Source organism: Pongo abelii, chromosome 6 (genome assembly GCF_028885655.2).
Source record: "Pongo abelii isolate AG06213 chromosome 6, NHGRI_mPonAbe1-v2.0_pri, whole genome shotgun sequence".
Lineage (NCBI taxonomy): Eukaryota > Metazoa > Chordata > Mammalia > Primates > Hominidae > Pongo > Pongo abelii.
Genome location: NC_071991.2, coordinates 49201292 through 49345470, shown reverse-complemented (window position 1 = coordinate 49345470; position 144179 = coordinate 49201292). Strand labels below are relative to the sequence as shown.

Genomic DNA, 144179 nt, shown 5'->3' with positions numbered 1-144179 from the left:
AGCCACTGCACCCAACCCCTGGACTTCTAAATCCAGGCTGTGCAGCCATCAGTGTCCTGTTCAGCTACTGGGGTGTGGGGCGCCAGAATCCAGTTCCAGCCCCATGTGCACTGCCACCAGATACACTTTATAAATAGCTGCATTAAGTGTAATATAGGAAATTTTTGTAGCTTCTGATTAATTTTTCTGTGAACCTAAAACTCTAAAAAATAGTCTGTTGAAAAAAATCTATAATTTTTATTGAAGACCATGTCATAGGTAGTTATTACTGCTAGGATTTGTTTGTTTGTTTTTACCTGCATTCATATTTACAAGAAATGCTAAATTTCAGTTAGCTGTTGGTGAAATAAGGATGGAATATTTTTATTCTCTCCTACCCTACCTTCCCCCTACCCAACAATCTTTAACCATCTTTTCAAAGCTACGGAGTGGATATAAATCCAACAGTAGAAGACAGAGAAGAAAAGATGTGTGTGATTTGCATTCTGGGAACTGTGGTACCAACAAATGAGGTATTGAAATTGGGTTACATAGACACGAAAAATAGTTTTGCTTTGAGAAATCACTGAAAAATGAGGAAAAGGACCAGCTTCCGGAAGGTTCCAGGGGTGAGCATAAGCCTGAACGTAACTCCTGTGATACCCAAGAGACAATGTCATAGACTCTTTGGTATCCTTCATAACAGGGTAACTTTTCTGGGACAGGAGCAGTAAGGATAGCACCACCTTAGGTGGAAGGTAATAAGATTTGATCAGGAATTCTTAACCTGAAGTCCACGGAGAGAATTCAGGGCATTCATGAATTCAATGGGGAAAATATTACATCTTCATTTTACCAACAGCCAACTAAAATTTAGCCATTCCTTTCAGTATGAATGCAGGCAAAAAAAAAAAAGTAGTAATAATTATACCTGTGACATCGTCTTTAATAGAAATCACAAATGTTTACTATAGTAAATGGTCATTTGTATTTCTTCTTTTGAGAAGTGTTTAATCAGATTCTGAAGCTGTGAAACTCCTAGAAAAAAAACAGGGAAAAATATTTTTGACATTAATCTTAGCAAAGATTTTTGGATATAACCTCAAAACACAGGCAACAAAAGGAAAAAGCAAAAATGGGATTGTATTAAACTAACAAGCTAACAAGCTTCTGTACAGCAAAGGAAACTATGAAGAATGAAGAGACAACCTATGGATCGGGAGAAAATATTTGCAAATGGAGGATATTGCTAAGAATAATTTATATAGCTTATTACTTGCAGATATAGTAGTTACTAGAATTGCTGCAAGATATTTTTATTTAATATATGTAGAAAAAAGAACCTATATTTCCGTATCACAATAGTTTTAAAATATTTTGCTAAATAGATTTCCATTTTATTTGTTTCCTTGGAAAGTCTATTAGTTTATGTTATGCATTTAGAAACATTATTCTAATAAGTGGTTCACAGGCTTCCCTGGACTGCAAATGAAACATGGATGAGATGAAAAGAGAACCAGATAAGAAAAATGGAAAGGGGAAAAAATGTAATACCCAAGTTTAAATCCACACGAGAGGCAGCAAATACAAGAATGGATTTGTAGCAAATTGAATCAGTGATGGAGGAAAAAAATTAGTTGGATATCAAAAAGAAAAAGATACAAATGCATGAGAAAAATTGAGAGAATAGAAGTGATATGAAGCATAGAAAACAAAAAGCTAATATATAAATATTTCTTACAAAAAGAAATACAAATAAAACTAAAATGATGACACATATTCTAATAAAAATATGTTTAAACTGAAGACACTACTATGCATCTTGTAAGAATTTTTATTTTAATTTTCCAGCAAAATTAATGAAAAATAGACCCTCCTTATACATACCCTAAAAACCTTTAAATACAAAGAATAAATATATCTAGTACTAGACGTTCAAAAATAATTAAACAGTGTATACAACATTTGAGGCAAACTTTTTGAGATCCAAATAGTTTATATCTGGCCAATTTCTTTTCATGTGCAAAAGCAACAGAAATGCCTGCTCTGATAGGCAATGGCTCAAAAGTAATCTTAGGCAAACCATTTCAAGACAGGAAAAATAGGGAAAATGTCCCCAATACATTTTAATGATGTTAACATATTCCTAATGAAAAAGAAAATAATAGCGCATAAAGAAAACCAACATCCATTTTGACTTATAATTCAGAAATCCTAAATAAAATGTTCATTGTGGTAGGTGCTCTTTTTTTCCTCCTCAACATCCATGCCTGTTCCTTTTCCTACTCACAGAGTTCACTTCTCACACTAGAAGCTGAAAATGCCAGATTCCCTCTTTCCACGCCTCACTTGCAGCTCAGGGCAGCAGTAGGACCAGTTCTGACAAGTGAGACATGAGAAGAAAGTGTGCTTGGAATCTGAAAGACAGATAGTGCTCTCTAACAGAGATGTGGGGAAAGCCCTTCTTATGTCTATCTCATTTATTGCTGTTTTGGACATAGTTTCACAGGAAATGATTCTTACAGCTAGCTGCTGCAGCCATATTCCAACTGTGAAGGAAAGGCCAAGACTGTTGCAGAGACTGAGTCAATTCTCTGATGAGCTGAAGCAAACTTAAAAATGAAATCTTCATACCCTTGGTATGGAAGATGATGGAATGGTCACCATCCTTTACACCTCAGTTAGTATTTCTTTCAGTATTCATACCCTAAGCACTATATTAAACAAATCATATGCAATAAACAAGTAGGATTTATTCTAGAAATGTGAAAATAGTCCAGCAACAGGAAATTATTGATATAACTTATGAGAGCAATACATCAAAGGAGAATGAAACATAATCATTTTGGTACAAATAGCACACATTTAGATCACACTTACAGTGTACCAGGAATTATTTGCTTTGCATATACCAAGTCATTTAATTCTAAAAGAGTCCTGTGAAACAACTTATTATCACATTTTATAGATGAGAATACAGAGACATTTTTCACAAAAATAAAAAGCAACCTAAAATTCATGTAGAACCACAAAAGACCCTCAATTGTCAAAGCAATTCTGAGCAAAAAGAGTAAAGCTGAAGGCATCACACTTTCTAATTTCAAAACCTGCTTCAAAGTTATAATAATCAAAACAGCATGGTACTGGCACAAAAACAGACATATAGACCAGAAGAGCAGAATAGAGAGCTCAGAAATAAATTCCCTACAATTACAGTCAACTGATCTTTGACAAAGTTGCCAAGAACACACAATGGAGAAAGCGCAGTCTCTTCAATAAATGGTGTAGGGGAAATGGGACATTCACATTCAGAAGAATGAAATAGGATTCTTATCTCATCCCATATACAAAAATCAACTCAAAGTGGATAAAAACTTAAATATAAGACTTGAAACTATAAAACTCCTAGAAAAAAACATAGAGAAAATGCTTCTTGACATTGGTCTTGGCAAATATTTTTGTATATGACCCCAAAAGCACAGGCAACTAAAGCAGAAATAAAAAAATTGGATTGTATTAAACTAACAAACTTGTGTGCAGCAAAGGAAACAATCAATAGAGTAAAGAGACAAAGTACGTGTTGGAAGAAAATATTTGCAAACCATACATCTGATAAGGAATTAATATTCAAAATATATAAGGAATTCAAACTCAATACCAAGAAAATAAGTAATCCAATTTTTAAAATAGGCAAAGAATCTGAATCAATGCTTCTCAAAAGAAGACATACAAAAGGCCCACAGGAATATGAAGAAAATGTTCATCATCATCAATCATCAGGATAATGCCAATTAAAACCACAGTAAGATGTAATCTCACATATGTCAGAATGGCTTTTATCAAAAAGACAAAAGATAGAAAGTGTTGGCAAAGATGCAAAGAAATGGGAACCCATGTACACTGTTGGTGGGAATGTTATTTAGTACAGCCATTTGGAAAACTATATGGAGATTTCTCAAAAAATTAAAAATAGAACTACAACATAATCTAGCAATCCCACTTTGGGGTATATTTCCAAAGGAAATGAAATCAGTACCTGAAAAAGATATCTGCACTGATGTGTTCATTGCAGCATTATTCACAGTAGCTGAGGTATGGAACCAACCTAAGTACTCAACAATGGATGGATTGATAAAGAAAATGCGGTATACACACACAACGGAATACTACTCAGCCTTAAAAAAAAGAAGGAAATCCTGAATGTTTGCAACATGTATGACCTGGAAGACATTATGCTAAGAGAAATAAGCCAAACATAGAAAGAAAAGTACTGCATGATGTCACTTACATGTGAAATCTTAAAAAGTCGAACTCAGAAACAGAAAGTAAAATAATGCTTACCTTAGGCTGAGATGGTGGGAGAGAACAGGGAGATCTTGGCCAAAGGGTGCAAATCTTCAGTAGATAAGAGGAATAAGTTGTGGAGATCTACTGTACAACATGGTGACCATAATTAATAATAATGTACTATATATTTGAAAATGGCCAACTGAGTAGATTTTAAATGTTTTTGCCACAAAAAAAATAAGTATATGAAGCAATGGACATGTTAATTAGCTTGATTTAATCACCTCACAATGTATGCATGTATCAAAACATCACATCATATCTCATAAATATACATGATATTATTTTAAAAAGAAAATTATATAACGTTACTGAGGAACAAGAAGAAAAGGCTACAAATAAAGAGGCACACATTCCTCTTTTTTTGAGGAACACTTCATAATTTTTAAAATGCTAATTTATGACCACTGCCTCTGTGTTAAGACAGCAAAAATCATAAGGTTTTCCTCCAGGGTCCATTTGCTTCTGTCTGGTTCACGGAAACTGCTGCACTTTTAACCCTTCGGCCAGCCTGCAGAGGTCTGCAGCCATCACTGTGGGAGCCCACCAACCAGCAGGCAGGCACAGATCCATCAGCGCCACTGGAGCAAGGTCTTTGCACCTAAACAACAATGGAAGGTAGCTCCCTTTGGCATTTTCAAAGCCAGCATCCATGAAGGATGAGAGGTCGTGTGGAAGGGCAGAAAGCAGCCGGGTAGCAGGGCTGGTAGGGCTGCTCCAGGGACAGGTCTGGTGCTCGTATGTTCTGTGACTTGCTGCAGGCGACCTTGCATGGGCCCCATTTCCTCATCTGTAAAATGTCAGCTGCATCCCTGGCTATCTCACAGGATTGTTGCGAGAGTCAGATGAGAAACCCGATATAAAAGTGGTTGGCAATGTCTTATGGGATCTACAAATGGAAATGCAAGTGGATTCCAGTATACTATACCATGATCATCATGTATAGCTACAGAAATAAAATTGTTCTGATTTTTGTCTCTTCAAAATGCAAAAAAATTGTATAGTGAATTGAATGGTAGCCCCCAGAAGATATGTCCCTAAAGAACCTGCTGTTGTGACACTTTGGATAAAGGATCTTCATAAATATAATTAGGAGTCTTGAGATGAGGTCATCCTGGCTTATCCAGGAGAACTCTAAATCCAATGACAAGCAAGACACAAACACAAATAGAGAAGGAGATGTGAAAATGGAGGCAGAGATTGGAGTTATGCGCTACAAGTCCAAGAATGCCTGGAATCACTAGAAGCCAGGAGAGAGGCAAGGAACAGATTCTCCCTCCAAAACTCCAGAAGACATCAGCCCTGCTGACACCTTGATTTCAGACCTCTTGTCTCCAGGACTGTGAGAGAACAAAGATCTGTTGTTTCAAGTCACAGGTTGTGGTAACTTGTTATGGTAACCACAGGAAACCAATACAAATGGCTAGCTGGATGGTGGCCATATCTGAAGCAGATGTTTGGAATGGGATATAGGGTATTCACAAAATTCGATTTGAGGTCCCTGGTGGCACACCAAAGAAAGAAAGAGTCAACCTAAACTGATCTCTAACAAGGGGTCTATGTGACAGACAAACAGAAAAAAAGCATGCCCTAAAAAGAAGGATGCCCTGGGCAAAGAGAACAGGGTCCAACTGTGAACCTTACATCAAAAGCCTCAAGGGCAGGTGTTCTGGGAATGCAGAATTTGTGGTAAAACTTCCGTTCACTTAGGCCACCCTGACCCTGCAGAGTGAGCAGCAGCGTGGGGTCATTCTGTTATCAGAGACAGCAGACTCTCCACCAGCACAAGAAGCCAGCTACAGGAAGGAGAAACTCTCCCAGGTAGTAGATACAACAAAGAGGGGAGGATCAATAGAAAAGGGATCAGTAGACAAAATCTCTTTTCAAGTCAGAAAATTTTTTTTTAATTATTTACAGCTCTTGCCTACCCCTCAAAAAATTAAATATGTATGTGTGTCACTGTGTGTAATGATTCCTGGGAACAGATTGATATCTGTTAGAGGTAAGAGGAAGAAGAGAATTTGTTATGGCAACCAGAAAAAACCAGCACAAATGGCTAGCTGGTCACCATCCAAATGGTGGCCACAACCATTTGCATTCCCACAGTCTGCAGCTTAAAACAACAGACATTTATTCTCTCACAGTCCTGGGGACCAGAGGCCTGAAATCAAGGTGTCATCAGGGTTGAAGTCTTCTGGAGTTTTTGAGGGATAATCTGTTCCCTGCCTCTCTTTCTCTTGAGAAACCTCAAGGGTTGTCTTCCTCAGATGACAGAGACTTGTGATTAAAAAACATTGTGTGCACAGGCATAATTAAGGCACTTTTTTTAATATAGTGAAATGTCAGGATTGGATTTTACATAATTTACCGTAAGAACCTTTTCTCTGGGCTAGAGGAGAACTTTCCTCCAAGCTGGTAGACATTGCGGAATACAATTCAGCCTAGTCCCTCCTGATGGCAGTGTTTTGTCCCCATCAAGGACAACAGGGGCATTGCCAGAAGCCAGAATAGAGGCCAATCAAGATCCTAGAATCCAGAGGGAAACACCCATCAGTAAGGTGCTTCAGGGGTGACTATTACAGCTTCCAAATGGTATAAATTTTGTCTGTGTGACCAAAAGCGTGCCAGTTCTCTTAGCTCAGGACAAAGGTCTGGAGGGCATATCAGCATATCCGAAGGCAGTGCTGTTAGAGGGAGATATCAAACAGCAGAATGAGGGGAGAAGACTAGACTAGCGACTATTGAGCTCCTCTCATACGCTCAGTCCTACCTGCGGGTTTCCGGCCCATGCTCAACTAGCCCGTGTGCTCACATCAATCTCTGGTTTCTCCAAATTGTTATGTCTTTGGCCTCCCCAAGAATAACACAATGGAAATTAGATAGCCTTGGGGAAATGAGTTCCCGCCATCATGGCATAAACACCCCAAAAGGCACTGGTTTGGTTTCTGGAAAATGTTCAGTTCAAGCCTGAATGTGGGAAGAAGCAGGAATAGGGGGATGGAAGGATCAGACTCTTCCTCCAGCAGAAGCTACTGTGGGTGGCTGGCCAGCAGTTAGCTCCAATTCAGGGCAGCAAGGCGATAAGGAAGGGACGGCCAACACAAACCAATAAATCTCTTCTTCCAAGCGACCTTTTATCAGAAAATGTCAAAAAAAAATCTAGACAGGAAATATGTAACCCTAAAGCAGTAGCCCGACACACTTACTAGCTGTAACTGAGTTTCCCAAAGATGCAAGATGAGTTAATTGAGTGCTCACGCTTAAAAGGGAGACCTTAACTGCAGGCCTCTTCTACCCATTTAAACTTAGAAAATCACAGTGTTCCTGATGAGAATCAAGATAGGCGGACCACTTAAAGAAATACGCCCAGGAACCACTGGACACAAATACACCCAAACAGCTGGTCCCTCTTCTGTACCATTTTGTAAATAAGTTAATATGGCTATTCCATGAGAAGGCACTAAATATGTAAGTTCTTGATGTATTTAATGCCCAAACACGGCCCAGGATGCTAAGGCCTGACTCGTAATTTGTCTTCTTGTTCAGTTATCACCTCTAAAGTGATTCTTTCAACTTGATTGAGAAACCGCAAATATACACTATGCAACGGCCTATATATATGTAATATTATATATAACATATTTAAGGTTAACTTAAGCATAAATACATACATTCACAAATTACAAGTCAACAACATTGTGCTTCCAGAATCTTCTCACTAGAGAACTTTGCCTGGTGTGATTAGACCGAGTAGGTTATCAACCAGTGCCCCATGGGGGACATGTGGCAATGTTTGGAGACATTTTTTATTGTCACAACTTGGAGATGGGGTGCTACTGGCATCTAGTGGGTAGACACCAGGGATGCTACTCAACACCCTAAAATGCACAGGGAAGCCCCTCCCAGCAAAGAATTATTCCTATTCCGTCCAAAATGTCGGTACTGCCCAAATTGAGCATTGTGACATTGATCCTTTTTCCTTCATCATCTGGCTCCACATTTCACCAGTCTGGTCTCTCTCTGCCTTCCAGCTCTGCCACCAGTGAAAACAAGCAAGCAATTTTGAAATGACAGCAGCTTCCCTGACTCTCCACTTGTCAGTTCTTAGTTGCAAAGCACGGAAATCACTCCACCTAATTTAAACAGAAAATAAATCCATGAAAGGATGTCAAGTAGCTCATAGAATTTCCAGGGAGGCAGAGAGTTGACCTTGAGGTGAAGCAGCTGGAGCAATAGCCAAACCACAATCCAGCCGACACCACGTAGGCACCGATGGTGCCCTTGCCACCTCCATTACTAAAAAATTAAGTCCACCCAGCCCCTATTTCTCTCATTGCCTGCTTCTGAATTGGAGTCTCACACAGTTGGGTCTGATGAGTAGACATGACTGGGTGATATGCCTGTGGCCCAGATGCAAGAGGACGGATCAGTGCGCTGTAGCTTCTGTCTTGAAGAGGCAAGACGGGTAGTGTAGAAAATTCTCCAAACACAGGAAAGATGTTCCAAAGATACTAGTGTCCACAAATATAACTAATGTCTACAGCAACCCCCACCTCCAGGGCCAGTGCTCTGCCATCAAGCCCTGCTTTTACTCAGTTTTATGGCCTAGTTCTAAGTTCCTGATTCTGTATTATGCATCTGGGCCTCCAATGAACTAAAGACTCTATGTCCTGTTTCCCCTTCTTACTCCACTGTGCCCTCTGCAGCCCATTATATCCCAGCTTCTTCTTTTCCAAGGGAAAGAACGTGTGCTTGGGTCAGGAAAGCATTGTTGGCAATTGGGAAGGCAGGTGGAGTCACTGCACCAAGTTCAACATCGCTGCACATGTGGATTTGTCCCTTTTGAGTTCTCCTCTTCTTGAGGCCCTTCCTGCCACATATCTGCAGAAGTGAGGTGGCCCAGGGCCTACTTCCTCAGAGCACCTTCAGCCTTCTCTTGCTCTTTCCTTTTTTCTCTCTTTTTATTAGAAGTCAGAATTATGAATGTTTCTGGGCTACCCGAGCAGCCCATCTTTTTTTCCCTTTTGGATATTCTCATCTCTTGCAAGTTGAAGTCAGACTACTGCTCTGGCCTGGGAAAGTCTGCGGCAGAAGCAGAAGAAGAAGCCAGCTCTCCTTTTGGCACTGGGAGCACTCCTGTCTCTGTGCTTCTTTCTGCGGCACGCTGGCATGTGTGCGCATATGCGTCTGTGTTTTGTGCACCTTCATGTCCATGGACTTTCCTTAGATCAGAGCAGTAAAATCAACACTCCGGCTTGGGATTAGAGGAAATAGGGACTGCTTGCCTTTTAGTCTGCTTTGATTAAGGGCTACTGGAGGTAGCAGTCCCGAATTCAAGTCCTGATCCTCCCTCTTAAAAACCATGCAAACTTGGGTGATTTACCTAACCTTGCTGAGTTACAGAGTTCTCAGCTGTAAATGAGATTATGAAAGCTTCCTCTGAGCCATCAGGACTGAATGAGAAGGCACATGCAAAGTGCCTAGCACATCATGCACTGTGTCTCAGCATTCTGCTGGTCTCCCGGGAGGCCAGAAGACGTGAATATTATTTTTTCTCATTTGGACGCATTCATGCCACCTCTGAGGGCAACAGATGTTTTTCCATCTCAAAATCATTACAGAATAGGGCTAGGAAGAAAGTGGTGAGGGGGGAGGTTTCACAGCCTTGAACAGAGAAGTCAGCTAGAGCAGTGCCCAATAAGATGTTGAGATCTCATGTCCAGTGGAATGGTTTGCAAGAGTCCCTGCAAGTGTCCATCATGAGTCCCGGACAGGCGCCAGAGGTCATGGTTTGAGTGAACCTCCCTAGAAGTAACATCCTGGTCCAGTAAGAAATCTCCTTATCCCCAAAACTTTTCCCACCCATTCACTGGAAACTCCTCCTACAGGGAACACACATTTTCCTGTACAGTGAGAGAGCTTAAAATGCAAGTACTGTATATCCTCATTGTGAAACTGACTACTCACTGAAATTTATTTGTAAGTCCTAAAACTTGGGCACTTTCAAAGCTATTCACAGACATGCATAGAATGGCAACAAAATTTGAGTTGCAGACACTCATGCTCCCGGCTAAGGTGGAACAAAGCAACCCTCTGCCTTCCTGTTTCAGCTCTTACGCTATAAGTGAGCATCCTTTTCATGATCTATTTAGTGCCACTTTTTCACATTTTTGTGCTTTCTGTTGGTGGCCTCGCTGTTTGCGATGGCCCTCCTGCATGGTGTCGAAGTGCTGTCTAGTGTTCCTAAATGCAGGAAGGCGAAAATACTTGTGTTGGATGAGGTTCATTAGGGCATGAGTTATAGTGCTGTTGGCTGTGAATTCAATATTAATGAGTCAACAATGCAGTATATCCAGAAAAGGAGGAAACACACCAAACTGTGTGTGAGTCCTCTCTGGAAAGTGCTAAAGTAACATCTACATTGCATGCTGAAGCTACGGAAAACATGGAAAAGCACAACATCTGTGGATTCACGAAATGACAACCAACCACAAAAAAGTGTAGTGGACAGACAGCACTGTTGTGAGGCTGAAAGCCAAAGAAATTTATGATCACATTATCATAATTAAAATATCACTTTATTATTTAAAACACAGCATTTAATTACCTGTTGGCAAGAAGTACGTATTTTTAAAAGTGTCTTCAGATAGAAACATAACATAAAACAAGGTTACGTATTGATCAGCTGGTAAAAATATTGTGACCAGAAACTCAAAAGACCCTCATGCTGTATTTCCCCGGCAGTAAGTATTCCCTAATTCAGTGTTTGTGGCAACTTTGTAAGACGTAACTACTGTAAATAATAAGAATCAACAGTAGCACCTTAGGAACGGACTCTCAGAATCAATGTCACACTGAAGTATGAATTCCTGATGGTGTCTGCTTTCCTGACAGCACATTTGAAAGGCTCACTGAATGCCTGGTAGGAGGTTCTCTGTAAAGAAATAGAAGAAGTCCTGAGGAAAGAAAAAGTGGGAGTAAAAGACCAACTTCTGCTTTCCCACAAGATTGTAGCTGCAGCGAAATGGAAATGATTTGCCCAAGACCAAAGAGCTTAGTGACCATGGAACTTGGGCTTACAGTTCAGGTCTGTCCTCTCTTGCCTTGCCCCTAGAGTTTTAGAAAATTTTCTTCATGCCAATGTTCAAGCATGCACTATGCATGCCAGTGGGCACACCAGCTGTGCCAGGACTGCCCATCCCCAGCTAGCCACCAGCTGTGAGTCTTGGAACAGAGGAATATCACACAACATGATTCAGCCTAAGGATAATTTAGAAAACAGCCAGGCTGGAGAATGAGTAAATTCTTACCAATGAACCTGCTATTCTAGGGCTTAGGATCATTACTGATCCACTCAACAAAGAATGACATTTGGCCAGGTGCAGTGGCTCACGCCTGTAATCCCAACACTTTGGGAGGCTGATGGGGGTGGATCACGAAGTCAAGAGATCGAGACCATCCTGGCCAGCATGGTGAGACCCTATCTCGACTAAAAATACAAAAATTAGTTGGGCATGGTGGCACACACCTGTAGTCCCAGCTAATCAGGAGGCTGAGGCAGGAGAATCATTTGAACCCGGGAGGCAGAGGTTGCAGTGAGCTGAGATTGCACCACTGCACTCCAGCCTGGCGACAGAGTCTCGCTCTGTCTCAAAAAAAAAAGAAAAAAGAAAAGAAAAAAAGAATGACATGACATTTCTCAGTCCGAAAGAACATGCACAAAAGTATATGCCTGGTAACATTAACAACAACAAAAATGATAACAGCAATATTTATTGAGTGCTTCTCCCATGCCACCCATTGGATTCAGTGTTTAATATGTTAAATAACTTGTAGAGCTTAGGATACATCAGAGTTAAGCCAATTAGTGCAGCATTTTAAGGATTCTGGTTTGTACAGACAGGGAGGTTCCTTACAGGCAGTGTTATTTCTGTAAATCTCACATTGAAATGTGTGTCCTGGCAATAGAGATCACTGAGAACTTAGCAATGAATGTATCACATTATATTAATTATGGGATAAATACTTATTAAATACACATCATGAGAAAGAGTGTAGGCTGGGTCCTAAAGACACCAAGCAGAACACAGTCTCTGTCTGCAAGAAATTTACAGCTGGCAGGGGAGAGGAGTCATGAACTAACTGAGAGGTAAGCAATGCCACTATAAGAAACGAACCACGGACATGCTGCCTTAGATGTTTGGAGCAATTTCTTCTGCACAACAGAAACTGGGAGACTCTCAGAGGAAGGGACATTTAAACCTGACATAAAGAAAGGACTTGGGGACCAGGGGTTAAGGGGTGGAGTTCCAAAGGCAGGCAGAGTGAAAAGCAAGGGACAGTCTATCACTAGGCAGGAAGCCACACAGCAAGCATGGAGAAGAGAGTGTCCAGCGTTTGTAATAAAGCCCTGGGTTACAATGAGGAAGCAAAGATGATGAAGACGAGGCTCCTGGCCTTGAGGAGCTCAAGCTTTAGAGCAGTGCTTCTCAATGTGCCCATCCATGATAAGGAGCACACACCGAAATGAAAAGCAACCTGTTGATCCTTTTCTTAGGATAGTCTGGCTAAGAAACAAGTGAACTGGCCTAGCAACAGAGCTGATTTACATTTCAGCCCATGCTCATCCCATCACAGACCTACAGCTGGTGTGCAAGCCATGCTTGGAGCCATACCTCTGCAGAGCAATGGCCTCCAGAATGAGTGCATGCAAGAAGACTTATTCAGGCACATAAAGAAAATATTAAAATTTCTTCTTACACAGGGCCTGAAATATTTGAAGCCAGATGTTCTTTGGCTTACCAACTTTTTTCCCTGATGCTAGAAAGGCAAAATAGTGCATATGCCATGTATTTATTACACACCATACCAGCTGGGCACGGTGGCTCACACCTGTAATCCCAGCATTTTGGGAGGCCAAGGCAGGCGGATCATGAGGTCCAGAGATAGAGACCATCCTGGCCAACATGTTGAAACCATGTCTCTACTAAAAATACAAAAATTAGCTAAGCGTGGTGGTGCGTACCTGCTGTCCCAGCTATTTGGGAGGCTGAGGCAGGAGAATCACTTGAACCCGGGAGGCAGAGATTGCAGTGAGCCGAGATCATGCCATTACACTCCAGCCTGGGTGACAGAGCGAGACTGTGTCTCAAAAAGAAAGAAGAAAGACAGACAAGAAAGAAAGAAGAAAGGAAGAAAGGAAGAACGAGAAAGAAAGAAAGAAAGAAAGAAAGAGAGAGAGAGGGAGAGAGGAAGGAAATTACTTCTTATAAAGGGTGCAAAATAAAGCTGATACTGGAGGCTGGACAAGGTGGCTCACGCCTATAATCCCAGCACTTTAGGAGGCCAAGGTAGATGGATCACTTAAGGTCAGGAGTTTGAGACCAGCCTGGTCAACTTGGTGAAATCCCATCTCTACTAAAAATACAAAAATTAGCTGAGCATGGTGGCACACGCTCATACATAATCCCAGCTACTTGGGAGGCTGAGGTGGGAGGATCAGTAGAAACTCGGAGGTGGAGGTTGCAGTGAACTGAAATTGTGCCATTGCACTCCAGCCTGGGAGACAGAGTGAGACTCCATCTCCAAACAACAACAACAACAACAACCACAACACACCCACACACACACAAAAACCCCTGATACTGGAGGACACAGCCTCCCCCCATGGGTAGGTGGGTTCTGAATACTGAGTCTTGCAATTAAACAAATGCACTCAGGATCAGTACTGGCCTGGACAAGGGTTCCCCTGCAGAAGCAACACTTTCCAGTTAGAAGAATTGAAAGAAATATGTCCTTCCTGTTCACTCTCCAGAGAAAGGGGAGAGGGGGTCTCGGCTGAGCTGTGTCTCACCAATCACATCGTCATTCCTCCTTTCCAGGGTAGACGGAGAGAAAGGCAGAGTCTGGAAGGAAACACAGAGTCAGCAGAAGTACTCTATCCCTGCCCAAAGCCTCCAGCTAGGCCGAAGCTGGTGGTATCTCAGATGCCACCTGCCTGCCCTCAGCCTCCAGGCCACACTCCCCTGAGACACACTCCCTGCCATTTGTTTCTCAATTGATCCATTGGTCCTGGAGGTCTGAGGCCAAGTCCAGGCCTCCCGTCCTCCCTCCACCTGCAGATCTAGCAGGACCCATAAAAAGGCACAGGCAGGCCATGTGACCCACTCTCCAGGGCTCTTGCCCCCTTGCCTCTCTGCCCTGCTATAGCCAAGCTATCAGCAGCGTTGCGGTTCTTGGAGGTCCCCCTCTTCCTGGCTTCCACACATCTGTGGGAAGCTTGTGGTGGGTGTTGGGGGAGGAGTGGGAATTGTGTAAACATGGCCGTCCTGCAGACCTGCACACGCCTGCTCTTGAATTGCCAAGAAGAGCCCCTTAGCACAGCACCAGCCTCCAGGAAGCCAGGAGCCAGGGCCTTGGCAAAGCTAACCACCCGGCCCAGGGCACACATCAAGGAGCAGCAGGGCTGTGTGGGAATGTGGGTCTATCAGGCTCTGTCAGGGGCCCAGCTCCTCGCTCACCCCACCATGCTCAGATGCAAATGTGCCAGGAGCACCGGCAATCATCTGCAGTGAAACCTCACTTAAGGCAAACATCCCACTGCTGGGACTCTGTTTGCTTATTTGTAAAATGGGACTAACACTTTCCTACCAGTGGAAATTGTGAGGATTTGGCAAGATGATCATAAGACCATGCAGACTAACGTATTCTGGAAATTAAAATGTCATGTCAAATATAAGGGATTATTGTTACTGCTGCCATCATGATGGTCCTGAAACCCACAAAATGAGAATGAGGGAAGTGATTTCTAACCATGCCACTGCCTCCCACTGCAGCCTAGAAAGGCCCAGTGACACCAGGAGCCCACCCTAAGGGGTTCAGGCATTGGCCAGCGACACCCCAGGTGCACAGCAGAGCCTCAAGGGGAAGGGAGCTCTGGCCCCCACCCACCTGCAAAAACAGAACTTGTCCCGCTTTCCACGTCCTTCATTCCAGAAATAGCCAGGCGCCCTCCGCGGGTTGTGGGGAGCACTGTGGGCTGCTGTGTTTTGATTTTCCCCAGAAGTGTTCAGAGAAGAGCAGTTCCAGAGCCAGCTGAGCAGGAATGGGGGTCGCATTGAATTCTCCCCACTTAGCTAAACATTCTCCCTTAGTTAGCCTGGCTGAGGCTGGAAAAAGTAAATATTTTTAGAAAGTCAAGCCAGTGATTTTGTTTTCTAAATCTATGCTGGCATGGTGTCTGGAAAGAAGAAATATGGGTTCCGACGGGGTTTAGAGAAGAGCAACTGGCACTTGAACACCAACTGTGTATCAGACACAAAGCTGGGCATGTTCACATTCCTCTCCTTCCTTCTCACAGCAGCCCTGAAGGAAAGATGTCACGGTCATTTTATTGCAGATGAGGAAGAGAAGCTTGGAGGGGCTGAGCGGCCTGCTACAGTCACTCAGGTGGCAAGCCACAGAACTGGGTCCAGACTCAGCCTGGCTGTTTACCATTCCCATGCCATTTCCAGGACACCCTGCTCTGCTGATCAATTTAAGATATCCCTTTTTTGCCGGATGGCCAAAGAACAGACAGACTGTAGAATGCCAGTGCCTCTTATTTTCTCTCTTTGTCTGTTCAAAAATATAATTATTTTTCTCCTTGCAGATTAGAAAAGTAGCCCCTTTGAATTAGCCAGGCATGGTGGTACGTGCCTGTAGTCCTAACTACTCGGGAGGCTGAGGCAGGGGAATTGCTTGAACCAGGGAGGTGGAGGTTGCAGTGAGCCAAGATTGCACCACTGCACTCCAGCCTAGGTAACAGAGTGAGACCCCATCTCAAAAGAAAAGAAAAGAAGTCCCTTTGGACAATAAAACAATGGTGTTGACTTTTCCATCTCACCCTGTAATCACAATGAGCGTGAATTAGTCTGTTCTCACGCTACTAATAAAGACATACCCGAGACTGGGCAATTTATAAAGGAATAAAGGAAAGAGGTTTAATTGACTCACAGTTCCACGTGGCTGGGGAGGCCTCACAATCATGGCTGAAGGTGAACGAGGAGCAAAGTCACATCTTACATGGCAGCAGGCAAAAGAGTTTGTGCAGGGGAGCTCCCATTTATAAAACCATCAGATCTCTTGAGACATATTAACTACCACAAGAACACTACGGGAGAAACCGCTCCTATGATTCAACTATCTCCACCTGACCCTGCCCTTGACACATGGGGATTATTACAATTCAAGGTGAGATTTGGGTGGGGACACAGCCTAACTGTTTCAGAGCAATACCTTTAGAAGTTGGCATAGAGGTCCCTAGGTTACCTTGATTTCATTTTGTCCTCTGTGATGCTGCTGAAAGGTGGAAGACGATATCAGAGCATTCCCAGAGGTGGTGCATCTGAGCCAGGGCCCAGCCATGATGATCACCAGGCGCTCCCTGGAGGAAGCCAGGCCACTTTGACAACAGCAACAGGCTCAATGGTCTCTGCTCCTGTAGCCCAGGGAATGACAAGGGGTCCCTCTTGCTCATGGTCATGTGTCCCTTTCCTTGACCCCGTTTCCTTGCTAGGACTTGTGACCCAACGTGAGAGGTGCTGGGTCCAGTTTAGACTTGAAATGAAAGGGTGGATTTGAAAAGGTCTTGAAGAAAGTGTTAAGCATTGTTAAAGAGATTGAAAATGAGAAAGATAGAGAGAGAAAAAAAAGAGAGAGAGAGAGAATAGTCACTTTGACCAGAGAAGGGGGATGCAGTTGAAACGTAGTCAACTCCTCATTTTTGTATGCATTGAAAATCTAAGGACTTTACAATAGAATCTTCTATATGTCATTGGGCATTTACCACATGGTAGACACTGGTGGCCCACCATACCCACATTATCTGGAGTAGGGTACTCCTTCCAAATCCACACTGCATATGCATTGATGCCTTTGGAGAGAAAACAGAGGAATGACAACAGAGAAGAAGAGGTGGAAAGGGAGGGGTAAGGAGTCCCTGCTGCTGTAAAGGAGTCCAGCACTGACACACTCTAATCTGTTGAGGTCATATTTTGCACTGTAAATTATCAATTTGCTGTGCTGGTTTCTACCCCGTGCTTAGGGCTATGCCTGGCATGTGGTTGGCTCTCAGTAAATACTTGTTGAAGTATATGAATACACAAAACTTTTTTTTTTTACTTAAAGTTCTGGGATATATGTGCAGAACGTGCAGGTTTGTTACATGGTTATACATGTGCCATGGTGGTTTGCTACACCTACCAACCCATCATCTAGGTTTTCAGCCCCACATGCATTAGTATTTGTCCTAATGCTCTCCCACCCCTTGTCCCCTACCCCTCAACAGGCCCTCGTGTGTGATGTTCCCCTCCGTGTGTCCATGTGTCCTCATTGTTCAACTTCCACTTATGAGTGAGAACATGTGTACACAAATCTTTTTTAGTGTGTCCAGAGATTGAAGTTTCTAGATTTACAAACCTTGACCCCACCTTAGTGGGAGGAGGCTTACCTGAGTGGCCAGCGGCAGCCCAAGATGACACCTATGCCTCTTTGTTAAGCACCAACACCACCAGTTTCAACAACACAGCTTTCCCCTAACCAAGAAGCCATTTCTGCACCTGCACAAGAAATATGGGCCCACCCCTCAGAGAAGAAGCTGGAAATCTGGACAAAAGGCCCTGTGACCTCCAATTGACCACTTAACCCCACAGGTAAAAGCCTAGGAGAAAAGTATTTCACAAAAGCCAAAGCATGTGGCCAAGCTGTTAGCTCACTGAACTCATGCCTGGTGCCTTATTGCAGGTATGAGTTCAAGGTCTAGAAAGCATTCATGGAATGTGACTGATGGATGCATTTCTTCCCTCTAACTGCTGTGAAATAGTTCCCAAGCCTTCATGCACTGGTCTAATTTCAAAGCAGATTCCCTTAGAAGTTTCAAGTGGGCAGAATGAAGAAAAGAGTCAAGCATGAGTAAATCCAAAGCATGGTCAGGAACCAACTACTCAGAAACTACAAATATTAGAAATAATGGCTGGGCACGGGTGGTTCACGCATGTAATCCCAGCACTTTGGGAGGCCGACATGGGTGGATCACTTGAGGTCAGGAGTTCAAGACAAGCCTTCCCAAAATGGTGAAACCCCGTTTCTACTAAAAATACAAAAAATTAGCCAGATGTGATGGCAGGTACCTGTAATCCCAGCTGCTTGGGAGGCTGAGGCAGGAGAATTGCTTGAACCTGGGAGGTGGAGGTTGCAGTGAGCCGAGATCATGCCGCTGCACTCCAGCTTGGGTGACAAGAGCAAAACTTCATCCCAAAAAAAAAGAAATAATATTTTTTGGCTGGGTGCAGTGGCTCATGCCTATAATCCCAACAGTTTGGGAAGCCAAGGTGGGAGGGCTGCTTGAGCCCAAGAGTTTGAGACCAGCCTGGGCAACAAAGGGAGACCCCATCTCTACAAAAATAAGAAACATTAGTCAGGCATGGTGGCACATGCCTGGGGTCCCAGCTACTTGGGAGGCTGAGATGGGTGGATGCTTGGGCCCAGGAAGTCGAGGCTGTAGTGAGCCATGATTGTGCCACTGCACTCCAGCCTGGGCAAGACAGTGAAACCTTGACTCAAAATATATATGTGGATATGTATTTTTTAACTACTATCTGCCTATATATTTAGATCTCACCTTCTTCCAATAAAGAGATTTAGGACACATACACATATATGCATATTCTTTCCATGGAAGGAATAGTGACAAGGAAAGATATTTGATTTAGGAGCAAGACAGCCTGGGTTCACATTCTGTTCTTCCCATAAATCAGCTGTATAGCCTTGGGCTAATGCCTCTGGCTTCAGTTTCCTCATCTGTAAGATAAAGATAATAATAGCACCTACCTCATAGGAATGTTGTGTGGAATGAACTCAACTTGAGGCTCAAAAAGAAGCATTACTCACCTCTATTGACCATTTATTAAATACCAACACTGTACTGGATACTCTTTCATACTTAGATTCAATACAACTCACAACAGCCTTATAAAGTAGGTATTACTAGTCACATTTCATACACGAAATACTAGACTCTCAGAGAGGTTGGTAATTTGGCCAAAACAACATAGACAAAGGGAAAGGCTAGTATTTGAATCCTGGTCTTCCCAAATAAAAAATAAATAAAAAATAAAAAATAAACCAAGGCTGTAGACAACACTGCTTCCCAGATCCTGAGTCATCCCATGATGGTTCCTTGTTCTCATAATAAAGGGGATCAAACTGCCCTAAATGCCACCCCTCTGAATTCTCACAATGAAGGAATTTCTATACATGTGGAAGATAACATTCAAATTTAATGCCTATTAAGAAAAACCACATTGGTAGAAACAGACTTTATACAATGCAAGAAGACCACAGCCATCACTGAAAACACCACCCTTTCCCAGTGCTTAGGGATTGCTTGTGTAGGTTGGCCTGTGTTCCAAAGGCTTTTGTCTGTAACACCGTCGTTAATTCATAAGCTAGCACAGTACAAGATCGTGTAATAGTATTTACATGGACTCAGTCAACGATAGGCTTTACTATTAACTCATTTTATCTTCAAAACTACATTATAAAATACTTATCTCCATTTTACGGAAGGGGAACCCAAAACTTAGAGAACAAAGCTACCAAATAGCTGAATTCATTATGTATTGCTGTATTACGAATTACTCCAAAACTTTCTAGCTTAAATCAATAATAAATATTTATTGCATCACACAGTCTCTGTGGATCAGAAGTTTGAAAATGCCTTGGATGGGTGATTTCTTATGAGGTTGCAGTCAGGATGTCAACTGGGACCACAGTCATTGGAAGGCTTAACCGGGGATGGAGGATCTGCTTCCAAAGTGGCTCACTCACATGGCTGGTGTGCTGACACTGGCTGTTGGTGGGAGGCCTCAGTCACACTCCATATGGGCCACTCCACGGGCTGCTTGAGTATCCTCATGTCATGGCAGCTGGCTTCCCTCAGAGTGAACGATCCAAAATTCAGAGAGCTAAATAGAAGTTTATCCTTTTTAGATAAACTAATAGATATCTTTTTTAGATATCCTTTTTCATATCCCTCTATAATTCAGCCTTGGAAGCCACATAGTGTCACCTCAATCACATTCTATTGTTTAGGAGAAAATCATTAAGTCCAGCCCACTTTCAATGGAAGTAGACTCCATTTTTTTAGGGGAAGTACATCAGAGAATTTACGACATATTTTTAAATCACCACAGAGGCAGAACTGGACTTCTCATTTATCCCTTTCTAACTTAGAACTCCAGCACTTTTCATGATATCTAAGGCAGGAAAAATGTGGCATCACTATTTCCACGATTCACCTCCACCTCCATAGCAGATGTCATGAGCAACCCCAGAACTCATTCTGCCGCAGCTGGACCTGGCCTCAGAATCTCTCTCGCGCCATCCCCATGGAAGTCACCACCCATCAGATGGAGCTGGCACACAAGTAGAAATTTAGTGCATTCCTGCCCATACCAGAGCTATAGAGAGAAACTTACAGGTACGTTAGGTTTCATTATCTTAGAGCCCCTAATCTTATGAATCACCTCTGAGACACTCTATAAAACAACATTTGTAATAATAAACCCCTCTCCCAAAAATTCTCTAAAAAGGAAAATGCTTTAGGAAACCTCGTGTTCTAACTTTTAGAAGGTCTTCTCAATTCCAGAACTCCAGTGTAATTATGCACTCTCACCCCACCCCAGTAATGTCATTTATGCCTCTAATGACAGGAAGACAGGCCTGCGGGCAGCATCTGCTGTTTTCTTTACTTGATACAGTGTTTATCACCCACAGGTGCACATTGGCATCACCAGTGCTGAGGCCTGGTCCCCATCCCGGAGACTCTGATGTAACTGATATGAGGCCCCAGGGAATTTTCAAGGCTCCCCAGGTGATTCTAATGTTCAGCCAGTCTGAGAACAACTGACTTAGCACTTCATTTTCATTGCCAAATAAGTGATTCCCTGTGCATTCATTAAACTCTGCCACCTTGTAATTGGTTAAATGAGCATATTAATAGAACTTAGAGAGTGATGAATCCCCAGGCTATATTCAACACTTACTGCTCTTTTTCAAAATGTCAATCTCAATTCGACTTTGGATTGCCCTTCCTCAGTAGTTTTTCCCATTTCCATTAAATGACCCAACCCATCTGATTCAATAAAAACCCAATTATTTTGCACATTTATAAGACTTTGACACACTCTTTTCAGAATCACCTCCAGAACTACCTCTGTTTCACACAATGTTCATATCCCTCTATAATCATCCCAGGTACACAAAAACATAAGATCGCCCTGAAGCAAACATAAAATTCTGCTGATCTGGGAGTTTATAACAGTTTTTCAGAAACAGTCTTCTCATACCTACATAGTAAACACTTACTTTCCTAGGGTAATAGCTAGGAATTTTTAGATTAGCTCTATAACCTAAATATCAAAATGCCACTCCTCTTCAAATATCACATCTATCCTAAAAGGGAGATTTTTTAATGTGAAAAAAAGGTTTTATTATTTTGTTATTACTATTGTTGTTGTTCATATCTTTTAACTTCTCTTGAAATCATACATAAAAACATCTTAAGTTTTTTTAACTTGTATTTTTAAGTCAGGGGTACATATGTAGGTTTTTTATATAGGTAAACATGTGTCATGGGAGTTTGTTGTACAGATTATCTCCTCACTCAGGTATTAAACCTAGTACCCATTAGTTATTTTTCTGATCCTCTCCCTCCTCCCACCCTCCACCCTCTGAAAGACCCCAGTATGTGTTGTTTCCCTCTATGGTCATGTGCTCGCATCATTAAGCTCCCACTTATAAGTAAGAGCCTATGGTATGTGGTTTTCTGTTCCTGTGTTAGTTTGCTAAGGATAATGGCCTCCAGCTCCATCCATGTCTGTGCAAAGGACATAAACCCATTCTTTTTATGGCTGCATAGTATTCCATGGTCTGTATGTGCCACATTTTCTTTATCCAGTCTGTCATTGATGGACATTTAGGTTGATTCCATGTCTTTGCTGTTGTGAATAATGCTACAATGAACATACATGTGCATGTGTCTTTATAACAGAATGATTTACATCCCTTTGGGTATATACCCAGTAACAAGATTGCTCAGTTGAATGGAATTCCTGTCTTTAGGTCTTTGAGGAGTCACCACACTGTCTTCCACAATGGCTGAGCTAATTTACACTTCCACCAACAGTGTATAAGTGTTCCTTTTTTTAAAAGGGTGGTATTTTTAACAGAAACATTTTCATCTGTACACCTTAGCCAAGACAAGGACATACCATCACCATAAGATATCGAAGACTTCTAGGGGTAGAGGACAGCAGCAGTTCCCTTAACATAGTTCCCACATTTTATCACACATAGAGATTACCTGGGCAGCTAATAAAAATTCTCTCACCAGGTTGCACCTCATGTAGTTTAATCAAAATCACCAGAGGCACAAGACAGGCATTTGTAAATTTTACAGAATTTGTAAAACTTTCCCAGGTGATGCCTACATCCCACAAAGTTCAGAAACTACTGTCTTAACTCTTTATTGCTAAATCTTTACAGATCTATAAGAAGAAACAATTTTCTACATCCCTAAGCTGTTTTAAGAAAAAAAAATCTACTCAAATTTGAGATATTTGCAAATAAAAGTTTATTTACTGGAATAGGCTGTGTTACACAGTAAGGCACTTCAGAAATCTAAATGTCTCCTTATTTGCTAAGTTTTAAAATTAAAACAGAACACATTAGAATGTATTCTTCAATAAATTTTTCAGTGAATTATTACCCTCTGGACTTGGAGCCTAAACAAAAGTATACTTTATAGTTTATAAATGGGCTCCTCTTTCTCCCTTTACTGTAGTTAGCTGATTTCTCTAGTTATGACATAAATGTTTCACAACTAAAGATCAAATATGAATTGATACTAAATATCAGATATTTAATCATGAAAAATAAATTGCTTAGATTTCAATTGTAAAGGATAAGCATTTATTAGCTTAACTCACAAAATTACCATCTAATCACTTTTCATTTTTTTAATCTTAGGCTACTGCCTTGAGATCTCATGCATGTAGCTTCTTTATGTAATTTATTCTTGTATGGTATCCTTATTTTTAATGTGTGTGTGTCTTATCTCACAAAGACCTGTAAGAGAAAGGATCATGTATATCAACAAATATATATTGAGCATCTGCTATGTGCCTGGATCTATATTAGCTCAGAAAGTTTTCCCACAGCTGTACTATTCAATTTGCAGTTTACAAGTTGTTATTCAGTAGTAAAATCAACTTAGTGGCCTAACCACCTTTTTTGTTAATGACATAGTATAAAATGGAAGCAAATAGGAAGGAATAGCAAGTAGCAGCATGCTTCTCGCATAGTGAGAATAAGTTTTGGCTGGGTGCTGTGGCTCATGCCTGTAATCCCAACACTTTGGGAGCCTAAGGCAGGAGGAATGCTTGAGCCCAGGAGTTCAAGACCAGCCTGGGCCACATAGTGGGACCCTGTCTCTGCAAAAAAATTTAAAAATTAGCTGGACATGGTGGCACGTGCCTGTGATCCCAGCTACTCAGGAGGGAGGTTGAGGCAAGAGGAATGCTTGCACCCAGGAGGTCGAGGCTGCAGTGAGCTCTGCTCATGCTACTGCACTCCAGCCTGGGCAATAAAGTAAGGTCATCTTAAGAAAGAAAAAAGAAAGGAAGAAAGAAAGAAAAAAACAAAGGAAGAAAGAAAGAGAGACAGAAAGAAAGAGAGACAGAAAGAAAGAAAGAAAGAAAGAAAGAAAGAAAGAAAGAAAGAAAGAAAGAAAGAAAGAAAGAAAGAAAGAAAGAAAGAGAAAGAAAAAGAAAGAAAGAGAGAGGAAGGAAGGAAGGAAGAAAAGAAAGAAAGGAAGAAAGAGAGAGAGAAAGAAAGAAAGAGAAAGAGGAAGGAAGGAAGAAAGAAAGAAAGAAAGGAAAAAAGAAAAGAAAGAAAGGAAAAGAAAACAGAGAGAATAAGTTTCATTTAGCGATACTTTTTTTCGCTAAATGAAACAAAGGAGTGTGTGTGTGCGTGTATATAGTTAGGTAGGTAGGTAAAATGGGTCTCGATGTAAAATATTTTTCTTCATTAAAAAGGTTTGGAATGCATGCTATAGAACAGTATTCTGTGTGTCATAGCGTTCTATAAATATTTATGGATTAAATGGTTAAAGTCAAAATTCTTAGAATTGAATTTTCATTTATTTGTTTTAGTGGGTTTAAAAAAAAAAAAAGCTGCAGCAGCTTCTCGGGCTGGAAGAACAGAAAGTCACCTTGGAACAGATATTCATTTAGCAACTTTGAGCACTTGAGGAGTCTCTTATCCGTATGTAAACATAAATTGCTGAGGCCTCCTGTTGGGAGAAAAGAGTTCAAGACCTCTGGCCTGGAGGACTGATTCTCTCTGGTGTGCAGAGCTGGTTTGCAGGGAAAGTGTGTCTCTTTGTCTAAGTGCCAAGAAGCCACCTGAGACAGTAAGAGATGGAGCCCTGACTTTCCATTTAGAGGTTCAAAAGACCTGATACAGTCCTAGCCAAGGTCCATGGACAGCAGAGGGGAATGTGGGCTGGCTTAGAGGCTGTTAGATAGAGATGGCCTCTGCACAGCAACATGGAAGAGGCTTTGACCCAGAGAAACTGTGCTTTCTGCTTAGCAGGAATGGCAGGACACCTTAGAAAATCACACAGAAAAAATAATAGAGATATGACAGTGATTAATATTCTAAACTTTTTTTAAATGCATACCAGTTAATTGCAGGACTGAAACTCACACACAATCTGTGATATTCAGGTATATTATAACTTACTAATAGCTACTAATTGTCCATCAGACCCTGCATCCCCATGATGTACCATGGGAACTTGTAAAAAAGAGTCATGGCACCATCACAAAAAGACAGACCACTTCCATGCCCCTGATGGAAGAACACAGTGGCACCTGCACACTGGTCTTGTCAAGAAAAAATCAAACCTGAAACTGATCAAAGCATCAGATCTGACTACTAGATTATAGTAAATATGGAGGAGAAGGGAACAATGCCACAGGTGCACTCCACAAAATACAGACTGTGGGACAGGACAGACAGCCCATCTTCTCCAACAAATACATTGCAGGAGAAAAACAGAAGAGAAGAATCTAGATTAAATGACTTTTAAGAGGCACAGCAATGGATTGCAATACTACTCATATCCTGATTTTAACAAACCACAAAATATAACTTGAGAAATCAGGAAAATTGGAACACGGATTGGATAATCATTTAATTATAGTAAGGGACTGTTGATTTTGACAGATTTTATATGGGTACTATGACTATGTTCATTAAGAGTCTTTTAGAATTACATTCAGAAAAGCTATGAATGTAAATATAGACTTGCATCAAAACATGAGGTGGGAAGAAATATTAATGCAAAAACATTGGTGATGAGTGGATATTAGTCATAGCTGGAGACGGGTACTGGGATTTTATTATTCTGTTTCTATATGCATATGTTTGGAATTTTTCATTTTCCAAAAGCCCAGTCTTTTGTGCAAGCAGTGTGGACCACGTCACTTTGCAGCTTCTGTTCTATCACATCCTCAACTCCATCCCCTTCCAACCTGATGAAGAGACTCAAAACAAGCATTTCATTTCATTCAGTGCACTGAAGACTGTACCAAAAACCAGAGACTTAAACAAAGCATAAGAACTGACAATAGGTGTAAAATTCCTAGGATTGTGATCAATGCAGTGATTCATGCTTGCTGTTGTGCATATAATACATATACTATATGCAATTTATTTACAATTTAAATTTATTCAGTGGCTTCACCTCAGTGAAATGAGAGGAATACAGCCACACTCAAAGTCTACCTAGAGTTCCACACAGTGTTGCAGTAAAACGAATCATTTTGTTTCACTGCAAGGCACACCATTCCAATGCTGAAAAGACATGTATAAATTGATTCAATCCATCATTCTCTGGGTGCTTAAAAGTATGCTAAGCACAAGTAAATGAAATATAATTATTTTACTATGAATTATAATAAAGTTCTACCTGCATCAGTAGTATGTCACAGGAACCATGAATTGCCACATTGATTCAAGAGTAGAGATTCAAAATGTTGGAATTCAGAGTAGACATTACAGTTAACTTAAACGAATTTTAAAATATTACTTGAAAGTGCAAAATGCTACTGGGGTGCAAAGACATTAAAGATACATTTAAGAATAAGCCACCAACACACTTGACTCATGAAGGTGACAGACTTCAAACAGACTATCTGGTTAGCCATTTGCATGAATGTGTGATGATGGATAGAATGTACAGAAATGTATACAGGAATTGTGTATCTGCTTCTATTATGTTTCTCTCTCAAAATGCTTAGAAGTGGAAGGTTATATTTGGCACACTTGCTTCCTTATTGAGTCATTGCAATATTTTCATATAATTTTCTTTCCAAATCAGTATTTACACACATTTTAATAAAATAACCTGCGTTCTCCGTCGTTTAAATTGTAGCGTGAATGTTCAGTGGCCTTCTCTTATTACTATAAGAGACAATAATTTGGCAAAAGGTTTTGTTACTGCAAAGGGAAGAAGTGTCTTTGTGGGCTTTTTTCCCATCTATTTTCTTCCTTTCTGCAAACTATCATTTGACAGACACTTAGACATTCTGTGATAAGCAGGAGCACTTCCTCAGGAACAGGCTCCACAGGTCTGAAAAGTAGCCTTCTTGCAGAGGAATATTGCCTTGTTTTTAAAGATGTGAAGAAGGGTTAGGAGAAAGAATTGACAATCCCTTTCTAGGCTAGTTGAATTCCACTTAGAAGAATCAACTTTGTTTTCAACCTTTGTGCCTCAAAAGATGGGAAGCTTTATTCTTGCCTGGTATTTTTTTATCTCCTCAAGTAAGTTACCAGATACCTGCAGTGCATTGAGCTATTTCACCAATATTTGCTCAGGTGTCTTCTCAGGTTCTTCCAGAGTTTTTTATTTCTTACAGCTATTGTTTTTCTATGCAGATTATAATAATTATAGAAAGTTTTAATATTTTGTAACTAACGATTTGATTTGAGATCAACATAAACCATAATCTAAGTTCAGCACAGCAGTTTAGTGTACAGGAGTGATATGGTTTGGCTCTGTGTCCCCACTCAAATCTCATGTTGAATTGTAATCCCCAGTGTTGGGGGAGGGACCTGGTGGGAGGTGATTGGATCATGGGGGCAGTTTCCCCCATGCTGTTCTCCCGATAGTGAGTGCGTTCTCATGAGATCTGATGGTTTAAAGTGTGTGACACTTCCCCACTCACTCTTTCTCTCTCTCCTGCTGCCATGCGAAGAAGGTGCTTGCTTCTTCTTCACCTTCCACCATGACTGTAAGTTTCCTAAGATTTCCCAATCATGCTTCCTGTTAAGCCTGTGGGACTATGAGACAATTAAACCTCTTTTCTTCACAAATTACCCAGTCTCACTCAGGTAGTTCTTTCTAGCAGTGTGAGAACGGACTAATACAACGAGAAAAAAACCAGGACTGGAAACCAGCTGACCTGAATTCAAGTTCCGGCCTTATCACTAGCTACCTTGTGTGATCCTGAGCAAGCGAGTTATTTCATCTACAAAATGAAGAACTCAGAAGATGTTTTTACCTCTTTTAGATGTTTAGACCTGTGATGGTTAATATTAGGTGTCAGCTTGATTGGATTAAAGGATGCATAGATGGCTGGTAAAGTATTGTTTCTGGTTGTGCCTGTGAGGGCGTTGCCAGAGGAGATTAACATTTGATTCAATGGACTGGGAGAGGAAGCCCTACCCTCAATGTGGGTGGGCACCATCCACTTGTTTGCCAGCAAGGCTAAAACAAAGCAGGTGGAAGAAGTTGGGATGAGCTGGCTAGCTGAGTTCTGGCTTTCATCTTTCTCCCATGCCGGATGCTTCCTCCCATTCCTCCTGCCCTTGGACACCAGGCTCCAGGTTCTTTGGCCTTTGGACTCTTGGACTTACACCAGTGGTTTGCTGGGACATCTAGGGCCTTCGGCCATAGACTGAAGGCTGCACTGTCAGCTTCCCTACTCTTGAGGCTTTTGGACTCAGACTGATCCACTACCAACTTCTTTCTTCCTCAGCTTGCAGATGGCCTATGGTGGGACTTTGCCTTGTGATCATGTGAGCCGATTCTCCTTAATAAACTTCCTTTCATATATACGTATATCCTATTAGTTCTGTCCCTCTGGAGAACCTTGACTAATATAAGACCTAAACATTTAGTGCTAAAATTATGTGATTTTGGCTTAGAACTGTCTCACAAGACCTTCTGCTATACTTTGTGAACCAGCTATTCACACACAAGCCACAGCCCCCCGACAACTTCTCTCTCTTTCTCTCTCTCTCTCTTCTCTCTCTGTCTTTTTCTCTCTCTCTCTCTCTTTCTCTCTCCTTCCTCAGTGATGGTCTGGAAAGACAAACATTCTTGGTTTTCAGAATCCCTTGTGCTTAAGTGGGATGGCCAAGTTCTTTCTAGCCAAAGACATTAGTTGAAATCTCTTGGAGAAACTTTCAGGAAAGCTTTTTTGTTGTTGTTTAAAAAAAAAAAAAAAAAAAAAAAAAAAAAAAAAAAAAAAGACCTGATGTGATATCCCTTCTCCCTTTCATTTCTTCTTCCATCTTCCTGATTGTGATGTGACCGTGAGCCCGAAGCCTCAGCAGCAATCTTTGACCATGAAACACAAATGTGAGGGCTAAGGCTGGACTCTACTGTGTGTGGAGGGCAAATATGAAAAGAGCCTACTTTACAAACGCACTACTAAACCGTCATCCCAGACCCAGCTGGCCTACAATCACATTCCGGTTGCCTGAAACAAATAAATATTTATCTTTTGAAAACACTGTTAATTGGGCTTCCTGCAAGCTGCAAATGAGTGCAGCCCTAACAAACCTTAAACACAATTATTTTTCCAGGATAGTACCAATTTTAGAAAGACTTCATTACACTTTAAAATGAATCCTACCACTTGGAATCAGTTTCCATTTCCCTTCACCTTTGTTTCAAGCTTCTAGAACTCCCACTCAGTGTTCGAGACCCCACTTATGCCCCTCTGCCCTGACTCCCCCAAGTAGAGCCCATCACAGACTCTTTGGTGCCACTTTCACAACTGGCACTCACCTTTATTTTTGTCCCCATCTCATTGTACTATGATTTATTTAGTCTACCTTTCATCCTATCTAAACCAAGAGTCTCCAGGGACAGATACATTTTATGTAGCTTTGTTTACCACAAACACAGCTCTGAACCTGGTACATAATAGATGTTCAATAAATGGTAGTTTAATTTTGGATAAGTACATTCACTTACTCATAATCATTAATATCATAATCATTTAGCAAACTCATCACTTATGTGGAAGTGATGGGGGACAACTGAACCTCATGTTGATTGTTCTATCCACAGACCTAAATCTGCATAATTCTATATTGACTCACTGCTCCTGTCATCTACCTCTAAATACATTATACACTTAACTTTCTTTTCATTTATTTTTTTTTCTATAGGTTATGGGGGTACAGGTGGTATTCGGTTACATGAGTAAGTTCTTTAGTGGTGATTTGTGAGATTTTGGTGCACCCATCACTGAGCAGTATTCACTGCACCCTATCTGTAGTCTTTTATCCCTCACCCCCTCTCTCACCCTTCCCCCTAAGTCCCTGAAGTTTAACTTTCAAAAGGAGCTTCTTTACAGTGTAAAAGCTATGCTGAACTCAGCTACCCTCCCGCCTTTCTGATGCTTTGTAAGCAGCAATAGGATTGATCCTGGGTTTGTTCATTACTTTAAGGGAAATAAAAGATGTTATGATGGCCCTGAAACTCGTGGGAATGAAAATTGGAGAGCTTTTCACAAACAGTGCTCAATAAACATTTATTATGCCTGGGAGGGATGCATTATGCCTTCCTGGGACAGTGTATATTACAAATGGAGGACACAGCAAGATATTAATTCTTTCTGATCTATTGATTGCCTTGGAACAACATGGGAAGAAGACATTCGGAATTGCAGGATTGTGTGTGTTTAGGCAGGAATTATCCTTAAAAGGTCAAATAAGTAATTGGGATGTAATAGGATTGTGTGAGATTACATTAAAGCCTACAGTTATTCAGTTTATTACATTTTGCTATAAACCACTAAAATGTCTATCTATCCAGGCAAATTGAAGCTGATTCAGTTATGTTTAAGAATGCTCAGAAAATTAATATCTTAGTGGCCTCATTACTGAAGCTATGGGTAAAACCTGTTTTCTTTCTCAGGGAAAGTGCTCTTGCCCAGGAAAAGATGCATGATTGAGAAAAACATTCTGGGAGGCCGAGGTGGGCAGATCACCTGAAGTAAGTCGTTTGAGACCAGCCTGGCCAACATAGCGAAACCCCATCTACTAAAAAAATAAATAAAATAAAATAAATTAGCCAGCTGTGGTGGTGTGTACCTGGAATCCCAGCTACTTGGGAGGCTGAGGCATGAAAATCACTTGAACCTGGGAGGTGGAGGTTGTGGTAAGCCGAGATCACGCCACTGCACTCCAGCCTGGGTGACAGAGTGAGACTCTGTCTCAGAATAAAAAGAAAAAAGAAAGGGTTAGTGAGGTGACAGGTGTTAGAAACATACGGGTTCTAACTTGAGACTTTTTCATTGACACAATAATAAAGATAACTTACGTTTTCCTCATTATATGATTGAACATTGTGTCCATGTACCATGTGAAGTCCTTGTAAATACCATTAGATGCGCACACCCTAAGGCATGAGTGTAGCAGAAAGAGCACAGGTTGGCCAGGCGCAGTGGCTAATGTCTGTAATCCCAGCACTTTGGGAGGCCAAGATGGATGGATCACAAGGTCAGAAGTTCAAGACCAGCCTGGCCAATATGGTGAAATCCCATCTCTACTAAAAAATACAAAAATTAGCTGGGTGTGGTGGTGCGCACCTGTAATCCCAGCTACTCAGGAGGCTGAGGCAGGAGAACCGCTTGAACCCAGGAGGCAGAGGTTGTAGTGAGCCAAGATGGTGCTATTGCACTCCAGCCTGGGTGACAGAGCAAGACTCTGTCTCAAAAAAAAAGAAAGAAGAAAGAAAGAAAGAATGAAAGAAGGAGAGAGAGAGAGAGAAAGAAAGAAAGAAAGAAAGAAAGAAAGAAAGAAAGAAAGAAAGAAAGAAAGAAAGAAAGAAAGAAAGAAAGAGAAAGAAAGAGAAAAGAAGGAAAGAGAAAGAAAGAAAAAGAAAGAGCACAGATTTTGAAGCTAGACAGAGCTGGACATAAACTCTAGCTCCCCCACCTACTGTGTAACCTGGACAAGTTCTCTTATCTCTGTGCTTCAGTTTCCTTATCTGTGAAATAAGATAACACAGTACCACAACGGCATGCAATTACATAGTAGAATGTCATAATTTGCAAAAGCTTGCTGAAGTGTAAAGATGACCATAGTTTGAAATGGTTTAAAATAGCTTTACCTGTCAACTTGGCTAGGCTGAGCCATGCTTCCCAGAATTCCTTTCTGGTTCAGGTGGGCCTCAAGAGATGTTTTACATGAGATTTGGAAGGTGAAAGTGAAGTGGCAGCCATTTTGATTTGTATGCTCAGGTTATTATAATAGAAAAATCCAAGTAAAAGCCACTAAACGGATTCTACCCACAAGAATTTAAGCAAACCAAAAGCAATGTCTCATTCCTGGAGGGACTGTAGAGATTAGTGCCACCATAGGACCCCTGAAAGATCAGAGGTGATTATTCCTACCAATCCCCATTTGACTCGCTGATTTGACTTGCGCGGTAAACAGAATGGCAGTGAATTAACAGCAATTTAATCAGATGGTGACTCCAATTATCAGAAATTTACTTAGATGGTGACACAACTGCTGTTATTCCAAACATAGTTTCAATTGCTGGAGTAAATCAATACATCCCTTAGCACCTGACATGCTGCTATTGGTCTGGCAAATACTCTCTGTTTCTCTGCTGTTAGTAGACATCATCAAAAGTAATTTGCTTTCAGCTGAGAAGGCCAGCAATTTTCCTTGGCTCTCCTATTGCAGGGGTATGTCAACTCTCCAGCCCTAGTGTATAGGATGTGGATCATATTTTTCATGCTGCAGAACATTGTTCTGGTCAATTGCAATGATGATGTTATGTTGACTGGATCTGATGAAGAGGAAGAAATGACTTCTAGCCGCATTGGTAAGATATCACCAAAAAATCCACAAATAGCATACCAAAAAAATCATACAATTATGCTACAAAAAAATCAGAAGTTTTCTATCTTAAAAAGTAAACGATGCAATGGTCTGAGGCATATCAACATATTCCTTCCATGTTGAATGGCATGTTGCTGTATCTGGCCCCTCCTACCACTAAGAAAGAGGCACAACCCCTGGTGAACCTCTCTGGGTTTGGAAAGCAATATATTCCTCATTCAGGCATGTTATTCCAACCCATCTACCTAGTGAGCCACAAAGCTTCCAGTGCTGAGTGGGATCCACAAGACAGAGAGTTCTGCAATAGGTCCAGGCTGATGTGCAGGCTTCTCATTTGGGACATAGAACCCATAAGAACTGACGCTACTTGAAGGGTCAGTGGCAAATAGGGATTCTGCGTGGAGTGTTTGGCAGATCTCTCTAGGGTAAATCACAGTGAAGACTCAAAGGATTTGGGGGAAAATCTGTGGTTCTCTGCTGATAACTACTCTCCTTTAGAGAAACAGCTTTTAGATTTCTGCCGGGCCTTGGTAGAGACAGAGTTGCCCATGGGCCACCCATCACCATGTGCCTTGAGCTGCATGTCATGTGTTGGGTGCTTTCTAACTCACCAAGCCATAAAGTTGAGAATACGAAGCAGTGCTCCATCATCAAGCGGAAGTGGTATATATGGACCGAGCTCCAGCAGGTGCCTATGCCCTCGCCCCGGCTACACTGGCCCTCAGAAGCCCCGGCCCCCTCCCCTTGCTACACTGCATTTTCTCTCTCTCAACCCATGTGTATGGCCTCATGGGTAGTCCTCTATGATCACTTGACTGATGGGGAAGAAACAGGCTTGTCGGACAGGCAGTTCTACCTGATATCTAGACACCACCTAGGAGTGGGCGGCAGCACTTCCACCCCACTTTGAGACAGCTCTGAAAGGCAGTAGTGAAAGGAAATCCTCCCAGTGGGCAGGACTATGAGTACCGTGTCTGTTCATTTTGCCTTGGAGAGATGGCCGGGGGCAGGGGGCGCACCACTCAGTGAGTCCTCTTCAACTCAGGGTGGCTTTCCTGCACATGGCTTCCCACAGCGGATTCTGGAGGTTAGCGCCCCCTAGAGGAGACTCCAGCGTCTCACATTCCCTTTTATCAGACCTGAGGTTGTCAGTGGATTTACATTTTTCCTTAATCAACAGATAAGCTCTGTGCCAACTGCCTCCCGCTTAACATAAAGCCAACTTTTAAGTAAATAAAAACTTCTGAATGCTTTTTGAATACAAATAAGAGATCTATAAAAAATCTAGCCATAGCTTCACATGTCACTGATTCCCAGGGACAGAAGTAGTCAGAGCTTGGACTTTAGATGTCATAGTCCCTCCCTGCTCACCTTCCCAAGGACCACCTCCAAGGAGAGCTGCACAGAGGGTCACCGCCCAGGATGATCCTGAAGCCCATCCCTGAAAGGTCCCCTGAAGGAGACTGCTTTGCTATTTAGAATGTGTCTGAGAAAGCAACCAGGGCTTAGGGAAGGGTAAGCACCCCCACCTCTTCCTTTGCTCATGGGAAAGATGCACATTTCATGGCATATTTGACACACAAACAGTCCCTGGCACTGGGAATGCAAAACAGAAGAAATATATCGGGATGGGTGGGAAAAGGGGGTCAGGGAGAAGACTCACCACAGTTCCTCCTTCGACTTAGGCCACACCAATGACCGGTTCTCCTCTTCCTCCAGACGGCCAAGACAAGGGAGGACAGGACTAGGAATCAGAAATGCCCCCTAAAGTTCAGACTCGGCTGGAGGAAGGGTGGTTTATACCCACAACAGCCCTTTCACAGAGTTTGCAACATTATTGCTAAAGCTTCAGTAATTCACCTATCAAAGGGACAATTTTTGCTATAATTTTTGCCATGTACTACCAATATTATAACACTTTTATTTAAGTAAATGTGTATTAAAATTTCTTTATATCCACTGCCATGCATTTTTAAAATATAAAACATGGGCATATGCAAAAATATAGCCATAAATGATAGATAAGTATAAAATTAAATATAAATTTTAAAATACATTATTAAGTTTGAGAGAGACCTTGTGCCTGCAATCATTCTACACCTGAGAAACGCCCTCTCTTTGCTGAAAAGGGAGATAACAGAATGCCAGGGAGATGTGAGAAAGGATAGGCACTGACCTGAGGCCTTCTCCTCCACACAGTCAGAAAGATCACTGTAAAATCTTCTCGCAACCTTCAGAGCTAGTGAGAGCTGGATATAAATTTCAGCTCGGCAATTTCCTGTGTCACTTCTTTCTCTGTGCTTCAGTTCCTTTCCTTAACCAGAAAATGAGCTTAACAAAGGACCACAGTGACATATGGAAATGCAGTACAATGTGCATACGATTTTCAAATGCATGCTGAAATGTCAAGTCATCTATTGCTTTGAAATGTTTCAGAAAAAAAAAAGAGACAGAGATAGAAGTAAATATAGGAAAATGTCAACTGTTCTATCTAGCAGGTACATATAGGGACGTCCATTGTAATAGTCTTTCAGCGTTTCCTTATGTCCCCATGTATGCAATTATGAGAGAGAGGAAGGAGGGAGCTGGATGTGCTGGCCAGTCCCAGGGCAAAGGTATTCTTCGCTGAATCTGTCCGGCCATCTCCCAAGGTCCCAGGGCTCTGTGCTGATTCCCAGGCGCTGATGTGGACTCCAGGCTGAACCCTTGGGGTGGCTCTGTGGTGTGTGTGGAGTGTGGCCTTGTGGAGCCATGGTTACAGGATGGTGCTCAGGGTGCCCTCTGTGCAGCGCCCCTTGGAGAATGTCCTTAGGAAAGTGAGTAGGGAGGTTGCCATGACCCCACCCAACCTGAGCCTGACCCCGACTTCCTCCCTCTCTTATGAGAGTCTGGGACATGTGCAGCCATGTGTAGACTTTTCATACCTTTTTTTTTTAAGATATATTAATCAGCTGAAATCCAACCTTATGTTAAAAGAGAGACACAGCTGGAAGAAAAACACGTCCCACTGATTCAGGAGAAATGCAAAACCACTGATAATCTCAGCTCTGACAAAAGGGAGGCTGTGGAGCTAGAATCTTCCTTAAAGAGCATTGGCCTTTAGAATGTCAGCAGGAACTTGGAGCCTGCCAGAAAACCCTGAGAGCTGAAGAGGGTCAACTTAGTTCCTTAGGAGGACCTGTAGGAAGAGAAGTCCAGGCCCAGAACAAGAGGAGACAGCTGAAGTCAGGGGAAAGGTCTAGTTCCTAGAAGAGGAACTATGAGTCATCCCACAGGAAATAGCTCTTCCAAATAGAGCACTGGTGCACAGCTGGTCCCTCACAGCAAGGGGGCCTCCCTAATCTGAAGACAGAGCTCCCCCTCGGAAGTTATGTCTGAGTACAAACACGAGAATACTGGAAATACTATAAAAACAATCCAATTTCTTCCTCTCTCCCGCCTAAGCTGCCAGGTTATGCTCACCCCCCTCCTCCTTCCATCCAAGGAACTGTGTATGATATTTCAAGGCCTCATTTTCTTCCTCCCTTCTTGCCTCTTTCTCTTCCTTTCTCTCCTTCTTCCAGATGCCATGCATGGATCCCACCACTGCCACCACCGTCAAGATCTCACCCAAACTTCACAGCCTGAAAATAGAAGTGTGTCCCTGCAAAATTAATTCAGTCTTCAAACAAATCAACTATTGCATTTCCAAAACCATACCAGGAAACTTGGAGCTTTCCTTTGTCTTGCTTAGAAAAAAAATTAATTTTGCCTCTTTCCTTATTAGTTTATGCAGCTTCTGCTGCTTAAGAGATTATATTTTTGCTAGATGAAGCTATAATATTCAGAGATTTAGAAATGATAAGTATATCATTTACAAAATGATTATATATAATTACTTTTTATTTTGCCCTTTAGAGAGTATAAAAACTGTATTTTAATTTTAATTATGTGTACATTATAACCTCAACAATAACGTGAGTAGTATGAGTATCAGCAATAGAAAAAAAAATATTTTTCACTTTAAATGTTGTCTTTGTTTGCCCAAATGCTATATTATAGTTAAAAGGCAAATGTAAAAATTGTTTCATACCTATATAAATATTGATTGGCTTTAAAAAACACTTCCATGAATTCTTTTCTACAAAACATACCTTTCTAATATTCCTCAAAGCAGCTCACTTACACTGTTTATCATATGTAACAAAACTTATCCATAAAACGAAATTACAAAAGGGAATCTTTGTACAGATCCAGACCAAATAGCCACAATGTATAAAACACAGTATCAAAATGAAATTGATTAAGTTGTGAAGACTTCAGAATGATTTCTAACAGTACTAAATAGTTTATAAATACTTAGTAGATAGTTTACGTATCTGTGAAAAGGAGCTAGTAATGGGAACCTCTCATCAAGAGAGTCATTGTATGGTAATTAAATAGAATTGTAAAAATAGATGCTATTTTAAAGCATTTAATCTTATAAAACTTCTTTTAATATTACAAACAAAACAGAAAGAACTAATACATTAATTAAAATCATAACCTTTAGCAACTTTAAGACCTAAGACCAATATTAAATTGAATCAATAAATAATTTTTGATACCTAGACAATTCCTAAGAACAAGATTCAAAAGACAATATAATTTTAATTTACCCTTATTTCTTGAGATGGCTACAAATTAACAGGGTACGCAAATGACTTTTATGATTACATACATTTGTTTTGCTATCTTAAATTTGTTGAAATTAGCTAAAATTTTAAAACAATTCAACAGTTTTCTAGTTTTCTTTTGTGTTTGGGGAAAAAGCAGGTTACTTTGGCTACATATAATAATACAAATGGTTGAGTAGGCTAGTGCTATAATTACAGAAAAAAGGAATAGGTATATAAGATAATTGATGTGATTTGATTGTTAAAATCATTACAATGTATTAAGATGATATAGTATAGTATATATTATTTTAACATATATCAACAGATCAATTATATTTTAAAATTATAGTTAAAATATTTACATTTATCATTTATTTTTGTTTATTTACATGCATATACCTAAATACAGCCATGAAGATTTATTTATCTTTCCCTGCAAATTGTTACATAAAAAATATATAAAATTAGTAAAATTAGAAGTAGAGGGTTGGGTTCTTCTTTTTTTTTTCCTAAAAGTGACTGTCATTCAATAAGTTCTATGCCCCATACAGTATTACTCTTAAGTAAAAACTGCCTCTACAGAGAAGGCCCAAAATAGACTAGTTAAATTGACTAGTTAATGGGGAATTCATGCTACAGTCAACACTCCCTGTGTCATCAACATATGTACAATTGGAGAGATGGAATAGTCTGTGATTAGACTGAAAGAAAGGGGCATGATCTAGATCCCTAGAGCAGACCCACTTGGACTTTGACTCATGTTTTCATGGCCTGGAGTTAGTTGCCTGGTCCCCTGGCCTTGGAAACTAATGAATAGTCATTTTGTCTTTCATAATTGCCTAGAAACCACTTGACTGATGCATCTTGTACTGAGTCTAAAATGCATAACCATTGTCATGTCAGATCACTCAACAACTCATCTGATAACAAAAGGAATAAGAGGTACCAATTTGTCCAAATACAAAGAATGTTCTCTAGACAGCCTCCCAACAGGCAGAATCTCAGTAATGGTGAAAAAACCTCAATATCATGGATTAATTACCTGTGGTCTAACTTCATCTGCTGTTGGCCAAAAGTGAGAATTACAGGAAAAACATATCCAAAAGCCATCAGCTTGCACTAACAGCAAGACCATGATGTTCTACTGAAGATAAACAATTTCACAGAACACCGACATCAGATGAATTCAATGTGGGACCATGATAGAGTAGGAAAAAAGTCAAATCCCTCAGAAATTATATCTTAGTACAAACACGAGAACACTGGAAATACTCTAAAAACAATCCAATTTCTTCCTCTCTCAGCTCACATGAGTGGCCATTGCCTTTTTGCCAATTACATCTTCAGTTCCATTCCATTTCTCCCACTTCGAGGTAAAATATTAAGTTGTCCATGCATAGATTTAATTTTACTTCCTGACAGTATCCAACCCAGGAAAGTACCCTGCTTCTTCAAACACCCCCCAAAATCACCTAACAGGTTTAAATCCTGAAATGCTTCCTGATTTCCTCAGGGTGTGTTGTCTCCTTCGTTGCAGCAAGTAACACAGGCAAATTTGCTCCACTGCAGATGTGTTCCTTGGGAGTTTTGATTGACAGGCAATGATACCACCAACAGCTACACTGAGACATTTGATCCAAAAATGATCAAAAGCCAGTGAATACAGAAAAAAAGTGAGAAACAGCAATAATAATTTTCACACACCAGACATGTGCCAGAAAGTACTTTCACATTTGCCTTTATCTCACACATCAATTCTATGAAAGCATTCTCATTAGAGTAATTTTATAGCTCAACACATTAAGCTCAGAGAGTATAAAAGGCTTGCTCAAGGTAATTTTCATATCACATCTATATTTGCATATATTGTATAGCATTTTTAGCTATGAAATGCTAAGGCTAAAATTCAATTTTAGGTTTCTCCAGCTCTCAAATCTTTCCCTCTATAACATGATACTTCCAAATACTATTACACTGTTTTAATCAGATTCAAGAACGAATCCTTCTGACTATCTTCATGACAGCTTCAACAAAAATCTAAGAGATCTGTTAAATTTACTGATGGAATTCTGGAGGGTAAGAGTGGTAGCTGTTGGTAAGAGGAAATACGGTGCTGAAGAGAAGTGTTTGGGGGTCAGAGGAAATTGAGGAACTATATTGGGAGATGTATAAAGGAAAGAGGAGCAGCCTGGAGCCATGAAAGAACTAAACTTCCTCTTGCGTTAGATGATGTATTAAGGATTAAAACTAATGAGTCATGGAAATGGCTATATTTCTTTTTTTCTTTTTTTTTTTTTTTCTTGAGACTGAGTCTTGCTCTATGGCCCAGGCTGGAATGCAGTGGCATGATGTTGGCTCACTGCAACCTCCGCCTCCCGAGTTGAAGTGATTCTAGTGCCTCAGCCTCTCAAGTAGCTGGGATTACAGGTGCCTATGACCACACCTGGATAATTTTTCTATTTTTAGTAGAGACGAGGTTTCACCATGTTGGCCAGGCTGGTCTTTAACTCCTGACATCAGGTGATCCGCTTGCCTCGGCCTCCCAAAGTGCTGGGATTACAGGTATGAGCCACTGCGTCTGGCCCCTTTCCCATATTCCAATCCAATAATCCTGATCCTGGAAATTTATCCTAAGTAACAACTTAGCAAATAAAATATACATATATATGTAGAAATGTTCATTGTAACATATATTTACAAAGATTTGGAAATAGCATACACATCCAACAATAAGGAAATAAAATAGCACATTTTATGCTTTATACCATGCAATATTATACAACATAAAAATATAATTGTGAATAATATATGAATAGAAAAATGCTTAATGCCTAAGGTTCAATTACACACAAATCAGAAAACAAATAAGCAGGAAAAAATAAAATATATGTGAGAGTCACACACAAAGCTGCTGGAGAAACCTTCCATCTGCTCTAAGGAGTCATTCCCTACCCTAAAGGGAGACATCAGCCACCTGGACTAGATGCTTAGCTGCCACAAGAGGACACCTGGAACCAGCCCCAAGAACTTTGCCTGATGGCATCTGAAAGAAAGATCAGCCACCGTGGTCCTTCCCCGAGGTTACCAGGGCTCTGGGAGTTGCCTCTCCAGCTGCTACTGAGAAGGGCCCACACCTTACGTGCTCAACAGCTAAATAATCTACAGCTTTCCTTTGATGGCCCTCCTTCCTCAAAGGAAGGACCAATTCCATTATACCACACATCCCATTTGCTTCAGTCCTCAGCATAATCAGAGACATGCTTACCCCCACACTGATCTGATCTGTAGTGCCCCAATAGGACCTAATCACCTACTCTCTTCATCCTCCCAAATCAACCACCTCTCATCAGCAAAATCCCTTTTAATCTCCACCCATACTGTAAAAGTTTTTTTTTTTTGAGAGGTCTCCTTCTGGTTGCCCAGGCTGGAGTGAAGTGGTGTGATCTTGGCTCACTGCAACCTCTGCCTCCCATATCCAAGCATTTCTCCTGCCTAACCTCCCAAGCAGCTGGGATTACAGGTGTGCACCACCATTCCTGGCAAATTTTTGTATTTTTAGTAGAGATGGGGTTTCACCACGTTGGCCAGGCTGGTCTCAAACTCCTGAGCTCAGGTGATATGCCTGCCTTGGCCTCCCAAAGTGCTGGGATTACAGGCATGTGCCACCACACCCAGCTAGTTTTTGCATTTTTAGTAGAGACAGCTTTCCACCATGTTGGCCAGGCTGGTCTCAAACTCCTGACCTCAGGTGATCTGCCCATCTCCTGGGATTACAGGCATGAGCCACTACTCCCAGCCTGTTTTCCCTTTTTTCTTCTGACTGAAACTTGGCTGGCACTGGAGGACATGCTTTACCTGAGCCCCCTTAAAAGATGCACTCTCTGCTTTCCATTATGACCCTGCAAGGAAGTGGCAGTGATGCAAGATTTTTTTCAGTGCTGCCTGGCCAGCTGGATACATCCACAGCTGGCAAAACCCACACCTGAGCCTCGCTCAGCCCTGGGCTCACAACAGGAGGCACACTGGCCACTCGACGAGCCAGGCCACACCTGGCTTGTCCTCTGGCTGGATCCCATGTTCACCACAGGATCCACACTCAGCCCACAGCTGGGCCAGGCTGGGGGTTCCTTGACCTGCCTCCGCCCTGTGCACTGGCATCCCAACAAGGGGAATGTGGTGGCGCTTGAAAAGGGATGCCAGTGACCCTGAAGCCCCAAAGGGGATGTTATAGCCTTTTTCATATCCACGTTCAGTGGGTCTCAAGTTCTTGTTCCATGTCCAAGAAGAATGAGGTTATGCTACAGCCAAAGGGTGAGCACAGCAGAGAGTTTTACTGAGTGACAGCTCTCAGCAGAGAGGGGACCCAGAGAAGTTTGGGTAGCTCCCCTGACCTGAAGGCAGGCAGTCCCCACCAAGCGTGGCTGAGTCCAGGACTTTTATGGGCTCAGAATCGGGGAGTGCATGCTGATTGGTTTATGAGTATGCAAGAAAGGCTAAAACAAAGGCACCACTCAAAGGTAGGTAAGAAACACAGTGCAAGAAACCACTTAGGGAAGAGTAGGTATATGTAAAATAGGTGAAAGGTGGGGATTAATCAGAGGAAAGCAAGCCAAACAAAAAGAGAGGTTCTCAGTTTGGTCCATGGATTTATCCAAGACTTGTAGCTTGGCTTTCAGGCTTTGAACTGTGTTTGGTTTGAAGGGCATTGGGGACCCACCCCATCTGCCTAAGCATTTGACTGCCTCCTGCCACTATCAGCAAAGTGAGGTGGACCTCACCTCAAGGGCACTGGAGTTGAGGAAATCAAGCATCTGGAGCAACAGGTTATTGGACTCATAACTTGTGGGCACAGCAAGTTGCCCAAAGTTCTACATGAACAACCATGTAGAGAAAGCCAGTGATCCAAGTGCTAAATGCACCGATTCAAGAAAGGGGGTGTGGGGCATTGGAAGGTGTTGAGTAGATGGCTGCAGTGGATAAGAGAAAAGGCTTCATTCTTTAGTCTGAGGTTTTTGAAGGTGAAATAGCTTGGAAGTGGCATTGAGGAGCAAGTTGATCTCCATGTCTTGAGGTACCTAGGTTGTTGAAGACAAAGCAGTCAACATATGTGAGTGCAAGGTGGATGCTCATATCTCACTCCCACTAAATCCATGAACTGGTCTGCATTTGTACTCTATATTCCATTTTCACTGTCTAACAAACATCCCTGAACAATCCAAAGATGATCCTTCCCCTTGCAGTCTGCACCTCATTCTCTCTTGACTTCTCATTGTTAAGTAAAAGCTTCTGCCGTTATTCCCTCTCCTTCTGGCATCACCCATTTCTCCCACAGAGAAGAACATTCCTATGAGCCCACAAACATATTGTTTTTAAATCTTTCCTAAATTCCAAGAATAGATATATATTTTATTCCATTTATCTGTTCCCTTCAACACAAAATTCCTGAAGAGATTTGTTACCATCTCCTCTTCCTCTTTAACCACTGTAATCATGATTCTGGCCCCACCGCACCAAGAAAGCAGCTCTTATCAAACATATGGTCAAAGTTAATATCAATTTCTTGTCCCCATCTCACTGATTGCAGTTGACACTTTTTTTTTTTTTTGAGATGTTTGAGACAGAGTCTCACTCTGTTGCCCAGGCTGGAGTGCAGCGGCACGATCTCAGCTCACTGCAACCTCTGCCTCCCAGGTTCAAGCGATTCTCCCACCTCAGCCTCCCAAGTAGCTGGGATTACAAGCATACACCACCACACCTGGTTAATTTCTGTATTTTTAGTAGAGATGGGGTTTCACCACGTTGGCCAGACTGGTCTCAAACTTCTGACCTCAAGTGATCTGCCCACCTAGCACCTCCCAAAGTGCTGGGACTACAGGTGTAAGCCACCCCGCCCAGGTGACATTTTTAGAATATTTCTTCCTTAGGTTTCTTTGATAGCAAACTCACTAGATATTTTGTCTCACCAGTTGTTCATTTTCTCTCCTTCGCTAGACTCTGCTCCTCTCCCAGAACTTTAAATTATTACATGCCACAGTTCTTGGTCTTCATTTATCTATCTCCTCTCTCTCTCTCTAAGAAATCTCACCCATTCTTACTGCTTTAGAAACTATCTGTACTCTGGCTCCCAAATCTATATCTCCAACCTAATCCCTCCTGATTTCCAGGCTTGTAAATCCAACTGTTGACTCAGCATCTCCTCTTATCTAATAGACATATTGCACTTAAAAGAAATCTTGATCCACCCTTCCCCACTCTAACCTATTCCATCCTGTCTTCCCCTCCTAAGGAAATGAGGCCACCACCCACTCAGTTGCTCAGCCTGAAAACCTCCAAGTCATCCTTGTTTCCCTTCTTCCCCTCATAGCCCATGTCCATCAACAAACACTATCAGCTCTCGCCCCACAATACATGTCGCAAGTGTGACCCCTTCTCACCACCTCCACCTCTCACACTCAGCCCAGCCTCCCTTGGATGCCACCTGCAGCACGGCAATGGCCTCTGGACGTGTCTCCCTATCTTCATTCTGGCCCTCCAGTGCCCTCCCACTGTGCATTTATCATCTTGTCACAGCTAGAGTGAGCTTTACAAATAGAAAATATATATGTATAATATTGCATTTCTGAAAAGATGTTCAATCTCAGCAAGCAACTAAACATTTTGAAATTAAAATAACACATTGCTCAATGTAGTGCTTGGCACAAAGTGACTTCTCAATGAATATTTATTGTATACATGAAAAACAATTTTTCATTTACGAACTGGCAAAACTTTTTAAGTATATATAAATGTACAGTATTAGCAAGGGCTCAGAGAAATGGCACTCTTCACACTTCTGGAGAGACTGTGTGTTTTTCAGGAAATTTGTCTCAAAAGTCTCAGAAATGCCCATATATTTTGAACAATTACTTTCATATCTAAATTTTCAATTTAAGAATTTGACTAAGGATGTGCACAAAGTTGTAACTATTGCATCTTTGATGTAACCAGATGAAACCTTCAGAAACCAGTTGGTGTCTTGGTGTGCCCGTTTGCTTGTTTTGTCTGTCACTCTAGATGGGTCGAGGGTTAATAAAAAGGATTTTTGTCATGTGACACAGAAATGTTTTCAGGCCTTCATCCTAAGAGAGGTCAATGTTTCACAACCCTGACTTGAGTTCACTAGTCTGGGGTGGGGCCTAGGAAGGATATTTTTAAAACTCCTTACAGAGTTCTCAAAGTAGTCTACTGAGAAGCATTGACCTGGGTTTTCCTCACCCACAGCAAAAAGGGTTGTTGCTCACACTGCAGTTTTCTGAGAGGAGCCCCCCCAATGACCTTGCCTGCGATGGGCATGGCTGTGTGGGAACTGAAGGGGCTACATCCTAAGCCCCCCTGACTTGACAGGAGCAACCAAGAATCCTGGGCCAGATCATCAGTCATTAGGGGAAAGCCTCATGCAGTCTTTGCTTATAGAACAAGCCTCTTTTCCATAAAGCAATATTGTAAAGGGGAACTTTTTTCAGACTCCATCCAAACTGCCACCACATCCAAAATCTAGTACCTAAATTAATGATTTTCTGTGAATATTTTAGAATATTGCCTGTCACATGGTGTTACAAACTGAATCTGTACCCCCAACATTCATATGTTGAAATCCTAACCACTAATGTGTTGGTAGAGATGACTCTCTTTGAAAGGTAATTAGATCATGAACCTGGAGCCCTCACGAATGGAATGGGATTCGTGCCCTTACAGTTCTCTTGATCTGTTTTCCCCATGTGGGGACACAGTGAGAAGATGGCCATATGGAAATCAGGAAGAAGGCACCGAATCAGCTGGAACCTTGATCTTGGACTTCCCAGCCTCCAGAACTGTGATAAATACATATTTTTCTTTAGGACCTCCAGTTTATGGTATATTTGTTATAGCAGCCTGAACAGACTAAGATACATTGTAAAAGTTCAGTTTCCTCTACTATAAAATGGGTGGAGAATAAAATGGGATAACAAATTGCAAAGTACCTTATCCATATTAGCTGGCAACATTTTTCAGGTTAGAAGAAGAGAATGAAATCAAGCTACACAGTTACTCCTCCCCTTGCCTACTTTTCCCCATTGTCACACCCCCCTTGCATTCATTTTGCAGCCTGATCTTGCCTGCAGAGAATTAAGGCAGGGCTTTGCACAACCTGCAGAGGTTGCAGGATGAATGGCGGGATGGGGATCCTGAGTCAGCTCCTCCTTTGGATCTTCCCCCAGCCTCTCCCACCATTACCACTTCTCCCCCAAGGACATGCAGGGGTCAACTGCAAGAGCACGGTGACTCGTTGGCAGGAAAAACATGGACACTCTGAATTAGAACAAACATCGCTGCCTGTGGTCATTTGCTCTCCCTCAGGCTGCTGAGAGGGATCTGGAGACAGCTTCAGGTGGGCTATTCTGGGCTCTACAGAGCCCTGAGGTGGCAGACAGGCCAGGCTGCCCAGGCACTGGGCACACTATCTTCTGGACCAATTGCTGGCTCTGGGTTCACATTTCCTTGCCATCAGATGACCAGAGACAAGATCAAGGCAAAACAGATGTTGGACCTTCCTAGAGCCTCTGTCTAAAATCAAAGAGGACTTCCTCTTACTGACCCCATCTATCTCAGTAAGAGAAGGAGCAGCTCCTCTCTTGTTCCCAAACATCAGTATTTTGGCTACAAAAACACCAATTCATATTCAGTAATCCAGGCATTTTAAGTGACAATTTAACCTTCCATGTTCAAGGATGGATTTTTTTTTGTTTCATTTATAAAAATTCATTATTGAATAGAAAGAGGCTCTTTGTTGTTTGAAGGGGTATATTAATTTCCTGTTACTGCTATAACATTAGCACCCACTTAGAGGCTTTGAAGGACACAGGTGTATTGTCTTACAATTCTAGAGGCCAGAAGTCAGACATTGATCATCCTGGGCTAAAATCAAGGTGTCAGCAGGACTGTGTCCTCCTGGAGGCTCTAGAAAAGAATCTTTCTCTGCTTTTTCCAGCTCCTTGTGGTCCCTTTCCCCATTTTCAAAGCCAGCGGTGGAGCATCTTCAAATCTCTCTCTCATTTTGACCTCCTCTTCTGCTTCCCTCTCCCACCTTGAAGGACCCTAATAATTACATTAGACTTGCTTCAGTAATCCAAAATAATTTCCCGATCATATGGTCAGTTGATTAGCCACTTAATTCTTTCTGCGACCTTCATTCCCCCTTGCCATGTCACATGATATACTCACAGGTTCAGGGGATTAGGATATGGAGATTGTTGGGGGGTCATCGTTCTACCTACCACAGGGAGTATACAACATTTTGGTTTGGCTGCTAAGCAAATGATGACCCTGCCTACCTACCTACAGATGAGCCTTTAAACTTCAAAAGAGGGCCTCGGGCCCCAGACAAGAAGCAAGACTTCCCAACACTATCAGGGCACTTTCTGGTGACAATTGTCAGAGTAGTTAGGAATCAGCGTTGATGATATTTAGGTGACTAAGGTAGCATGATCAGAGCCCAGATAGGTATTTTGTCCTTGGACAAAAAGTAGGTCTGTGTCTACTCAAAGCAGTCAGGAAGGAGGAGGCCAGAGCTTGAGTTCTGAGGCCATCTGAGCATCAAAGTTAGAAAAACAACGTTCGAACACAAAATCCATGTGGCAAAAGTAGGGCTGACACTGTGAGACCAAATCCCTGGCAGAAGCCAAGGGCAACGAGAGTGAAACTGGAATTTAGCATCCAAAACTGAGCCCACTGAGCTAACGCACTGCTGTGTGCCCTGTTTGCCAACTGCCCTTATGGTGTTGGGCAGGTCAGCCTGGCTTAAGGATGCAGGGTTTGGCTGACATCATTTTTCTCAGAGATGACATTAGAACTACATTATTCTTTTGATTCATTTTTGTCGTCTCCCCAAAATTAAAGAAGCTCAGTGGTTAGAAGATGGCCATGCCCATTAGGAATCCTGATGTGGAAGTGGCATTTGGACCTCCTGGGCTGGACTCTCTTCCCCACCAGCTCCAGCATCTTTGCAGGTTACCGAAGTGTTTACAAGCTGAAGAGAAATAAAATAAAAACCTGGCATCTTAATGCATGCCACTCACACCTTTTCAAATAACTTCATATTTCATGGAGTCCCCCTTCATCCAGGTATCATAGTGCATTTTCTTCTCTGCAGTAACGGAATTACATCGGTGAAGGAAACAGAATACTATCAGAGTGATATAGGAAAATCTCCGTTTTTTTCCACTGTGGCTCAGAGAAAAGAGGGTTAGCATTCAGCCTCTGACTAATGTGCTTCCTAGATTTGAGGAGCAACACAAACCTCAGCTGATTTTGTGGTAAAGTGTTATCTAAGTCTATGTCTTTTTTATTGAGGATACAAAGAGCTCTAATATTTAGCCATAATTTCTAAGATGATGCAAGCAAGGGAAAATTGAATGGAAGGAAAGCAAACCCAAATAAATAAAGGGTATTGCACACCAGATATGAGCCTGTGTGTTTCACATGCTTTTTCATGCACCCTTCACACTAATCCTAGGAGATGGTGATTATTCTACCCATTTTAAGTGAGCACCTGAGGCTCACACAGAGTATAAATGACTTGCCCAAGGTGATTTTTAAAGCATATGCCTACAGGCTTAAAATTTCTTTACATTTTAGCTAGTAAGGGGTAAGACTAAAATACACACTTAAATCTCTCTGATCCCCCATAACATTTCCTCTATTACATAATTCTTCTAAATATTATTATTACCTTTGTTAGTTTTCCAACCAGATTCCACAGCAAAATTCTGAATATCCTCAATGGTGGCTTTAGCGCAAATACAAGAGACGTGTTAAAATTACTGGTGGACTTCCAGAAGGGTAGGACCTGGCTGGTAGTGAGAGGAAATGTGGCTCTGAGAAGGAGCATTGGGGAAATGGGGGAGATTAGGGGTCCTGGTGGGAGAGGGAGAAAGGGGAGCCATCTGGAGCAGTAGAAGGAGGATTGAACTTGGCTCTGGATTCGATGAGGCATCAGGGACTAAAACAAAAGGATCAGTGAAATGGCTTTATACCTTTTATATTCTGATGCAGCAGTCGAAATCCTGGAAATGTATCTATCCTAGGGGATAATTTAGCAAACATATAAGCACACACATATACACAAAAATGTTCATTGCAACATATATTTATAAAGATTTAGAAACATCATACAAGTCCAAGAGTATAGACATAAATTAGCAAATCTTTATCCTTTTCCATCATGCCATGTTCTATTTTAAATGTATAATTTGTAAGTATTTAAATAAAGAAAAATGCTTATAAGATTCACTTTTAAAAATCAGAAAATAGAGAAGCAGGGAAAAAAATCTTCTCAAAACATATACGAAAGATAGTGTCTTGGGCTGTGGAAAGAACAGGCTTCTGCTGCTGTGAGTCCCCCCTTACCTGCAGAGAGAGACTGATCCCCTGAACCAGCTTCCACAACACAGCACATATCTCCCAGCCCCTGAGACGGGCAGACCTGGAAACTTGGCCCAGCATTCCTGAGCTTCCAGCTGAGCAAGACCAGCCACCAGCCCCTCTTCCCAGCCACTATACCTCAGGCTCCTGCCTTCTCCAGCTCAGAAAGTGAGGCCAGCGCCCACTCAGTTGCTCAGCCTGAAAGTCTCCAAGTCATCCTTGATTCCCTTCATAGCTCACATGCAATCCATCAGCAAATGCTATTAGCCCCACCTCTGCAATACATCCCAAACCTAACCCCTTCTCATGGTCCCCACTTCTCACACTTGCACCACTGCAATGGCCTCTGGACATATCTCTGTCTGCCGTTCTGGTCCCCTCCCTCTCCAACCATCCACTCTCACCACAGCTAGAGTGAGCTTTACACAAAAAAATTGGGAGGCCGAGGCGGGTGATCACTTGAGGTCAGCAGATGGAGGCCATCCTGGCTAACATGGTGAAACCCTGTCTCTACTAAAAATACAAAAAATTAGCCAGGTATGGTGGCACGCACCTGTAGTCCCAGCTACTTGGGTGGCTGAGGCAGGAGAATCACTTGAACCCGGGAGGTGGAGGTTGCAGTGAGCTGAGGTTGCGCCACTGCACTCCAGCCTGGGCAACAGAGCGAGGCTCCATCTCAAAAAAAAAGGAATTATAATTAGCTACCAGGTATATGAAAATACGTTGAATCTCAATGAAGATCGACACACTTTCAAATTAAAGTAACACTGTCCAATAGAGTAATGGCATATAAGAAACACTCAAGAAATATGTATCACAGACATGAAAAACTACATGTTCAGCTACCAAATGGACAAAGATTTTTAAACTGAAAATTTCCAGAATTGAAAGGGCCCAAATAATTACACCTTTTTCACGTCTAGTGAAATTGTGATTTTTTTTAAGTCTCAAAATATCCTGTAACCTCAAATCTAAAATTTTAACCTAAGGATTTAAATAAGGAAATAAACAAAATGGTATCTTCTGCATCTTTTCGACGACAGGTTTAGACATTGAGAAATGAAGAAATTAGTGCCGTGTTTGCTCATTCCTTTATCCTTTCTGGCTGCCTTTGGGAGGAGAAGGACGTGTGTTTTCTCCCAGGAGGCCTTTGTCCTAGGACACTTGATGTGAATCCTGGCTGTGTTTAAAATAATCTAGAAAGTTGAAATATATACCTATTACCAGGCTCTATCCCCAGAGATTCCAATTTCATTTGGCCTAGGGTGGAGCCCAGACAGGGTATTTTTTTAAGTCTCTGGGGGATTCTCACAGCAGCCAGGCTGAGAGGGACAGACCTGGGGGCCCCTCCTCCAGGGAAACAGGGCTCCTCCCTTCTCCACATTGCAGGTTTCTGACAGGAGCCTCCTGGAGGTGACCAGACCCTAGATGGACACAGCTGCATGGGAACCTAAAAAAGGCTGGAACCTAAGCCCTCTACCTTGAGAAGAGCCATGAGGAGTCCTGTGGCCAGGCCAGCAGTTAACAGGGAATGTCCCTACAATTAGCTTGCTGTGAGCTTACTTACACAACAGTCCCAAAAAATAGGCTGAGTACCTGGGCTCCACCCGCAGTCGTGGAGGTGGTGCCTAGAGAATGCTCATGATCCCAGGCCTCTCCCAGCCATGTTCTTGAGCTCATAAGATTCCAGGTCCCAGATTAATTCAAAGATGATTGATGAAGTCACAAAAGTCACTCATTCGCTCAGCAAATATTTATTGAGCATCTACTATGTACAAGGCACTGATCTAAACACTGGAGATACATCAGCAAATAAAAGACCACAACTACATCACTAGCAGGGAGAGTCATGGATTAAGCACTAAATGTAATCTGCAAGTAAAACATACAGTCTGCTAGATGGTGATGGGGACTAGGGTAAATAGAGAAATGTAGGGATGGGTGTGTGTGGAGGGAAGCTCAGGGAAATAAGAGTAGGTCCTGAACCCTGAGGTGGGAGCCTGCCAGAGGTGTTCAGGAACCAGCAGGAGGGTAGGGTGGCTGGAGAGGAGGGGCTGAGGAGAGGGCACGATTGGGGGTAGGTCAGAGAGGTGCATAGGGGAGCTTTGGCTTTTACTCCACGTGGAATGGAAGCCACTGCGAGGTGTTGAGCACGAGAGGAACCAGATGACAATATTGCCAAACAGAACTTGGGCCCAGCTACTTGGCACAGCAAAGCCAAACACTGACATCAGGATTTACGGCAAGAAAAAGTGAGGCCTTTATTGCAAAGCGCCAAGCAAGGAGAATTGGGCAGCTCATGCTTAAGACCAGAACTCGGGGGAGGAGCCAAGATGGCCGAATAGGAACAGCTCCGGTCTACAGCTCCCAGCGCGAGCGACGCAGAAGACGGGTGATTTCTGCATTTCCATCTGAGGTACCGTGTTCATCTCACTAGGGAGTGCCAGACAGTGGGCGCAGGTCAGTGGGTGAGCGCACCGTGCGCCAGCCGAAGCAGGGGTGAGGCATTGCCTCACTCAGGAAGCGCAAGGGGTCAGGGAGTTCCCCTTCCAGAGGTGACAGACGGCACCTGGAAAATCGGGCCACTCCCACCCGAATACTGTGCTTTTCCGACGGGCTTAGGAAACGGTGCCCCAGGAGAGTATAGCCCGCACCTGGCTCAGAGGGTCCTACGCCCACGGAGTCTCGCTGATTGCTAGCACAGCAGTCTGAGATCAAACAGCAAGTCGGCAGCCAGGCTGGGGGAGGGGCGCCCGCCATTGCCCAGGCTCGCTTAGGTAAACAAAGCAGCCTGGAAGCTTGAACTGGGTGGAGCCCACCACAGCTCAAGGAGGCCTGCCTGCCTCTGTAGGCTCCACCTCTGGGGGCAGGACACAGACAAACAAAAAGACAGCAGTAACCTCTGCAGACTTAAATGTCCCTGTCTGACAGCTGTGAGGAGAGCAGTGGTTCTCCCAGCACGCAGCTGGAGATCTGAGAACGGGCTGACTGCCTCCTCAAGTGGGTCCCTGACCCCTGACCCCCGAGCAGCCTAACTGGGAGGCACCCCCCAGCAGGGGCAGACTGACACCTCACACGGCCGGCCAGGTACTCCAACAGACCTGCAGCTGAGGGTTCTGTCTGTTAGAAGGAAAACTAACAGAAAGGACATCCACACCAAAAACCCATCTGTACATCACCATCATCAAAGACCAAAAGTAGATAAAACCACAAAGATGGGGAAAAAACAGAGCAGAAAAACTGGAAACTCTAAAAACCAGAGTACCTCTCCTCCTCCAAAGGAACGCAGTTCCTCACCAGCAACGGAACAAAGCTGGACGGAGAATGACTTTGACGAGCTGAGAGAAGAAGGCTTCAGACGATCAAATTACTCCGAGCTACGGGAGGATATTCAAACCAAAGGCAAAGAAGTTGAAAACTTTGAAAAAAATTTAGAAGAATGTATAACTAGAATAACCAATACAGAGAAGTGCTTAAAGGAGCTGATGGAGCTGAAAACCAAGGCTCGAGAACTACGTGAAGAATGCAGAAGCCTCAGGAGCCGATGCGATCAAATGGAAGAAAGGGTATCAGCCCTGGAAGATGAAATGAATGAAATGAAGCGAGAAGGGAAGTTTAGAGAAAAAAGAATAAAAAGAAACGAGCAAAGCCTCCAAGAAATGTGGGACTATGTGAAAAGACCAAATCTACGTCTGATTGGTGTACCTGAAAGTGACGGGGAGAATGGAACCAAGTTGGAAAACACTCTGCAGGATATTATCCAGGAGAACTTCCCCAATCTAGCAAGGCAGGCCAACATTCAGATTCAGGAAATACAGAGAACGCCACAAAGATACTCCTCGAGAAGAGCAACTCCAAGACACATAATTGTCAGATTCACCAAAGTTGAAATGAAGGAAAAAATGTTAAGGGCAGCCAGAGAGAAAGGTCGGGTTACCATCAAAGGGAAGCCCATCAGACTCACAGCGGATCTCTCGGCAGAAACCCTACAAGCCAGAAGAGAGTGGGGGCCAATATTCAACATTCTTAAAGAAAAGAATTTTCAACCCAGAATTTCATATCCTGCCAAACTAAGCTTCATAAGTGAAGGAGAAATAAAATACTTTACAGACAAGCAAATGCTGAGAGATTTTGTCACCACCAGGCCTGCCCTAAAAGAGCTCCTGAAGGAAGCGCTAAACATGGAAAGGCACAACCGGTACCAGCCACTGCAAAATCATACCGAAATGTAAAGAACATCGAGACTAGGAAGAGACTGCATCAACTAACGAGCAAAATATCCAGCTAACATCATAATGACAGGATCAAATTCACACATAACAATATTAACTTTAAATGTAAATGGACTAAATGCTCCAATTAAAAGACACAGACTGGCAAACTGGATTAAGACTCAAGACCCATCAGTGTGCTGTATTCAGGAAACCCATCTCACGTGCAGAGACACACATAGGCTCAAAATAAAAGGATGGAGGAAGATCTACCAAGCAAATGGAAAACACAAAAAGGCAGGGGTTGCAATCCTAGTCTCTGATAAAACAGACTTTAAACCAACAAAGATCAAAAGAGACAAAGAAGGCCATTACATAATGGTAAAGGGATTAATTCAACAAGAAGAGCTAACTATCCTAAATATATATGCACCCAATACAGGAGCACCCAGATTCATAAAGCAAGTCCTGAGTGACCTACAAAGAGACTTAGACTCCCACACATTAATAATGGGAGACTTTAACACCCCACTATCAACATTAGACAGATCAACGAGACAGAAAGTCAACAAGGATACCCAGGAATTGAACTTAGCTCTGCACCAAGCGGACCTAGTAGACATCTACAGAACTCTCCACCCCAAATCAACAGAATATACATTTTTTTCAGCACCACACCACACCTATTCCAAAATTGACCATATACTTGGAAGTAAAGCTCTCCTCAATAAATGTAAAAGAACAGAAATTGTAACAAACTGTCTCTCAGATCACAGTGCAATCAAGCTAGAACTCAGGATTAAGAATCTCACTCAAAACCGCTCAACTACGTGGAAACTGAACAACCTGCTCCTGAACGACTACTGGGTACATAACGAAATGAAGGCAGAAATAAAGATGTTCTTTGAAACCAACGAGAACCAAGACACAACATACCAGAATCTCTGGGATGCATTCAAAGCAGTGTGTAGAGGGAAATTTATAGCACTAAATGCCCACAAGAGAAAGCAGGAAAGATCCAAAATTGACACCCTAACATCACAATTAAAAGAACTAGAAAAGCAAGAGCAAACACATTCAAAAGCTAGCAGAAGGCAAGAAATAACTAAAATCAGAGCAGAACTGAAGGAAATAGAGACACAAAAAACCCTTCAAAAAATAAATGAATCCAGGAGCTGGTTTTTTGAAAGGATCAACAAAATTGATAGACCGCTAGCAAGATTAATAAAGAAAAAAAGAGAGAAGAATCAAATAGATGCAATAAAAAATGATAAAGGGGAAATCACCACCGATCCCACAGAAATACAAACTACCATCAGAGAATATTACAAACACCTCTATGCAAATAAACTAGAAAATCTAGAAGAAATGGATAAATTCCTCAACACATACACCCTCCCAAGACTAAACCAGGAAGAAGTTGAATCTCTGAATAGACCAATAACAGGAGCTGAAATTGTGGCAATAATCAATAGCTTACCAACCAAAAAAAGTCCAGGTCCAGATGGATTCACAGCCGAATTCTACCAGAGGTACAAGGAGGAGCTGGTACCATTCCTTCTGAAACTATTCCAATCAATAGAAAAAGAGGGAATCCTCCCTAACTCATTTTATGAGGCCAGCATCATCCTGATACCAAAGCCTGGCAGAGACACAACAAAAAAAGAGAATTTTAGACCAATATCCTTGATGAACATTGATGCAAAAATCCTCAATAAAATACTGGCAAACAGAATCCAGCAACACATCAAAAAGCTTATCCACCATGATCAAGTGGGCTTCATCCCTGGGATGCAAGGCTGGTTCAATATATGCAAATCAATAAATGTAATCCAGCATATAAACAGAATGAAAGACAAAAACCACATGATTATCTCAATAGATGCAGAAAAGGCCTTTGACAAAATTCAACAACCCTTCATGCTAAAAACTCTCAATAAATTAGGAATTGATGGGACGTATCTCAAAATAATAAGAGCTATTTATGACAAACCCACAGCCAATATCATACTGAATGGGCAAAAACTGGAAGCATTCCCTTTGAAAACTGGCACAAGACAGGGATGCCCTCTCTCACCACTTCTATTCAACATAGTGTTGGAAGTTCTGGCCAGGGCAATTAGGCAGGAGAAGGAAATCAAGGGTATTCAATTAGGAAAAGAGGAAGTCAAATTGTCCCTGTTTGCAGATGACATGATAGTATATCTAGAAAACCCCATTGTCTCAGCCCAAAATCTCCTTAAGCTGATAAGCAACTTCAGCAAAGTCTCAGGATACAAAATCAATGTGCAAAAATCACAAGCATTCTTATACATCAATAACAGACAAACAGAGAGCCAAATCATGAGTGAACTCCCATTCACAATTGCTTCAAAGAGAATAAAATACCTAGGAATCCAACTTACAAGGGATGTGAAAGACCTCTTCAAGGAGAACTACAAACCACTGCTCAAGGAAATAAAAGAGGATACAAACAAATGGAAGAACATTCCATGCTCATGGGTAGGAAGAATCAACATCGTGAAAATGGCCATCCTTCCCAAGGTAATTTACAGATTCAATGCCATCCCCATCAAGCTACCAATGACTTTCTTCACAGAATTGGAAAAAACTACTTTAAAGTTCATATGGAAGCAAAAAAAAGCCCGCATTGCCAAGTCAATCCTCAGCCAAAAGAACAAAGCTGGAGGCATCACACTACCTGACTTCAAACTATACTACAAGGCTACAGTAACCAAAACAGCATGGTACTGGTACCAAAACAGAGATATAGATCAATGGAACAGAACAGAGCCGTCAGAAATAATGCCACATATCTACAAGTATCTGATCTTTGACAAACCTGACAAAAACAAGAAATGGGGAAAGGATTCCCTATTTAATAAATGGTGCTGGGAAAACTGGCTAGCCATATGTAGAAAGCTGAAACTGGATCCCTTCCTTACACCTTATACAAAAATCAATTCAAGATGGATTAAAGACTTAAATGTTAGACCTAAAACCATAAAAACCCTAGAAGAAAACCTAGGCATTACCATTCAGGACATAGGCATGGGCAAGGACTTCATGTCTAAAACACCAAAAGCAATGGCAACAAAAGCCAAAATTGACAAATGGGATCTAATTAAACTCAAGAGCTTCTGCACAGCAAAAGAAACTACCATCAGAGTGAACAGGCAACCTACAAAATGGGAGAAAATTTTCGCAACCTACTCATCTGACAAGGGGCTAATATCCAGAATCTACAATGAACTCCAACAAATTTACAAGAAAAAAACAAACAACCCCATCAAAAAGTGGGCGAAGGACATGAACAGACACTTCTCAAAAGAAGACATTTATGCAGCCAAAAAACACATGAAAAAATGCTCACCATCACTGGCCATCAGAGAAATGCAAATCAAAACCACAATGAGATACCATCTCACACCAGTTAGAATGGCAATCATTAAAAAGTCAGGAAACAACAGGTGCTGGAGAGGATGTGGAGAAACAGGAACACTTTTACACTGTTGGTGGGACTGTAAACTAGTTCAGCCCTTGTGGAAGTCAGTGTGGCGATTCCTCAGGGATCTAGAACTAGAAATTCCATTCGACCCAGCCATCCCATTACTGGGTATATACCCAAAGGACTATAAATCATGCTGCTATAAAAACACATGCACACGTATGTTTATTGCGGCATTATTCACAATAGCAAAGACTTGGAACCAACCCAAATGTCCAACAATGATAGACTGGATTAAGAAAATGTGGCACATATACACCATGGAATACTATGCAGCCATAAAAAATGATGAGTTCACGTCCGTTGTAGGGACATGGATGAAATTGGAAATCATCATTCTCAGTAAACTATCGCAAGAACAAAAAACCAAACACCGCATATTCTCACTCATAGGTGGGAATTGAACAATGAGAACACATGGACACAGGAAGGGGAACATCACACTCTGGGGACTGTTGTGGGGTGGGGGGAGGGGGGAGGGATAGCATTGGAAGATATACCTAATGCTAGATGACGAGTTGGTGGGTGCAGCGCACCAGCATGGCACATGTATACATATGTAACTTACCTGCACATTGCGCACATGTACCATAAAACCTAAAGTATAATAATAATAAAAAAAAAAAAAAAAAAAAAAAAAAAAAGACCAGAACTCCCCACTGGCTGATAGATAAGGGTTTTTCTAAGGCAGTGATATAGTTTGTATATTTCTCCCTGCCCAAAACTCATGTTGAATTATAATCCCAGGTATTGGAGGTGGGGCCTGGTGGGAGGTGACTGGATTGTAGGGGTGGATTTCTCATGAATGGCTTGGGCCATCCCCTTGGTGCTGAGTGAGCTCTCACCCTGAGTTCACATGAGATCTGGTTCTTTAATGGTGTGCGGCACCTACCCCCCACCAATCCCTCTCTCTCAATCTCTCTCTCTCTCTCTCCTGCTTTTGCCATGTGAGGTACCTGCCCCCCTTTTGCATTCCACCATGACTGTAAGCTTCCTGAGGCCACCTGAGAAGCCAAGCAGATGCCAGCATCATGCTTCCTGCACAGCCTGCAGAACTGTGAACCAATTAAACCTCTTCTTTATAAATTACCAGTCACAGGTATTACTTTATAGCAATGCAAGAACTGCCTAATATAGGCAGGAAGGCAGAGGTTACAGGCAAAGTCATCAATCAACACAATGAAGCTATATATTGGCTTGGCCTAAAAAAGGCAGGACATCTTGAAACGGGGTTGGGAGGACTAAAGGTCATAGGTGAATTCAAAGATTTCTAGATTGTGATTGATTAAGCTTTGTTTAAAAACTTGGGGTCAGTCAAAAGGAATGTTGAGCTCTGGCCTGTGGGCGTGACTTCCTCTGGGAGGAATTTCTTCCTCAGGAAGAAATTTAGAATAACTGGCAGGCAGAGTTCAGTCCTTGTTCCCCCTTATCTGAAGTCTGCAGGCCGGCAGATGGAATTTTCCATTTGCTGGGGGTCCAGGTTTATAAAAAACAACTCAAAGACATATGTAAAGATGTTACCTTTAGTTTCTATAGGGAACCAAAGAGTTTGTAGCTCTAGCTTCCTTGGCTGTTGTTTAAAATTACTATTGGCCAGGTACAGTGGCTCATGCCTGTAATCCCAACACTTTGGGAGGCCGGGATGGGCAGGTCACCTGAGGTCGGGAGTTCGAGACCAGCCTGACCAACATGGAGAAACCCCATCTCTACTAAAAATACAAAATTAGCCAGGCGTGGTGGTGCATCCCTGTAATCCCAGCTACTTGGGAGGCTGAGGCAGGAGAATCTCTTGAACCCGGGAGGCAGAGGTTGTGGTGAGCTGAGATCGTGCCATTGCACTCCAGCCTGGGCAACAAGAGTGAAACTCTGTCTTTAAAAAAAAAAAAAAAAAAAAAAAAAAAAAGCTACTGTTTACCTTCTTTTTTTTTTTTTTTTTTCGAGATGGAGTCTCACTCTGTCGCCCAGGCTGGAGTGCAGTGGTGCAATCTCGGCTCACTGCAAGCTCCGCCTCCCGGGTTCACGCTATTCTCCTGCCTCAGCCTCCCAAGTAGCTGGGACTACAGGCGCCCGCCACCACGCCCGGCTAATTTTTTGTATTTTTAGTAGAGACGGGGTTTCACGGTGTTAGCCAGGATGGTCTCAATCTCCTGACCTCGTGATCCGCCTGCCTCTGCCTCCCAAAGTGCTGGGATTACAGGTGTGAGCCACCGCACCTGGCCCCACTGTTTACCTTCTTACTTATCAGGTTGCTCATTTACTTCTCAAGGTGAGGTAGGTGCCTAGAATTAGGAATTAGGATTTTTCTTTATTTCTATGCTTGAGGGCCTCGACAGACCCTCAGAGGGAGCCCTGCTCCATCTCAAGACTGAGCACTAATGGTTTAGTGGAAGTGGGAAAAATCAGGTAGGATGTTATTGAAGTAACCTGAGGGAAGAGAGAACAGGGACTGATCCCCAAGTGGTGGCAGAGGAATTGTTGAGAAGGGCGCAGGTTTGGATGCATTCTGAGGTCAGAGCCAGCATGCTGTTTTGACAAGTGTCAAGAGGTGTGAGAGGTAAACCCTGACTTCAAGGTTTTTGGAGTTTCATGTTTGACATTGGAATTTTCACTGTTTGTAATTCTTTAATACAAACTGGAACATTTCACCAACCCATGAATCGGCCTGGCCCTCGTGTGCACCATGCCTGGCTCCTCCGGCGTCGCCACTATGAAGAAAGTGGTTCAGCAGCTCCCGCTGGAGGCCGGGCTCAACCACGCTCAAATGCATAAAAGTTTCCCAGGCAGCTGCAGACTTAAAACAATTCGGTCTGCGGAATACTCAACGTGACCCTCTGCTGACTGGAGTATCTTCAAGTACAAATCCCTTCAGACCCCAGAAAGTCTGTTCCTTTTTGCAGTAAAATGAATCTTTCAAAGGTTTCCCAAACCGCTTCTTATGATCCAGTGAATATTCAAGAGAGCTAAATTTGAAACCTGTACAAAAGCTTATCCCTATAACACATGTGCCATAATATACGAAATTCTACTTTTGTCAGTCCTTAACATCTACCTCTCTGAATTTTCATGAATTTCTATTTCACAAGGGTCATTGTTTTATAAACACTGGCAGTAGCATACAATAAAACTTAGTATGAAAGAAAAAAAAACTGGAACATTTCTTGCATTCTGAATATTCCAGTGCAATTCTTATCTATTAGATTCGGGGCACTTCATTAAGGGATTGCTAAGACTCTCCTCGCAGCCCTGAGGACTAATTACAGTCGCCAGCTGTGTGACCAGCAGGAAGGAGACCCTGCTGGAGAAGGGGTGAGGGAGGTGGGAAGGGCTGGGTGGAATAAATAGAGACCAAGGAGGAAAGGCACGTCCTAACATTTCCAATGAAGGAACAAGGAAATCACAAACCCAAGTCTTCTTTTTTTTCTTTTGAGAGAGTCTCGCTTTGTTGCTCAGGCTGGAGGGCAGTGGCGCAATCTCAGCTCACTGCGACTTCTGCCTCCTGGGTTCAAGCGATTCTCCTGCCTCTGCCTCCCAAGTAGCTGAGATTACAGGCGCCCGCCACCACGCCCAGCTAATTTTTGTATTTTTAGTAGAGATGGGGTTTCCCCATCTTGGCCAGGCTATTCTCAAACTCCTGACCTCAGGTGATCCACCTGCCTCGGCCTCCCAAAGTGCCAAGTCTTTATTGTAAACCATTAATGGCTGCCTGAATTCTAAAATTCTTAGGACTTAAGAAGCAACAAGCCATGATTGACTACTCAGTTGAAAAAAAAAACAGGTCAAGATGGACCCATCCTGAGGCTCAATCCCAAATGCCAGTCTCCTTTCTGTACCCTCAAGTGCACCTGTCTGGCTTGAAAACAAATTCCCTCTATTTGGCCTCAAGCTAAGCTAACCGAGCAAACAATTCCTTCTACCCAGGCCTCTGCTTTGTTCCAGGGCTTGTGTTTTACTGGGGCCAGGGCCCTGGAGCCAGCCTCAGGGGTGAGATTTCTCCTTCTCATGAAGGAAGCAGTGTTGAAAGTAAAGTATTTGCTTCCTGTTCTTGAGGCCTAAACATTTAACTGTAAAGTATGTAAACTGTGTTCTGGAATTCTGGCTGTGGTATGTATCAAGCTACGAAAACAACATGCCATCTCGTCTCTCCACATAACACAGAGGTACAGAGAGGCTGAGATAAAGAAACACATAAATAGGTGGTTAGCTGTGATATTAAAATAAGGGAACCACTGGGAGAATTTCTGTGCTGCTGGAAATTAGAGCTGCCATTGTATAAAAGCTGCATACATTTTGGCTTGATATCACTATCAGTTAAGCAGTGGTTATAATATTTTGTCCCTGGAAATGTATAAAGTTAAGAGACTACTTGTTTCTCCAGGAGACAGCTTTCTGAAAAATGTTAAAGCAGATGTTCATAAATAAATTATTAGGCACACCTCTATTTTTTTCTATAGCAATTATCACTTTTTACCATAATAGATGTACTTATTTACTTATTTTTTGCACTTACTATTTATTGACTCTTTTATATAAATTTACATAATTTACTTATTTGGTGCATTTATTGATTATTGACTCTTTCCTTCTACTACAATGTGTAGTTCTTTGAGGCAGATGGAGATCGGTGCATGTGGTGGGTGTTGCTGCTGTTGTGGTTGTTGGCCCAGGACACAGCTAAAAACTCAACCCAGGTCTTCCTGGCTCCACATCTGGAGCTCTATTTTCTCCCCAACTCTAGCCATGCAGGCTCAGGGCACCAACTGTAATTCTTTATTACCCTAAAGGTGTTACAGGACTATTTAATTCACAAACAGGGAAGAGATTCTCCCTTTACCAAGCCTCTTCTATTGCGGTTCTCGGTTGCTGTGATGTTCTCCACGCAGACATGCCCTGATCTACTATTTCAACCTTAACATTTCTCAACCACTAAGAAATTTTAGTTTAGTTTTGAATCCCAAGCACCCAGGACACTGGGATAGTGATCAAGGAGGAAAGGCAAGTCCTAACCTTTTTAATGAAGGAACAAGAAAACAAAAGCCCAAACCTTTATTGTAAATCATGACAGAGTGCCCAAATCGAACACAAAATGTAATTTTACATTTTACGTAAAATTGGGTGCTATTTTTGAATACCACTGGGTGCTTGGAATTCAAACATAAACCAAACCCCTGCATTAATTGCCCATAGAAATTGATCCTGTAATCAATATCTGCCTGAAAATTTACACTAGTTCTCTAGCTTTATGTTTTGAATCAATCTCATATTGAACTCGCAACCTGACACCAATTTCTGGTGTTTGTCTTTAAGATAAGCAGGCATAGGGCCTATACTACTCCAGGTCTCCAGAGTTTTTATTGAAAGTGTCTTATCTTACATGTACTGTAAGTTAACAGGTGCTCACATCCCATAGAGCACTGGGAAAAGGATCCTTGAGTGCAAAATATCACAGGTTGCACAAATCCCATTGTCATTTCAAGGAGACTCCTCACTACATTCCTAACCAAAAAGCCAAATTGAATTATTATAGAATTCTGGAATAAACCTCCTAATCCTTTCACAAATCTCTGTCAATCTGCTTCCATCTGACCACACTAGTATATGATCCACCCATGTAAAGACTCTTACTCAGACAAATCATTGGAGACTTTTAGTCAGAGTATAATTTATGTGCCAAGTCAAAATATCTATCTGGAAAATATTAGAAAAAGTCAATATAACGAAAAGCTTTCCCTTGTCTCTTTCTTGAAATTCTTCTCTAGCTTAACCCAATTTCCTAAGTCACTTAGAGGCCTTTAAACAAAATGAAATCTTAATGATGTCTCTGCCATGAATAATTAATTGTTGGTGTACAATCTTCTCAACAAAATCCATTCTCATTAGATTAGAGGTTTCCGCAAGATACATGAGTTCATTATAGACATTTTTACATCCTTCTTGTATCTTTCTTTCTTTGTCCATTTTATCTGTGCTGTGATCTGAGATTCCATCACCCTGACAGCCTTCCAAAGAGAAGCAGTGGTCAGGCAATTAAAGACCTTTGAGAAGTGGTAAGGTCTTCCTGCTTCAAAACATGGCAGCGTAACTGGAGAGGAAACAATGAACAGTGAAGGCTTGAACTGACCATGGTGGTTTGGTCTTTCAGCGGGAAAGAGGAGGATCTAGGGAAGACAGGCTTACCTGTCCTCTTAGAAACTTCTGCATCCATCAGTCTTCTGTCTCATGAGAAAGCCTTGAAGACCAGAAAGTCCTGGGAAGAAAGGAACATTGCACCAACCGAACCTTTTGTGTTTTCTTGTCAGATGCTGAAATGCAAGGTCATAGACACAATGGAGAAAGTTTAGAGGCCATTTCCTGCTCATTGGACAAATAACTGGCCACTGCCATGAGTTACAGGTCTAGCCACTGTGCTTTTATGAACTTTGTCCCCATTCCCTGCCCAATCCCTCCTTTTCATTCTTCCCTCCTCCATCCTCACATACAAATGTGTTCAATTGTTCCAACTCTATTGCTGAACCAAGTCAGATTTATTAAATCTGTGTTTGAATTTAAAAGCCTAATCTGGAAGAAGAAAAGAATCTCATATACAACTTCAAACATGTTTGAATTTTTCCTCCTAGACATAAAGTATATACATTGGATTATGCCTAAATTACTGTATTTTAAAGTAATGATTCAAAGAACAGTTAGGCATAGGACAGGCTTTGCAGATGTCAGGCACAGAGTTCTTTGTTTCATACTTTTTTACGTAGCTATAATCACCCAAGAGACACAATCCTGTATCCTGTTCTTGTTCATCTGTCATGTGCATTTTTGAGGTTATAACATTGTTTCTACAAACATCATTTAGAAATATTGCATGGCACTCCATCGAGTAGATACACTCTATTTCAATAAACCATGGCCTTTTCCTTCCATTTTTTAACTACTATTAATAATGGTGCAATAAGCATCCTTCTGTAAAAACCTTTTCTGATATTTAGGATTATTTCCTTAGATTCAGCTCTTCAAAGTGGAACTGCTGGATAAAGGAGACTACTTAGGTTTTTGAGATATGCTGTGAAATAGCTTTTCCAAAACACTGTTCCACTTTACGTTCCCACATATACTGTCAGCTGGACCAAAGTGAAAAAGATCAAAGAATTTGCAATTTCAGGTGGTCACAATGTACATAAGAGACTGACTTTAAATATTTATTATGAAATGTACAGCACATACAAAAAAGTATATAAAAATTATGTGGTTTAAAGAATAATAATGGCCGGGCACAGTGGTTCATGCCTGTAATCCCAGCACTTTGGGAGGCCCAGGGTGAGCAGATCACCTGAAGTCAGATGTTCAAGACCAGCCTGGCCAACTTGGAGAAACCCCATCTCTACTAAAAATGCAAAAATAAGCCAGGCGTGGTGACACATGCCTGTAATCTCAGCTACTCAGGAGGCTGAGACAGGAGAATCGCTTGAATCCAGAAGGCAGAGGTTGCAGTGAGCCAAGATCATGCCACTGCACTCCAGCCTGGGTGACAGAGCGAGACTTTGTCTCAAAAAAAAAAAAAAATAATAATAATAATAAAATTAACACCCATGTACCAACTATCCAGTTTAAGAAATAGAATATTATGACCACATTAGTAGCCCCTCTTGTGCCTTAGTGTATCGTGGCAGCTACAGACAGATCTCAAAATGTCGTTGATGTAAAACACACGCACGTATACATTGATGTCCCTCTCACATCACAGTCCATGCAGGCTCAGGAGCTGTCCTTGCCACCTTCAACAGTAATTTAAGACCCTGGCTCTGGCCCCACTGAAACACGAGCTCTGGAACAAATTTAAGACTGTTAAGAGTCTTAACAGTAATTTAAGACTCATCATTTCATCACCTTGGAATTTTTGCTGTTAGTTAAGTAGAATAAATAAGAGAGGACACAGAGAACTTACATCTGCTTTTAACTGCCTTTCTCAAGGAGTGACACATCTCTGCCTTCTTCGGTAAGAGCTGCCATACGGCCTCGACTTAACTCTAAAGGGGGTTGGAAATGTGGCCTCCTTTATGTCTGAACAACACTGTCTGTCACACATTGCCTCTGCCACAGTGTCCTTATCCCCAACAGATAACCCCTTCCTGCCTTCTGTGTTAGTCACTCCCTTGCTTTTCTTTAAATAGTGTTGTAAAAATTGCCTAGGAAGCACAAGTCTGTGTAAGAGAAGGAAAATATCAACGCTATTCTACAAGAGTTTCCAACAGAAGAGAAGGTGGCAAAATGGGCATCACAGGCTGGCTTCCGCTTCCCTGAGAATCTATGAGAGCCCTTTCTGGTGATGTCTGCAGGCAAGGTTATGGCTGAGTCATGGAAACCATAAATTAACACATCTGGGGCATCGGACAGAACTATAATTTGAACCACCTACTAGACACCTGTCAGAAAGAGCTTCGGAGGGAGGAGGCTGCTCTGCATTTTCTTCTAAATTCACAGCGCTCCTCTGTCAGCCCTCAGGAGGAGTTCAGAGCTAACCCAAGCATCAAGGGGAGAGCAGCAGCTTTAATAGCACTGAGTCAAGAGAAGAATCAAGACCAGCCTCCCCCAGGCATTTTCCTCGGGTCTCACAGACAGCACTAAGACAGCAGGGATCTTGCGATGATGGCCCTCAACTCACAGAGGCTGCCTTCCAGCTCCGCTGTTGGCCACCAGCCTGGGAGCTCCCTTCATCATCAGCCTATGGGTTTCCTTCACCTCTCTCCTGCTTTGAATCTCCAGATTCCAGTGCCCCCAGCTCTTTCTTCCTTGGTGTACTCTTTATCATTTGCTATTCTTTGAACATAGGGAGCTTTCGTTATTTTAAAGTTGTAACTCATAACTCCAATGTCTGGAGCCCTGAGGGCCTTTTCTATTGTCTGTTCTTTCTGCTGGAAACATACCGTCCAGCAGCTTCTTAAGAAACAGTGGGTGACAGGTACGTTTTTTGAGAAAATACATATGCATTTTTGAGTTTGCAACATATTTTTTACAACCATCATAGAATGGCAGCATGACATTCCATCGAGTGTACTATGGTTTGGCTGTGTCCCCACCCAAATCTCATCTTGGATTGTAATCCCCATAATCCCCATGTGTTGTGGGAAGGACCCAGTGGGAAGTAATTGAATCATGGGGCGGTTTCCCCATGCTGTTCTCATGATAGTGAGTTCTCACGAGATCTGATGGTTTTATAAGTGTCTGGCATTTCCCCTGCTGGCTCTCATTGTCTCCCCTGCTGCCCTGTGAAGGGGTGACTTCCACCATAATTGTAAGTTTCCTGAGGCCTCCCCAGGCATGCAGAACTGTGAATCAATTAAATCTCTTTTCTTTATAAATTACCCAGTCTCGGGTATTTCCTTGTAGCAATCTGAAAATGGACTAACACAGAGTGGATACATCCTATTTTACCATACCATGCCCTTTTTAAAGATATTTTATATTGTTTTCCATTTTTCACTACTATTAGTAAAGCTGCAATGAACATCTTTCCACACATGGATGCCCTCCATGAACAAGGTAACCTGATGGGCACTATGGAGAAAGAGTAAGGACACAGTTTAGTGGGCACAAAACAAGAAAATGACAGCAAAGGGAAGCAAGTATATGTCTATACACACACACACACAAACACACACACACACACACACCCATGCATGCCTAACAGAGAAACATGTGATTATGTTTTCCTAAGAGTCTGGAGTACAAAATGCCCTCCCACAAAAAATAAAGTTCTCTGAGGTCTTTGTGTGTGAGTTAATTACACATGCTAATTTTCCATTTTAATCCATAATTATCTATGATGGTTTTGACATTGAATAATAATCTTTTAAATTACTTACCAGTTACCCCATCTGTGGCACCAATTTTAGTTGCTACTTCTCTGAAACCTCCACATCCATGCCCTATACAATCCATCTCTCAGGTTCCAGTCTGGCATCCAAACCTGGATCCCTACTCCTGGAAGTATGTCTTCCACTGTTCCTCCCTTTTGCCTCCAACTCATCATATTTAGAACTGAAACAGCATCCCCGATCCACCTCAGATCTGCCTCTAACCCTTATTCCAGCCTAGGATAAGAAGATTCTATTTCCATTATAAATCTACCAGATATCAGCCAATTTAATAAGGTGGAAGATTTTCATTCTCTGGAGGTTTCTCACAAAAAAATCAGTGAAGATGGCTAAAATATTACCAAGGGACTGCTGCCCTCTGCCCTTTGACAGGAGTAAGCGAGAACTCTTCGTCATTCTAGAGGGGCTCAGAGTACCCAGAGGGCCCAGAAGCCCCAGCAGTGACTGGCATGGGAAAGAAGAATGGAGGGAAGTACAAGATGACAGGAAAAAAGAGAGAGTCAAACGCTTCTCTCTGAACACAACTTTGTAGAAGGACTGGGCTACAAGGAACCCAGTCTTTTATTCAAATTACTTTGCATTACTTAACTGAACCTCAGTTTCCTCAGTTGTAAAACAGTAATAACAGCTGTCCACCTTGAAGACATGTTATTGTTTAATTCTTACATTTAATAAATATTTCTAGAATATTATCTGTAGAGTTGGTGCTAAGGATATCACAATAACAGGACATAGTTCCTGCCTTCAGGGTCCCTGTGGTCTGCTTGTAAGAGAGACCCAAGGAAAGAGGCAATCACAGTATAGTAGAATAAGTGTTTCCCAGGTATGCACAAAATGAGATCATGACTTTATAGTGCTTAGCAAATGTTAGAGTGTTGTACAAATTTTGGCTTTATTAGTACTGGGCACTCCTGATCCTATTCAGGGGTCTCTAACTGCTCTTGCTCTCTTCCTCCCCACCAAGCCATGAAGCAGAAGGCCAGCCTTGGTACCCACAGCCTCTTCTAAAGACAACTGATGCTAAAGCCTCTGCTGAAGGGGCAGGACCAAATGAGCCTGGCAACTGATCCCACCTCACTCTCAGGCAGCAGGTGATGGAACTGCGTTGACACTAAGCCCAGGCAACCCGTCGATATGCTGACTTTTGACACATGATATTGTCTAGCAAGAAACTTTGTGTTGAGCCAGTCAGCTTCCTTCTTTTGAGAATTTTAACCAAGAAACACAGTAGGAATCCAGCTGTCAACAACAGGGCTGAAACTGGAAAAATGCATAGAACCAAGATATGAGGCAGAAATGGGAGGATGAAGGATCATAGCAGGCAGCGGTTACTAAGAAGCTATGAGTAGAGAAAAGTATACCAAGCAGAGGGAAAGACTGAAAACATCTGCAGTGAGAGGATTGTGGAAAAGATGCACAAAGAAAACTGATGCTGGCCGGGCGTGGTGGCTCACACCTGTAATCCCAGCACTTTGGAGGCTGAGGCGGGTGGATTACCTGAGGTCAGGAGTTTGAGACCAGCCTGGCCAACATGGTGAAACCCTGTCTCTACTAAAAATACAAAAATTCCCTGGGCATCGTGGTGTATGCCTGTAATCCCAGCTACTCAGGAGCCCACAGCAGGAGACTCACTTGAACCCAGGAGGCGGAGGTTGCAGTGAGCCGGGATCATGCCACTGCACTCCAGCCTGGGCAACAGAGAAAGACACCATCTCAAAAAAACAAAAACAAAAAGGAAAAAAAAGAAAACTGACGCTATTATAGACACCTTAGGCCATGAGGGCAGCAACAGGGGGTATGGCTGGTCCTGCAGGTGACTTTCCACTTCCCCTGCTCCTTCTTCTTTTATTTATATTTTCCTACCAAAAAAAAAAAAAGAAATATTACAAAGCCAAACTGAAAAGATGCCTTTGAGCACACAAAAATCATAGTCACTCTAAAGTCTATTGACTGATTGAATTCTCAGATACATTTCTTCTTTCACTGTTTTTAAAATTACCGTCTTCTATATGCAAAATCTAGAAGGAAAAATGCAATTAATTTTCATGATATCACACAGTATTTTACTATTTGTTTGCAGGCCATCAACAAACTTCCCTTATGAGAAAATCCTAACTGTAATCAAGAAAGCAAATATCTCCCAAAAGCTCATTGGAGAAATGGCTGATTCTAGCACCGGAGCAGAAAATATACAAGATGAGCCTGGAACATCTTATTATGCCAGGAAATAAGCAAGTGCTCAAAAGAAAAGTCTCGATGATGGGGATATATCAAAGGAACACAACATCACTAATTAGCATGGAAATGCAGATCAAAACCACAATGAGATATCATCTCACTTCAGTTAAAATGGCTATGATCAAAAAGACAGAAAATAACATGCTTGAGGCCATGGAGAAAGGGCAAGCTTGTACACATAGGTAAAAATATAAATTAGTATAGCCACTATGGAAAACAGTGTGGAGGTTCCTCAGAAAGCTAAGAATAGAGCCACCGTATGATCCAGGAATCCTGCTACTGGGTATCTATCCAAAAGAAAGGAAACCAGTATACCAGAGATCTCTGCACTCCCATATTTACTGCAGCACTATTCACAATAGCAAAAATGTAGAATCAACCTAAGCATCCATCAACAGATGAATGGATTTAAAAATATGGCATATAGACACAATAAAGTACTATTCAGCCATGAAAAGGAATGAAATTTTGTCATTTGCAGCAACACGAATGAAACAGGAAGACATCATGTTAAATGAAATAAGTCAGGCACAGAAACACAAATATCACATGTTCTCACTCTCATGGAAGAGCTAAAAAGTGGACCTCAAGAAGATAGTAGATTGGTGGTTACCAGAGGCCAGGAAAGGGTGAGGGGAGGCAGGAAGAGAAGTTGGTTAATGGGTACAAAAATACAGTTAGATAACAGAAAGAAGTTCTCGTGTCTGATAGCACAGTAGAATGAATATAGCTAACAAGAACTTACTGTGTATTTCAAAATAGCAAGAAAGGAAGATTTGGAATGTTCCCAACACAAAGAAATGATAAATTTGAGGTGATGGATATCCCAATTACACTGATTTGAGTACACATTATATGCTCAGATCAAAATGACACATGTACCACATTAATATGTACAATTATTATATAGCAATTAAATAGGAACATAGGAGCCACCTGAAAGAGCTCCCAATGGCCAAAGCTGAAACAATTTTAGCAATAAAATAAAGTCATATTGGATTAAAACCCAATGTATAAAATAAATATCCATGAGTCTGTACTAACACAAATAAATGGATTGAATAAATAAATAATTGGGAGGCAAGAGATAAATCCCTCCATAGAGAAGAATTCCAAATAATTTACGTAGATACTCTGTCCTCAAAGCAGTGAGGCATAACTCCCTGCTCCTTCTTGGCTGCACACAGTGACTTCCTTCCAAAGAGCTCAGTGTAGAAGGCAGGTGGGAATTACTTTACAGTGGGGAAACCTGACAAATAGTACCAGGTGGCCAGGTGGTGAAGGCCAATATCATGCATTTCTTTTTTGAGATGGAGTCTCGCTGTGTCACCCAGGCTGGAGTGCAGTGGCACAATCTTGGCCTACTGCAGCCCCCACCTCCTGGGTTCAAGCAATCCTCCTGCCTCAGCCTCCTGAGCAGCCTGCCACCACACCCAGCTAATTTTTATGGACCGCCACCATGCCCAGAGATACTATGTATTCTTGATATGATGTGATGAAAATGGCACATTACCACTGTTGTCTTCCTCCTAAAAACACATAACCCCAGTTTAATCATGAGAAAAATATCAGACAAATCCCAAATCAAGAGACATCCTACAAAAATACTCTACCCATACTCCTCAAAAATATCAAGGACATCAAAAACAAAGAAGTCTGAGAAATTGTCACACCCTAGAGTAGCATAAATAGACATGACATCTAAATTTAATGTGATATCTTGGAATTTTGGAGGGGATTCTGGAATAGAAAAGAGACATTAGATAGACTGAGAAAATCTAAATAAAGTATGGACTTTAATCTTGATGTATCAATATTGGTTCATTAATTGCAACAAATGTACCCTACTAAGGTAAGCTGATAATATAGGGGGAACTGGCTGCAGAGAATATGGTAACTCTGTATCATCTTTGCAATTTTTCTGAAACTCTAAAACTGTTCTAAAATTAAAAGTTCATTTTTGAAAGTTAAAGAAGTTAAAGAAAAATATCAAAAGCAGCATTAAGCAATTGGGGCCATCTTCATCTATACGTTTTTGTTTTAGACAGTAATGATTAGATCCCTGTGATAAAAGACAAGGTCTGGAAAAAAAAAATGTCTCCCAAGAGAATTGCTAAGTAGAGCATTGGAATAAGGTGCTATCTCACTAAGCAAATACTATGGCCATAGAGGTGGATTGTCTGCTGATTTATTCTGAAGTAGAGGCTGTCAAAAATTTAAATAGCTCTTGCCCAAAATATAATGGTCTAATTCAGCTACCAGGAGCCATCTCTGGACACAGAGAGCGAGACAACAGAGCTCAAGGCTTAACTCCTACAGGAACTTCATTCCTCTGTCTGGTGCCAACAGTACCCTTGAGTCACCTGTAAAAGTGGCCAGGCTTATTCTCTATATATATGTTTGAAATATTCCATAATAATGTTAAGAACATTTTTGTAATTTTTATTAGCTTTCAATTTTGAAATAATTTCAAACTTGATGAGAAAAGTTGCAAAAATAGCACAAAGAATTCCCACATACCCTTTACCCAGCTTCCCCAAATGTTAACACTCTGCATAGTTATAGTACAGTGATCAAAACCAAGAAATTAACATCGAAGCAATACTATTAGCTCACCGACAGATTGCATCTAAAAGTTACCAATTGTCCCACTGAGCTCCTTTTTCTGGTTCAGGACCCACGGTGCATTCACAGCTGCCATGTCTCCCGCCTCCTCCAGTCTGGGGCAGTTCCTCGGCCTTTCTTTGTCTTTCATGACCTTGACACTTTTGAAGAGTCAGCGTAAAATCATTTAAACTCATTGAGTTTATGACAATCTCCCTAAAACTGTTTTGAACTGAAGGCAGCTCTTCGGCGAGTTGCCAGGCCGTCAGGGAGCAACCTTGATACAGTTTCTCAAGCTGGACAACTCTGCAGCCTCTGCAACCCCCAGGGTGGCAGGAGGCGCATGGGAAAGTGGCACAACAAGGGCGGGACTGCACCTCACTGGGATTCCGGACAACCAGTATCCTGAGCACCTAACACGGCGCCAAGCTCCTACGTGCCTAGATACCTCCTCTACTCGTAGGAGCATCTGAGGAGGTGGGTGGGTGTGTGCTCCAATCCACTCGCTAGGGCTCGGTGGGACCAGGAGTTCACGGTTGCGAGCAAAACCCAGATGCCAGTACTGCACATCCTGGAGCCACCTGGAGGCTACAGTCTCCAGCTTTCTCAGGGCCCGAGAGTGTCCGATCTTCCATGTTTTTTTCATGCTCTGGTAAGGTAGCATCCTTCCCTCCAGGGTCTCCAAGCCCTGAAGTAACCTTCCTCCAAGGGCCACCGAGGAAGAGATGTGCAGTGTTACAGCACCATCTAGTGCTAAAAATAGTACAATGCAGCCATAGCGTCCCTGCCGCTCCAGTCGCAGCTCCTGGGGGTGTAATTAATAATTTAGCAACCTGTCAAGATTTAACAAGTTGACTCTAATTTCACGGTGTGATAAGCCAGTGTGGTTTACCAAGGAAGAGGCATTGGAGTCAGATGAATCCCTTGTCTGCCCTTACCAACGTGCCTTGCTCTGTCTCTGACGGTCCAAACCTTATTTTCCTCAGTTAAAATGGGACTAATACTGTATTCAACATTGTTACAGTGTACCTGGATAAGTCCTGGGGCGATAGAAAGTCCCAATAAGCATGTATTGCTTCTCATCCTCCTCCTTAACCTCTTATATACAGAGGATTTCCATGACGACCTGGAGCCATTAAAATGGAAGGGACTCTCCTCCATGAGGTGTGATGTTCATTCAAAGAGCCGGACAATCTATAAAACCCTGAGGCCGCTCCATGGTTAGAAGCCGGGACTCGGAATCTGAATTGGCTTATTTTGAATACCAGCTCTCACGGTTGCTGGTTTTTCCATCTGTAAAATGGCGATGGTAGTGATGATGCCTGTCTCCTAAGGCTGTTGTGAGGATTAAATAAATTAATACCTACAAAGCACTTAGAAGGCAATAATTTCATAAGCGTGAGCTATCATTAATAACATTTCTTAGTAATCTGGACCCAAAAAAGGCAGGAGGTGGGGGAAGGCTCAGAGCCATCATTTATTTGGTTTATAGAAGAAAATGTTCCACTTCTTGTCCTTTTGAATAGTACTCTACCTCTCATGTTTTCCTCTAAACACACACACACACACACACACACACACACACGCACACGCACACAATCTTCAAATATTTATTTTGAGTCTGGCTCCTCTTCGACCAACTCCAAGTCTCAGTTAGCTTCCTGGGCCATCACCAAGGCGAGGCAGGGCCACAGGCAGCCTGTCTGAGCTTCATAGACAGCACAAATACCTCAGCCATTGGTATAGTCCTGGTAAAGCAAGCCCTTTATCATTATGAAATATCCTTCATACTCTGGTAATACCTGAAAGTTTACTTCGTGTACTAAATACACCAGCTTCCTTTTGGTTAATACTTGCATGATAGTCCTTTTTCCATCCTTTTACTTTCAATCTTTGTGTATCCTTGTTTAAGGTATGTTGTTTTTAAGTCTCAGAGAATTATATTTGTTCTTTATCCAGGGTGATAATATTGCCTTTGAATTGGAATATTTAGTCCACATATGCTTGATGTAGAGATTGATGCATGTGGGTGTTTGTTTTCTATTTGTTCCCCTGTTCTATGCGCCTTTTTTTCTTTTTTTTTTCTTTTGCCTTCGTTTGGATTATTTTATTTCATATTCTCCTTCTGTTATCTTGTTAGTCTTACATTCTCTTATTCTTTTACAAAATACTGTAGAAACTGAAACATGTACCGCCAATTTATTAATTTCTAATATAAATCAGTGCCTCCACCATTTTCACTTTCAAGACAATTCAAGGACTTCAGAATACTTTAATTCCATTTACCCAGGGGTCTCCAGTCCCCAGGCTGTGGACCAGTACTGGTCAGTGGCCTGTCAGGAACTGGGCCACACTGCAAGAGGTGGGCGGCAAGCCGGCAAGCATTACCGCCTGAGCTCCACCTCCTGTCAGATCAACAGCAGCATTAGATTTCATAGGAGCGCTAACCCTATTGTGAACTGTGCATGTGAGGGATCTAGGTTGTGTGCTCCTTATGAGAATCTAATGCCTGATGATTTAAGGTGGGACAGTGTCATCCCAACACCATGCTCCCAATCCCTCCACCCTTCCACCCACCGTCTGGGAAAAAATTATCTTCCACAAAACTGGTCTCTGGTGCCAGAAAGGTTGGGGACCCCTACATTTACCTCCCTCCACACTTAACGTGCTTTTTTTGGTGATGTATTTTAGTTATTTATATATTTAAGACCCCAGAAAGTAAAAAGTTGTTTCATACATTCAATATTTATTTAGTTTTATACACATACTTACCCTTTCCATTGCCTTTCAATGCCTTTCTGCACCTCCAGCTGTGGTCAGTGATCATTTTCCTTCTGCTCCAACAACACCCTTTAGTACCTTCCTTTCATACTTTGAGTACTTTTCATTGGTGGCAAATTCTATTTTCCTTTGTCTGGACGTGTCTTTGGAAGGATATTTTTGCCTCATAGTCTTCTAAGTTGGCTATTATTTTCTTGAAGCTCTTTGAAAACACCATTCCATTTTCCACTATCATTACTTCTGCCGAAAATCCCCTATCAAGGCTTGCTGTTGCTCCTTTGAAAGTAATATATATTTTTCTTCTGGCTACTTTTAAAATCAGTCTTTGTTTTCCAGTAGTTTTACTATGAAGTAATTAAGTATAATTTTCATTGTAACTTATCCTGCTTAGAGGTCAACAGCATTTCTTATTTATGTGACTTAATGTCTTTCATTAATTTGGGAACATCCTTAACCATTAACTCTTCGAATAGTTGTCTACCCTATTTACCCCCAGCACCAGTCTGGATATTTTCTTATCTTTCATTTCATTACCTGTCTCTTAAGTTGTGTCTATCAGAGCCATCTACTGATTTAATTATTATATTATTTTTCAATTCTAGAATTTTAAATAGTGTCCAGTTCTCTCCTGAAGTTGTTCCATTTGATCATTTAATTCATGAGCATTTTAATCATAGGATACCTGTCAGATAATGTTAACTATGTGAATTTCCTAGAGGTCTGTTTCTACTGTTCACTTTCTCATTGTTGGTCGAATCTTGTATTTTTGCATTCCTATTTCTCAAACAGACTTTGAAAACAATTAATAGAGAACATTTGAGAAATTAGACCATGTCCTCCTCCTTCAGAGGGGCTTTGTTTTTGCTTCTGGCTATCCACTAGATCTGAGGCTGGGCTTCAGTCCTTGTGAGGACAGGCCCATATCCAATTCACCTTTAATCAAAGAGTAGCTCTTTGGGGTCCCACGAGAAAGTATAGGGTGTTTTCCAGGGCCACTTCTACTTGGACCCCAACTCTAATTTTTGGTCTGCATTAGTCTTCTACAAATTCTGTTCAGTTTCTCAGCCCCTGCCCTTGAATTAGCAAGTCCCTTGAGGGGGAAATGAATAGTATCAAATGTAGGTCTCTCGAATATTAGCCCTTGCTTTCTCAACAGCCCTCTGATCCCTGAATAGGTATGTATATTCTGGCTTTTGTCCTTTCCTCAGCAGAAGAGTTGGTGCAAAACAACCTAATCTCCCTTTGCTCAATGCTGAACTCTCCACATTCCTTATTTGCATAATTAATTAATCTTGGAGTCCATGATCTAGAGTAGAACAGACTTGGATTCAAGTCTCCATTGTGTTACTTACTAGCTGTGTGTTTTTAGGTGAGCTATTTAACTTCTTAAAGTCTTAGTGTCCCATCTGGAGAATGGAAGCAACAGTGGTACCTATCTTGAGTTATTTTAAGGACTTTTAAGATGCAGGCATAGCATTTAGCACAGAGCCAGGAATACGGCAAATATTTAAACGTAAATAACACCAAGCTTTAAAGCATTCCAAGTAACAGTTGTTATCATTATGTAATGGAAAGGATGGCGCAACAGCAGCCTGTCTCCCATGCACCCCCTGTGAAAGAGTAACTAACTGGGGGAAGATCCTATACAGGTCTAAGTTTTTCCCACTTGCTCATCCTATGGCTTTGGAACACGGATGAAACAGCTTACTGCACCACATCAAATGGTTTGTGCGGGTGTTGGTATGCTCTTTTTGGAAAGCAGATCAATTGGAGGAAGGGTCAGAATTTAGCAGTAGGATCAAGAAAGTAAGCTTTGGCAACAAGACCCATGAAACTGGTCCCCTACACTACGGCCTCCAGGGTTTATCCCCAAAGTGTAATGGGAGGACAGGTGCAACCACTGGGGTTTGCTCTGGAAAGAGGAGACAGGTCTTTTGCTGTCCTGCCCGTATCAGGGCTGAGACTTCATTGTGCTTGGGAAAGGTTTTCCACTTACTAAGAATTCTGGACAATAAAGGGGCCCTAGAGGCTTTGACACAGCAACCCTGAGTAATTATTCTCTGCTCTCTTGTAAGAAAAACATTTCTTTAGAATATTCCATAATTTTTAATAAGAGGCTTGCATTGTTCACAACACATTCAAGAAGCATTATCATTGATTTTGCTTTTTGAAATGTTTAAATATTGAAACATCCAAAATATTAATGTGGATAAAACACAACAAACTTGCTTTGTACCCACCATGCATTTGGTTTCTATCACTTTCCCAAGTTGCAGTTCCAATGTGCAATGCTAGCAATACCACCGGCAGAGGTGAGTCACCTGGCCAAATCGGGCCTCCCAGGAATGATCTGGTAGACGAGAACACCACATGCCAGAGCCTGGCAGTTTTGCACCTCCAGCAACACCATTCCAGATACTGCAGGCCTCAGGGTCTGATGTACACCGGACTTCGAAAAAGCTGATGTATCACGTCACATTGTAGTCTTTTAACGGTGAAACAAGGCCGGACGCAGTGGCTCACGCCTGTAATCCCAGCACTTTGGGAGGCCGAGGGTAGGTGGATCACGAGGTCAGGAGTTCAGGACCAGCCTGGCCAAAATGGTGAAACCCCATCTCTACTAAAAATACAAAAATTAGCTGGGCATGTTGGCAGGCACCTGTAATCCCAGCTACTTGGGAGGCTAAGGCAGAGAATTGCTTGAACCCGGGAGGCAGAGGTTGCAGTGAGCCGAAATAGTGCCACTGCATTCCAGCCTGGGCGATAGAGTGAGACTCCATCTCAAAACAAACAAGCAAACAACAACAACAACAAAAACAGAGGCAAAAACTGCCACTGGGACTGTATATTTGAAGCTCCAAATACAGCCTTTCCTCCCACTAATTTGAAAAGCCTAATTTCAACAGCGATGGTAGAAAGAGCCAAAGAAACTAGTTACAACACTGGTGAGCTGTGGCATCTAATTATGTCACCAAAGTATGATGCGAATGTCTCCAATTCTCCAGCCCTCCAGATCACCCTTTTCTTTTACCCATCTAACATAAATCTGACCCTCTCACTGTAGAAGGTCTAGTCTTTATGGTAATGTATAATAATGTAAGAAGTCCTAGAAGTATTTATATTCCAGAAACATATATCCTGGTTGTTACTAGTCACAATCTGGCCTTGAGTCCAGTGTTTGGATTACCCCAGCCACCTAGGTACCATCTGGCCCCAGTATGGACACAGTCCCTCCCTGAATCATCCAAAACACAGCTGACATTGGGCTGTAGTTCTTGACAAAGACTTAATGAATGTGAGGCTAACACAGGGAATTAACAATGTAGGAAAAATAACAGTGGCTCACGCATTCCAGTGTTCTCAGAACCTGTGACATCCCTTCACAGGAGTTTATAACCAGGACCTTTCTCCTTAGGCCCCAGCCTGCTGCTAGGAGGCAGGGACTTGCTCATTTCCTCCAGAGGGGTGTCCCCACAATGCTGCCCACCCCCAGTGAGATCTACAGCTCCAATTATCTTCTCTCCAACTTCCAACAGAAATGAAACTGATCAGTCTCACAATTAACTCTGTATCCTCTCCCAACCCTGTACCTGGCTTTAGGGTCTGACCCATGGAGCATTTCTGCCAGCTTTGATAGTTTATCTATTTAGCTCCCAGGTTAAAATCCAGACCTTTCTTCTGGATGCAATAATTATATCAGTCTTGAAATAAGCCATCCCTAATCATGGACCCAGTGTTCAAATGTGGCCATAGCTCACTCTGCTGAACATCTGCTAATTCTGATTTTTTCCTAGTAACCAACAATGCAATGAATATCTGGAAAGCTAAATCTCACACATGCATGACAACCTTTCAAACTTCTGCTGGCACTCATCCAGGACTGAACTAAATACCAGGTTCTCCCCAACTTCATCCCTTCTATATGGTGAGAGAAACAAGGAAATAAATGTAAACTGCAACAGTGTTAAAGGCCAAGTAATAAACTGTGCTTCCAGGGAAAAGCCTCCCAAAGAATTGGCAATTATGCTGAGATGTGATGAGTCACTAGTGCTAGTGAGGCAAAGAAGGAAGAAACTGTGTGTGTTTGCAGCAAAAAGAACAGCAATTTAAAAAGTCCGGGGCTGGAAGGTGCTGAAATTGGAAGAGCAGCCTAGCTAAAACAGGAGTTAAGGAGGAGCTCAAACTGACATGGAGGCGAGAGCACAACCTTTCAGGATTTTGTAAGCCATGTTCATTAGTCTGATTTGTATTCTAGGAATAAGAGGATGACACTGAATGATTCTGTACACATTTTGAAAATCTGACACTTGCTGGAAAGGCTATATTCCATTTTACATTCCCCTACAGTTTCACCAACACTAAATATCATCTTAAGAATATGGCAGTTTTAACTACTAGATACTACTTTTTTTCATCTTTATTACCCATTTCCTACTGGAGTGTTTTGTTTTTTTTTTAACTGGATACAAATTATTTTTTACTGGACTGAATTTAAGACTTCATTTATTACCTTTTCTATCTTTTGTGCTCTAATTATTTGCCTTTAAATTACTTATGTCAAAATATTATATACTTAGCAATCTTTAAAGATTCTGCCATAAAAGTATTCTCTCACTCCAACGTTATATATTCACCTATATTTTCTTAGTATTTCCACGATTTGATTGTTCATATTCAATCATGATATCTTGACATTTACAAATAGAAATCTAACTTTACTTTTCAAACGGTTAAGCAGTCATCCCTGATAATGTCACTTTTATCATTGTAAGTAAACAAATCAGAAAATAATTTATTGATGTTTTCTTAATCTTCTACTCTGTTATCTAATCATATATATGTATTTATATATATATAAATTTTTATATACATAAATATATATGTAAATATATATAAATAAATATATATATATATAATTATATATATTTTTTTCCCCCGGGCCAGTACCACACTCATAATTTTATAATGCATTTCACATGAGATAAAGTTCTCCCACCCATATTTGTTTTATTTAGCTATCCCGTAAGAAACTTACTGCCTTCTCATGATACATTAAATTGGCTTTCACAGGGATTTTTAAATAAACTAATGAGGTTTCAGACAATCTAACTAGGAGATATCCATCTGGAATGGAAAGAGGTGTAAATGACCTTTAAGACTTCAGCAACCCTTCCGAACAACTACTAAAATTTACATAAATTTTTGCATGTAATGGGTGAAGAGTTTGAACAAATATCCCATAAAACTGTTTACCATAATTGACTTTTTATTTAAAAAATTACACGGAGCAATTTCCAGCATATCTTTTTTTATAAAAGTACTGCCTATATCAAACATTTTATATCACGTTAATTCCATTGAAGAGCTGCCTTTTTCTGTTAAGGTACTGATTCCAATTGATGGGATACATGCCCTTAAAATAGAAAGTTTCTATTATTTATTCAAATGTCAAAATTAAGATTATTGAGAAGTTTATTGCTTTATGGCTGGGCAAGATGCTACTAGCACATTTTAGGTAAATACTATTCTTTATTAAAAACTATGAGGTCATTCTGTTTAAAACTTCCAAGATAATTCACAGAAAATAGATATATTTATTCAAATTAAACATTAAAGGGCCGGGCTACTAGCTATAGACATTTATATGTGAAGCAGCTCTTTTTTTTTTTTTTCTGAGACCGAGTCTCACTCTGTCGCCCAGGGTGGAGTGCAGTGGCCCAATCTCGGCTCACTGCAACCTCCACCTCCTGGGTTCAGGCAATTCTCCTGCCTCAGCCTCCCGAGTAGCTGGGATTACAGGCGCGTGCCACCACACCCAGCTAATTTTTTTGTATTTTTAGTAGACATGGGGTTTCACCATGTTTGCCAGGCTGGTCTCGAACTCCTGACCTCAAGTAATCCATCCGCCTCGGCCTCCCAAAATGCTGGGATTACAGACATAAGCCACGGCGCCCGGCCAATGAAGCAGCTCTTTAAAGAAATAAGACATGAAAATAGATCTGTCCTGGTATACTACACATAATTGAAATGAGTAACACCTGGAAGACCAATATTGTTAACGCTATGTTCTGTAAGGATCCTAAAAAAAAAAAAAAAAAAAAAAATCAGACATTTAGTAGTCCATTTGTGCTTAAAATATTCATATGCATGAGAAGCCTAAAGAAAAAAAACACCTCTGTACATGATGATCAAAAGAAAGTTATAAATTTTTTTGAAATTGCACTGTTATTTAAACCACTTTCCTAAAGTCAGACCCTCCTTGTAGCTAGCACAGTTTTTCAGGTCAATTGGCAACCTGGGGAGGCCCCTCTGGTATTAGTGAAGTAAAGAAGGTGGTGATGAAAGACCAAGCTGAAGCCATTAATCCAGGCCTTTGAATTGCACTGGCATCTTCACCTGCATCTTCTCCACTCTCATCTTCAAGCCCATCATCCATAAGACGCTCCTTTCAAGCAAAACAAGAAACATACTCCTGAGTGATGTGAATGAGCATTAGCTCATAATAGAAGACAGTTAAATTCTTTGTAGAACAAAGGAATATGAAGTGGTATGTATGTGGTCATCAGAAATCTTTAAGGCCAAAGTTGATAAATTCCTCACTGTTCCAGTTTAAAGGGGACAACTGCCAATGCAATACAATAAATTCTTACCATGTGTATACTTTTATTTCTAGGCTATTTTCAAGAAAAAAAAAAGTTACTTCTTCCCATTTAGTTATAATATATGACTGATTCAGTATAATATTCTAAGTTCTCCCAAATGAAACCACCACAATTTATATGTTAGCTTTCTTTCATGTGCCATTTCACAAATACTTATGGAACATCCAACATTCTTTCATCATGTTGGTCCCATACCGTGCTGGGAAAATCTCAGTATCTTAAGTATAGAAAAGCTTCAATCACATACCATTTCTTCAAGTTCCAAGTTGTTTGCATTTTGCCCATCATTGTTAACTTCGGCATTATTGTTGGGAGCCTGCTGATGACCTCCTTCTTGCCTAAAAGGAAACCATCCAGCTTGGTGTCTGTTCAGTAAAATAAAGAGAAAATAAAATAAGTCACAGTTGTTTTTATTTGCAACACTATAAAATGTTATTAGCGTCCTATAAGAGAAAAATGATTAGAACTATAATAAATAAAAAGACCAAATCTCCCACTTCAGGACAGGGAACTACCCTTTTCAAGGCAATGACAGCAAAACAAAACCAACCCAAATCTCTAAGTCTATCATGGACTTCACTGGCTCTATGTTAGTTATTAAAACATATCAGGAATCACAAATCTTTTCTGGTATTTTTCAAAATGAAATACAACTTAGATATTTGTTTGCCCCTTGGAGAGAAGGGAGCAGGGGAAAAATAGTCTACTTATGAAAAAAATCTGGCTTATGCCTATAGGACTTACTATTGGTAAGTCTAATGAAAGAGGATGACCTTATGCAGGAGTGCATCATACACTTCTTAAGTTCGAAATAACGGATAGAGTATGTCTCACTGAATGAACAACTTTTATAAAATACAGTAAACAAAAAATCTGCTTCTAAATAATTCTGATAAACATTCTCACTCAACAAAACCTGCCCTTGCTTTTGGCATCAAAAACATGCCAGATATCTAAAGCCCAGCATTCATATTCCTTCACTCAACATTCACAACAGACTACCCTACACCAGATTCTGTGCTGAACAGTTTCAGAAATTAAACCACAAAAAGTTAATGAACATCACTCACAAATAAACCAGTAGCATGGCTCCCATTACCATGATAAACCGACTAAAAGAAGAATAGAAGTATACAATGCTAAGGAGAATCGCAGCTCGTGAGAACGTGTACATCCAGTCTAGCCAGTCTCGATTGAAGTCTTCTTCATTTAGTACTGGACCTCCCTGTGCATTCATTTGAACATTCTCATTCATGGGTCGATTTTCTTGGGCCACTAGGTTTGGAGCTGGTGGGGGTTCTTCTCCAGGAACATGTGCCAAATTTAGAGGCTGTGAAGTAGTAGGCTGGGTTGGGTTGACATTTGATGTGGCCTGAGCTGAAACTGCAGCTTGACTGAAATAGTCACCAAAATAAATATTAAAAAGAAAAAAAAACTTTACCATACCATATTTTTTTAAACTTCTTGGGGAGCTATATGTATTTTTCATAAACCTAATATGGAATATCCCAACTCCTGCACCACATTTCTTAGGTAAGCACAAATTCCAATGGAAAAGTGGAGCCAAGGTTGATGGTAGATGTCGCACAGGAAAGGATGTTCTCTCAGCCTGGTAGTGTAAGATGACAGGGGAAGGCAAAAGACGTGAGAGCAGCCATGTGAACCACTCCTCTCTCTTTCAATCAATTACCTTATAAGCTAATGAGATGTCCAAACCTTTTCATGAATGCCCCCTTTTGTTATTCTACATGGGATGAATACTCCCAAGCTCACCACCTACCTCTCCCTCAGACCCATGTTTTGAAAGGCTTGTCTAAAAATACATACTATTATTATACTGTGTGTCTACTGTCAGTGATAAATGATTTGTATTAGTATCCTAAAATCCTAAATACATCTCAGATAACAATGCTTTCACCCCAATACTGATTTGGAAGAACTCCAACTGGGGACCACTGATCCTTGTCAAGTTAGAAAGAATTGTGATTCTGAGGTTTGCTTATAATTTGATTGCTTAAAATTTCCCAGTAAAGAATAAATTTCCCAGTAAAGTGATAATATATCTTGGATTTGCTTTAAATTATCCAACAGAAGGAAGAAAGTTGTAAAATAAGACTGACATGAATTGATAAATGTCAAAGCTGGGTGATAGGTACACATGGATTCCTTTTACTACTCTACCTTGTTATGTTTTTAAATTTTTCTACAATAAGAAGTTAACAATCAAGAGAGCACAGGAAAGTTAAATAAATGGTTCCCAGGCTACAAAATCCTATTTAAGCCAGTATGCTAATACCTTGTATCTGTATAGGGCTTTTTAGTTTAAAAAACACTTCCTACTTCATGAATATTCTGATACACACGTGTGTTACTTTATTTTAAAGGGGAGAAACCAAGGCTCTGAAGTTAAATGATGCACATAAGAGTATATGATTTAGCAGCAAGCATAATAAGCCCCCCTTATCTTACACAGTTCTTGTGAGGTTCACAAACGAGACAAGGTGGGGTACAGCATCCAGCAGAGTACTGAGCACAAAGCAGTCACTCAAATGATAACCATTACCATGGCAACATGCAAGGTATGAACATCCTGCCTGGAGCCAAGGGCTTATGAAAGAGAGCCTTAGGATATGAGGTTCATAAAGCAGCTTAGCTTTATGGGGAAAGGTCTGGAGGAAGGACAAAGATGTAGACTTCACAGTGGGCAAGAGAATCAGTGGATATCTGGGTGGCTGCAGGAATGACTGACTTAATTATGTGTTAAGAAATGTAACCTGGCAAACCGGGCATGGTGGCTCACGCCTGTAATCCCGGCACTTTGGGTGGTCAAGGCAGGCAGATGGATCACTTGAGGCCAGGAGTTCAAGATCAGCCTGGCCAATGTGGCAAAACCCCCCGTCTGTACTAAAAATACAAAAATTACCCAGGTGTGGTGGCACACATCTGTAATCTCAGCTACTGCAAGGCTGAGGCACAAGAATCGCTTGAACACGGGAGGCAGAGGAGTGAGCCAAGATTATGCCACTGCACTCTAGCCTAGGAAACACAGTGAGACTCTGTCTCAGAAAAAAAAAAAAAAAAAAAAAAGAGAGAGAAAGATAGATAAAAGAAATGTAACCCAGCAGTAGTATAAGGAAATACAGTAAAAAGACTAAAAGGAGAAAGAGCTACTGAAGTCAAGTGGACTTAGAATGAGAAAAGATCTGGGTGAAACATTGGAGGTAGCATATGGGGAAGGACAAAAGCTCTATTAACTCTTCATAAAATACTGCTTTCAGGAATAACAGAAGCCAGAATCGAAGCTGTTTATGGTTAAGAGCTTGGGTAATAAGAAGAGAGCTAGTATCACTGATGAAGCAGTGAGAAAGGAGAAGCACTTAAAGAACAGAGGAATTGAATTTTAGATGTACTGAATTTGAGGTAAAGGCTCATTCCCCTATGGAAATCTTCCAGCAATAAAGCAGAGACACAGGATGAAGCACAAGAGATGAAGAACCGGGATTCATCCACAGAGAGCTAACAACTAAGACCATGCAAAAAAGAAATCCAAGAGAACTACCCCAACAACTAAATCCCGTCCTCTCTACCGACTATGAGTGCTGAGAAGCACGTAGTAACAAATACTTGATGAACTGAGAAAGAAATGTTAATAAAATGAGCTATTAAAGGACACAAAAAGAGTGACCAGAAAGATAAAAAAGATACGGAAGACAAAAGAATCACAGAAACAAGGAGAGGAGAATGGTAAGGAGAAGCTAATCAATGTTAAATGAATGCAGAATGAGTTCAGGAGAACGAAGGCTGAGAAACTGTCCTCAATGCTAGGACTGTTCCATGCTGACCAGAATCAAAACGGACTAAATACTGAGAGTCAAGTAAGCATATTAGCCGCACTTGAGCCCTACATAAGCTATGGCCTCCCTGACATGATTCTATTCCTTTTTTCATTTGACTAACTCTTCATGTACATTTGCTGCCTTCCAGTGAAACATTCCTAAGTTTTCTCCTCTTGAATTTATAAAATATTGTACTAAAAATCTGAATACTGCTAAATGTAATTAGGGAAGACAGGGAGGAGCCAAGGGCAGGGTTAGTTCATGTGAACTGGAGCTGAACCCTTTTTCCTTTAGTCAAAACAACATTAAATACATAAACAAATAAAATGCCAAATCAACTTACTTAGGATAAAAAGAAAATAAAGCAAATAACACAGTGAGTAACTTAAAAAATGAACTCAGATTAACTTACTACTGCATATAATATTGATGAGCATACATCTGTTGCCACCACAGCATCTGCAGTGGGCTAAATGCTGGATACACTGGGAATCCAGGTGGAGCAGCTTGCCCAGGAAATTGGTTGTCTACATTTCTGCAAGAAATAAATAATGAGCTTTTTTAATGCTCTAGCAGCTAAAAGTATTATGCTAAATTTTCATTTCTGAACCCCAAGTCAACCACTGACAGAATATATTTAAATCTCACTGAAAAGAAAAATACTTATTTTCAACAATTCTTCAAATAAGACAATATGTCTTACATAAGTTGACCCAGGGCCCAACTATATAGAATAACTAACATTTCAGTCCAGTTTTAAAAGGAAAACAAACAGAAACACCACAAAATGTACATCCAATCTAAACATTTGTTATCTTCTCATTTCATTACATGAAGCCAAAAATACCTTCATTTTAAGTACATTTTCCTTAAGAAACAAAGCCCTAAAATAAATTTCATGACAAAATATTTTGGGGAATGGTGAAACAGACAAATGATATTTTATATTAGTAATAAAATGTTATTAAAATATAGTAGCTATGAGCTGTAAAATAAAAAAGAACATTACAAAAACCTGTAAAATATTCTGTAAAGAGACAAGATTAGTAGAACATGTTCACATATACATTCTTAAAGTAGGTTAAAATTTTATTTCTTTTTTTTTTTTTTTTTTGGAGACAGAATCTCGCTCTTTCACCCAGGCTGGAGTGCAGTGGCGTGATCTCGGCTCACTGAAACCTCTGCCTCCTGGATTCAAGCAATTCTCCTGCCTCAGTCTCCCAAGTAGCTAGGACTACAGGCATGCGCCATGCGCCACCACACCCAGCTAATTTTTTTTTTGTATTTTTAGTAGAGACAGGGTTTCACTGTGTTGGCCAGGCTGGTCTCGAACTCCTGACCTCAGGTGATCTGCCCACCTTGGACTCACAGGGTGGTAGGATTACAGATATGAGCCACTGAGCCTGGCCAAATTCTATTAATTCAGTAAAACTTGTGGAAGGTCACATTTAACTTCTCTATATTTCAGTTTCCTCACTTCTAAAATGGATCTAATAACAGAATCTTCCTCACAGGATTCTTACCTTGTATTCATGAAATGTTAGCTAGTTTTATTTTTACTCTCCCCCATTCCAACACCGAACATGATGCCAAAGTGTATAATGTGAGACTTGTAGAAAATCACATATATCAAGACAACTACGGAGATAAACAGGTAAGTAAATGCAGAATTCTTTGTGAATTTGCTAACTCTTCTTCACATTACTTGATTTTTATCTTTAGCTGATACTAGTTTCGTCTATCCAGAGTGAGACAAGAATAAATTCATTAGCTATAATTTTATATTCTAAAGACTGTTTACACATACAATTGGTAATAATTGATTATAGAAACCTAACTTAGAAGAGCTTGGGGAGCTAAGCCTTATCAACAGGCTATACTTAAGGAAACCTGGTGCTAGGTAAGGCATCACCTTCCCCACATATTACCTGAACTTTCCTTAATCTTGATGGAGCAGTGGCAGCCACATAGGGTCCCATCCTCAAAAGACCCTTCAATCTCCTAATATTTTATATATATTTCCTTCATATAGGGTCCTATATAAGGGGGAAGAAACTTCAGCTTTCTTGGACACAGGACAACAGACGACACATCACCTCCCCACCTCAAAAAAAGCAAATCTCAACCCAGCTATTCCTTTAAAAAGATGTCAGTTAGTGATCTACTCTGAAGAGAAAGCCATACCACTGAGGCAGAGAAGTATTATAAAAACATTTGTTTTGTACAACTCAGCATTTACACCAAGGAGCCGATACATCTCTGAGCAAATCTATAAAACTATCTAAATCAAGTATTACAGCAATATGCTGTATCTAGGTGTATATTTTAAATTTTATTAGTATTTCCCATTACGAAAAAACCCATCCCCTTGAAAGTAAATCTCCACCAATCTCTATCATTAGTAAGAATGTCAAACAAGTCTGTTACTTCAACTGTAAAATGGGAAGACCAGACTTTGTCACTGTTTTTAAAGCTCAAGGGAGAAAAAGAAGCCACTAACCATTACTTTTTAAAAAAGTTATAGCTTCCCATGTCACCCTCCTGCATGCTGCCCAAAACATATGGAGAATATAAGGTGATTATTAAAAATATGTTGCCAAAATAAATAAATAACCTCCCCAAAGTATTCTTCCCTTTTTTCCTAATAAGTTAGAAAATTACTGGACGATGTAATTGCCAAATACATCCCAGGCCCAAGATGACATACTATAATTTTCAGTTGTGTTCATTACCCTCAGACAAGATGGTATGCGTTTGGTATTCTCCAGAAACAAGGAATAAAGGATCTGATGCTAAATTCTAAAGTTATTAATAAAATATATAGGAATAGATACAATGAAACACATTACTTAAGAATTTAATATATTTTAGAGGATACATCATTAAACAAGTTAAAGAGAATTGTTATTTAATGCTAGGAAAAAAGATTACCAAATCTGTGGGGGAAAGGAGTTTAAAAGCTTCATCTCATTCTGTATATTCAAATAACAGAGCTGAAATAAAGTAGTAAGAGTTAAACCACAGATAGCCTAGAAGAAATCAGAATTATTTACCAACCCTTTGGAGGAAGGACTTTCCTAACTTAAGTAACAGAAGAAAGCAGAAAAAAAAATCAACATATTTGACAACAAAATTTAAAGAGAAATGGCTAAGAAATGTTGCAATAAATTGTAGTTAATATCTTTTCTATATAAAGAACTGATAGAAACAGAATAATCATTAGGATATCAACTACTAATTAAAGCAAAGATAGCTTTTTTAAGTTTGTTTGCCAAGGTAGAAAAGATTAAATAAAAATATCCATTATTGGCAAGACGTACAGGTAAAACCTCTTTGATTGCTAGTGGCAGTATAAATTGGAATAAGCCGTTAAAACACAATTACAAAATTAAAGACCTTTAAAAATGTTTTGCTCTATGGAAAAAAATTCTAGCTCATGGATAAGAAGAATCAATATCATTAAAATGGCCATACTATCCAAAGCAATCTGTAGATTCAATGCAATGCCTATGAAACTACCAATGACATTTTTCACAGAACTGGAAAAAAATATTTTAAAATCCATATGGAAGCAAAAAAGAGCCTGAATAGCCAAGGCAATCCCAGGCAAAAGGAACAAAGATGGAGGCATCATGTTACCTGACTTCAAACTACTGCAGGTCTACAGTAACCAAACCAGCACAGTACTGGTACAAAAACAGACACACAGACCAATGGAACAAAATAGCCCAGAAATAAGGCTGCACACCTACAACTGTCTGATCTTTAATAAAGCTGCCAAAAACAAGCAATGGGAAAACTATTCAATAAATGGTGCTAGGATAATTGGCTAGTCATATGCAGAGGACTGAAACTGGACCCACCTTCCTTATTCCTTACATCATAGACAAAAATCAACTCAAGATGGTTTAAAGACTTACATGTAAAACTCAAAACTATAAAAATCCTGCAAGAAACCTAGGCAATACCATTCTGGACACAGGAATGGGCAAAGATTTCATGACAAAGATGCCAAAAGCAATTGCAACAAAAGCAAAAATTCACAAGTGGGATCTAATTAAACTTAAGAGCTTGTGCACAACAAAAGAAACTATCACCAGAGTAAACAAACACCCTACAGAATGGAAGAAAATATTTGCAAACTATACATCAGACAAAGGTCTAATATCTAGCATCTATAAAGAACTTAAACAATTTTAAAAGAAAAACATTTAAAAAGTGGGCAAAGGACATGAACACACACTTTTCAAAAGAAGATATACATGCGGCCAACAAGCAAATGAAAAAAAGCTCAACATCACTGATCATTACAGAAATGCAAATCAAAACCATAATGAGATACCATACCACACCAGTCAGAATAGCTACTATTAAAAAGTTAAAAAATAACAGATGCTGGCAAGGTTGCAGAGAAAAGTGAACACTTCTACACTGTCGGTGGGAGTGTAAATTAGTTCAACCATTGTGGAAAGCAGAGTGGTGATTCCTCAAAAAGCTAAAAACAAAACTACCATCTGACCCAGCAATTCCATTACTGGGTATATACCCAAAGAAATATAAATCATTCTATCATAAAGACATATGCATGTGAATGTTCATGCAGCACTATTCACAATAGCAAAGACACAGAATCAACTTAAATGCTCATCAATGACAGATTGGATAAAGAAAAAGTACATATACACCATGGAACACTATACAGTCATAAAAGAAAATGAGGTCATGTCTTTTGCGGGAACATGGATGGAGCTGGAGGCCATTATCCTTAGGAAACTAACGCATGAACAGAAAACCAAATACCGCATGTTCTCACTTATTAGTGGGAGCTAAATGATGAGAACACATGGACACAAACAGGAGAACAAAAGACACTTCGGCCTACTTGAGAGTGGCGGGTGGGAGGAGAGAGTATCAGAAAAAATAACTACTGGGTACTAGGCTTAGTACCTGGGTGACCAAATAATCTGTAAAACAAACCTCCATGACACAAGTTTACCTTTGTAACAAACCTGAACATGTACCCATGAACCCAAAAGTTTTTCAAAAAGCTTTGCTCTTATGCCCAACTGCCCAAGTAATTCTGCTTTTGAAAATTAGCTTATAGAAATATGAAATACGGAAAAAAACTTCACATCTCTGCCCTTTAATAAAACCTTTATACATACTCCCACTTCCAGCCCACTGTCCTCTAATAATAGAGAGAAACTGGAGACAGGGACAATAGTTCATTAATTTTTTAAAAATAGAGAATGTTATCATAGCACTTATCGCCACGTTGAAACTGCCTTTTTAACTGCACATCTATGTAGGCATTCACTCTCTGACCTATCTACTTTGGCCCATTCCTACTTTAAGACACAAATCTATCCTAAATACAGCAAAGCCAAAATATAACAAAAACATGAAGCGATGTTTCCACAAAACTATTCATCAAACACTATTTAAAATAGCAAAGATTGCAAATAACTCAAATATTTGTCAATATGAGGTTGGATGTCACAGTTTACGCACTGAATGAATTAGTATGCAGCTATAAAAAGGAATGAAGATCTCTCTCTACTCCTATGGAGTGACTTCTTAGATATTTACGTGAAATTTTGTTGAAAAACAATGTTAAGAAGAATATGTATAATAACATTTGTATAAGAATGAGGATATATGTGTGTATACGTATATATGTGTGTACACACACACACACTAACACACACACACTTTCATGAATTTTCCACAAAGAAACCAATGGAAAGAAAAAACATAATAAAAATAAAATAATAAATTATTATGGAAAGGAAGAGGAGTGAAGAAAATGAAAATAAGCCTCTGTGAATGTATCTTGTTTGACACTGGAACATTAATAATGTTTTATGTAATTAAAAAAAACTAAACTAAAAAGAAAAAATAGAAAGCTGTTAAAAAAAAACTAAACAAGTTTCAAGTTTAATAGTATAACCATACAGAGAATTATTCTACTGACTTCAAAACAGTATTTTAACCATCCCTAGTAGGGTAAATACTAAATACAAAAAGAACAATAGAAGTTTTAAACCACATTCAGTGATCTTACAAAAGTGGAAATACAATAGTGGAAATAAAACTATTTGAAAAACATAAGCATATATACATACAGATAAAGCAAATAAGTAATTATGCTAATTCATTAGGGACTAGGATGTTTTAGCATAGAAGATATATTAATACACATACCAAGATGATTTGTGAAAACTCTTTAACTTTTAACCTAAATTTGAAATATCGGTATGAACTCATGATTTTTTTTCCTTTTTTCTAAAACACACATAGCACCACCCACCCAGGGGATAATTCCTTTAAAAAAAAAAAAAAAAAAAAAAAAAAGATGAACCTTAATTGAATTTAATCAGGCCCTCAATCTAACTACCAGTTTACAGGCAATATAGGATAAAGAAAAATGCTAAATGACATCATGAGAACTTAGTCAGCTATATTTAGACCACTGTGGGAAATAACACAGAACAACTACAGAAAGAGTATGAAAAAAGAAAAGAAAGGAAAAGGGAATTAGATTAGAAAAGCTTTAAGAAACATCAACCTGCCAGGCGCGGTGGCTCATGCCTGTAATCCCAGAACTTTGGGAGCCTGAGGCAGGTGGATCGCTTGAGGTCAGGAGTTCGAGACCAGCCTGGCCAACATGGTGAAACCCCATCTCTACTAAAAATACAAAAATTAGCCAGTGTGGAGACGTGCGCCTGTAGTCCCAGCTACTCAGGAGGCTGACACGGGAGAATCGCTTGAACCCAGGAGGCAGAGGTTCCAGTGAGCCAAGATCGCACCACTGCACTCTAGCATGGGGGAAACAGTGAGGCTCTGTCTCAACAAAAAAAAGGAAACATCAACCAAATGCACTATGTCAGTCTCTTCAAATACTGATTCAATCAAAATAACTATAAAAAGACATCTGAGACACTCAGGGAAAACTGAACACAAAGTGAATACTAGATGATATTGAAGATTTTTAAATTTTGTTGAGATTTCTAATGGTATTGTGATTAAGATTTTTTAGAGCCCATGGCTACCATATCTATTACAAATACACACTGTTTACAGATAAAATTATAAGGTCTAGGTTTTGTTTTAAACTCCAGCCCAAGGATAAAAAAGGAAACAGAAGGGGAACTGATGAACAATGGTAGTTTGTTGATTGTTGAAGTTAGGTATTAGGTACACTGGGGTTCATTACAATATCTTCTGTACTTTGTGAATGTTTAAAAAGTATAATAAAGTCTTTAAAATAAAAAAGCAGTATATAAAAATACTGACTGTTTAACCTAAATATCCATCAGCAGGGACTGGTTCATTAAATTATAGTAATCTGTATAATAGAATGCTGTGCAATTAATAAAGAATGAGACAGCTGGGCTTCCCTGTAGTCACAGCTACTCGGGAGGCTGAGGCAGGAGGAATGCTTGAGTTCAGGAGTTCAGGGAAGTCTGGGCGATATAGTGAGATCCCATCTCTAACAAAATAAAAATAAAAACTAAAAAATATATATTATATAAACAAAGAATGGGACAGCTCTTGTGTATTAATGTGGTGCAGTTGTTATTATATTTAGTGAAAAAACAAGATATAGGCTAGTGTGTACAGTAAGTCCTCACTTCCATTGTCAATAGGTTCTTGGAAACTGTGACTTTAAACAAAATGATGTATAACAGGTCCTGGAATAATGTCATTTTTTTATAACATTAATGAAACAAAAAAGTTGGTTTTGTTAATATTGTTTCACTTAAAGTTGCAGTTTCCAAGACCCTATCATGATTTTAAGTGAGGACTTACTGTATAGAAAGTATGCCATTATGTGTTAAAATAAACACACATGTACACATGCACACACATACACACATATTTGTGTAAGCACATTTTATCTCTAGAATAATCCAGGGGAAACAGCTAATTAATAATGGTTGCCTCTAAGGAGGGCAAGTGGTATAAGACATAGAAATGAAACTCTTACATACTTTTGTTTTGTTTTGAACATGGTACCACTCACATGTATTACCTCTTAGAAAATAATTTTAAAAATAAATTGCCTGTTTTATCTACTGTCTCTCTGACCAGTCTCTGTGTTCCTAAGAATAGGGAATGGGCTTTATCCATTATTACTGTATCTCTAGCATCTAGCACAATAAATATGTATTGAACAACTTCATATGAGCACTAAGAAAATATTGAAAATAAAATACTGATTATAAGCAACTATTTAATCTAGTAATTTGTAAATTCCACTTAATTATTCAACATTAAATGAAAACATGTAAGGGTATCAACACAGTAAAAATTTCAACTATATTAAATAAAAACATTTACAAAGTAAAGGATAATGAGCTGGGCACAGTGGTTCAAGCCCATAATCCTAGCTACTTGGGAGGCTGAGATGGGACGATTGCTTGAAGCCAGGAGTTTGAGACCAGCCTAAGCAACATAACGAGATCCTATCTCTAAAAAAAAAAATTTCAATTAGCTGGGCATGATGGCACATGTCTGAAGTCCCAGCTACTCAGGAAGCTGAGGTGGGAGGATCACTTGAGCCCAGAAGTTCAAGGCTGCAGTGAGCTATGATGGCACCACCACACTCCAGCCTTGGCAACAGAGCGAGACCCCATCTATTTAAAAGAAAGAAAGAAAGGATACTGGAAGAAAATACAAAATGTTAAATTAATTGTCTTCTTTTTTTGGCAAAAAGCGAAATAAAATAGCAGAAACATGAGGAAAATGTAACTATTTGGAATGTGTAATATGCCTGTCCTCATAGAAAATGTCATATTCTTTATGCAAGGAAAACTGAGTAAGATAATAACCTGGTTTCTCCCTCTGCCCCCAGGAAAGTCACGATGAGGAAACAGCTGAAATAAACAAGCTGGAGGAAATCACAGCTGGTGGCAGAAGTTCTGACAGCTTTTTTTTTCTTTTCAGATAGGCTATACTAGTTATCACTGTAGGATAATAACTAAACACAGAAAAACAGGAGCAAGGCAAATTCACTCAAACACATAAAATTACTGGAGTACCTCAGAAATTATGAAAAAAAAAAACAAGAAATAGAAAGACCGTCATTCACAATTACACACTTGAAAGCTATACCAAAAGACAATCATCGTGAGTTTTACTTTTTTTTTTTTTTTTACCTAGATTCACATATTTTTAATATTTTCTCCATTTTTGTGGCCACTTAATAGCTTGTACGCTGTCACTCGCTTGTGTTCTTTTTTTTTTTTAATTATTATTATACTTTAAGTTTTAGGGTACATGTGCACAATGTGCAGGTTACATATGTATACATGTGCCATGCTGGTGTGCTGCACCCATTAACTCATCATTTAGCATTAGGTATATCTCCTAATGCTATCCCTCCCCGCTACCCCCACCCCACAACAGTCCCCAGAGTATGATGTTCCCCTTCCTGTGTCCATGTGTTCTCACTGTTCAATTCCCATCTATGAGTGAGAACATGCAGTGTTTGGTTTTTTGTCCTTGCGATAGTTTACTGAGAATGATGATTTCCAATTTCATCCATATCCCTACAAAGGACATGAACTCATCATTTTTTATGGCTGCATAGTATTCCATGGTGTATATATGCCACATTTTCTTAATCCAGTCTATCACTGTTGGACATGTGGGTTGGTTCCAAGTCTTTGCTATTGTGAATAGTGCTGCAATAAACATACGTGTGCATGTGTCTTTATAGCAGCATGATTTATAGTCCTTTGGGTATATACCCAGTAATGGGATGGCTGGGTCAAATGGTATTTCTAGTTCTAGATCCCTGAGGAATCGCCACACTGACTTCCACAATGGTTGAACTAGTTTACAGTCCCACCAACAGTGTAAAAGTGTTCCTATTTCTCCACATCCTCTCCAGCACCTGTTGTTTCCTGACTTTTTAATGACTGCCATTCTAACTGGTGTGAGATGGCATCTCATTGTGGTTTTGATTTGCATTTCTCTGATGGCCAGTGATGATGAGCATTTTTTCATGTGTCTTTTGGCTGCATAAATGTCTTCTCTTGAGAAGTGTCTGTTCATATCCTTTGCCCATTTTTTGATGGGGTTGTTTGTTTCTTTCTTCTAAATTTGTTGGAATTCATTGTAGATTCTGGATATTAGCCCTTTGTCAGATGAGTAGGTTGCGAAAATTTTCTCCCATTCTGTAGGTTGCCTGTTCACTCTGATGGTAGTTTCTTTTGCTGTGCAGAAGCTCTTTAGTTTAATTAGATCCCATTTGTCAATTCTGGCTTTTGTTGCCATTGCTTTTGGTGTTTTAGACATGAAGTCCTTGCCCATGCCTATGTCCTGAATGGTAATGCCTAGGTTTTCTTCTAGGGTTTTTATGGTTTTAGGTCTAACGTTTAAGTCTTTAATCCATCTTGAATTAATTTTTGTATAAGGTGTAAGGAAGGGATCCAGTTTCAGCTTTCTACATATTGCTAGCCAGTTTTCCCAGCACCATTTATTAAATAGGGAATCCTTTCCCCACTGCTTGTTTTTCTCAGGTTTGTCAAAGATCAGATAGTTGTAGATATACGGCGTTATTTCTGAGGGCTCTGTTCTGTTCCATTGATCTATATCTCTGTTTTGGTACCAGTACCACGCTGTTTTGGTTACTGTAGCCTTGTAGTATAGTTTGAAGTCAGGTAGCGTGATGCCTCCAGCTTTGTTCTTTTGGCTTAGGAATGACTTGGCAATGCGGGCTCTTTTTTGGTTCCATATGAACTTTAAAGTAGTTTTTTCCAATTCTGTGAAGAAAGTCATTGGTAGCTTGATGCGGATGGCATTGAATCTATAAATTACCTTGGGCAGTACGGCCATTTTCACGATATTGATTCTTCCTACCCATGAGCATGGAATGTTCTTCCATTTGTTTGTATCCTCTTTTATTTCATTGAGCAGTGGTTTGTAGTTCTCCTTGAAAAGGTCCTTCACGTCCCTTGTAGGTTGGATTCCTAAGTATTTTATTCTCTTTGAAGCAATTGTGAATGGGAGTTCACTCATGATTTGGCTCTCTGTTTGTCTCTTATTGGTGTATAAGAACGCTTGTGATTTCTGCACATTGATTTTGTATCCTGAGACTTTGCTGAAGTTGCTTATCAGCTTAAGGAGATTTTGGGCTGCGACAATGGGGTTTTCTAGATATACAATCATGTCATCTGCAAACAGGGACAATTTGACTTCCTCTTTTCCTAATTGAATACCCTTTATTTCCTTCTCCTGCCTAATTGCCTCATAGGTTTTAAAAAGTTAAAATTTTAAAAAGTTAAAATTACAGAGAAGAGATTAAAGGAACTGGAAACTTCAGGAACAAACTTTCACAAGAAACTTGTTAAATTAGCCTTGCTTCCCCCACCACTTCAGACAAGCAAGCTAGCAGCAACCTCATGGAATCCCCACTGTGTCCCCAGAAGCCTCCTTTTCAAGACTCTGCAATTGCTTTATTTTCCCTATTAATCTCCTTAAAGACAGCTCAAATGTTATCACCTCTGAAGCCCTTCCCACTCCTCCAAGCAGAGATAGTCCCGCCCTCCTCCAGGCTCCCTCAGCATTTTTTTCGAGGCCATGACAGCCCATCAACAGATGGTAATTCATTTGCCTATCTGACCTACTTCCAGTGAGAAAGTACAGAATTCATTTTCCTCTCCTGAGTGCCTAGTACACAGCAGATTCTAAAGTAAACATTTACTGAATGAAGTCACAGGGTCTTCATGCAAATAGATTTGCCCACACAGTCACCAATACTTAAAATCTGACTGGTAGATCTGACCAGAAAAAAGTTTTGAATTGTGGTTGGAGGTGGGACACCGCCGTTAGGAACAAAGTCAAAATACGAATGATAACCTAGGAAAAAATAGTGAAACAAATGATAGACAAAATAGTCACTTCGGCAATGCTGTTAAGAATATAGGCCTCCAAGTTAAAAATGGATTTGAATTCTAGTTCTGCTATTGTGAACTTAGGCAAACTGCATAACGTTTAAGTCTCATCCTCCTCATCCGTAAGTGGCAGATAACAGTGCTGAGACCAGCGTTTGTATAAAATGTAGTGAAGTAAGGCACATATAGGTGCTTAATACAATGCCTAACTTCTGCTAATGCTCAATAAGTATTAGTTATTAATATCCTTTTGGATAGAGTGTGGTAAATGAATTTTTAAAGATACCACCACACCAACAAATCAGCAACTCACAAAACATAAAGAATGCCTCTTTATCATGTCTCAAATTAAAACAAGGACATTCCAACTTATCACTTTAGCAAGTACATATCTGTACAAGTAAAGAGACTCAGGATCTTCAACATTACCGAGAAAGTAAACTGGTACAACTTTACTGCAATTTTACAAGTCTTTAAGGGCCTCAAAAAGTCTTAAGAACACTTTGACTCAGGAATTCCCCTTCTCACAATTTATCCTAAAATGATAACTGCTAATATGTAAGCACACATATTTAAGAATGCTGATTATGGTAATATTTCATGGGAAAAAAACTGACCCAAATATTTATGGTAAAAGATCGCCCCAATTCTTCAGTCTTCTATAACAGGATTATACACACGTAACTATCTGCCCCGCAGTGGCAAATCTGGTTTATGCTGGCTCACCTGGCTCATAACAGTAGACTGCTGAGCCATGATGGGAGTATTTACACCAGAGAAATCAGCAAATGCTACAAATCTAGGGCTTTATTTCCCTCATCCCCCAAAGCTTGCTGTTAAGCATTTACCAGCACAGCACCGGGTGTAATTTTGCAATACTTCCCCCTCTCAATGCTGCTGAGCTGTTGAGAGTGGCCATGTGATTGCTTTGGACAATGTAGTATTAGTAAATGTGACAGGTAGAAGACTTCAAATGTGCTCAGTCATTAGCTTGCCCTCTTGTCTTCCTGTCATTTGCCATGAGAAGAATGTGTGCCATGAAATTACTGATCTACAGAGAATGAGAAACTTGAAACAGACCTGAACTCAATCTACAACCCAAGGAAGAGCTGTACCAGTGACTAAAAGATCTGTGAACAAGAAAAATAAAATGTATTGTAAGCCACTGAGATTTTGAGGTTAGCATGCAGCAAAACTAATACGTTCTCCATCAATATATGTGTGAACAAATTAGTAAATCTACATAAAGAAAAATCATACAGACTTTAAATGCTGTGGATTTATGGCCGGGCACGGTGGCTCATGCCTGTAATCCCAGCACTTTGGGAGGCCGAGGTGGGCGGATCACGAGGTCAGGAGATCGAGACCATCCTGGCTAATGTGGTGAAACCCCGCCTCTACTAAAAATACAAAAAATTAGCCAGGCGTGGTGGCGGGCACCTGTAGTCCCAGCTACTCGGGAGGCTGAGGCAGGAGAATGGCGTGAACCCGGGAGGCGGAGCTTGCAGTGAGCTGAGATCGTGCCACTGCACTCTAGCCTGGGCAACAGAGTGAGACTCCATCTCTGAAAAAAAAAAAAAAAAAGTTGTGGATTTATATTTGACCTGGAAATATGTCCAAGCTATATTACGTTTTTTTTTAAGTTTACAAAACAAAATAAACAGTATGATGTTTCTATTTTAAAAGCATACATAGAAAAGTGTTTAGAAGGATAGTTACTAAAACATTAGTAATGGTTATCAACAAAAAGTGTCAAATGGTGTAAAATACTTGAAGAGATTTATTCGGAGCCAAATACGAGTGACCGATGGTCTGTGACACAGCCCTCAGGAGATCCTGAGAACATGTGCCCAAGGTGGTCAGGGGATACCCTAGTTTTATACATTTTAGGGAGACATGAGACATCAAATACATGTGAAATATATATTGGTTTGGTCCAGAAAAGCAGGATAACTCAAAGCAGGGGCTTCCAGTTTATAGGCAGATTTTTTAAAAATATTATTGGCAATTGGGTGAAAGAATTATTATCAGTAGAAAGGAATGTCTGAGTTATGATAAGGGGTTGTAGAGACCAAAGTTTTATCATATAGATAAAGCCAGGTAGCAGTCTTCAGAGAGAATAGATTGCAAATATTTCTTATCAGACTTAAGGTCTGTGTTGATGTTAAATGCTGGTCGGCTTTTCCTGAATTCCAAAAGAGAAGAGGGTATAATGAGGGATGTCCCACCCTCCCTTCCCATCATGGCCTGAACCAGTTTTTCACGTTCACTCTGGAGTGCCCGGGCTAAAAGGAGAGGTCCACTCAGATGGTTGGGGGACTTGAGAATTTTATTTTTGGTTTATATGGTTATTTCTGAGTGCTGGGCTACAAGAAATTTTTACTTTTAAAAAATCAGACTATAGGGATTCTAAGACAGGCTTCATGATGGCTAACTAGAGGCATCTGATACTCACCTCCTCCACAAAAAAGAACAAAAATACTGAGTAGATGATCACACTTCCAGTAGATCACCTAAGGGAGAAAGCTGGAATTCAATAGAGAAGTGACAGGAAACACCTAAGGCAAAGAAGGAGAGGGAAACAAGGCAGCCTGCTGCACTGGATTGGCTGGGAGCCTGGAAAGGCTCCCCAGTGCAGGGAAAGGTTAAGTGGGGACCCCCAGCAGTCTACATTCCCACTGCAGACTCCTGTAATCCTAGCCACAACAGAGACCCTTAATGCACACGGGCCCCGAGACTAACAGGAGAACACGCGAAGGCACTGCTCAAGAGGAGTTCACAATGGGTCCCACATACCTCCTAATTCCTAAGTAGCTACAGCAAGGCATCATTTTCACAGTCCAATCCCCAGCGGGCTGCATCCTGCCCTGGGGCCCAAGAACCCCTGTATCTCACATCCCTGGAGCCTCACTGAGATCCCCTGTGCATTCCCAGGTGGTGCTGCTAACTGATGTAATTGGGCCAAAGTGCAAGACATTGTCAGCAACCCCACACCTGTGAATGGTGCTACTGAGCATTTACAAGCACCCTGAGGACAGGCTACCAGCTTGCAGCTGCCATCTGAGACCAAAGTGTACCCCCCCACCAATTTACGACTGTTGTCAATGACAGCAACCCAGCCCTCCCAGTAACAGGCTGCAGTGCATCTCCCGAGCACTGTACTGGAAGTGTGGGGATCACGCCATCCTTGCCTACCAGAACCAGCAGCTGCACAAACCACCAGGGAGCCTGAGATCAAGCCAGCCTGGCCCAGTTCCACCCACCTCCAGTGACTAAGCATGCCATCCAGGGGCCTGTGGATTGCACCATCCACAACTGTTGGCACCTGAGTACTCCTCCCAGAGGCCTGAGGACCCAAACTGCCACTACTACCACAGCAGACACCCATGTGCATGCACTACCTGTGGGCTTGGGAACTGGTCCACCCAACCCATTGCATTCATCGCCAACACCACCACAGACTGCTTGGGAGCCAGAGGTTTGTCCCACTACTACTACTGCCATAATCCATGGCATATCCACTGCCTAGGGGCCTGATGACATGCCAAACTGCCCAGCCCACCACTGTCACTGATGGCATCCAAACAAGCTGGCTGGAGGCACCCCAAGAATTGGCCCACCTGGACCATCTCACACTGGTGCCAGCGTATGCCACACTGGGGCCTAAGGACAGGCACACTCAGCCTACCACTGCCATCGCTGGGACCTAAAGATGGGCTCAACTGACACCCCTGTCCCCAGCAAAACTTCACCACAGCCTCCACTAAAAACCACACCCTAAGACACTAAGAAAATCAGACACTACTGACACTATTCCTGACAAAATTCATACAGAGACTACACTATGGTATACATACAGAATCAAAGCCAAAGTGGCCTACCCGAACAACACCATAGACATATCTTTAGGAAAAAGTACCCCCCCTACAAAAGCAAATTCAAAAAACTGAAGAAGGACTGTTATACCACATGCACAGATATCAACATAAGGATAGAAGAAACATGAAAAAGCAAGGAAATATGACACTTCCAAAAGGACGCAATTCTCCAGCAGTGGATTCCAGTGAAAAAAAAAAATTGTGAAATCCAGAAAACGAATTCAAAATAATGATATTAAAGAAGCAAGAGAATTCAGATAAACAATATAAAAAAATCTGAAAAACAATTCAGGATACAAATGAGAAATTTACCAAAGACACAGATATCATTAAAAAGTACCTGAGGAGAGTGAAAATCACCTGGTGACCACTCACAGGCCTAGAGATAAAAACTTCTTATCTGAGCAATTTAGAAGGGAGCAAAGACTACCTGGTGACCATCAAACAGGTCATCCAGAGGCAAAACTCCTTATCTGGGGAATTTAGAGGTAATCAAACCTCCCTAGTATCTAAAGTCAGCATATGATTCCAGGCCTCTTTCAATTTTTATAGGTAACTAAAATTTCTATACATTTCTGGAATGCCATGCTGAAACTAATTTTACAACCCTAAGCTACTGTCTTAAAGCCTATAAATGCTCCTAAGGAAAATCCACCACGGTGCGCTCAGTCCTCTCACTGAGGCACCCCACTGCACTGTTTTGCAGCATTCTTTCTTTCTAATAAAGTTTCCTTTTCCAAACCTGTACTGTTGTCAGTACATTACTTTTACCAACCCGCAAGTTGACCACTTCCTGGTGCCAGGGCTCTGACACCTCGCCCAACAATCCTCAAATAGATACAATTCAAAAAGGTCTTCTCCACAACACATTATAGTCAAACTGTCAAAGGCAAAGAGAGAATTCTAAAAACAGCATGAGAAAAGCATCCAGTCACTTAATGCTTAGAACCCCCAGCAGACTATCAGCAGATTTCTCAGCAGAAACCTTACAGGCCAGGAGAGAATAGGCGGATATATTTGAAGTGAAGAAAGAAAGAGAGAAAAAGAAAGGAAAAAAGGAAAGAAAGGCAAGTAGGAAAGAAAGGAAGGAAAGGAAGAAAAGGAAGGAGAGGGAAGGAGAAAGGGAGGAAGGAAGAGGGAGGGAGGGGAAAGGAAGGGAGAGAAGGGAGAGAAGGAAGGAAAGGAAGGAACCTCTCTGCCAAGGATACTATACCCAGCAAAGTTATCCTTCATAAATGAAGGAGAAATAAAGTCTTTCCCAGACAAGCAAAAGCTGAAGGAACCCATCACCACTAGGCCGGCCCTCCAAGAAATAATTAAGGGAGCCCTATACCTGGAAGGAAACACATCAAAATATAAAACCCACTGGTACAGCAAATACACAAATAAAAAAGAAAGAATTTATGTGTCACCACTATAGAAAACCACCAACCACAATGAAAAACAATATGAGAGAAACAAAGGAACAAATGCTATACAAAAACCAGAAATCAATTACTAAAATGACAGGAATAAGCCCTGTCATATCAATAATAATCCTGAATATAAATGAATTAAACTTACCACTTAAAAGATACAGAGGGGCTGAAAGAATTTTTTTAAATGATCCAACCATATGCTGCCTACAAGAAATTCATCTCAACTGTAAAGGCACAGACTGAAAGTAAGGGATGGAAAAAAGATATTCCAAGCGAACAAAAATCAAAAGCAAACAAGAACATCTATCTTTATAACAGATAAAACAGACTTTAATTTAAAAACAGTAACAACAAATAAGGTCATTATATAATGATAAAGGGATCAATTCAACAAAAAGATAAAACAATTCTAAACATACATGAACCCAACAACAGACCACTTAGCTCTATCAAGAAAACATGATCAGACCTAGAAGGAGGGACAGAATCCAATACAACAAGTGCTAGGGACATCAACACCCAAATCTCAGCATTATACAGATCATCTAGACAGAAAATTAACAAAGGAACACTGGATTCAAACTGCACTTTAGACCAAATAGGCATAACAGACATTTACAGAACATTTCATCCAACAGATACAGAATACACACTCTTCTCATCAGCCCATGGACCATTCTCCAGAATAGACTGTATGTTAGGCCACAAAACAAGTCTCAAAAAATTTTTAAAAACCAAAATCATATCAAGTATCTTTTATGACCACAACAGAATAACACTAGAAATCAGTAACAAGAGAAACTTTGGAAACTGTACAAAATACATGGAAATTAAACAACATGCTCCTAAATGACCATTGGGCCAAGGAAGAAATTAAGGAGGAGATAAAAAATGTTTGTGGTGTGTAGTGGCATATGCCTGTAATCCCAGCTACTCAGGAGGCTGAAGCAGAAGGACTGTTTCAGCCCAGGAGTTCTGCAGTGAGCTAGGATCACACACCACACTCCAGCCTGGTCAACAGAGTGAGACTGTCTCTAAAACAACAACAAAAAGTTCTCAAAACAAACGAAAGTCAAAAAACAATATACCAAAACCTATGAAATACAACAAAAGTGGTGCTAAGAGAGATGTTTATAGCAATAAATAATCACATCAAAAAAGTAGAAAGATTTCAAATAAACAATCCAACAATACACCTCCAAGAACTAGAAAAGCAAGAACCACCTAACCCAAAATTAGTAGAGGGAAAGAAATAATAAACATCAGGATAGACTGAAAAAAATACAATACAAAAGATCAACAAAATAAAAACTTGGCTTTTTGAAAAGATAAAATCAATAAACCACTATCTAGGTAACAAAGAAAAAAAAAGACCCATATAAATAAAGTCAGATATGAAAAAGGAAACCTTACAACTGATACCACAGAAATATAAGAGAAATCATCAAGCTATTATGAACAACTACACACTAATACATCAGAAAACCAAGCTATTATGAACAACTACACACTAATACATTAGAAAACCTGGAGAAAATGGGTAAATTCTTAGACACACATAGCCTGCCAAGATTGAATCAGGAAGAAACAGAAAACCTGAACAGACCAATAATGAGTAATGAGAATGAATCAGTAATAATAAAAAAAAAAATCTCCCAACAAAGAAAAGTCCAGGATTGGATGGCTTCACTGCCAAATTTGACAAAAACTTTTTTTTTTTTTAAGACAGAGTCATGCTCTGTTGCCCAGGCTGGAGTGCAGTGGCGCAATCTTGTCTGACTGCAACCTCCACCTCCTGGGTCCAAGTGATTCTCATGCTTCAGCTACCTGAACAGCTGAGATTACAGGCATACACCACTACACCCAACTAATTTTTGTAGATTTTATTTATTTATTTATTTGAGATAGAGTCTCACTCTGTTGCCCAGGCTGAAGTGCAGTGGCACAATCTCAGCTCACTGCAACCTCCACCTCCTGGGTTCAAGCAATTCTCCCACCTCAGCCTCCCGAGTAGCGGGGATTATAGGCATGCATCACGACGCCCAGCTAATTTTTGCATTAGTAGAGACAGGGTTTCACAATTTTTAGTAGAGGCGGAATTTCACCATTATGGCCAGGCTGGTCTCAAAACTTCTGGCCTCAAGCGATCCACCCACCTCAGCCTCCCAATGTGCTGGGATTACACGCATAAGCCACTGTGCCCAGCCTTGACCAATCTTATAAAGAATTAACACCAATTCTCCTCAAACTACTCCAAAACACTGAAGAGGAGGAATTCTACAAGGCATTAACCTGATACTAAAACCAGAGAAGGACACAAAAAAAACAACAAAAAACTACAGGTCAACGATGAACACAGACACAAAAATCCTCAACAAAATACAGCAAACCAAATCCAACAGCACATCAAAAAGAGAATACATCATCATCAAATGGGATTTATCCCAGGGATGCAAGAATGATTCAATAGATGCAAATCAATAAACATGATACATCACATCAACAGAATGAAGGACAAAAACCATATGATCATCTCAACATCCCTTCATAATAAAAGCTCTCAACAAACTAGGCATCAACGGAACATATCTCAACATAAAAAAGACCATATATAACAAACCCACAGCTAACATCATACTGAATAAGTAAATCTGAAAGCCTTTCCTCTAAGAGCTGGAAAAAGACAAGGATCCCCACTTTCACCAGTCTTTTTCCACACAGTAGTGGTAGTCCTAGCCAAAGCCATCAGGCAAGAGAAAGTAAGAAAAGGCAGCCAAATTGGAAAAGAGGAAGTCAAACCATCCCTCTTTGTAGATAAAGACTCCACCAATAAACTCTTAGATTTGAAAGTTACAGGATACAAAATCAAAATAAAAAAATCAGTAACATTTCTACACAACAAAAACAAACTAGCTAAGAAAGAAATCGAGCCAAGTGTGGTGGCTCACGCCTGTAATCCCAGCACTTTGGAAGGCCGAGGCGGGCAGATCACCTGAGGTCAGGAGTTTGAGACCAGCCTGGCCATAATGGTGAAACTCCGCCTCTACTAAAAATACAAAAAATTAGCCGGGCATCATGGCAGACAACTGTAATCCCAGTTACTCGGGAGGCTGAGGCAGGAGAATCGCTTGAACCAGAGAGGCAGAGGTTGCAGTGAGCTGAGATTGTGCCACTGCACTCCAGACTGGGTAATAAGAGCGAAACTTCATTTCAAAAAAATATAAATAAATCAATCAATCAATCAAGAAGACAATCCCACTTACAACAGCTACAAAAAAAAAACAATAAAATACTTAGGAATAAATTTAACCAAGTAGGTTAAAGACCTCTATAAGGAAAACTATAAAACACTAATGAAAGAAATGGAAGAGGATATAAACAAATGGAAAGACACCCTATGCTCATGAATCAGAAGAGCTCATATCATTAAAATTACCATATTACCCAAAGCAATCTATAAATTCAATGAGAATACCAATGTCATTTTTTACAGAATTAGAAAAAAAATCCTAAAATTCATATAGAACAAAAAAAGAGCCTGAACAGTGAGAGTAATCCTGAACAAAAGAACAAAGCTAGAGGCATCACACTATTTGACTTCAAAATATATTACAAGGCTATAGTAACCAAAATAGCATGGTATTGGTATAAAAACAGATACAGAAGACCAATGGAACATAACAGAGAAGCCAGAAATAAATCCATGTAGTTACAACTAACTGATTTTCCTTTTTTCTTTTTTCTAAATGTTTCTCAAAAAGCCAACTGATTTTCAACAAAGGTGTCAAGAACATACACTGGGGAAAGAACACCCTCCCTTCGATAAATGATGCTGGAAAAATTGGCTAGCCATATGCAGCAGAATAAAACTGAACCCCTTTCTCTCACCGTATAAAAAAATCAACTCAAGACAGATTAAAGACTTAAACTTAAGACCTGAAATATAAAACTACTAAAAGAAAACAGGGGAAACACTTCAGGATATAGGTCTCATCAAAGATTTTATGGCTAAGACATCTAGAACACAGACAACAAAAACAAAAATAGACAAATGAGACTATATTAAACTAAAAAGCATAGCAAATGAAGCAATCAACAGAGTGAAGAGGCAACTGCTAAACGGGAGAAAATACCTGCAAACTATTCAGCTGACAAGGAACTAATATGTAGAATATACAAAGAACTCATACAACTCTTCTTACAGTTAATAAAACAAATAATCCCATTAAAAAGTAGGCAAAGGACATGAATAGCTATTTCTCAAGGAAGACATACAATGGCAAACAGGTATATAAAAAAATGCTCAACATGACTCAGTAGGGAAATGCAAATCAAAACCACAATGAGATTTAATTTTACCCCTGTTAGAATGCCTATTATTAAAAAGACAAAAAAACAATAGATACTGGCTAGGATGGGGAGAAAAGGGACCTCTTATACACTGTTGGTGGGAATGTAAATTAGTACAGCCACTATAGAAAACAACATGGAGATTTCTCAAAACACTAAACACAGTTTGGGTGTGGAAGCTCATACGTGTAATTCCAGTACTTTGGGAGGCCGAGGTGGGAGAATCGCTTGAGCCCAGGAGTATGATCATGCTGCTGCACTCCAGCCTGGGCAACAGAGCAAAACCTTCTCTCAAAAATAAAAAAAAAAAAACACAGCCGGGCGCGGTGGCTCATGCCTGTAATCCCAGCACTTTGGGAGGCCAAGGTGGGCGGATCACGAGGTCAGGAGATCGAGACCATCCTGGCTAACACTGTGAAACCCCGTCTCTACTAAAAAATACAAACAAAAAAAATTAGCCAGGTGCTGTGGCGGGCGCCTGTAGTCCCAGCTACTCGAGAGGCTGAGGCAGGAGGAGAATGGCAGGAACATGAGAGGTGGAGCCTGCAGTGAGCCGAGATCGCACCACTGCACTCCAGCCTGGGAGACACAGCGAGACTCCGTCTCAAAAAAAAAAGAAAAAACCATTACACATAAAACTACCCTATGATCCAGCAATCCCACTACTAGCTGGCTATTTATTCAAACAAAAAGTATGTCAAAGATACCTGCACTCCCATGTTTACTGCAGCACTGTTCAGAATAGCAAAGATGGAATCAATCTATGTGTTCATTAATGGGCAAATAAGAAAATGTGCTATATATAGACAATAGAATACCATTTCACCATAAAAGAGAACGAAATCCTGTCATTTGCAGCAACACAAATGGCACTGGAGGTCATTATGTTATGTGAAATAAGCCAGGCCAGAAAAACAAATATTTCATATTCTCATTCATATATGGAAGCTAAGGAGGTAGAGAGTAGATTGATAGACACAAGGGGCTAGGAAGGATGCTGGGAGTGGTGGGGGTGAGGTGATAAAGGGAAGATGAAAAGTTGGTTAACGGGTATAAATACAGTAGAGTAGGCTGACTATAGTTAGCAACAATGTTGTAAATTTCAAAACAGCTAGAAGGGCAGACTTGAAATCTTACCAACACATAGAAATGATAAATACTCTAGGTGATGGATACCGTAAATACTGACTTGATCATTACACATTCTATGTATGTGTAATGATCATCACATGAACTCCATAAATATGTGCAAATAACAATTTTAAAAATAAATTCTAACAAAACAGACAATATAGATGGATACAATAAGTAGCTTTTCAGATGCGTTATAAAACAAGGCTGTTAATATTTCAGCAGGAAAAACTGAATGTACAAAACTGGGTGTTTTATAAACCAGCCAGTAATTGTTAGAGTAAATAAACAGCACAACAGACTGAGTCCAAAAACAGTCAAGACTTACAAATGGAACTTTGTAAATGAACAGTCAGTGTTGTAGGTAATGTATTGCTTTGTCCTTCTCATGTTTTCTCAGGAGCTAGGTAGGCAAATAATCAACTACATTAGGATTTCCCAAAGTGAGGTTCCCAGGGTATTGTTAAATTGGCAGACTTCTGAACATCATCTGAAAACTAATGATTCAAAACCTCAGGGAGTAGGGACCAGAAATGAGCAATTTTCTGTTTTAATACACTCACTAAATATTGAGAATACTAACCTACATGGTGGTAAACAACACATGCAGACTTAGCTAAATATAAGCTATACATAAATTTGAAAACAAAGAGCAGAGCTGTTTTATTTTGATAGCAAATTGTTCAAGGTCACTAAATTACTGCTCTTGCACATTTTAAGGCTAAGACTATGTTAAATAAAATTTACTTAAAGTATAAAGTCTTCATTAGAAAAAATGACAACTATGAGAATAAGTCAAATCATGTTCACTGTTGAACTGAATAACCTAATTACCGAACTGTCACATCAATTGCTTTATAAATCAAAAAATACTCTCTCCAAATATAAAGACTTATTTTCTAGCACCTAACACAAGCATTCATTTGACTGTTTTAGTGTACCATACACAGAGATGCTTATAAATGTTTGCTGAATGTACAACATTCACTTATAAGGATGAAAGAATTTATAAGTAATTGCTAATACATCACTATGTACCAGTTACTGTTTTAATCACTTTATGGACACTAACTCTTTTAAACCACATAGAAATCCTGTAAGAGTTCTATTATCCCCCAAATAATGAGAAAACTGAAGCACAGTAGAGAAGAGATTTGCCCAAACTAGTCACTAAATTCAAACCCAGATTCACAAGATTCAAACCCAGGCAGGCTGGCTCCAGAATCTGTATAATCATTAAGCTATACTGGCTTCGTTATTAAAAATAAAATATTATTCATCTAGTAATAGATTCCCTAGGTGAAGTTCAAATATCTTTGTTGCTCAGTACTTTAACACTCACTTTTGGCAAAATAAACACTATTTCAGATTTTTCTTTTTTTTCTTTTTTCCTGTTTTATTTCATCTTTATTTTTTTATTCCTTTATTTTATTTTAAGTTCTAGGGTGCATGTTCACAACGTGCAGGTTACATATGTATACATGTGTCATGCTGGTGTGCTGCACCCGTTAACTCATCATTTACATTAGGTATATCTCCTAATGCTATCCCTCCCCACTCCCCCAACCCCACAACAGGCCCCAGTGTGTGATGTTCTCCCCACCCTGTGTCCATGTGTTCTCATTGTCCAATTCCAACCTATGAGCGAGAACATACGGTGTTTTGTTTTCTGTCCTTGCAATAGTTTGCTCAGAATGATGGTTTCCAGCTTCATCCATGTCCCTATAAAGGACATGAACTTATCCTTTTTTATGGCGGCATAGTATTCCATGGTGTATATGTGCCACATTTTCTTAATCCAGTCTATCATTGTTGGACATTTGGGCTGGTTCTAAGCCTTTGCTATTGTAAACAGTGCCACAATAAACATACGTGTGCATATGTCTTTATAGCAGCATGATTTATAATCATTTGGGTATATGCTCAGTAATGGCATGGCTGGGTCAAATGGTATTTCTAGTTCTAGATCCCTGAGGAATCGCCACACTGTCTCCCACAATGGTTGAACTAGTTTACAGTCCCACCAACAGTATAAAAGTGTTCCTATTTCTTCACATCCTCTCCAGCACCTGTTGTTTCCTGACTTTTTAATGACTGCCATTCTAACTGGTGTGAGATGGCATCTCATGGTTTTGATTTGCATTTCTCTGATGGTCAGTGATGATGAGCATTTTTTCATGTGTCTCTTAGCTGAATAAATGTCTTCTTTTGAGACGTGTCTGTTCATATACTTTGCCCACTTGTTGATGGGGTTGTTAGTTTTTTTCTTGTAAATTTGTTAGAGTTCTTTGTAGATTCTGTATGTTAGCCCTTTGTCAGATGAGTAGATTGCAAAAATTTTCTCCCATTCTGTAGGTTGCCTGTTCACTCTGATGGTAGTTTCTTTTGCTGTGCAGAAGCTCTTTAGTTTAATTAGATCCCATTTGTCAATTTTGGCTTTTGTTGCCATTGCTTTTGGTGTTTTAGACATGAAGTCCTTGCCCATGCCTATGGCCTGAATGGTATTGCCTAGGTTTTCTTCTAGGGTTTTTATGGCTTTAGGTCTAACATTTAAGTCTTTAATCCATCTTGAATTAATTTTTGTATAAGGTGTAAGGAAGGGATCCAGTTTCAGCTTTCTACATATGGCTAGCCAGTTTTCCCAGCAAGATTTGTTAAATAGGGAATCATTTCCCCATTGCTTGTTTTTGTCAGGTTTGTCAAAGATCAGACAGTTGTAGATGTGTGGTATTATTTCTGAGGGCTCTGTTCTGTTCCATTGGTCTGTATCTCTGTTTTGGTACCAGTACCATGCTGTTTTGGTTACTGTAGCCTTGTGGTATAGTTTGAAGTCAGGTAGCGTGATGCCTCCAGCTTTGTTCTTTTGGCTTAGGATTGACTTGGCAATGTGGGCTCTTTTTTGGTTCCATATGAACTTTAGTTTTTTCCAATTCTGTGAAGAAAGTCATTGGTAGCTTGATGGGGATGGCATTGAATCTATCAATTACCTTGGGCAGTATGGCCATTTTCATGATATTGATTCTTCCCATCCATGAGCAGAGAATGTTCTTCCATTTGTTTGTATCCTCTTTTATTTCATTGAGCAGTGGTTTGTAGTTCTCCTTGAAGAGGTCCTTCACATCCCTTGTAAGTTGGATCCCTAGGTATTTTATTCTCTTTGAAGCAATTGTGAATGGGAGTTCACTCATGATTTGGCTCTCTGTTTGTCTGTTATTGGTGTATAAGAACACTTGTGATTTCTGCACATTGATTTTGTATCCTGAGACTTTGCTGAAGTTACTTATCAGCTTAAGGAAATTTGGGGCTGAGACAATGGGGTTTTCTAAATATACAATCATGTCATCTGCAAACAGGGACAATTTGACTTCCTCTTTTCCTAATTGAATACCCTTTATTTCTTTCTCCTGCCTGATTGCCCTGGCCAGAACTTACAACACTGTGTTGAATAGGAGTGGTGAGAGACGGCATCCCTGTCTTGTGCCAGTTTTCAAAGGGAATGCTTCCAGTTTTTGCCCATTCAGTATGATATTGGCTGTGGGTGTGTCATAGATAGCTTTTATTATTTTGAGATACGTCCCATCAATACCTAGTTTATTGAGAGTTTTTAGCATGAATTGCTGTTGAATTTTGTCAAAGGCCTTTTCTGCATCTATTGAGACAATCATGTGGTTTCTGTCTTTTGTTCTGTTTACATGATGGATTATGTTTACTGATTTGCATACATTAAACCAGCCTTGCATCCCAGGGATGAAGCTGACTTCATTGTGGTGGATAAGCTTTTTAATGTGCTGCTGGATTCAGTTTGCCAGTATTTTATTGAGGATTTTTGCATCAATGTTCTTCAGGGATATTGGTCTAAAATTCTCTTTTTTTTGTTGTGTCTCTGCCAGGCTTTGGTATCAGAATGATGCTGGCCTCATAAAATGAGTTAGGGAGGATTCCCTCTTTTTCTATTCATTGGAATAGTTTCAGAAGGAATGGAAACAGCCTCTCTTTGTACCTCTGGTAGAATTCAGCTGTGAATCTGTCTAGTCTTGGACTTTTTTTGGTTGGTAGGCTATTAATTATTGCCTCAATTTCAGAACCTGTTATTGGTCTATTCAGGGATTCAACTTCTTCCTGGTTTAGTCTTGGGAGGGTGTATGTGTCAAGGAATTTATCCATTTCTTCTAGCTTTTCTAGTTTATTTGCGTAGAGGTGTTTATAGAACTCTCTGATGGCCGTATTTCTGTGGGATCAGTGGTGATATCCCCTTTATCATTTTTTATTGTGTCTATTTGATTCTTCTCTCTTTTATTCTTTATTAGTCTTGCTAGTGGTCTATCAATTTTGTTGATCTTTTCAAAAAACCAGCTCCTGGCTTCATTGATTTTTTTGAAGGATTTTTTGTGTCTATCTCCTTCAGTTCTGCTCTGATCTTAGTTATTTCTTGCCTTCTGCCAGCTTTTGAATGTGTTTGGTCTTCCTTCTCTAGTTCTTTTAATTGTGATGTTAGGGTGTCAATTTTAGATCTCTCCTGCTTTCTCTTATGGGCATTTAGTGCTATAAATTTCCCTCTACACGCTGCATTAAATGTGTCCCAGAGATTCTGGTATGTTGTGTCTCTGTTCTCATTAGTTTCAAAGAACATCTTTATTTCTGCCTTCATTTTGTTATGTACCCAGTAGTCATTCAGGAGCAGGTTGTTCAGTTTCCATGTAGTTGAGCGGTTTTGACTGAGTTTCTTAATCCTGAGTTCTAGTTTGATTGCACTGTGGTCTGAGAGACAGTTTGTTATAATTTCTGTTCTTTTACATTTGCTGAGGAGTGCTTTACTTCCAACTATGTGGTCAGTTTTAGAATAAGTGGGTGTGGTGCTGAGAAGAATGTATATTGTGTTGTTTTGGGGTGGACAGTTCTGTAGATATCTATTAGGTCTGCTTGGTGCAGAGCTGAGTTCAATTCCTAGATATCCTTGTTAAGTTTCTGTCTCGTTGATCCGTCTAATGTTGACAGTGGGGTGTTAAAGTCTCCCACTATTATTGTGTGGGAGTCTAAGTCTCTTTGTAGGTCTTTAAGGATTTGCTTTATGAAACTGGGTGCTCCTGTATTGGGTGCATATATATGTAAGATAGTTAGCTCTTCTTGTTGAATTGACCCCTTTACCATTATGTAATGGCCTTGTCTCTTTTTATCTCTGTTGGTTTAAAGTCTGTTTTATCAGAGACTAGGATTGCAACCCCTACCTTTTTTTGTTTTCCATTTGCTTGGTAGATCTTCCTCCATCCCTTTATTTTGAGCCTATGTGTGTCTCTGCATGTAAGTTGGGTTTCCTGAATACAGCACACTGATGGGTCTTGACTCTTTATCCAATTTGCCAGTCTGTGTCTTTTAATTGGAGCATTTAGCCCATTTACATTTAAGGTTAATATTATTATGTGTGAATTTGATCCTGTCATTATGATGTTACCTGGCTATTTTGCTCATTAGTTGATGCAGTTTCTTCCTAGTATCGATGGTCTTTACAATTTGGCATGTTTTTGCAGGGCTGGTACTGGTTCCATGTTTAGTATTTCCTTCAGGAGCTCTTGTAAGGCAGGCCTGGTTGTGGCAAAATCTCTCAGCATTTGTTTGTCTGTAAAGTATTTTATTTCTCCATCACTTATGAAGCTTAGTTTGGCTGAATATGAAATTCTGGGTTGAAAATTCTTTTCTTTAAGAATATTGAATATTGGCCCCCACTCTCTTCTGGCTTGTAGAGTTTCTGCCGAGACATCAGCTGTTAGTCTGATGGGCTTCCCTTTGTGGGTAACTCAACCTTTCTCTCTGGCTGCCTTTAACATTTTTTTCTTCATTTCAACTTTAGTGAATCTGACAATTATGTGTCTTGGAGTTGCTCTTCTCAAGGAGTATCTTTGTGGCGTTCTCTGTATTTCCTGAATTTGAATGTTGGCCTGTCTCACTAGGTTGGGGAAGTTCTCCTGGATGATATCCTGAAGAGTGCTTTCCAACTTGGTTCCATTCTCCCCGTCACTTTCAGGTACACCAATAAGACGTAGTTTGGTCTTCTCACATAGTCCCATATTTCTCGGAGGCTTTGTTCGTTTCTTTTTACTCTTTTTTTCCTAAACTTCTCTTCTCACTTCATTTCATTCATTTGATCTTCAATCACTGATACCCTTTCTTCCATTTAATCAAATCAGCTACTGAAGCTTGTGCATGCATCAGGTAGTTCTTGTGCCATGGTTTTCAGCTCCATCAGGTCATTTAAGGACTTATCTACACTGTTTATTCTAGTTAGCCATTTGTCTACTCTTTTTTCAAGGTTTTTAGCTTCTTTGTGATGGGTTCAAACATCCTCCTTTAGCTCGGAGAAGTCTGTTATTACTGATTGTCTGAAGCCTTCTTCTCTCAACTTGTCAAAGTCATTCTCTGTCCAGCTTTGTTCTGTTGCTGGCGAGGAGCTCATGTTGCTGCCTAATCCTTCCTCTGGAAGCTTCATCTCAGAGGGGCACCCAGCCTTATGAAGTGTCAGTCGCCCCCCTACTGGGAGGTGCCTCCCAGTTAGGCTACTCAGGGGTCAGGGACCCACTTGAGGAGGCAGTCTGTCCATTCTGAGATCTCAAACTCAGTGCTGGGAGAACCACTACTCTCTTCAAAGCTGTCAGACAGGGATATTTAAGTCTGCAGAAGTTTCTGCTGCCTTTTGTTCAGCTATGCCCTGCCCCTAGAGGTGGAGTCTACAGAGGCAGGCAGGCCTCCTTGAGCTGAGGTGGGCTCCACCCAGTTCAAGTTTCCTGGCCACTTTGTTTATGTACTCAAGCCTCATCAATGGCGGACGCCCCTCCCCCAGCCTCACTGCAGCCTTGCAGTTCGATCTCAGACTGCTGTGCTAGCAATGAGCAGGGCTCCTTGGGCGTGGGACCCTCCGAGCCAGGCGCGGGATATAACCTCCTGGTGTGCTGTTTGCTAAGGCCATTGGAAAAGCGCACTATTAGGGTGGGAGTGTCCCGATTTTCCAGGTGCAGTCTGTCACGGCTTCCCTTTGCTAGGAAAGGGAATTCCCTGACCCCTTGTGCTTCCCAGATGAGGCGATGCCCCGCCCTGCTCCATGGGCTGCACCCACTTGTCTGGCAAGCCCCAGTGAAATGAACCTGGTACCTCAGTTGGAAATGCAGAAATCACCCATCTTCTGCATCATTCACGCTGGGAGCTGCAGACTGGAGCTGTTCCTATTCGGCCATATTGGCGCCACCTATTTCAGATTTTTCTAATCAGTTTAATATACTTCGAAGAGCTGAATGCTTTTGTCTTTTATGTTTATTAATTTTCTCAATAGCCTAGTTTAGAGAAATTATTAATCTTTTACCAATGTATCTATGGTCTTATTCTGAAGACCTGTAATCTTATAAGCTTGATTTGTTTATTACAAAATATATTCACTGTAAGTATGAGAAAGAGTTATAAATTTTATCCAGAGATAACCACTATTAATGTGGCACTATATATTCTTCCAGGCTTATTTATAATACTCCCACCTTCCACCACTACCACTCTGTATAAACTGAGAGGAACTTTGTAAAAAAGAAAGGAAGTGAATTACTGTCATAAGACAGAAAGTATTTTAAGCTACTGTTCCATAATATAAACCCTGAGAACACTGCTTTTTACAAGTAAATCTTGGTTTATATTAATAGTAATCACTTTCTGAAAACAAAAATAGTTTCACAGGTACTTTATGAAAGTCTACAACCAGCCTCATCTAAACACTTATTTTGAAAGAAAAGACTTCACATTCAAGAAATCTGAGACAAATTAGTTCTCTTCTATTTGCTATATATTCAGCTTTGTTTTTCTATATTAATAACTGAATTAAGTTTAAAGTTCTAAGTAAAAAGTACCTGAGTGTTTATGCTGTCCTGTTTAGCACAGCAGTCAATAGCTACTCCTTGGTTACATCACCTACATTACAATTGTGAGGTCCTAGCCATATTCTCATTTCTAGCTCCATCATCATGGATGCAGACCAGTGCCACACACTGCAGCCCCATGGCTTGATATGCAACACAGAAATTATCACTATCTGTTACTCAAGCTTCCTTTACCTCAAAAATAACAATAATACCCCAGTAAAACAGTCTGCTTTCAGACACAACCCTGGTCCAAACCAAGTTCTCCAAGATCCTACTCTCTAAGCTGCTTTACCTGTGGCTGCATTTCCTCTGGAAGTGCCTAACCCAAAGGGCCTGCTGTAATTGCTAAATATAGGGTGACTATGGCAAGCTTCCTAAGAAAACTGCTTTATAGAACTCTCAATACAACAAAGATTCTGGACAACATGCAGCAAGATTAGCATATCCCTGTAATATATCATGGTTTTACTCTAGCACAGTTGTTACCAAGTTGATTAGAAACACCTGTGGAACGTTTAAAAACATTTAAAAACAGATTGCTGGGCTCTGTACTCTTCCAAGTACACCTTCACTCAACCACATTCCCCTGAAGACTAAATTGAGTAGATCTATAGTGAGACTGAGTAAAAAAAAATTAGTTACGTGGATCCTTGCTATTCAAAGTGTGGTCCAAACATCAGAAGCATCAGCATCATCTGGCAGCTTGTCAGAAATGCAGATTCTCAGGCCCCATCATACCTATTGAATACAAACCTGCAGCTCAACAAGGTCTCCCGGTGACTAGGACAAACATTCAAGATTGAAAGCACTGCCCTGCATGATTCTGATGTGCAGCCAGGTTTCAAAAGCAGTGCTCTTCTTAACCCTCTAGTTCTCAAAATACAAAATCAAATATATGAATAAATTTAAAATGTACTTTAATTACCGCAAAGAGGCTATAGTGAAACTCAAAAGCAATTCATTTTTAGGGGGCCCCAATCACATTCCATAGCTACCACAATTTCACTTACCCTTGCATTACATATGGAAACTGATGACTCTGTGCTTGGTCAGTTTGTGCTTGTGGAAGGGTACGCCGCCTCAATCCTTCTGAGGAAGAACCCGCAGCTAAAGACAAGGTTTCTTGACCAGATGATGGAGTTGTTGATCCTGAATGATCTGAACTCTACAAATAAAAATGTAATTTTTAAAAGGAGATTTAGTTCTTTACAATCGTAAAATTACAGGCACATTACTAAAAATGTATTCATGAAATCCCTCTGCAAAATAACTACATTTCAGAAATTTACTGTTTTAAATCTTGTGTCCAGTATAAGTAGATATTTTAATTTTGATAAGTCAAAACTTACCAAAACCGCTTAACTAAAATATTCCATTTTTTCAACTAGAAATGGCTGAGGAGCAGAATATACAAAAACAGCATATTAAATTCTGAGGATTAAGTTAATGCATAAAAAGCTCTTTTCACATGATTAAATTAATGCATGCAAAGCTCCTTTCATGATGCCTAACACATAGAAAGTGTTCAATAAATGGTACTAATTACTGAGTCATTTAAACAGTTACTATGTGCCAAGTAATGTACAACATGCTATTGTTAACACATTGGTTTAAAGTAATGAGAAACAGGCTAGAAATCAAAAGATCTAAAATCTAGTGTTATCTCTGACATTAACAAGAATTATAACCTTAAAGGTTCACTTAACCTCTCAGAGTCTCCACTTTCCTACAGAAAATGAGATTGGACTAAATTTTCAAGATTCTTTTCAGTTCTAAAATTCTATTAGTTTATAGAAATCACCAACAAATATTGCTTTTTTACAAAATGAACTACGAGAATCAAGATGTTAATCAGGATTTTTTTATTCTCATGCTCAAATTTTTTTATTCTCGTGCTTATGGATTCATTAACCGTAAACAATATAACTCCCTGAAGACCATCTCAATTTGTTCGAAAATAGTTTGTCAAGTGTTTCATGTACATTTAAAACACAATTACATTTTACATAAATTATAGTTCTTCCACTTTAAAAAGCTAGGTAAAGTATTATTTTAACATCCTTCCTTTAACAATTTTGTTAAATTGTATTTTACCCGTACTGCCTTCCTATTGACAGGATGTCTTTTTGCATGACTCCCATGCTAAGTCCTGCCATGTCAAAGGTCCAAAACAGTCTTTTGCAAAACAGTCCACACCAGTCTTTTGCAAGACTAACAAAAACTTACTTTAAAATGTTACTTCACACACAATAGATATCAAATATCTTACTAAGGAGTCCGGATTCTTAGGAACATAAACAGGGAAAGGTTTCTTTTTCAGCAAGACATCTCATTAAATGGGCCATCATAATATGGTGTTCATTAATACAATTATTAGAAGAAAAGCCTAGTCATTTGGCAGCACAACCTAATTTCTCTAGAACTAATGATTTCTGACCTTATTAGGTAATTATTTTATGATTAGATCTTTAAAATATTTTCAAGTCCCTTGAAATTTCTGAACCATGAAAAATTAAGGTGAATTCAACTTAACATTCCTTTGATACTTTTCAGGCTTTCATAACACTCTGAAAAAAACAAATATACACACTAATGACACAAAATCATGGCTGAGCAACCCACTGGACAAGTCAAAGTCAGAGGGTTCTTTCCCAACAAAAATTGAAGCAATGCAACTGGGTCCGATGACTACAAAAAAAGACTCTGTGCCAATGCCAATGTCTGTGCCTTTCCATACCAAGGCAGGAAACATACAAAGACCCTTGGGTGTTTTGACAAAGCATATTTTATTTAGTTTAATGTAAGCTAAATTCCCATGGCTGGTACTAGGAAATACTTACCATTAAGAGAATACGAATTGAATACAGCAACTGGAGAAGCTAGTTTCCTAAAGAAGCGGTTAACTAGTATCTATTGAGAGAGTTTTCAGCTAGCTCCCACTCCTGTCACTTGTGCTCTCTTTCAAGCTTTGGCTGGATTCTTGACAAGGAAAGCATACTTAGCAGTATAAAAGTTCCCTGACTGCTCAAGAAGTTGAAAGCACACTTCCACTCATCCAATCCTCTCACCTGCAAATGTGTCATAGAAAGCTTTTATGGGAAATCAAAAACAACATAAAAGGACTGGGTACAATGTTTTTGAAATTTGTAGAAAATGTCTAAATTGAGAAGGTCAACTATTACAAAACATTTCTAAAACAATTTTAGGCAGATGGAAAAATAAGGATGGAGGAATGAATACCCAAGTCTAAAAGAGATTAGTACATTAAGTATTTCCTCCCCAAGCAGGTGGAATGTACACCTAAATCCAGTCATTTTTAAAAAACAAAATCCTTGACCAAGTCATCACTTCAAGAAGATTTAGGGTACTTAAATTTTAAACAATTTAATCCACCTTGAATCAAATATACTATTTTAAATACCTGGCATATTTCTGAAACATCATTGGCCTTAGAGTTTATATTATATAACCGTAACATAATTCCGTTTCCTGAGTATTCCAGTAATTAAACCTTTGAAGATTAAATCTATTACTGACCTGCCATACAGCAAATTATAACTCATGGTGAGTAGACTTCAAGGGATAACACTGCGTATTAGACCTTTCAAAATGGTAAACTTTACAAAATGCCTAACTTTAGTTCAAAACACAATCTCAAAATCCACAAGCTCCAATTGTTCTGTTTTTCATTTAGTTTTTAGAGGCAAAAAATAAGAAGACGATGAAAAAAAAAGAAAAGTTCAATGTTTGCTCCTCCTAAAACAACTCACAGAATTGCTGCTGGATGCCAGTGCTTCACGACTTTCTCTATTGGTGCTGGATTTTGGAGAACTGGGAGGAGTCCGAGAAGTACATACTAGATGAACCATATGATACTCATCTTGCTAAAATTAAAGAAGATTACATTTAAAGGGTAGTACTATAAAATGTACAGTTCAAAAAGTCAGTAGCTAAACTGAAATACTTAAAACTTAGGTCCCTTTCAAGCCTAGCCATTCTATTACTGATAAATTGTTATCATTTGAAGGTAAATTTGTCATTTGTGTTCCTTTTGAATTCCATATTTTCTCCATACTTGGAAAATGATCTAAATACTCTGCAATTGCTGTATTAAAAAATTATTTTGCATACAAAGCAGTCTTAAAGCAAACAATGTTGTGAAAGTTGTATCAGCACAATCTATAATTTCAGCATGAAAACATCTAGCACCTTAAACTTTTTACAGTTTACGTATTTCCATCGCTTGAGGCTTAGCAACTATAAAATAAACTCAAATAATTTCATCATAATCACATTTGCCTTAATTTTAGCAAGGTGATTTTTTTTTACTCTTTTTTTAGTCAAAAACTATTTTTATCTATAATACCTATACGCAGACATAAGGCATACATTTAAACTATATTCTGTAAATATCCCATGTTTTTCCATAAACCTAATAATATGACTGAAGAAAAATATTCCAAATAACAATTAGGGTTGGCATTTTAGCTTAGTGAGATCATAAGCATATTTATTTATACTTAGACGTAAAACTAGCAAATAAGATGGGGAAAGGAAAGAAGGAATAAAGGAGGACAGAGAACAATGAAGGATGAGTCAGCAAGTTTTTAAAAAAGAAAACACAATGACAAAGAAAAAGGAGCAGAAAGAAAGATACCCAAATGGTGAGAAAGGGAAACAAAGCTACTAGAAACTATGAATGTATCACTTGCCTACCATGAACCTATAATTGTGCTTAATTTGGAGGCAAATCCAAGAAAGGGTACAACAGGCCCTTTCTTAAAGAGGCTCATGATATTGTTAAGAGAGTAGACTAGTGCACTACAGCACAATTAGAGAAACACAGAGAACAGTCTTTTTTTCATGAAACTGAGAAGCCCAACCTTAATTGCTTTAGGAGTTTGGAGGAAGAAGTTACTAAGGGTTAGAATGCTAAAGAAAGGCTTCAGAGACAGCATGACAGAAGGTATGCCTGGCAAAGGAGGTTGAAGACACTCCTAATTTTTAATGTCCCCCTTAGCTTCTTAATACAGAATATTAACAAGCATACAAGTATAAGATGTTGATCCTTAGAAACCTAGTTCCAAAAGGTCATTATTAATCACAATTAATTCACAGAATTTATTTATCTTGGGAATGTTTCTATAAAACATTTTGTGACTAGGTAAAGCTAATGGCAGTATTTAACTGAAAAAAATAAAGGGGTACATTGACTTTAGCAAAAACAGTTGAAAGAACTATTCAAAACATAAATGTATTACTCAAAATGTTTTATATAGTGGCCCAAGAGTTCTTTGACTGAAGCAGTTTTTATTTTAAGTTGTCTAGCCTGAAACCATTCCTAGCAGCAAAAATCTTTTTAAAAGTCTTCATGTGCAGATTTAAGCTATCCTTGGCGTAAAATAATTAATATATCTATATTTCAAAGAGCAGATGGCAGAAAGGACTATATTGAAATATATTTTATTTCTGAGCACCAGCATAAAAACAAGAGAAAAAAAAAAGAACAGCCAGAACACAGAGGTTTTTAGGGCTATTCTAAATGATACTATACTGGTGGAGACATGTCATTATATATTTGCCAAAACTCATAGAATGTGCAACACCAAGAGTGACCCCTAAAATGAACTACAGACTTTGGGTGATAATATATGTCAATGTAGGCTCACTGATTGTAACAAATGTACTACTTTGGTGTGGGATGCTGCTAGTGGGGCACGTTGTGCCTATGTGGGGTCAGAGAATGTAAGAGAAATTGCTGTACTTTCTGTTCAATTTTGCTATAAACCTAAAACAGCTCTAAAAAATTGTTTAAAAAAAAAAAGAGGAAAGAAAGAAACAAAAAAAAAACCTGCTGCAAATTCCACTATTTTTGAGGGAGTGGGTATTACACTATGTTAGCAATTTGAAACTACATAATGCCAATAACAGCAAGAAGTCACATTGGCAAAGCTAAAAAGCTAAAATGTCAACTGTCTAAGCAGAAGGAATATACTAATATTTTTTTTAAAGTTTCCCACTGGTGATCATAAACACACAGGAGAAGATACAGATCTTCTAAATTAGATAAGGAATATCCACAACAACAGTTAGAGTTAAGTCAAAGATCTAAGGCAAAACATAGAAGAAATTCAATTCTGCTATACTCACCAACAAAAAGCAACATTTCAAATGCTGAAAAGCTCTATAAGTATAAATTCCACAAATGAACATAAGCTAAAAGCTACCATTAAAATAACTAGCCTTCAAGCTGATTTTATTGAAAATATTGAAATATATCTTAGCTCTGAGCACCCACAAAGTTTGCTAACTGATGGACCAGTTAATTTCCTCCTGAAATTAAACTCCCAACTCAAGCAATTTGTATAAAAATATCATGCAGCTGGCAAAAAGGAGATTAAGAGGAAAGATTGTTATCAATGAAAATCTGTCACCACTACTGAACATTCTACTTCTGCACGACTGACGTCAATAGCATTTTCTTACAAAAAATGACAAACACCTGAACATGAATACATAATCCTACTTCAGATTTAACTATCAGATGGATATACAGAACTGTTACCTAAACTAATAATAAACGATCATGTTACTTTCTAATTTATCTTTACTTGTTATACTACCCAAAGGGATTGATTTTAAGTATCTAAAAACTGAACTGGTTGAATAAAATTTCAGAACATATCTCCTCTCACATTCTGAATGTATCTGGTATCAAATAGTGGTAGAAAAGCTTACTTTTCTGAGAATGTCTTTCAGCTGCAGATGATCGGGAAGCAGTCTGCCCGAATACACCAATCTCTGATCCTTCGTCAACTAAGAAATGGGACAAAGAAAAGAATTCAACTTTTCTAATTATGCAAATTGAAGGTTGGGAATAACATGCCTAATTATGGGTAAAATAAAACTCCCTTTAGGCACAAGTAAGCAGAAAACTGACACAATTTAAGTTTTGTTTTTCCAAATTCTACTTAAGAAAAAAACATTTAAGAGTTCAGCAAATGTTGTGTATCTATTGTAGCTATAATAAAGTACAGATAATTAATATATTAAAAAACCTGAGGAGGGGGAACAGGTAGGTAAATTGGAAGTCTGTCTTTTCAACTGTAATGCAATGCATATATGACTATCATTTTAAAATCTTCAAGACTATATAAATGAGAAAGTGGTTGGCTTTATATTAATCGTCAACAGTAGGATAAAATTTCGATGTCACCAGAATCATTTTGCCTTATTTTGTCAATTTTTCATCTAAGATAATATATGACTTATTTTCTTCCTTACTAATATTGTGCAGAACTAAATTTATTGGTTTTAATTCAAGAGCCATTTAGATTTAGTTATAAATTTACTCACTATTCTAATTATTATTCCTGCCACTATCACAAATACCTTTGTTAAGTTTTTCAAAAACGCAAGACTAAAGAAAAATCAACACAAGCGCATGGAGAGTCAGTTGCCATCTCTATATGCAACCAGAATAATTATGTAAAATTAAAGCATCTGCATATACTCCACATAAGGCCCATTTCATAACTGCAAAACAGGTGAATGTTCTTTGAATTTTATCAAAACAAATACTAGCTATATCAATAATTGTTAAATATGCCAAATCCAAGCCACAACTATAACAATTTTTAAGACTATGTATTCAACATGGCTACTATAAAAGGTCTTCTTATATTAAAATTAGCCATAATAGAAATTATCATACTAAGATCTGTGGTTCAGGCATCCTTACACACCAAAGGTATAGCTATCCTTCAAGATACTTAACCATTACACATATTCCAATTTCTCCTGGAAGCATTTTGGAGTGTGCCATTCCTCAAATGCACATGTACAAAGTCCTATATATAAACAATCAAATACAATGCACAGGTTTCAAAATCATAAGTCTTACAACCTGTATATATATAACCTTACAACCTGTATATATATATATATATATATTTTATATGTATTATATATAATATATATTAAATATATTATATATATTTATATTTATATTATATATATAATAATCTTTCTGAAGATTCCAAGGATTTTAGGAGCTATTCGGCAGGAAACAGCATGAAAACCAAATATATTTCACAATATATTTCACAAATATATTTCACAATACCACAGTGCTCCTCTCTCTCTCTCTCTCTCTATATATATATGTGTGTGTGTGTATATATATCTATTATATAATATATACAATTAATATATATTAATAATATAATATAATAATATATAATATAATATAATATATGATATATAATATAATATAATATAATATATAATATATACTATATAATATATATAAATTATATATATTATATACTATATAATATATATAAATTATATATATTATATACTATATAATATATAATAAATTATATATATTATATAGTATATAATATATAATATATTATATATAATATTTAATATAATATTATATAATATATAATATATAATATATAATATAATATTATATAATATATAATATATAATATATAATATATAATATAATATAATAATTTAATATAATAATATAATATATTATATATAATATATATAATATAATATAATATAATAATATAATATATATTATATATAATATATTATATATATTAATTATATATAATATAACAGATATATACACACACACACACACACACACACATATATATATATAGAGAGAGAGAGAGAGAGAGGAGCACTGTGGTATTGTAAAATATATTTGGTTTTCATGCTGTTTCCTGCCGAATAGCTCCTAAAATCCTTGGAATCTTCAGAAAGATGAGTATCTTCAGTGTGCTAATAAGACAACTGGTGGCTGGGGGACCCTACAATTTAACAGAGGAACCAACCAAGTGATTAGAAGGTTGCAACTTTCAGTCCCACCCCCACCGCCAACCTCCAGAGAGGGAGAGTGGCTTAAGGTTGAGTTGATAAACCAATGGCCAATGATTTAATCAATCATTTCTACCTAACGAAGCTTCCATAAAAACCCAAAAGGACTGAGTTCTGAGAGCTCCAGCATAGTAGAATGAGTCGAAGTTCCTCAAGAGTGGATGGGCCTAGAAAGGGCATGGAAGCTCCTGAGCCCTTTCTCTAAGACCTCGTCCTTTGGATCTCTCTTCCATTTGTATCCTTTGCAATAATATCCTTTGTAAGTGAGCAAATGTAAGTAACATGTTTCCTTGAGTTCCGTGAGCTGCACTAACAAATTAATTGAACCCCAGGAGGGGGTCACGGGAACCCCAATTTATAACCAGTTGGTCAAAAACACAGGCCACAACCTGTGCTTGGGACCACATATGAAGGGAGGCAGTCTTGTGGGATGGAGCCCCCAACCTGTGGAATCTATCTCCAGGTAGACAGTGTCAGAAGTACACTGAATTAAAGGACATTCAGCTGGTGTCCTCTGGAGAATTATCTGCAGAACTCCTTGTTATTGGAGAGAAATCCCCACACATTCTGGTGACCAGACATCACAGAAGCATTCTGTATTGAGTGTTGTGAAAGCATAATAGGAGAAACTCAGTTTGTTTTTTCCTATATCCTTATAGGCACTGAATGGCAAATTATATGACCATAAGTTGAATGCTAAATATATAATCAATGATTTAATTCCTGCCCAAAATGAATTATCCAATGCTTTATAAATCTCTATAATGTACTTATTACAATTGGAACCTAAAGAAGTTTCTTCAGTAAGTATTACAGTCATCATAAACTATCACTTTTTTTACCAGACCAAACATTTAATCAATAGACACTTTTATGTCATATCATCACTCTGCATAAAGGATATCAGTCTCTTTTTGTGAAATTTTTTCCTTTATAAAAATTCTCAAACATACATATAGTGGAGGGAATAAAGTGAACCCCCAGGTATCATCTTCAAGAACTCTCAAGTACCCAGCTTCAATAATTACCAAATTCTGCTATTCTTGTCTCATCCATCCCTCATTTCTTTTCTTCAAAGAGAATACTGTATTTTAATCTTTTTTTAAAAAAATATAGAGATGGGGTCTCACTCTGTTTTCCAGGCTGAAGTGCAGTGGCTATTCACAGGTGCGATCATGGTACACACTGCAGCCCCGAACTCCTGGGCTCAAGTAATCCTCCTGCCTCAGCCTCTGGAGTAGCTGGGACTCCAGATATATGCCACTGTACCCAGCTGAGTACTGTATTTTAAAGCAATATTACACATCATTTCTCTTCACCTGTACAAATTTAGTAAGTTTTATAACAACCATAATGTTACCACATTCAACAAATAATTCCTTAATATGTAATATCCAATGCAGCTCAACTCTTCCCACTTGCCCAAAAATGCTTTTTAAAGATTATTTGAAACAGAATCCAAATAAGGTTCACACACAAAATTTGGCTGTTATGCCTCTTTTAATCTTTTAACAGTTTCTATTTTTAAAAAATTTTTCCCAGGCTATTTATGTGTTGAAGAAATTGTTTGTCTCGTAGAACCTTCCAGTCTGATTAGGCAAACTGTATCCTCCTGGTATTGCTCAGCATTTTCCTGTAGTTCCTATACAATGTAGTTAGATCTAGAGGGCTGATCAGATTCCAATTCCTTTTTGTATGACAAGAGGACTTATGACAAGGGGAACCTCAAATTGCACATTTTTGACCAGTAGGAGTCCCTACAAGGTGGCTCCTGCATCATTTTAACATGACCTCTGTCATCTCTAATAGTAGCTTCCTTGCTCTCAGGCACAAAATGCCCCAGAAGTTCATCTTACACATTTCATGCCCCAGACCTGGAATCAGCCATTGCTCCAGGATCCATGATTCATTTTAATGGGAAATGGTATCTAAAGACCAAAATCTGGGAGCTAGGAGTACTGATTTTTACTTGTCATTACTTCTTCAGTAAGCAGAGCTAGAAAATATGTATTTTTATAAAGAGAAACTTAAATCCTGAGTTCACTGTGACATTTCCAATTAAATAGTATTCACTCATTTTATTTGTATCTTCTCACCCTGAAAATCTTTCTTGCTAATGACACTAATAAATACCTGCCATTAGCAAATGTACTAATTTGTTTTACCCTACTACATGTAATCTCAAAATAACAATAACAAGATTGTTACTAACAATATTGAACAAAGTTTAAGATTTCTTATTGATCTTCTCTGTCCTTAGGATATAGGTCACTAGTCAAAATACAGTGTTTCAAAGTTACTTGAAATAATAATTCTTGTAACTGTGTCATCATCCTGACATTTTTTAATTCTTGTGTTTTCATTTAGAGATTTCTCTATTTTTTATAATTATATCTAACAAAAAATGGCAATAAGATAAAAACTATAAACAAGTTGCATTCAAAGAGGCTTTAGTTCTGTCCTTGTCCCCTCTATGATTTTGGATTGCCCTTACAACGCTTAACAACATAACAAAGCTGAATACACACATACTCCTATTTTCCTCCTTTTCTTACATAAAAAGTAGTACAGTATACTTACTCTATTGCATCTTGTTTTCTCACTTAATAAACCAGGGAGATTACTGCTTAGCAGCATAAAAATATTTTCCCCATTCTTTTTAACAAATGCACAATGCTCCATTGTATGAAAGTACTATAGTTTGTTAATGGATATTTGAGCGTTTCTAGGCTTTCGTTATTACGTATAGTGTCCTCCCTTCATATTATTCTATTTATCTCTATATTTCCCCACAGCATCCTGAAATAAGGAGATCATTAATGACACTGATAAAGGTAATCTTGATGGTGTAGCAGGGTAAAAACCTAATTGGAATTGATTCAAGAGAAAAGGAGAGACATGTAGAGATAGCAAATATATACAACTTATAAACAGTTTTGCACTTAAAGGAAGAAATAGGACAATAGCTAGAAGGGAAATGGGATCAAGAGAGGGTCTTGCTTTTGGTTTGTTTTATTCTTTTGTGCTTTTGTTTCCTTCAAGAGAGAAATAATGTGTTTATATGCCAACAGAAGTAATTCAGTAGAAAGGAAAAAACTGATGATGCAAGAGAGAAAAACAATTTCAAGAGCAATGACCTTCAGTAGCTAATAACAGATGGGGGTCTTGTGTAGAGGAGTTGGATTTACAGAACAATATGACAGATGTAGCTAAAGAGATGCTAAGAAACTTATACAAGATCCCATCACCAGCACTCTGTGCCTCAGTTTCCTTATCTGTAAGTTAAGAGCGATAATAGATTGTATCTCACATGGCTTAATTTTCATAACAACGGAAATGAACATAAACTAGAATAGAACACAATGCCTACTGAGTATTCAATTAACATTAGGTGCTAATTTCTAGTACCTGCTCCTCCCACATCATGCAGTTTCATGAGGCTCTAAAGAGATTATGGAAAAGTACAGAAAAGCTGAATGACTAACAGCAGGCTGTGTATGTTCATTATGCATAAGAACATGATTTGGATGCTGCTAAAACAGGTTGGGTTAAAGTTGCAATGACTGTCACTTCACATGATTTAAAAAAAAAAACAAAGTCCAAATTCACATTAGAACTTTCAAGTCTCAGTTTTTGTTGTTGTTGTTTTTTTTGTTTTGAGACAGAGTCTCGCTCTGTCACCCAGGCTGGAGTGCAGTGGCACGATCTTGGCTCACTGCAACCTCTGCCTCCCAGGTTCAAACAATTCTCCTGCCTCAGCCTTCGGAGTAGCTGGGATTACAGGCATGCACCACCACACCCTGCTAATTTTTGTATTTTTAGTAGAGACGGGGTTTCACCATGTTGGCCAGGCTGGTCTCAAACTCCTGGCCTCAAGTGATCCACCCGCCTCAGCCTCCTAAAGCGCTGGGATTACAGGCGCTAGCCACCACGCCCAGCCTAAAGTCTCAGTTTAAAATGACATTTATAAATAACAAAAGGAAATCTTTTAACTAATTTTACCTTCTCTATGAGAAAAAATACTTTGATGTTAGTCAAAAGAAGTCCATATCCAAAACATAAGTTATCTAACTTACGTTTTTTTATTTTTGGTGAAAGAATGTAGTATTTACCAACTACTTCTAGATGTTAATATATTATCTGCTTTCTACATGGGTAATCTCCCTTTTCCTATTAAACTGTAATAGTAATGGAATTTGTCAGATATTTTATCACAAGCATCACTTCTAAGCAAGATAGGGAAAAAATATGCTGGAAAACTCAGTATTTGGGACTACTGATCAAAATACATATAAATGGAGTACACTGGCAATCCTATTTAAAATGTTTACTCCCATAATTTGTTAGTAGACAGGTTTAAAACAAATTTTTCATGGAAACAATAGGTCATTTTCAGTCAGAGACTTCAAAAGCCAAAGCTTGGAAAACTTTGCAATGCAATACAAGTTAAATAAATTTAGGAAGATCATTTAGTTAAAAATAGAGGTACTGAAATCTCATGATGGCTATAAAGTGATTATCCAGATTATTGATATTAATTTTTTATCCAGATAAAAACTCAGAAGATTTTGAGAATTCCTAGTCCCAGAACTATGGGTCCCACACATACAAATAATTATTAAATTTAAAAGCTAGCACATATTGTATTTAACCCAAAATACAGCTAACTAAAGTAGTATGACTAGTATCCTAGAAAGAGACTGGTAATCCCTTATCTCCAAGTCCTTCTTTTTTAAAACCACCTACACCTACTTAACAGAACGGTTAGGCAATAGCTAAGCAAGTCCGTCAGTAGTAGGAGGAAAAGATGCAACAGCACCCAGCAAAAGTTTCTGACTTTTGAAAGGAGAAAGACAGACACCGCAGCCTTTATCATTTGCTTCTCTAGAAGAGGAATCAAGGTTTAGAAAAACCATTAGTAGGCGTGTGTACATTTCATTCGTATCACTGGTTTTTGCCCTGCCAAAGTCTTTGCTAAATTTCCCATCCAATTCTAAACGTTAGGGTTCTTCAGACAAGTTGCAAATTTGTCTCTCTGTCCAAGGCCTCACCCTCTCAGACCCAGATTCATATACCCAACTGCTATGAGATTTGACATCTTCATATATTTTAATAGGCAACTCAAATTCTACAATGCATTTCAATTCCCAATTCCCTAAATCCTTCCTACTTCTTCCCTATCCTATAACAACCTGTGACCAGTTGTTTAAGCCAAAAACCTAGGCATCATCCTCAACTTTTCTTCTCTTGCCTTGCCTCCCATATCTAACCACTGTCAAATCCTATAGACTCTATCTCCAAAAGTCCCTCTCAGATCAGTCTACTTCTTTCTACCTACACTGCCATTACCCTAATCTAAACCATCATCTCCTGCCTGGGCATCTGCAATAATCTTTTAATTGGTTTTCTTGCTTCCATTCTACAGTCAGCAGCTCCAGTGATCTTTTAAAAACTTAAATCAGCCAGGCATGGTGGTTCACACCTGTAATCCCAGCACTTTGGGAGGCTGAGGCAGAAGGACTGCTTGAGCCCAGGAGTTCAAGACCAGCCTGGGCAACATAGCAAGACTCCATCTCCTCAAAATTTTTTTTAAATGTAGCCAGGTGTGGTAGGGCATGCTTGTAGCTCCAGCTGCTTAGGAGGCTGAGGTGAAAGGATCACTTGAGCCCAGGAGTTTGAGGCTGCAGTGAGCTATGATCACTCCCACTGCACTCCAGATTGGGTGACAGAGGAAGACCCTGTCTCAAAAAACCAAAAACAACGAAATAAACAAAACAAACTTAGATCAATCCTGTCACTCTCTGATGGATTCCCACTACAATGGATTTAATTCAAATTCCTTTCCATGGCCAGATCTGGCTTCTGTCTCTCTCCAAACTCCCCGATAGTATTCTTTCCTCTTTACTCACTAGCCAAACTGACGTTCACTTAGATCCCAAGCTCTTTCTCAATTCAGACACACTGCCTGCTGTATTCTCCCCCAGCTCTTGCATACTTGACTCTTAATCACCTTTTAGATTTTAGTTTTAAAATCATCCCCTCAGTGAGGTCTTCCTCGACTTACAAATCTATTGTAGAGTATTCCCTCTCACACATCCTGTTTATATCCTTTGTAACACAAACCACAACCTGTAATTATGTCAACATGTGTTTTTTTCCCTTAAATAAAAGTGCCAAGAACAAAGGGTCCATAGCCATCTTGCTTGTCACTGTGTTCCCATAGCCCACTACTGTGCCTCACAGAGTATATGCTAAGTGTAGATTCGCTAAATGAGGTGTTATGAGTCCAACAGTGCTCACACAGACTTGGAGAAACCACCTAATTTGAAGTTTGTTAAATTAGTTATTTTACATGTAATCGTGAAAAACAGAAATGAAATATTCAGTCTATGAATCACAACACTAATTTAAAACACTTGCTGGTGCTAAATTCATCTGATTCACTTCTACAAATGATACTGATATTAGCAAATTATGATAAAGAAGCAATCATATATTAGTATTTTAGTATTTTTTCTTTAAATTAGTAGTCAACTTTGCATAAATGGTTTTATCTTTCCACAGCAAGGTCACATCAATTTTCAGAAATGTAGAACATAAAAATGTAACAAAATTACATAGTACCCCCCAAAATACATAAAGCAAAAACAAGTATAGGCAAGGATGTAGAGAAACCAGACCCTTCCTACATTGCTGGTAGGAATGTAAACGGGTGCAGCCACTGTGGAAAAAAGTCTAGCAGTGTCTCAGAAAGTTAAACATACAGTTACCCTATGACACAATATATACCCAGTTCCATTGCTAGGTACATACCAAAAATGATGGAAAACATATGTGCACATAAAAACTTGTACAAGAATGTTCATAGCATCATTATTCATAATAGTCAAAAAAAAAAGTAGAAACAATCCAAATGTCTATCAGCTGACAAATGGATAAACAAAATATGGTGTATATAAATATATGCACACACGGAATATTATTCAGCCACAAAAAGGAATGAAATACTGACACATGCTATAACGTAGATGAGCCTTGTAAACATTATGCTAAGTTAAAGATAGGAGGCACAAAAATCCATATGATTCTTTTTATATGAAATGTCTAGACTTTGCAGATCCATAGAAACAGAAAGTAGAAAAAAAAAGAAACAGAAAGTAGATTAGCAGACTGGAAGAAAAAAGAATGGGGAGTGACTGCCAATAGGTATGGAGTTTCTGGGGTGATGAAAATACTCTAGAATTAGGCAGTGATTATGACAGCATAACTTTGTGAAGTACTAAAAACCATTGGGTCATATACTTTAAAAGGGCAAATTTTACAGTATATAAATTATACCTGCATTAAGAAAAACTGTTACTTTCAACTGAATATTCAAATGCCTTCAAATAATCTGAAGTTTTTGGTTTTTTGTCACCCAGGCTGGAATACAGTGGCATGGTATCAGCTCAGTGCGACCTCTGCCTACTGAGGCTCAAGTGATCCCCCCACCCCAGCCTCCTGAGTAGCTGGGACTACAGGCATGTGTTATCATGCCTGGCTAATTTTTGTGTGTGTATGTATGTGTATATATATATATACACACACATACATACGTGTGTGTATATATATATACTTAACCAGCATACAAGGGACATACCTCAATATAATAAAAGCCATCCATAACAAACCCACAGCCAACATAATACTGAATGGGGAAAAGGTGAAAGCATTCCGTCTGAGAAGTGGAACAAGACAAGGATGTCCACTCTCACCACTCCTTTCCAACATAGTACTCAAAATCCTAGCCAGACCAATCAGACAAGAGAAAGAAATAAAGGGCATCCAAATCGGCAAAGAGGAAGTCAAACTGTCGCTGTTTGACAATTACATGATCATTTACCTAGAAAATCCAAAGACTCCTCCAGAACGAAAGTTCCTAGAACTAATAAAAGAATTCAGCAAAATTTCCGGATACAAAATTAATGTACACAAATCAGCAGCACTTTTATATACCAACAGCAACCAAGCAGAGAATCAAAACAAGAACTCAACCCCTTTTACAATAGCTGCAAAAAAAAAAAAAAAAAATACTTAGGAATATACCTAACCAAGGAGGCAAAAGACCTCTACAAGGAAAACTACAAAACACTGCTGAAAGAAATCACGGACAACACAAACAGAAACACATACCATGCTCATGGATGAGTAGAATCAATATTGTAAAAATGACCCTACTGCCAAAAACAATCTACAAATCCAATGCAATTCCCATCAAAATACCACCATCATTCTTCACAGATTTAGAAAAAAAATTCTAAAATTCATATGGAACCAAATAAGAGCCCACACAGCCAAAGCAAGACTAAGCAAAAAGATAAAATCTGGAGGCATCACATTACCTGGTTTCAAACTATACTACAAGGCCATAGTCACCAAAACAACATGGTACTGATACAAAAACAGGCACATAGACCAATGGAAGGAATAGAGAACCCAAAAATAAACCCAAATACTTACAGCCAACTGATCTTTGACAAAGCAAACAAAAACAAGAATTGGGGAAAGGACACCCTTTTCCACAAATGGTGCTGGGATAATTGGCTAGTCACATGTAGAAGAATGAAACTGGATCCTCATCTTTCACCTTATACAAAAATCAACTAAAGATGGATTAAGGACTTAAATCTAAGACCTGAAGCTATAAAAATTATAGATGATTGGAAAAGCCCTTCTAGACACTGCCTTAGGCAAGGATTTCACGACCAAGAACCCAAAAGCAAATGCAATAAAAGCAAAGATAAATTGCTGGGACTTAATTAAACTAATGAACTTCTGCAGGGCAAAAGGAACAGTCAGCAGAGTAAACAGACAACCCACAGAGTGGGAAAAAATCTTCATAATCTAATCAACAGGACTAATATCCAGTATCTATACAACGAACTCAAACAAATCAACAAGAAAAAAAAATCAAAAAAATCCCATCAAAAAGTGGGCTAAGGACATGACAATTCTCAAAAGAAGATATACAAATGGCCAACAAACATATGAAAAGATGCTCAACATTACTAATGATCAGGGAAACACAAATCAAAACTACAATGCAATACCACCTTACTCCTACAGGAATGGCCATAATCAAAAAAATCCAAAAATAATAGATGTTGGCATGGCTGCGGTGAACAGGGAACACTTGTACACTGCTGGTGGGAATATAAACTAGTACAACCATTATGGAAAACAGCGTGGAGATTCCTTAAAGAACTAAAAGTAGAACTACCATTTGACCCAGCAAGCCCACTATTGGGTATCTACCCAGAGGAAAAGAAGTCATTATACAAAAAAGATACTTGCGACCAGACGCGGTGGCTCATGCCTGTAATCCCAGCACTTTGGGAGGCCGAGGCGGGTGGATCATGAGGTCAGGAGATCAAGACCACCCTGGCTAACACGGTGAAATCCCGTCTCTATTAAAAATACAAAAACAAAATTAGCCAGGCGTGGTGGCGGGCAGCTGTAGTCCCAGCTACTCGGGAGGCTGAGGCGGGAGAATGGCATGAACCCAGGAGGCGGAGCTTGTGGTGGGCCAAGATCGCACCACTGCACTCCAGCCTGGGTGACAGAGCGAGACTCCACCTCAAAAAAGAAAAAGAAAAAAAAAAAGATACTTGCACAAACATTTATAGCAGCACAATTTGCAACTGCAAAAATGTGGAACCAACCCAAATGCCCATCAATCAACAAATGGATAAAGAAACTGTGAGAGACAGGTATATATATATATATATATATATATATATATATATATATATATATATATATACACACACACACATATGTGTATATATACGTATATATATATATACTCAGCCCTAAAAAAGAATGAATGGCATTTGCAGCAACCTGGATGAGACTGGAGACTATTATTCTAAGTGAAGTACTCAGAAATGGAAAACCAAACATTGTATGTTCTCACTCATAAGTGGGAGTTAAAGCTATGAGGATACAAATGCATAAGAATGACATGATGGACTTTGGGACTCAGGGAGAAAGGGTGGGAAGGGGGTGAGGGATAAAAGACCACAAACAGGGTGCAGTGTATACTGCCCGGGTGATGGGTGCACCAGAATCTCACAAATCACCACTAAAGAACTTACTCATGTAACCAAACACCACCTGTTACCCAATAACCTATGGAAATAAAAAATAAAATGAAAGGAAAAGTATTCTATATTTTTACAGTAATTGAAAACAGAAAAACTGGCCAGGCACGGTTTCTCACACCTGTAATCCCAGCACTTTGGGAGGCCAAAACAGATGAATTGCTAGAGCCCAGAAGTTCCAGACCAGCCTGGGCAACATAGTGAGACCCTATCTCTACAAAATATACTAAAGTTAGCTGGGCATGGTGGTGCATGCCTGTAGTCCCAGCTACTTAGTAGGCTGGGGTAGGAGGATCACTTTAGCCCAAGAGGCAGAGAGGTGAGCCAAGGTTGTGCCACTGTCCTGCAACCTGGCAACAGAGGGAGAGACTGTCTCAAAAAAAAAAAAAAAAAAAAAAACAGAAAAGAAAACAAACATTAACTTATTAATTTTTTCATGTGTCTAAACTAGGTAAAAAGTAACACTTGGAATTTTTTTTTTTTGGAGATAGAGTCTTGCTCTGTCACCCAGGCTGGAGTACAGTGGCATGATCTCAGCTCACAGCAACCTCCACCTTCCAGGCTTAAGCAATTCTCGTGCCTCAGCCTCCTGAGTAGCTGGGATTACAGGCGCGTGCCACTATGCCCAGCTAATTTTTTTGTATTTTTAGTAGAGACAGGGTTTCTCCATGTTGACCAGGCTGGTCTCGAACTCCTGACCTCAGGTGATCTGCCCACCTCAGCCTCCCAAAGTGCTGAGATTACAGGCATGAGCCACTGTGCCCAGCCGGAAATTTTTTATGCCATTAAAAAACTGCCTCTTCAGTTTAAATATCAATGAATTTAATTTAAATAGCAGGGTTGGGTGCGGTAGTTCACGCCTGTAATCCCAGCACTTTGGGAGGCCCAGGTGGGCGGGTCACTTGAGGTCAGGAGTTCGAGACCAGTCTGGCCAACATGGTGGAAACCTCATCTCTACTAAAAATACGTGGCGGCAGCAGGTGTGGTGGCAGGTGTGGAAGGCTGAGGCTGGAGAATCGCTTGAACCTGGGAGGCGGAGGTTGCAGTGAGCCAGGATTGCGCCACTACACTCCAGACTGGACAACAAAGCGAGACTTTTTCTCAAAATAAATAAATAAATAAATAATTTAAATATCAGGAAAATCATGTGTTAGACCTAATAACAAATGACAATAATCAACTGAATTTTCAACTAGTTATTTTGGTATTGTAAGCTACAGCATTAGGAAAAGCAGACTTTGAGATCTCAATTCAATTTGACTTCTAAAAAGTAATATAACGTTATTTATCCAACCCTGCTAATACCATTATCTTTTTCTTTTTCTTTTTTTTTTTTTTTTGAGACAGAGTCTCGCTCTGTTGCCCAGGCTGGAGTGCAGTGGCGCGATCTCGGCTCACTACAAACTCTGCCTCCCGGGTTCAAGCCATTCTCCTGCCTCAGCCTCCCGAGTAGCTGGGACTACAGGTGCCTGCCACCACGCCCAGCTAATTTTTTATATTTTTAGTAGAGACGGGGTTTCACCATGTTAGCCAGGATGGTCTCAATCTCCTGATCTCATGATCTGCCCGCCTTGGCCTCCCAAAGTGCTGGGATTACAGGCGTGAGCCACCGCGCCCGGCCTAACATTATCTTTTAGCTTGACTAAAAACCCATTTCCAGGCCAGGGGTGGTGGCTCACGCCTGTAATTCCAGCACTTTGGGAGGCCAAGGTGGGGGGTGGGGGGGGGGGGGCGAGTCACGAGGTCAGGAGTTTGAGACCAGCCTGGCTAACATGGTGAAACCCCATCTCTACTGAAAATACAAAAAAATTAGGTGGGCAGGCGCCTGTAATCCCAACTACTCAGGATGCTGAGGCAGGACAATCACTTGAACCCAGGAGGCAGAGGTTGCAGTGAGCTGAGATCGCGCCACTGCACTCCAGCCCAGACGACAGTGCGAGACTCTGTCTCAAAAAAACAAACCAAAACAAACCCATTTCTATATTAGTTAGGGTAATGATAGTTGCTATAACAAATCCCAAGATCTCAGTAGCTTAACACAATAAAAGTTCATTTGTTTCTCAATTTAAAAAACATTGCACGGTACCCTTCTAATATAAGAATTCAGAAGGCTCAAGGTTGACAAATTTAAAAGTACTAGTTAAATTGTCAATTTAAAGATTCTAATGATAAGATACTGGCTCCACAGAGTAACATATAAATATAATTGGCCTCTCCATTAACACCACCACTATTCTTCCTGGTACTCACCCCTACATCCAATAGTCAACAAATTCTATCAGGTTCACTACTTTCACCACCAATACTTCACCCTAGATGAAGCCTGGTCACATATGGCAGTGCAGAATCAGCCAAATAATAAGACAAAGAACAAGCTGGAAACATCCTGATGTACTCTGAGTGGCCCAGAAACAGAAATATCCCACTCCAAATAAACAGCTGCTTAACTAGCTGGCCGAAAAAACCTCTGCTACCCACTTAACAGACATTGCTAAAAACCAAGGTGAGGAAAGCTCTCTTGCTGGTATAACAGGTGAAAATAAGTCCTAACCTGGACTTTTTTGTTGTTTCTAAAAGGTTTATGTATATGCCATCATCGAAAGTGTCTGACCCTTTAATGTTTAACCAAATATCAGAAACAGATCAAATATCATACATCCCTAACACATTTAAAATATCTCCTGGAGTCTGATAAATGAGTTTAAAGCCAACAATACTTTTATATTTCAAGAAAGTCACCTAGTTAGTATCAAATGATTAAATTTTTTATGTCAAGGATTAAATGGGTCTTTCAATTATGTATGGTTTAAAAATCATGTTCCTAGTATATCCAACTTCAGCATAATCAAATTTCATATGCTAATTTAAAAATATTAATTAAAAATTTTAAAAATATCTATCATCTTAATAGTTCAGTAAAAGCAATCTTCAACTTACAGGTTAGTTCAATGAACTATAATCTAGTCCTTTAAAAGTAGTAACTATTAAGTACTTACATATAGTTCAGTCACAATATCAAATAGCTTTAAAGAGCTGGGTCCCAGGAAGTGCACAAAATATCATTTCTGTGGGAAATGAATTACGTATATTTGTACTAGAACACATCTCCTTCCCATTTCCCACTAAAAGCATCCAATCTAAAACCCCTGAAAATTCAGAAACACTATAAATAGAGGCACAGTCACTCAAACTGCCTCTACCCCTTATCTCCTTGCAGTAACAGTAAGCAAAATTATACACACAGAATATTAGAGAGTAATGTTCTCTGGAACTCCAAAGACACATTCCCAGCTTAACTGCTTCCACTCATGGGTAGAGATACATGATATTCACACAGCAAGTGATGTACACCTCTGATGTACAATAAAGCATGTCAAAGTATATGACTATGGTTCACACGAACTGGTAGACTGTGAAGACAGGACAAAGATACATGCACTGCCGTCTTAAGATATTATGCATCCAATCTTTCCTATAATTTATCAGAATAAAGAGATATAACCACACATTAAGCTAAGTGTTAGCACCATAGTAAGGCTGTTATCCATTTATCTGCAGCCTTTAGACAACAAATCAGCCAAACATATAAATCTCTTTCTATAGCTCAACTGGTTCTTTTTAGTTTACAAGTATATAACCTAGATGGCCGAGTCCCTAATGCCTTTCTTCATCTTATTATACATAACCATCACATATGATGTGTACAGTAAGTCCAACCTGGGTTCAAATTCTAATTCTACTCCTTAGAGTCTGACCTAAGCAAAAAAAAATCACCAAGCCTCAGTTTCTTCATCTATAAAGTAGAGCTAATTATAAACCTTACATCATAAGAAGTCTAGGAGGAATATATGTGATAAAGCATATCAAATACTTATTATAATGCCTGGTACACATGGCAAACACTTAGTAAATGGTAAAGTCAGAGCAGTTAAATAAAAGCATTCTAGACAATCAAAGCAGAATTTATTATGTTAAAAAAAGAAACTTAAGCTAAAAGTTCTACAAAAATCCTATCTGGAAAGTATTGATAAATGATTAAACATTACCTTCATAATAATGTTATTATATTTTCCAAAAAGACATAAGGCTACAAATACATTAAGCAATAAAATTTTAGTGAGCAGTCATTCAGAACTTTTAGTCTGTTTTTCATCAGCTTTCACATTCAGTTTGATAGTACCCCTTGTTCAAAAGAGGTTTTAAAATCTTGAACTATATTCCCAGGCAACATGAAACCCTCTTAAATGTATTAAAATCTTATAAGACAATAGTTTTATAAAACAAAAATTATTTTGTTTATGGATTAGAGCCCCTTTAAATCAACAATCCCAAAATGGTTAAACAAGTAGACTTTTTAAAATAACCTAAGTAAGGTAATAGGAAATTACAAATCTAAGAGAGATAAAATTTCAAATGATATAAGCTATTTCTACCTATAATGAAAGTAAGACTTCTGATTGCAGGCAATTTGGTTATGGAGTGTTATAATCTCACAGTAGAACTTATATATACAATTGATTCTATTCTTGCTTCTTTAATTCTAATAGAATCTGAGAGTAAAGGAACAGTTTGAAAAAAGAGCACAAACCTGCCTAGCTGATCAGGAGAAGTAGATAAGAAAATGACTGCTTTGGTTTAACAGTATGAACAGCAAAGACAGAGGAAACCTGCTCAGAACTGAGGGACACAATCAGAGGTATTTTGACCCCAAGAATGAAAAATGGAGAGCCAAGCCACGCAAGCCCCAAAAAGGTTTGCCTTCAAAATTGAATTCAGAGTGAGTCAGGTCCATCTTAGTGACTGCCTGTTCATGAGAACAGATACAGTAAGAGAATGAGAAAGGTACCTAAGTGGACTTAGAGATTCATATTTTAAAAATTTTTCTCTATGATGATCCATCTATTATCAACCATTTTGATATTTACATCTCTAATAACTAAGTCTAAACTCAGATTAAAGTCTGAAACTCAAGTAAAAGTGGTCTTCTTGCCAAGTATCTTCACCACCAAACAGCAATTACCTAAATTTTATAATTATTTCACAGTGCAGGCCAATTTCAGGATCTGAAAAACTAGTCATGAAGTAATGTCAAATGTCATATTACAACTCACAATTATCTATATATTCTATAATATAAACTAGTGCACTTCCCATTTCCTAAACCAAGTCTTAAACCAATTATCAATATCATTCAAAGTTAACTACAAAACAGTTCAACTCCACATCCGAGGTTTTTGACTTTGTGAACATTTTCACAAATATAGCAACTGCCTAAATTCCTAACTAGAAAACACCTTTCCCTTCATAGATCATAAGGATCTATAATCTTTTTACCTAATACTGTATTACTAAGTAATATACTAATATAAAACAAAGTCATCAGTGCAAACATTAACTCCAAAAGAATAGTTAAGGCCGGGAGTGGTGGCTCATGCCTGTAATCCCAGTACTTTGGGTGGCCGAGGTGGGTGGATCGGATCACCTGAGGTCAAGACTTTGATACCAGCCTGACCAACATGGTGAAACCCCATCTCTACTAAAAATACAAAATTAGCCGGGCATGGTTTCACATGCCTGTAATCCCAGCGACTTGGGAGGCTGAGGCAGGAGAATTGCTTGAACGCGGGAGGCAGAGGTTGCAGTGAGCCAACATAGCGCCATTGCACTCCAGCCTGGGAAACAAAAGCGAAACTCCGTCTCAAAAAAAAAAAAGAATAGTATAAAAAAGGAAGCTATCAGAGTCTGATTCTTGTCTGCTTAAAACTGTAATCAACTCTTTAAGAAAACTTAAATGTCCCCGTGAATCTTTTCTTGAAACAGCTACACATTCCCCTAACCTCTACTCCAGAGAAGACCATTCCCTTCCTGTGCTCCTATGCACCACACAGAACATCCCTCCAGTATAACACTAGTCACATACTGTTATGGTTATTTACTTACATGTCACTGGATCTGAGCTTCATAAAAGCAAAGGACTCTTACCATCATCTTCACACTTGGCATAAATATTCAAATGCTAGGCCAATAAAATCCTAGTTAAATAAATAAATGAAGACCCAAAAAAATGTGCTTTGAGGGGGAGGGGTACATTTGTTCTAAGTTTGCTAGGGGAGGGAGAAGTGAATTTAATATACCCATATGGAGACTGTGATTAGTCAAATCAATATCTGACCATGAAGCTAGGATCCTAAGATTTTACAGCTTCATAGAGTTCAGCCAGAATTCCATTAACAGCATATAGACATATGACCTATCCTTGTAGGATCCTAAAAGGACAATCTCAAATTTCCATTCTTTCCCCTCTAGCAGCACCAATTTATTTTCCTAGAAGCCACTGCCCACAGAGACAAAGGCCCTCCACCTACCCCTGACCCATCAGATCCAATTAGAGCAATGTTGATGAGAGCCATCAACTTTTTACTTACTGGGGCACTCCTGTTGCTACAAAGCACTGGAGCCCTATTCTGCTAAGTCCACACAGTGATAATGAAAGTAGGCATATATGTGCAAGGAAGATGCACAAGAAATTATCTCTGTTAAACATAATAGCACTTGAAAACTAAAACACAGAATCAATGTTTAGTCACTGCAGGCGGTCAGAAAAACCTAAACTTCCTTTATAATATTACTTAATAGCAAACTGTGCTGAATTCTAAATAATGACCTTACAAAGTAAACTTTTAGGACTCCAACTCCTATGCTGAGGACTACCTATGGCTTTGCGATACCATTAAACTACTGCTCAACAACTGTGATGCTTCAAATCAATTCTCATGTGATAAGAATGTAAACTTACTAAATCTAGTAACTATACAAAGTTTTCAGTGAAATTCTATGACGATAAACACACATACCCCCGCCGCTCCAGAGCTCCACCCACTCAACCTAGAAATGAAAGTTAGACATTACAATTCACTTAAAGAAAACTTGTCAAAGGAGAAAAAAAGGTTTGCCATGTTAATCATTAATAGGCTGCATAGTATTTGGTTTAGCCTCCAAAAGTGCCTCCAGTGTGGCTACAAGAGGCAGGCAGTTTGGGAAGGAGAAGTTCTGTAACAGACCTCATCCTCAGAGAGCTAACTAATGCACAGCGGCACTGACATCCTCCACTAGTGATCAGTGCTGCACAGGCAGACCTCCTGCCAAAAGCAGGCCTCTTCATGGGTAGATAAGGCAGACAGCTTCCCACTCCCGTCTCAGGTACTTTTTTTAAAAAAGCTTTAGAAAAAAGTCTATAAACTGCAGACTAAGTCCTTTTTGGTTTAATAGTACAATGTAAAGATCTCGCCTAAGTACATACCAGAGTATATATTTGTTATGAACAGTACTATGGAAGTCTATGACTTTCAATTGACTATCCTAAAAACCTATTTTCCACTTCAAAAATGTGTGAAAGTAATCATATGCAACAGGAAATCTTTTGTAATCAAGGTATTTTCAAACAAATTGTTACTCCCTGTGTAAATCTTAACTTTCAAACAAAAGGTGAATAAACAGGGGCTCTAACTAGTTTAAGTACTTAAATTCCTCAGGGTTTTTTTTCCCTCCTACTAAAAATATTTGTATCACAAAATACTGATAAACACAGCTAATGCCGATTAAGAGTTGTTTTTCTAAACCTCCTGTTTTTGCAATAACCGCCCTATTTCTGTGGTTCTTCTGCAAGTCTAAAAGCCTAACTAAATACTACAACACTGAAACGGTCATAATTCATTAATATCGTAATATAGATCAAGGGTCTTCCTTAACTTAGGTGCATAAAACAAGTGTTAAGCGTAGAAAGCATAGTTGCCTTCCAACGGATCCATGCTTAAATGTGCCTGATGCCAAAAGTATTTCCCACCCCAAAATCCAATCCTCTTCATTAAACAAAAGTTTTCGTAATTAAACACTACTTATTCAAGAATAAAAAATGTATACAATGGAGAATGTGAAAGCCTCACTTTCATATACAGTACTCTACATGACAGTATACTTCTTCTCTAAACTATTCCAAGACTCCTTGATTACCAACTACGTCCTTTCAAATCTGACTTTGGGAACAGATGGAGCTGTACTGTCTATATTTTATTTATTATCTCTGCAATATCCAGATATGATTCAGAATGGAACACAGAATGGAAAAGCCATATGAGAAGGATGCACCAAATGGTGGCGGGGTGGAGGGCAGTTCTCTTTTAAATTAATGTACACGTATCCTCCAAGGAGAAAAATGTTGCAAGGGGTTGTGGTGAAAACGAATCTACAACTTATAATTCTTTGGTCCTTGAAACATATATAGTAATCTTGAAAGTATAATTTTTATAGGGGCCACATACTTATCTCTAAGAAAAAAAATCTTCAATTTCTGTTTAAATTTCTGAGCCAAGTGTTGAAAGTAAAATGGAATTTTAGTCTAATAAGCAATAAAAGCTCTGATACGGGTTGTAGTGCTTTATCTTTTTTTTTTTTTAAGAAAGGATATATCTCTCACTCGCATATCAGGTTGATGACTTTAAGTCCAAAGAAAGTAGTCCCTTTTCCATGCCTGCCAAATCTTTTTTTTTTTTTTTTTTTTTTTTGAGACAGAGTCTCACTGTGTCACTCAGGCTGGAGTGCAGTGGTGCGATCTCGGCTCACTGCAACCTCCGCCTCCCGGGTTCAAGCGATTCTCCTGCCTCAGCCTCCTGAGTAGCTGGGATTACAGGCGTACGCCACCACGCCCAGCTAATTTTTGTATTTTTAGTAGAGATAGGGTTTCGCCATGTTGGTAAGGCTGGTCTCGAACTCCTGACCTCGTGATCCGCCCGCCTCGGCCTCCCAAAGTTCTGGGATTACAGGCGTGAGCCACCGCGCCCGGTCTTGCCTGCCAATTCTTAAGTCCCTTGATATTTCTGCTTCCTCTTACTAATTAACTGAACCTCATCAGGAAAATATTAATGATGGTTCGAACACTCAGGAGACACAACCTCAGAACTCAAAATACCTCGCGGTCTACCAAAAGAGACCTATTTGATTCAAGACTGGAGGGGAGGAGCAGGAAAAAGGAGGGTACACGGCACGAAAAGCTGCTGGTCAGAGCAGCTGCCCCCAGCTTTTACACACTTACTGGTTTGCTAGGGTAAACGTTAGATAGATGCGTTTTTAGTTTCCCCACGGTCCAGTTCAAGAAGCAGCTAATAGTCTGGTCACTGTATTTCTGATTCGGTGCTTTAATGATGAGGGTCACAGGAATCTCCATCCCACTTTGGTCCATGGTGCCCCCAAAGTCAGACAGAGTCAGGAGGAGCAGCAATTAAGCCCAAAAGAGCCGAGGTGGTCACCGCCGGCGCAACTGGGATGCGGACAGAAGTGAGTTCTTAGTATTCCGTGTCCAAGTCAGTTACAAGTGCACTGGGCGATACGAAGGCCATTGCCGGTACCAAGGGTGGACTGAGGTGGTGGCGACGGCGACGGTGGGGTCTGGGTGCCTGGCCGTGGAGGCAGCTCTCCCCGCCAGGTCCGGGCTCCGCCGGGCTCCGGACTGTGGAGGCAGTCGTGAGGAGAGAGGAAGCTATAAGAAGGAAGGACGGGAGGGATGAGGGCACAACGGCCGGCCCGGGGTCACTGCCCCGCCCCACCGCGACCCCCAAGCTGAAACGCAACAAGGCCCCTACGCCACGGCCTCGCGGTGCAGATCGGGGAAGCGGCTGGGCCGCTCAGGGCGGTCAGCAGGCACTGAGGTACCTGAGAGAAGGCCGCGGGGCTCGCCACCGCCGCCCTCCGCGCCCAGGCAGGGCCGCCAGCCACACCGTCCGGCGGGGCGTTCTCCGTGGCAGCCGCTCCCTTCCTGCTGCGCAGCGGCGGGCACGGCCCAGCTCCGGGTCTCGCGAGGAGGCGCGGGTGGCAGGGAGAGAAGCTGACCGAAGGGCGCAGCCCGGCTCTCCGCCTGACCCCTCAGTCTGGACAGCGCAGGGTGGCGCAAGGCAGGGCTGGGCCGGGGGCGGCCCCGGCGACTGCAGGTGGCAGGAGGGCGGGGACGAGAGCCGTTGCGCCAGCGGCCGGCGCGCCGGTTTTGTTATTGTGAAGATTGTCTGGGGCCCCTTTAAGCCGGAACAGGCAGGGCGGAAGTGCGTCACCGGCGGCACGCCCCTACGCAAACCCCTCCCCCGTCCCCGCCAGCCCTGCCAACCCTGCCGCCGCCGCCGCTTGCCCGCCGTACTGGGGCTGCCCGGGACTCT

At 39.9% G+C, this 144179-nt stretch overlaps 1 protein-coding gene and 1 pseudogene across 2 annotated transcripts; one reads left to right on the top strand and one right to left on the bottom strand.

Annotated features, from left to right (window-relative positions):
- The first annotated feature begins 59061 nt into the window (after positions 1 to 59061).
- Positions 59062 to 59408, top strand: LOC112134420 (guanine nucleotide-binding protein G(I)/G(S)/G(O) subunit gamma-5-like; annotated as a pseudogene).
- Positions 59409 to 79115: 19707 nt separating this feature from the next.
- On the bottom strand, positions 79116 to 143326 carry HERPUD2 (HERPUD family member 2). 2 transcript variants are annotated; one of them, XM_002818058.3, is made up of 8 exons: positions 143069 to 143326; positions 121676 to 121753; positions 118708 to 118821; positions 115948 to 116102; positions 84778 to 84900; positions 81600 to 81923; positions 80777 to 80894; positions 79116 to 80312 (listed from the first exon to the last, which is right to left on the bottom strand). In XM_002818058.3, the coding sequence occupies exons 1-8, from the start codon at positions 143213 to 143215 to the stop codon at positions 80151 to 80153; spliced, it is 1221 nt and encodes a 406-aa protein (XP_002818104.1). In that variant the 5' UTR covers positions 143216 to 143326; the 3' UTR covers positions 79116 to 80150. The 2 variants fall into 2 exon arrangements, with proteins under 2 accessions (XP_002818104.1, XP_009241142.1); XM_009242867.3 differs by lacking the exons at positions 118708 to 118821; positions 121676 to 121753.
- Positions 143327 to 144179: the final 853 nt, after the last annotated feature.

Bases quoted from the DNA above. Each gene is read 5' to 3' on its own strand.
- HERPUD2 (XM_002818058.3), bottom strand. From the start codon at position 143,215: ATGGACCAAAGTGGGATGGAGATTCCTGTGACCCTCATCATTAAAGCA. The intron at 116,103-118,707 runs GTGAGTTGTTTT...TTTTATTTGTAG, and splicing joins TGGCATCCAGCAGCAATTCT to AGTTCAGATCATTCAGGATC. The intron at 84,901-115,947 runs GTAAGTGAAATT...TATTTCTTGCAG, and splicing joins TTTCCATATGTAATGCAAGG to AAATGTAGACAACCAATTTC.